The 124,743-nt window shown below is 42.1% G+C and overlaps 10 protein-coding genes and 1 long non-coding RNA gene across 14 annotated transcripts; 8 read left to right on the top strand and 3 right to left on the bottom strand.

The window, feature by feature from the left end:
* The first annotated feature begins 1,812 nt into the window (after positions 1-1,812).
* lpar4 (lysophosphatidic acid receptor 4) lies at positions 1,813-9,633 on the top strand. The gene is made up of 3 exons (XM_044040259.1): positions 1,813-2,082; positions 7,674-8,459; positions 8,537-9,633. The coding sequence occupies exons 2-3, from the start codon at positions 7,884-7,886 to the stop codon at positions 9,020-9,022; spliced, it is 1,062 nt and encodes a 353-aa protein (XP_043896194.1). The 5' UTR covers positions 1,813-2,082; positions 7,674-7,883; the 3' UTR covers positions 9,023-9,633.
* Positions 9,634-9,698: 65 nt separating this feature from the next.
* Positions 9,699-15,976, top strand: p2ry10 (P2Y receptor family member 10). The gene is made up of 4 exons (XM_044040258.1): positions 9,699-12,644; positions 13,949-14,149; positions 14,226-14,406; positions 14,529-15,976. Exons 2-4 carry the CDS (start codon positions 13,968-13,970, stop codon positions 15,414-15,416), a joined length of 1,251 nt encoding a protein of 416 aa, XP_043896193.1. The 5' UTR covers positions 9,699-12,644; positions 13,949-13,967; the 3' UTR covers positions 15,417-15,976.
* A 5,619-nt stretch (positions 15,977-21,595) lies between these two features.
* On the top strand, positions 21,596-23,575 carry gpr174 (G protein-coupled receptor 174). Its single transcript, XM_044040260.1, has 2 exons — positions 21,596-21,892; positions 22,726-23,575. Exons 1-2 carry the CDS (start codon positions 21,689-21,691, stop codon positions 23,557-23,559), a joined length of 1,038 nt encoding a protein of 345 aa, XP_043896195.1. The 5' UTR covers positions 21,596-21,688; the 3' UTR covers positions 23,560-23,575.
* A 767-nt stretch (positions 23,576-24,342) lies between these two features.
* Positions 24,343-31,453, bottom strand: LOC122778513 (integral membrane protein 2A-like). The gene is made up of 6 exons (XM_044040485.1): positions 31,218-31,453; positions 29,603-29,737; positions 28,154-28,339; positions 27,943-28,053; positions 26,407-26,551; positions 24,343-25,666 (listed from the first exon to the last, which is right to left on the bottom strand). Exons 1-6 carry the CDS (start codon positions 31,290-31,292, stop codon positions 25,572-25,574), a joined length of 747 nt encoding a protein of 248 aa, XP_043896420.1. The 5' UTR covers positions 31,293-31,453; the 3' UTR covers positions 24,343-25,571.
* Positions 31,454-49,208: 17,755 nt separating this feature from the next.
* Positions 49,209-55,873, top strand: tbx22 (T-box transcription factor 22). The gene is made up of 8 exons (XM_044040484.1): positions 49,209-49,607; positions 49,986-50,280; positions 51,307-51,408; positions 51,511-51,685; positions 53,419-53,583; positions 54,399-54,463; positions 54,707-54,792; positions 54,882-55,873. Exons 1-8 carry the CDS (start codon positions 49,466-49,468, stop codon positions 55,424-55,426), a joined length of 1,575 nt encoding a protein of 524 aa, XP_043896419.1. The 5' UTR covers positions 49,209-49,465; the 3' UTR covers positions 55,427-55,873.
* Positions 53,307-69,172, bottom strand: LOC122778514. Of its 2 annotated transcripts, XR_006361440.1 has the most exons (6): positions 68,532-69,172; positions 68,027-68,063; positions 66,377-66,476; positions 65,941-66,001; positions 62,136-62,197; positions 53,307-53,567 (listed from the first exon to the last, which is right to left on the bottom strand). It is a non-coding gene; the product is annotated as an uncharacterized LOC122778514 (long non-coding RNA). The 2 variants fall into 2 exon arrangements; XR_006361439.1 differs by lacking the exons at positions 53,307-53,567; positions 62,136-62,197 and adding an exon at positions 64,128-64,695.
* A 1,489-nt stretch (positions 69,173-70,661) lies between these two features.
* On the top strand, positions 70,662-78,747 carry LOC122778938 (flocculation protein FLO11-like). Of its 2 annotated transcripts, none has more exons than XM_044041104.1 (3): positions 70,662-71,012; positions 73,123-73,437; positions 73,802-78,747. In XM_044041104.1, exons 2-3 carry the CDS (start codon positions 73,132-73,134, stop codon positions 77,210-77,212), a joined length of 3,717 nt encoding a protein of 1,238 aa, XP_043897039.1. In that variant the 5' UTR covers positions 70,662-71,012; positions 73,123-73,131; the 3' UTR covers positions 77,213-78,747. The 2 variants fall into 2 exon arrangements, with proteins under 2 accessions (XP_043897039.1, XP_043897038.1); XM_044041103.1 differs by lacking the exon at positions 70,662-71,012 and adding an exon at positions 71,265-71,311.
* Positions 78,748-87,485: 8,738 nt separating this feature from the next.
* Positions 87,486-91,207, bottom strand: hmgn7 (high mobility group nucleosomal binding domain 7). 2 transcript variants are annotated; one of them, XM_044040146.1, is made up of 6 exons: positions 91,050-91,207; positions 90,056-90,082; positions 89,895-89,924; positions 88,783-88,830; positions 88,548-88,667; positions 87,486-88,407 (listed from the first exon to the last, which is right to left on the bottom strand). In XM_044040146.1, exons 1-6 carry the CDS (start codon positions 91,062-91,064, stop codon positions 88,360-88,362), a joined length of 288 nt encoding a protein of 95 aa, XP_043896081.1. In that variant the 5' UTR covers positions 91,065-91,207; the 3' UTR covers positions 87,486-88,359. The 2 variants fall into 2 exon arrangements, with proteins under 2 accessions (XP_043896081.1, XP_043896080.1); XM_044040145.1 differs by having other exon boundaries at positions 88,783-88,833.
* Positions 91,208-92,112: 905 nt separating this feature from the next.
* sh3bgrl (SH3 domain binding glutamate-rich protein like) lies at positions 92,113-104,462 on the top strand. Its single transcript, XM_044040147.1, has 4 exons — positions 92,113-92,379; positions 99,136-99,321; positions 103,108-103,188; positions 103,560-104,462. Exons 1-4 carry the CDS (start codon positions 92,335-92,337, stop codon positions 103,593-103,595), a joined length of 348 nt encoding a protein of 115 aa, XP_043896082.1. The 5' UTR covers positions 92,113-92,334; the 3' UTR covers positions 103,596-104,462.
* Positions 104,463-105,303: 841 nt separating this feature from the next.
* Positions 105,304-107,552, top strand: si:dkey-237j10.2 (uncharacterized protein LOC568721 homolog). Its single transcript, XM_044040622.1, has 2 exons — positions 105,304-105,617; positions 105,843-107,552. The coding sequence occupies exons 1-2, from the start codon at positions 105,449-105,451 to the stop codon at positions 106,556-106,558; spliced, it is 885 nt and encodes a 294-aa protein (XP_043896557.1). The 5' UTR covers positions 105,304-105,448; the 3' UTR covers positions 106,559-107,552.
* Positions 107,553-112,269: 4,717 nt separating this feature from the next.
* On the top strand, positions 112,270-116,852 carry LOC122778636 (transmembrane protein 182-like). The gene is made up of 5 exons (XM_044040698.1): positions 112,270-112,609; positions 114,204-114,330; positions 114,601-114,699; positions 115,838-115,975; positions 116,259-116,852. Exons 1-5 carry the CDS (start codon positions 112,436-112,438, stop codon positions 116,477-116,479), a joined length of 759 nt encoding a protein of 252 aa, XP_043896633.1. The 5' UTR covers positions 112,270-112,435; the 3' UTR covers positions 116,480-116,852.
* The last annotated feature ends 7,891 nt before the right edge of the window (positions 116,853-124,743 follow it).

The following is a 124,743-nucleotide window of genomic DNA, read 5'->3' on the forward strand; positions in this document are numbered from 1 at the left end:
TCATTTTCAGATGGTCCCTTATAAGCGCTCACTCATTTCTCTCTTTGCCTTTCAGCTTTGTTATTAGATTTGTGGTAAATGTGGTAAACTTTGCTAAGTACACTCATAAAGATCCACTTTGTAAAAATGAGCAGCATCTAATGGTGAGATTGCAGTTTGCCACAAACTGAGAACTCCTGCACTCACTCCATTTCCCCAAGTGCGCCAGGAAACCACAGTGACCTTCACATACCAGAAAGGATGTAAACAGTTTCATACAACTCTGTCCACACTGTCACACTCTCTGCTGTTCTTTATTCTTTCTCATTAGTTTATGCATCAGGTTTATGTGGGCAGAGCCGCTCATATTCGCTTGCGCAGTAAGCCTCTGCTGAAAAAGAGAAAAGCGTGGTCTGTTCGGGCTGCTGCAGAAATATGGCAGTGCAAGATGACTGCCTCCTCAAAGCAAGGCCAATGTGTGTCTGACGCACACATAGATGAAAGCAACGTGGTGCTTGTCTACTGCGATGTGCGATGAACAAGATTAAAACATCACATTTTTTTGGTACGTCTTTAAATACTCGGGCCAAAGAAGTAGGTCAAACTAGTCTTTGTTGACTCTGAACTAGGTTTTGAATCTCCATCATCCAGATGAATCTCCTGAATCAAATAGTGAAGGAGAGGACACACACACACACACACACACACACACACACACACGGTGAGTTGTGTTTTTCTCCACACACATATGAAACAGTGAAGCTGGGGTAAGAACGCTGCTGGTAATCCACTGTCTTTATTTAGATTTGTCCTAGTTTAACACATGAATGAATTAAATAAATCTGCAGCAACTTCTGTCATTTCATCAGCTCCAGGTTTTTGGTTTCTTTTTTAATGACATATGTGACAGAACTCAAGCGCCTTGGTTTAAAAAAACCCAAAACATTTTGGATTCTTCCATGTGTTTTTCAAGGCCACTACAGTACATGCATTCATTCATTCATTCATCTTCTACCGCTTTATCCTCCACATTGAGATCGCAGGGGGCGCTGGTGCCAATCCCAGCTGACATATTGGCCAGTCCATCACAGGACCAAATAAACGACCAATTGTAGGGGGAAACCAGAGTTGAACGATGAGGACAGGTGAACGATGAGGACAGGTGAATGATGAGGACAGGTGAACGACGAGGACAGGTGAACGATGAGAACAGGTGAGGACAGGTGAATGATGAGGACAGGTGAACAATGAGGAGAGATGATTTGGCACTAATTGAGGTCCCTGAGTGAATAAGAAAGTTAAAGCATTTGTGACCTTTGACCCATTTTGACTGATACATTGTGTGTTTATTTCTTTTATTTTGTCGGCACTTTAATTTGTAAAGGTTTGCCTTTAATTAAAAACAATTAATGTGAGATTTGTGTAAGTAACTTTTACTTCTTACTACTTTACTACTTCACTTTGACTTGAGTACATTTCTAGACCAGTACTTTACTTGTACTTAAGTAAAACCTTATGAAGATAGTGATAGGTTTACTTGAGTAAAACCTCTGCTGACCAAGTCTTCTTGCTGTAAAGACAACAGTACTAACCACTAACTACTACTTTTGTTTTTGTTTTTAAAGCGACACCATTATAGGTAGTATATTTCATCCTAAATGTTACAAAATGGACCTTTGGCTTTTGGTGTTTGATGACACCAATCTGTGTGTGTGTGTGTGTGTGTGTGTGTGTCCCCCTCCTTCCCCACAGTCCTCTGTTCACCCCTCCTCCACTCACTGCTCACTTGTGGAGCCATTGTCTCGCTTCCTGTGCACGCTCGGGAACCCGCTCGCACTGGGCACGAGCAGGCGCTGTGTGGATGAGGTGATGCGCACAGACGGAGCGAGTCGACAGGATTAATGGAACGACCTCGCGCTGGCTGCGTTCAACTGACGTGAAAGTGTCTCGTACTTTTGTTTTGGAAAAGTTTGGGAGTCGGAGAGAGAGCGACAGAGAAACACGTGAATGAAAAGAGCGTGGACTGTGTCTCTGTGGGTCTGTCGTGACAGTGTCGTGACAGTGACAAACATCAGTGAGCTGTCACCATCCACTCTGCTGCCAGTAAGTTTGTTTTGTCTTTGTCAAAAACATGTTTAAGTCCAAGAAAACTGGGCTGATAGTGTGGTAATACGGAGATAATGTGACAGAAATACCATGTTATTTCCACAGTAATATCCTTTTATTGTGTTTATGTGGCACTTTAATGGTGTTTTTTAAATCAGTATTAGTCATTATTGCACTTTCACATTTGTTCATTCGTTTAAACTTTTATTTTCTTAACTTTATGTTGATATTTTATGAGAGTATCTTGTATCTTATGGAGTTATTTATTCATGTATTGACTTCATTGACTTAACATCTGTTTGAGCTCAGTTCTGTCTGATGTGTTCTCATCCTTTTTCTATTTCTATTTCTACTTTGCCCTCTGTGATTGTATTCTGTATTCCTTTTATATTTGGAAAGCACTTTTGTGCACATGCTGTTTGGTGATGAAAGTGATTATAGGCTACCGTCATTGTAAGACTTTCACATGAACATGTTTGTGTATTGCAATTGGCAATGACCACATTGTAAAGTTGGAAGGAATCCTCCCTTATGCTCTACATAAAACATTGTTATTAATGGTGATTACTATATAAATAACATGGCGTACCATTGTATTACTCCCCTATTAACATATAAACGTATTATTCCCACATTGTTGCCATGTTTTATGTTAAGTTTTACCAACTTGGGGAACGACCGGTGACTTTACAGCCTCCATTCTTCTCACACCAGTTATTATAAGCACGGCAGTCAGCGATCATATCTGAAAACAGAAGACAAGTTGTTCTTATTACATGAACGGAACACAGATATCCTCCAGTGTCGGCTGATGCAAGTTTACTGAAGACTAAAGGATTCAACAAGTAGGTGTTGAGTGAGTGACAGTGGAATCACCATTACAACCACGACAAGGAAACATTTGCTTAATAAGCTTACACTTATTATGAGCCACTTTATTAGGAACACCAGTTGCAGTTAACTACTGGTTAAGATAAATGTATAATCGGCCAATCATGTCATGCATTACCACACGTCCAGACAACAGTGTTCAAACCAAGCGTCAATACGGAAAAGAGAAATTATTTAAGTGACTTTGAATTAGAGCTGAAACAATTAATCGATGAATCGATTACTAAATTAATCGACAACTGATAATCGGTAATCGGTATTAAGCTTTTTTCATGATTAAAACAAGATTTCTGATTGTTTAAGCTTCTTAAATGTGAATATTTTCTTCATTTATTTACTCTGGATAACACAGAAACCATTAAAAGGGAATCATTTTGGTGTGTGGACAAAACAAGACATTTGAGAACAGCATCATTTCCAGGTTTGACGAAAACCGATCAACATTTTTTTAAGGTTTTCTGATATTTTATGGACCAAACGATTAATCGAGAAAATAATCGACAGATTAATTGAACAATCGTTCGTTGCAGCTCTACTTTGAATGCGACAAGCAAAACTTCTGGGATTTTTACATAGGGACAATTCTAGGGTTCACAGAGAAAATGTGTTGTTGATGCCAGAGGTCAGAGGAGAAGGGCTCGTCTGGTTAGAAAGGCAACGGTAACTAAAATAACCACTCGTTACTGCCAAGGTCTGCATGAGACTGTCTGTGAATGCAGGTGAATGTCAAACCTCAAAGATGAGATATAAGCAGCAGAAGATGAGATATAAGCAGCAGAAGATGAGATATAAGCAGCAGAAGACCATATTGGTCGACACTCTCATGAACCCAATGAAGTGGCTGAGTGAGAGTGTATCATCAGGATATATCTGATACCATCTTCAGAGTGTGTTTTCTTTTTTCTACTCTCCAAAACCAAAAGAAAATACCATAAAAACCACAGTGTTGAATCAATAGGGTAGATTCATGTCTGCTTGACGTCGGTGGAATATGGTGCAACGTGAGACACATTTCTGCTGACTTAGACCTTCCAGATTAAAATACACCAACTCTATGAGCTGCACTGACTGTAAAGAGTGAAGATGTCTTCGAACACAACACTTTGCCCCAGCTCGTCCCCCACCTTCAACCCTCCCCCCGCCTTCTTCCTCCCAGCATGTGAGAGAAAGGAACAGCTGGATGTGAGTTGAGCCTGAACTTGATCCGACCCGCTGATCCTCAGATCTGCGGGTCCTAAAGGCCTGTTTCTGCCGCCGCCGCCGTCTCCGGGGGGAAACCCTGTGACTGTGCAGCTGTTCACAACCTGTACATGAAGTGTACACAGTCACACACAGGAATGAAATCTCTCAGCAGGACCTCTGGATATCCACAACATGCCCAGATTTCCCTGTGCAACAAGTCTGGAGTGGTGCTGTTTCTTAAACTGGACGTTTCTAGAGGCTCAGCTCTTTTCAGGAACAGCATCAGCTGAATATGAAACCAGCACCGTCAAGAGTTCTGGGCTTGAGCCACAGGACACAGAACCCTTCACAGTGTGCGTGTGAAAGAAGTTTGCCTGCTTGTGTATGCACGTGTGGATACTCGTGCATATATACGTGTGTGTTCAGAGCAGCCGGGTACAGTGGCCGTATTGTAAGGGGGCCGGAGGAAGCTTTTTGGGGAGGCGTGTGAAAAAGCAGTAAAGATGTCCCACTGCAGCTGGCACAGGACAGAGCTGATGGACTGCCCACACTCACAGCGTTGCCTTTGTGTGTGTTCAGTGTGAGAGTGTGTGTTGAAAAGACAGATGCAGTGTCTGTCATCCACTCAGGATATGTACACGCGATGCCAATAGCTTGACCACCTCACTGCTGCTTTAGCTCTGTTGCGTAACACATGGCAGTAAAGTGGCTTTTGAATTGCTCCTCTGTAAAATTGGTCTCGGGAGCAACATTTGAGTAAACAAGTGAAATTAAAAATAAAGGTTAAAGTTGATAACAACAGAGCAGAGGCCAAGATGTCCTGACTTCATGGGACAAGCTAGATAGTGTCTCCTGAGATCCTCCCTGATCCTGCCCAACAAATAATCAAGTATGTCACGTACATTTCCATTTGTTGAGACTGGGTTTCTGTAGAAAACATCCAGATAACTCCACTGGCATCACAAGCATTGTTGGATTGACTGCTTTCACATTCGTTTCTAGAGCGTGTGACTTGTAACGTGCAATTATAGCTTTAAATTGGTGGAGTTTCCCTTTGAGGACTGAGAGAGACAAAAGGGGGAAAAGGGGAAATATTTTTACTGTTTTGTCATTAAAGTGTCTGGCGACTCACTCTAATACTGTATCATGTATTGTATGACATGTGCCTTTGTGATAGTCATCTTCTAAAAGCTGCTATTTCAGGATGTTTCAGGATGGTGATGTTGAGTGTTTAGTATAGTGTTGCTGCTGTGTCACTCTGTGTTAATCCCTCTACAGTAGAGGCTGTGAGTTAATGTACAGATTCAGATTAAACCAGCTTTCACTGGGATGAGACTCACAAAGCTCGGGTGTATTTCCTTTCACTTTATTTATAACTGGAGGTAGATTTGTTTTTGTAACCTTGACAATGAATGCAGCTGAAGTGCATTTAATCTCTCAATCTCTGGCACGTTAATGTCTTGGCAGCGCTTCACCTCTCACAGTCCTGCTGACAGTCTGAGTGCTCCATGCCACACTGCTACTGGAAGTGAGACCAGCTGACTGGATGAGAGCTTTTTATACTGACAGATAACACATGAATGTGCAAGTACTGCACTGCATGAACATGTGTGTGAATGTAACTTCTAGGCATGAGCCGATACAATATTCAGTATCGGTATCGGTCCGATATTGGTCAAAATCACAGGCTTAGATATCAGACAGTACTGTATATTACATGTTTCATTGTGCAGACTGTAAACATGTAAATACAAAGTAGCAGCAGCAGCATTTTAGCTGAGCCACGTTGTGGGCAGAATATTTATTACACAGTTGGAAAATGATGTCTTTGAAATAACTTGAAATGGCTACAGCACAAATTTGTTGTTACCAGCTTCATAGTTAAAAAGATACAAAAAAAGGGACTAAATCGGACAGATATCGGACTTTTATTTCTTTATAATATTTTGCAAAGGAAACATTGTGATGGTAAAACATGGTTGTCGTCGAGTTAAAGGATCATTTTTTCAGGGGTAAACTAGTGTTTATACGGGTATCTAGTTAAGTTATTTGTTAATGCAGGTGCAAATCTTGACAGTTTAAATTGAAATTATACATGATAACTGCATTCAAATTTGGCTAAATGGTCTAAGTTGAATAATGGACGTAGATAAATACATGAAATAATAATACCTTATTTATCTGTAAATTACTTAATGATTACTTAATGTCCACTCTTATTTGTCAGTGGTGTAATGTAACAAAGTACAAACACTTTACTGTACAAAATTCACGTATCTGTACTTTACTGTCATTTATATTTCGAGCAACTTTTACTTTTACTCCTCTCTTGTAGGAGCCAGAGCTAAGTTAGTTTTAGTTCAGGGTTAGACCAGGTGGTTGATGCAAGATTTGACACTTGTTACAATGTCATTTATTAACAGTTGAAGTAGATAACTGTTTGGCCTTTGGCCTTTGATTAATTACATTAAATATTCTAGGCAGGAAAGGAATGTGGCTTTGTTCTTTAGATAAAAGCTACCATGGACACTTTGATATCATTGACGGCTATGATAGATAAAGCAATTGGAAGATAAGTACTGACAAATGTCTGGCAGTTTGATGGATGTGTCCGTTTTAGACGCTGTATTTTGAGTTTTGGTGTAACAAGGTTTTTGACATTAGGTTACGTTGTCTTATTGTTGGAATCTATAGATCGTCATTCACAAACTGAACATCAAGGGAATATTTCTATTTGTTGTATATCCTCGAGAAGCTTGGATACATGTGGATAGAAATGTAACTTGGATGTACGGCAAGTGGAAATAAATGTGCAAACCCTTGAATTACAACAGTACCTACGAGTCAAGCCAATTGAAACCAAATTGAAGCTAACGACTATTCAGTGGCTTTGGAATTAAGAGTACTTTTGCCACTACAACTACAATTCCTCTAACTATCTTTGTTACTTGTTACTACCAAATCAAATCGAAGAAGAGTTGGTATGATGGTCTGTATTTATATAGAGCTTTTTGATTAGCTGCTTTACACAATACTGTTTTGCCATTCACCCATTCACACACTGCAGCATGGGGTTAAGGGCCTTGCTCAAGGACACATATAGACTAGCCGAGTCAGGAATTGAACCCACAACCTTCCAGTTGAATGACAACTCACCCTACCACTGATCTACCATTGCTCAATCACTTTTTGACTACTCAATGACTAATGACCTTTACCGAAGTGATATTATAAAAAATAACTTCATACAAGACTGGTATTTGTTGAAATTCTAATTTCCAACAAAATGTACATTTAGGATTAAGACTTATGGAGATTTATGGGGGAAAAAAAGTTTTTCTATCTCTAGAAGATTTCTTCTTGAATTAAAAATTAAAACACACTCACATTGTGGTTTGTTAAACAGTGTAATGGCTAATAGTGACTAACTGATACTTTACAGAGAGCTGGAGTTGTTTGTCTGTAACTTTTATTGTGAGGAAGTGACGCTGTTCTCTTTCCTGTTCTCTCCACAGGAGAATCGAGCAGCCCCGCAGCCGTGCATCCTGACTGTCTCTGTCCACATATTCATGTCTGAATGTCCACCATGGCTCAAAGGAGATTTGACTGGTGGATCCCCTGCTGACACCTTCCATCCCCAGACATCCGCCTTGGCTGAACCCTTTCCTGACAGCTTTGGTGTCCCCTTGTTCCTTGGAGCTTCTCTCCCCATTTAAGCTGTCGCCATGGCCAGTCTGGTGCTTAATGAGACTGGAATGGAGGACTGTGGGATTGACGACTCCTTCAAGTACAACTTGTACTCTGTGGTCTATAGTGTGGTCTTCGTCCTTGGCCTGATCACCAACTGTGCTGCACTCTTTGTGTTCTGCTTCCGGATGAAGATGAGCAACGAGACCACAATGTTTATGACTAACTTAGCGTTATCTGACTTAGTGTTTGTTTTCACGCTGCCATTCAAGGTCTTCTACAACGTTAACCGCCACTGGCCGTTTGGAGATGGACTTTGTAAGGTATCGGGAACAGCCTTCATCACCAACATCTATGGCAGCATGCTCTTCCTCACGTGCATCAGTGTAGACCGCTTCCTGGCAATTGTCTACCCTTTCCGCTCACGCTCCATACGCACGCGCAGGAATGCAGCACTGGTGTGTGCAGCAGTGTGGCTGACAATCGTGGGAGGAGGAATATCCGTGACCTTCTTCTCTACCATCAACAGTACAACCAGAGCCACCACATGTTTCGAGGGATTCTCTAAAAGCACCTGGAAGACCTACCTGTCCAAAATCACCATCTTTATTGAGGTGAGTAAATAGCCACACATTGATCATTTGTGTACTGTTTAAAATCAATTACAATAAACTTTTTCTTATCATCCCAGATTGTGGGCTTTCTCATCCCCCTGCTGGTCAACTTGGCATGTTCCTCGCTGGTTCTTCGGACACTGCGTCGCCCGGCAACTGTCGGTCATGGCTGTGACAGCAAGAGGCGTGTCTTGCGTATGATTCTGGTCCATCTGGGAATCTTCATCATCTGCTTCGTCCCGTATAACTCCATCCTTTTCCTATATGCGCTGGTGAGGACGCAGGCCCTCGCTAACTGCACTGTAGAGCGCTTTGCCCGAACTCTTTACCCAATCACTCTGTGCTTGGCCAGCCTCAACTGCTGCCTGGACCCTGTGGTCTACTACTTCACCTCAGAGAGCTTCCAGAAGAGCTTGACCATGGGAGGAAAAGGTTCGGGCTCCCGACCCAACAGCATCCCCCGTAGTGACACAGAGACCCAGGACACAGCAAACACACCAAAAGACACGTGCACTGTAGCCAGCAATGGAAAAGAGTCAAAGACGTCTGAAAGTGAGTTCTGACTCAGGAGGAGATAGAAGGTAATCAAGGACAGAGAGGATTTGAAAGACAGGAGCCCTGAATTAGGAAAAAAGCAATCATTTGTTGTGTCTGGAAGCGACAAACACATAACTCAGCAGATTAGTTCAGCCCCGAGGTAAGTCCTGAGGTATGGCCTGAGCTTTACGGATTAATCTACTCCTGGAGAACACAGGAATGTATTTGTGTTTATTATGAGAGATGACTGCAGGGACCAGACAGTCAGCCACATCAGGACGACTGTGATAGTCCAGAGACATGCAGAGCAGAGCCTCTAAAAGAGACTCCAATACATCATCACTTAGGCTTAACACACAAACACTTGCAAATGCACTGGACTGTGGATAAGATGGAGATTTCCGTCCACATTGTTGAAATATGCTGTTAAGTACTTTAGTAACACACTGAGCCCTAAGGTTTTATTGTCATAAAGCTCAAGCTTTCGCGGCGTATTATATCATTTTAGACGTTAATGTTATGACATTGTGTAGTGTGGTGAGACCTTTTGTTATTCTAACACAGCAGTGCGCCGACCTGCGGAGTTTAATGTGTCTCATGTTGAAGTTTGAGGCCATTAAATGTCTGTTTTCAATTGCTTTCTTGCCAGCATTTATTATTTCATGGTGGTCAAACTGGCCTTTGTCAGGCTGACAATACGGAGGAATGTTATTATTCATTCTCTTGATTTTCCCCGAGCACAAGAACCCCAAGTGTTCCTGTGCTCGGGGGAAAGGCAGCTCAAGTCTGGTCAAGGACCCTGGCCTGTGTGCTGTACAGGCCAAATACTTATTATGACTAAAGCAATGGTTCATTGTTTGCTTCTGAATGAGGTCTCTCTGTCTTAATCTGGCCTGAGACTGCAGAGCAGCTCAAAGTCTCTTACACATAGCAATGTGCACTCACTCCAAAACACAGCAGTTGATTAAATATGCCAAATCACTGTTACACAGCTTGACACATAAATAGTAATGAGTCAGCAGAAGTACACAAACAAATTGAATAAAACCCCAATCAGAATAAAAACGGCTCATTTAAACACACCAGTCTAATACTATGGTCTGCTGTGGCCCGTTTGGGAAGACATTTCAATCCCAAATTCCAGTGAAGAGCGGTGGTTTATGTCAGTTGTCCTTCCAATCAGTGTTCATGTAAACAGTTGTTCTGATTCTTCCTGGTTTGGGTCACCACGTGTCTGCCCCTGTGTAAATGTGATGCTTTTGATATTGCTGGATATGGAGCTGTTGATAGAAAGTTTAAAAGAACTCTGGAATGCCTCGATGGTTGAAAGGCGTGTGTTTACAATACAGTTGGATGTGAGCTTCTTCTACTACTATTTCCAACTCTGCAAATGTCAATAAGGTTTATTATTCTGATTTAACACTTAATGCATGTATATGCACATCGTAATGGGATGATTATTTTTGTGTCCATGTAAACGGCGAAGTTGCCTTTACTGAAGAGCATTTGCTTCACTCTGCAACGTTCACAAAAACGTATTTAGAACTCCATGTGTCGACAAGTGTGAAAAAGAAGCAGCTGCGTTATCGAGCTGGTATTACAAAGCTTGTTCACTGACTGAAATGTAAAATAACTCAGAGAATAAAGAGCATGCGTCTATTGTGAATGAATAGTGACACATGGAGCAGCTTTGCCGCTGCCTGGTGTCCCTAACAGTCACAGTGCTGGACCAGCACATGTTTCTCTACACACACTAAAGATCCGGCAGGAGAAATGAAATGACTTCTGTCTGAGACATTATATGAGATGTTTGTACCAGGAGGTTTACATTCTCGTCCATAGAACTATGCACAGTAAGCGATTCAACGCCTTACTTGGGAATGTAATAGGCCGCTATACCTGCTGTGGTACTGTATATACGGAGAGAAAGAAGACCCTCCAGTAATCCAAGCAACCCTCTCTGCCACTGTGAGTGATGTGGCCATGTGCTGCAACGAGCAGCAGACACAGAGTCCACCAAACACCAGCTGGACTCCACTGGGGTCAAGGGTAGGAGGGAGGAAGACAAACATACTGGGGTGGAAAAGTGGAGCAGGAAATAAGGAGAGTGGTGGGGGTAGACATGTGCAAGAGCTCGCCTTAACACTTGAGATGTTTGTGTTAGGAATGTGAGTGAATTTTTGCAACAGAAGACATTTAACATCACACCTGTCAAAAAAAAGAGTGTGCTCCTCTGACTGCAGAGAAGAATAAGGCCACATAATGTAGCTGTAAGAATTGGCTTGTTCTGACCTCTAGTGGCCATAAGTGGGAGACATCACTGAAATGCCGCGGTCCATTCTTATTTATGCAGCGTTTCCTATACTTTAATTATTATATATGAATACCCGAGACTTGTGTGACCTTGTTCACAATATAAGCATTTTTTTTAACTAATATATTGTTTCTGACTCATTTTACTACCATTTCTGAGGTAAACCAGCCAAATGGTCCTGTCTACACACACTAAGTTCTCAAAGACGTCTTTGTCCACATGGAAACATGTGACCTCAGACACAAATGTCACACTCAAGTTGGTCTATGTCGAAAAGGCCTTTTGTGTGTATTTTAAGAGACCTAACCCACATGTTGTGTGTACGAGTTTTCAAAAATACTTGCATATGTGTGGACTGCGCATGAACAAAATCTGTGGGTCATGACCCAGCCTCTGGGAATGGTTGCTATTCTGCGTGTCTGTGTGCTCAGCATGTTTCATACCTTGGCTTCACAGTGACCTGTGCTGAAGTGAAACCAAACTGTAGCAGCACAGGAAGCTTGCAAATGTCCCACATGCCATGCAGGTGCCTGGCACAGCCCAGAAACCTGCAGCAACTCATTCGAGTTGTGGGTGTGTCGATGAAAGTGTGAATCTATGTATTCAAAGCATTGTGAAACCAACAGCACAGAAGAACTGTCATTTTCCCATGTGTTTGTTTTTGGGTTTTTTTCTCAAGATGACCGCGCTGTAAAACTGCAAATAATTAAAAAAAGAAGCTTTACAGCTTTAAAACAGGAAGTGTAGAATTTGCTAGAGGAAGCAAACAGATAGATGCTTCATTTTTTTTTTCACAACTCCAAACACTGTGGGTGATGTAAATGAAGACATTTGAACTTTAAGTGTATTTGTGTGTGGTCACTAAGCAAAACAACTTCCAAAGAGAGACTAATATCTATCTCCCTGTTTGTCTATTATCTGCTAGATGATGGTCTTTACCTATATTTCAAGTTTGTAGCTGAGCTGCATGGTTTTCTGTGATATAACAGGTGGCAGAAAAACACTTGCGTGCGTCAGGGCAGGGCTTCCGCTTCCTCTCATCACCAGTCCCAGACTAAAGCACACAACACACAACACCTCCTAATGCAACCACATGTACAAACAGAAAGTAGGACCTCACTGGCAAGCCACCACTGACTGGTTTTTCTTTTGTCTGCGACGTTTCTCTGTGTGTGATCCTGTTTGTGCCTGGACAACTCGAAGAGGAGCGTGTTTGTGTGTCAGCCTGCTGTTTACAGAGGAGCGTGAAGCATGTGGTGGCGGGTGGTCACTGACCTGGTGTGTTTGACCTCTCCCCGTCATCAATGCTGATCATTAGGAGAGACGAGCACAAGGTAAAAGCATCGCTCTTTGGAATTTTCATTAAAAAGGTCACGTACAGTATGTGAGGCAGTCACACTGCTGACTGAAGCTTTAAGGTCAAAGTCATGCTGCTAGTCAAGCTTTGTTATTACATTTGCATACATTTGCATATAATACAAATATTTTATAATGATTTAAAAGTGTTCCGTGTGTTTCCAGTAATCATAGTTTTAATTCTTGGATTATCCGTCTGTTCTGTGGCCCTGTAGTAACAAATGCAATTATTTTGAAATTATGGTCAATGGTTTAATAATCTTTTTTAAAAAAATGTGTTTTTCACATGCAGAGACAAAACCTTTTTACAAAACAGTTTTGCGCAAATGCAAGATGACACTTTATTGTATCATAGGTTACCACAAAACTTGACCTAAACCAGACACTTCTCAAAATGAGAGTTGGGCAAGAGTATGCCCAACTGCACAGGTTACACTAAACAGCCTGCTGGCTGCATGTAGCAGTCTACAACAGCCAATAATAGTCAGAGACCAACAATAGATACAAACTAAAGAAGAAAAATCCATTTAAGCATCTAATAACTGTTACTGTTGGTCTCTTCACTCACTCTGTGGCAATGGAGGAAGGGTGTGGTGTCTTCTAAATGGAAGAAGGTGCTCTTTTTTAAACTTTACTCTTTTCCCATGTTTAATTTGCATTTTCACGTGTTAATTAATCAACCACAACTACAAGATAACTACTTACTCAAAATGGATTAATACGCAGATTTCTCTTGTGCCATTAATAAAGAGAATGCACTGAAAATAATAAATGAATAAACATTAATACCTACTGCAAGTATAAAACAAAAAAGAAAATGTAGAACGCAGAAAAATATACAAGTGTCATTTTAAATATTGAGGCATCGACATGTCAGTATCATTATTATTATCATCAGTTAAGCAGCTATTCGACTGAGCAGGATCCATATGCATATCCTTATCTATATAAGTTAATTATTTATATATATATATATGTATTTATTTATTTAAATGAACATGTTTTGCATGTAAAGCATGGGTATTTTAAATAAATAACTATCTTTCAGATAGATTTAAAGTAGTAAACATCATATTTAACCAGAGTGATTTGGAGTGTAGTGGTTTAAAACAGAATGAGGCCTCTAATAATGGTAAATTTGGGTTGTAGTCCACTTTGGAAAGCACTGAAAGCACAAAATTATTAAAGGGTGTGTTACATTTATATTAATTACAGTCTACAAAGCACTTGTACACGGTGCTTTCCAAAGAATTAGGTGAAGTTTGTTGAAATGTTCCTCCAGTGTCGGTGTGAGTGAAGGAATGATTCGGAATACATCGGTGTCATGGGAGGAGTCCCCGGTCAACTCCTCGCGATGTGGCCTTAATCTGACCGCCTGGGAGCGGAGCATGGATACCATGTACACCTACTTCTACCTGCTGCTCTTCATCCCTGGCCTGCCGCTCAATACCATTGCCCTGTGGGTCCTCTGCAGACATATCAGGTACACATGACAGCACCATGACTAATGCCAAACACAGTTGTGGACATGACTAACTCCTCTGCATGTTGCTCCACAGTAAGAAGACCAAGGCAGTGATCTTCATGATAAACCTGACATTAGCTGACCTGGTCCACATCCTGTCTCTGCCCCTCAGGATCTATTATTACTTCACACACACTTGGCCTTTTGGCCGAGGCTTGTGTTTGTTCTGTTTCTACCTGAAATTCCTCAACATGTACGCTGCCATAGTGTTTCTGGTAAGCAGGCAATTTGTGTAAAGCAATCCCAGAATATCCCAATGACACCATGGGCCTCACATCTCAGAACAGTTTTATTTCTGGCACAGGATTTTCATGCTTTTTTCATGTATTTTTCCCAGGTGTGTATCAGCCTGCAGAGGTGTGTCTTCCTGCTTAACCCCTTCGCTGCCCGCCAGTGGAGGCGGCGGTATGACCTGCTGATCAGCATCATAGTGTGGGTGGTGGTCAGTCTGGCCTGCTCGCCGTTCATTCTGATGCGGAGTAGCAGTAGTGCCGCCAGCTCCATCCACAGTACACACACGATCTACAACATGTCCTATTCTTTGGATGTCACTTCTCCACAGGGTTACACCAAACTCAATGCGGCACCTTTGAGTACAAGCCCCAGCAGACTCACAACACTCTCCAGCCCCATCTCCACCACAGGGGGCTGCTTCAAAGATTTGCCCACGCGGCCTCTTCCGCTCTCTCAGGCAGTCATCATGATGGCTCTCGCTGAGCTGTTTGGTTTCTTCATCCCTCTGGCCTGCATCACCTACAGCTCTGTGCGCATTGCCCACTCCCTCAACCGAAGACAGACCCAGGATGCTCTGAACTCCTCAGCACGCAGCCGACTCCAGTCAGTCACCTCCTTCCAGGAGGATAAATGTCAGACCGATGGTGAGAAGCAGCGAGCGCTGCGTATGGTGCTGAGCTGCTCTGCCCTCTTCTTGTTGTGCTTCGTCCCCTACCACATCAACTTCTTGCTCTACCTGATGGTGTCTCAGGATGTGTTGACTCACTGTGCAACCAGACAGGCGGTACTGCAGTTCCACCCGGTGTCTCTGTGCCTGGCAAGTGTGAGCTGCTGCCTCAACCCATTACTCTATTATTTTCTAACAGCCGAGTTCAGGTTGCACCTCACCAGGCGCACCTCATCGTTCTCCTCCTCGATCAGCTCCCCCACCCAGCGTGTGCCACCACACAGACTGATGAGTGTGGAGAGCACCTTCTCAGACAGGGAGTAACATGACGGAAGAAAAGAAACTTGAAAAAGTAAAGTTGGGAACAACAGACTGACACAACAAGATCTATGTTTGATAACAGGTGATTTCATGCCAAAGAGCTTTGGCATCAGGGTCAACAAACAGCTTTCGAACAAAGATTTGAAACTGAACCATGTTTTATTATGAGTGTGCGCACAGTACAGATATTCACAATTTGACTGGTGTCATGTCAGTATTGCAACTTAAATGTCACCCATGTGTTGTCATTGATCATCTGTTTTCTAAATGAGAATATAAATAACAAATCTGTGAGCATGTGCTGTTGAAGAAGACCTGAAACGTTTGATTAAAATGCATTAATTCCTCAGGAAAATGTTTACCGACATTATACATCAAGTAGGAAGTTACATTCCAATGATTTTTTTGTTTGCCCCCTGGTGGCTAACTGCTACTTTTGCCCTGGGGTTCACTTTTTAAACCTGCAGATTATGTCAAGCTTTAAACAGACTTTAAATTAGCTACACTGTAACCATCACAGCTCTGTGTGTGAGAATGCAATGAATGAATGTCGTGCACTGAATAAAGGCATGTGTGTGCTTTTCTTTTCTTATCTGATGCTGTCATGTCTCTCTCTAATTTATACCGTATCTGAGGCTGGTTTCTGGTGAGGTTTCCTCTGTGTAGGGACAGATGAAAACAGGTGTCAGCTCATTCCTGTTGCACTTCATTTCATTTTGCAGAACGAGTGGTGAAGACAGTTTGCAGCAGTTGGCCCAGCTCTGAAAAAACAACAACCCTGTAACTGCCAGGCTCTGAGGTTGCCCTCCAAACTGAAACCCAGCCTCCCCCCACCTTCCTACCAAACTTATTTTTTGCATCTGCTATCCAGATTATGAGCCACCTCAGTTTCCCCCCGCCCCTACGCAGCCCGCCTTTGGGGTAAACTGCGAGGTGTCTCAAATCACCCACCAAAATGTGCCCACTATCTTTTTGCTGCTAAAGTCTGTAATTGCATTACATTTGATTTAGTTAGTGGAATTGTGGGAATTATGTGAAAGAGAGAAACCAAATGTTGCTTCAAAAAGGGCAGACGAAACATTTAGAGCGGATATATGTTAAATTAAAAGAAATATGATCTCCGGGGGAGTATAGCAATGAGCAGTGAGTATAAGAGCTGAAGATATGGTGTCAAACATTTCTTGTAAACCACACCCCTATAGTCACAGGAAGCACAATGAGTGCTGAAACCCCCAGTATAACAGAGAGACACAGAGACAGAGGCAGACAAGGATACAGAGAGAGACCAGTCAGATATATAAAAAAAACAAAAAAAAAAACAGGAAATCACAGTACAGGCGTTAAAGACACTAGATGAGGTAGAAAGACAGATCATGTGAGAAAGCGAGGAGGCAGGACTGTGAGAATGAGTAGTGTTAGAGGAAGAAGAGTAAGGAGATGTGACATGTGTGATGGCTAATACTTCACCGTTCGGCTGTTTGATGCAGTGTGGTTTCAAGTTTGAAAACAGAGGTGAGATACAATGAATTCTGTTTCATGGCGAGTGTGAGAGGCCGCATGCTTTCAGTGTGGAGTCATCCCACATGGGGGATCTCATATGTTTCTCCAGTGTGTGGAATGTCTGTAATGTTGAGTGTGTCTGTGTCTGTCTATAGGCCAGTGTCATGGTGTCTGTGAGTTCCCTCTTGTACTCTCTACAATGGGGTTCACAGCATGTCTTGTGTGTTGAGAGCGGTGTGTGTGGATAGACCTGGGTGCCCGCCACTAACAGTTAGGGTGCTGCTACACGAGGCCAGATGTCGTGTGTGTGAGTGGAAAAAGTGTAGCGCGCCCACTGAGAGAGGTGAATCACAGCCGATATAATCATGTGTTTCCATTGGCGAGAGATGAGGACGTGAACTGCGGAATCCTGAGGTAGGAGTGAAGATCTTTTCTGAAACACACACACACACACACACATATATATATATATATATATATATACAGAGAGAGAGAGAGAGAGAGAGAGAGAGAGAGATGAAACTACAGTGAGCGTAATGATAGAATCATGTCAGATAGCACATTTGGGTCCACTGGGAACTCTCTCTTAACTACAAGAGGGAGGATGATAAGTGGCAGAGCAGAGGCCAGAGTTCTGTAGAAGAGTTTATGTTTCTTAGAGCTGTACACAATCCACACAGGAAGAAACCACCCCTTCTCCAAGACACAGTTAATCTGTTTGTTGATATCTTTGCTGGGAGACACTGGTGCAAAGTACACTGACTTTTGTTCAATTACACCTTTGTTCCACTGAATTTCAATAGCAAATAACTCTCCAAATACTCCCCCACATTAATATTACATGTATTCTGCTTAAAGCTGTATTGTGTAACTTTTAAATACGTATTTGTATTACTTCACTCTCCCTTTACCCAGATCAAATAGATTTGGTCTTTTTTTTTAGAATAGAACAGAATAAAATAGAATAGCATTGCAGTCAGTGCACAATGAGATTTGGGAAGCTTCCCCAGTTGACTAGATTCCATGACGCCACTGGAGTCAATCCCAGCCTAACATAGGGAGAAAGGGTGGGGTACACTCCGGACAGGTCACCAGTCCATTGCAGGGCCAACATACACAGATGAAGCCATTCACTCTTACACTCACACCTAGGGTCAGTTTAGAGTGTCCAATGAACCTCTGCAGTTTCTGGACTCTGAACCACAAGAGAATGCATCATCAAAGTAAGTTAATAAATAAAAGTGTCAAGTAAAAATACACAAATGTGTATAAAAACAAATAGTAAGCCAAAGAATATCGACTAAAACAGAGAGCTCAGATTCGCTGCATCCTCCTCCCCATCAATCAATCAAATCCATGTTTCCCTTCAGCCTCTTGACCAAGACAATCATCCATTCACTATCTATAATGGATGCAGTTTAGAACCATTACAAAGATGGGTTTTTTTTGCATTGTGGTTGTATGAGCAACGTAGTCAATGCACGACCAGCATGACTGAGACACAGAGACACCATAACTGCAAACACTGAAAAGATCAGCTCCACACAACTCTCACCGTGTTCCTCAGTGTTGCGGTGTTAAATTTTGTGTTGCCCAGCAACGTTCCCATGTTGCACACACATCTGTCTTGTTTCATGTCAAGACAGATGAAGGCAACCGCAACGTTGTGCTAGTAAAGCGAGATGACTGCAAACAGGTCGGATAATGACTGAAATCACAAAGAAGTGGCCAAGAAAGGTTTCGGAAGTGAATTCTACCGCTCAAGAAACCTGGTTGTCCAGGGGATGAATCTATCTTGTCCTAATTACAACTTTTACCCCCGTACTATAGACCATTTAGGCATTATCTTCATATGGATGTTTTACCACAAATGACTTGCCAGCTTGCATAATAAAGGACTCCTCTACAATACCGGACAAATCACCCATTCAAAACGGTTTTAATGAACACTTTTGGTCTTATTTGAATCTCTAAACTCAGACCCAAATTGGTCAAACAAGCCCCCCTCTTAATTCTGCGGCCCAGCCATTTCATTTTACCCATTCAGATGCAGTAGATGTATACAGAGATCTGACCCAGCTGGAGCTTAATAAATCTGCTGGTCCAGATATTTAAAACAAATAATAAAATAATGATTTTATAACATTTTACTCATATATTTGAATCTTACATTCACAAAAAACATCCCTGGTATGTTTGTTCTTCCCTTGCTGGAAGGAGGGGACCCGTCAGTTGCAGATAACAAATACACACCAATTTCCAAGTTGTGTGTTTGAGCAAAATGTCTTGAGAAAGTATTTGGAGGATAACTGTATTTTATCTTAATATCAGTCTGGTTTTAGTTGCAGAGACACAGCACAGTAACCCATAACTGTTACAGTTGTAGACGACATCATAGAGGCACTGGATTATGTGCAGCACTTTTTTACAGACTTGTCTAAGGATTTTGACACAGTAGACCACACTATTTTGGCAGAAAGGCTTTATAACTGTGGTCTGTCTGAACATGCTGTAGGTTAGTTAGTTCTTCAACTATATATGAGGAAGATCACAAACCGTCCTGGTTGCTGGATCTTCCTCTTCTATCACTCGTGTTCAGAAAGGTGTTCCCCAGGGTTCGATATTGGGACCTCTGCTGTTCTCGTTGTATGTAAACAATTAGTGTGGTAATATTATAAAATACCCTCATCGGTCCAAACCATTGCAGTCTGCATTTGTAAGAAGATCAGAACACTGTCACTCTGGTGACCTTTCATATTTAAATGTATTCTTGGGCTGCTCCCCCTCAAACTCACTATGCTCTTCGTTCTCAAAGTTCTCTTCAGATGTTGATCCCGAGAGAGGGAACAGGCCTTGGGAAAAAATACTTTTAAATATAACGCCCCCGTCATCCTGGAACGGCTTTCAAAAAGAAGTTGAAAATGTCTGAACTGATCACCCTGGGTGAATTTAAATCGAAGAGCAGAGAAAAGTGTTCTCTTGATGGGTATAGCTGCTCTAACTGAGATCTAATTAATGACCTGTTTGCTTGTGTTGTGGTGGCTGTTTTCTTTATTGTCTGTTCTGAAATAAATAAATTAGTTCTTTATCAATCCACAGGGGAAATTCCTTCTCTGCATTTAACCCATCCTCTAGAAACCTTCCTAGAATGCAATGAGCAGCACCCGGGGAGCAATGGGGTTTGGGTACCTTGCTCAGGGGTACCCCAGCCCTTTTTTTGGACCTGGTGGAGACTCAAACACGCAAACCTCCAGTTACAAGCCAAGCTGCCCGTCCACTTGGCCATGGGCTGCCCAAGAAGCAACTGTAATGATATACTGTAATGCAATTCTACACTACTGCATTGGTATTTTTACTGTGAGCTAAAAGAAGACAAAACTAAGGAAAGAGAGGATGTGTGACAATTATTCAGGACATAAATACGTTTTGAGTGTCATCAGTGCCATTTCCTTTAAACATTAAAATAGTAGTCAGCTATGTTTGACTAGATACTTGAATAGTTTCAGAAGTAATGTCTGACATTCTGGTCCGTTAAGCAATTTAGGACATGTCTGCCTCTACATAAGAAAAACAGCTCTTAAGGCTTTTGAAAATCCATGAACGAACAAATAAAATACTTAATTATACAATTGTAATTCATTAAGATCAGTTTACACAGAGTCTGTTGGAGACTGTGTCATAAGCAGAATGTCTCTCATTGTACAATACGCTCTTGGCTGGTTAGCAACAAGCTAATGCACGTTGAACAGCATGGTTTACAGCAGAGGGTGTATCACGCCTACACACCGGAGGCTCAGTTCCAGACATTACTGTGCATTTCCATTTCATGTCAAGCGTGTGGCTACTTTACCCTCTGCATCTCCTATTAGTTCCATTTTGTGCTGTCGGGTGTGATAAAGAAACACATTTGAACTCTGTTCTGAAACAGACACATTTGCCACACGAGGAGGTGTTCCTCATATTAGCAGATTCAGTGAAAGCAGGTTCGTATTGCTTTCACAGCGACTTGTAGGTTAACCTGCAGGTGGAAATGTGTGAGACCGGGTTTGCATATTTACTGTAAATGTGGCCCCAAGCAAGCCGATTTATTTGAATACACACAGTTGGAGTGTGTTTGCATGTACGTGCATGTTTTTATGGATGCTCGTTTGTTGTTTGTGTGGGACTCAGTCTCCTGAATCGGACAGATGTGGTGCAACATGCAAAGCGCAGACACATGAACAGAGGGTGAATTATGACAGCAAACACAGTGCCATGTTTTCTATTCCATCCTAGCATGCACTTGTGAAATATGATAGGTGGTTCATCCAGTTTATGACAGGCTACAACTACAGTGTCATAATGTTTTTTGTTTTGTTTGTGGACAGTAGGACAAAATGCGGTCTTGGTGGTCGGTTCATGAGGTGACAGAGAGATGACACAGTGCTGTTTTATGTGCTTTGGGGAGTTTAAAACACAGACCTGATCTAAATTTGACCCACTTTTTTCCTCCTCTACCAGGATGCCAGGATTGATGATGATCTGAGGCAACAGTTTATCAGCGCAGGACACGAACGTCAGATTTGATATAAAGACATTGTTTCTCCCTCCATGATGCTGCAGAGAAGAGGAGCCGACCGGTCATAGCATTAACTCCTCCCCGCCATAGTGGACAGCATGGATGCTCAAAAAACCCCACCACCAGATGACAAGCATTGTTCCTGATACAAGCGTTGTGTTGGTTCCCCAGGGCAGCTTGACTTAACACTTACCAGGTAACAGCCCCCTGGTCTAAGATGAACTTTGTGAACCAAAGCTGTGAAAACCGTGACGATCTGCGGACGTATCAGCACTATGTGTATGCAGTGGTGTACAGCGTGATCTTAGCACCTGGCCTGTTGGGTAATGTGCTGGCACTGTGGGTGTTCAGGGTCTATGTCAGAGAAACCAAGAAGGGTGTGGTGTTCATGATGAACCTGGCTGTGGCCGACTTGCTGCAGGTAAATATCATTCCATGTCTTTTGTATTACAAATTAAAACATTTTTTTAGGGCTCCTAAATTATTATTAAAATATAAAAACAAGTTGTGTGATTTTAGCTACTGAAATTCAACTATTTGTTGGTTATTCCAAATTGAACAAATTGTTGCTGAACATGTGCTCAATTATCAGATTCTTCAAACAAACGATACTGTGGTAAAAAAAAAAAACAAGGAACAACTGACTGAGAATTTGAAAATGAAACCAGTTCCACAGACTATAAAAAAAAGTTGCAGAAAAGCAACAACTGTCATGAAGCTGCAACACAAGTCTGCTGAGTTGTGGTGGAGCCATCGTCTACTGTGCAGCATCAATCGTCAGCATAATCACCAATAAACTTATTGTCCGACGTCATCGTAGAAGAAACCAGAGCAATCAGTACAGTCATTTTAAAGCTGCGGTGCGTAAACTTTGGTGAACATTGTTAATGTTGTCATTCTGCCTGTTTGGACTTTGTGAAGAGAAACGATTATTTTTATGCTGTGTCCTTTATCTGAAAATGGGCTTTATCAAGCAACACTATCACACCTGACTTAGGGAGCGTTTGTATGTATACAGCAGAAGAGCCGGGGCAGGTGGAGCAGTTTTTTGGGCAGTGCAATTCACCTGAATTTTCATGGACATTTCTTAAATAAAATCCATTCCAGTGTTGCAATGTTGCCAGGCAACACAAGATGTAAAAACACACAGAGAGTGATGTGGCACTGTAGGCTTAATCAGAACTGTGTGAAGTCAGAGTGGCAATAAAAACAATCTTTTCCACAACAATAATCTTTACACTCTGCTTCTCTCAGGTGCTCTCTCTGCCGCTGAGGATTTACTACTACCTGAACAACACTTGGCCTTTTGGTCGACTTCTCTGCATGGTCTGCTTCTATTTCAAGTATGTCAACATGTACGCCTCGATCTTCTTCCTGGTGTGTGTCAGCGTGCGTCGCTGTGAGCTCATCATCCGACCACTGAGGTACAACTCATCCAAGCGAAAAAGGGACTTGGTGATATGTGCCCTGGGCTGGCTGTTTGTCTGTCTGGCCTGTCTGCCATTCCCTCTGCTGAGGAACCCCTTCTCTGAACAGAACATCAGTTCAAGTGATCAGCCCCTCACACATAAAAACGTGTGTTTTGCTGAGCTGCCCCTGAGGCCTATCAGCACTCCGGCAGCCTGGACTCTCCTCATCATAGCTGAGCTGATGGGCTTCATCATCCCCCTCATCCTGGTGTTGGCCTGCACCTGTCTAACTGCTGGGAGTCTTCGGAAGCTGACAGAGGGGGCCATTCCTGACCGAGGAGAGAAGCGCAGAGCGTTAAGGATGGTGCTTAGCTGTGCTGGCGTGTTCTTAGTGTGTTTTGCTCCTTACCATATCACTATGCCCCTGGACTTCTTGGCCAAAGCCAACGCTCTGAGCAGCTGTGCCTTCAGAGACCTGATTCTGCGATGTCATCCTGTCACGCTCTGTCTGGCCAGTTTGAACTGCAGCCTGGACCCCCTCATGTATTATTTCACAACTGATGAGTTCTGGAGGCGTCTGAGCAAGCACGACGTATCAGAGGACGGGAATTTCAGCAGGCGCATGTCCTGCATAAATGGAGGAGAAAACACACAGAACGCTCACGTTGAAGCACATTAGTTCAGTCTTAACCACTAAACCATGACATAAAGTCCATACATAGTGTGATACGTGTGCGCTTTCAGACTTCAAAATAACACTCAGGTGTAGTGGTTAGCGCTCTTGCCTTTGCAGCAAGAAAACCTGGGTTAGCGACCCGGTCAGAACAAGGGTCTTTCTGTATGGAGTTTGCATGTTCTCCCTGTGTGTGCGCGTGGGATTCCTCTCACAGTCCAAAAACATGCAATGTGGGGATTAGGTAAATTGGACACTTTAAATAGGTGAGAGTGGATGGCTGTTTGTCTATGTATGGGTCCCTGTGATGGACTGCTGAACTGTCCAGGGTGTCCCCCGCCTATCGTCAGCTGGGATTGGCACCAGCGCCCTCTGAGCCTCATGTGGAGGATAAAGCAGTAGAAGATGGACAGATGGATGAATTATAAAGGTGAGGAGGTAATATGTGCTTATTAAGAAATATGACATTTTTAGTGCTAAGACAAAAAACACGACTGAATAATAAATAGAATTTCTTCCTGTATTAAAACAGTTAAAGGGAACTGAAAGAGAAACTGTTTAAAAATGTAATTATGTTTGTCACTTTCTTTTTCTATTTATTTTTCAATAAAAAAAATTGTTCTTTCTACATTTGTGCAGCAGCCTACTTACCATCAACAAACATCTCTAATAAACATCAGGAAACACAGAAAACAACAATGCACAGCAACACTTAACTTCAGAGTTCAATGATAATCTAACTGCTGCTTTCACACGTGCTATAATAATAATAATGATAAATAAAATAGAAACTGGTAAAATTACTTTATTCAACAACAAAGTGAAGTTCAGTAGCTGCACACAACATTGTTTTTATTTATCTAGTATTAAGGAAAAAAGCTGAGACAGAAACACACACGCACACTTCATGTCTGATTGTCTGTCTTTGCAGACACCGTGTGGAAAACCAACGAAAATCATTCCTTCTGGCAAAAAGCCCTTTATTCATACTCCATACGAGCTCTATCTCGACGTCTTTCAACTCAGATTAACACATTTATGAAGATACATTTTTCCTGTGACTACTACTTAAATATATAATATTGTTAAAAGTAAAGATAACCCCCGTGTTGTGGGACAGCAAATTTATAAATAAGAAATGATCGAAAACTACAGCAAGGTTTCCCTTAAGCTTGTGCACTCCTTTACGCTCATCAAACATCCTCCGAGTTCACGGTCACAGATGAGGTTCTGACACAAACACACACACACACACACACAGTGGTCATGTGGGGAGTTTTAACGGTCATGGAATCATCACACACCAAGGACAGCAGAGGCTTCTGGGAGCAGAGGGGGTATTCTGGGTGACGGAGCTCTGGGTTTGTGCATCCCTGGCACCATCCATCATAAACAATGACAAACATGTCACATGTGCTCTGTAACTCAAGTGGACCGTACTTCTCCAGGGTGACTCGTGCTATTATACACCGTAACATGTAGCATAGCATAGTAGAGCTATAGACAATGGTGGTCGACAAACGCCGTTAATAGTGGGAACAGTTGGGCTGACACACAGACTGAGATGAAGGGCTTCTCATTATCACTAACACCAGCAGCAAACTCTCATCTGACTAGATGTTGTAACACGGTAACAACGATAAGATTAGTCTGCAGAAGCTACAGCAACACAACATAAACCAACAGAACAAAGGAAACTTAGTAATAGTCTTAGTAAGCAGGCCGACAGGTTATCAGAACACGACTATTTAATGACTACTTGAGTAGAAGGGCTATGACCTCTGTAGGTCCGGGTGAATAAACGGGGGAGAGGGGTGGGGCTGGAACTCAAACGCACGTGTCACTGACTGGGGTTAAAGCAGGGGAGGCAAAAACTGGATATAAAGAGTTTTAGACAAAAGCAAATTTCTACTTCTACTCAAAGTTGTTCCCTATTAAGCCCACTCCTCTTCAGCTCTCTGCCTCTGTCGCTCCGACTCATTCACTCTCACTCTCTGGCCTATGCTCAGGGTTTCCCATCAAGCCTTGCAGATCTGGGTCTCCGTCACAAACGTGTTGGCAAAGTGTTGGATGGTGAAGCACTCGTCTGCGGAGCGTTTCTGGATGCCGCCACCTGAGGGACGCACACATACATGAGCATCAAATCTTCATGGGACCATGTTTGATATTTGTTTCTTTGGTTTGTGCACTTTATATTCAGTCAAAACTCTAACATTCATTGAGCACCCCCATATTAGTCTTAAGGTCAGATTAAAAATAAGCAGAATAACAAATTCAGAATAAGGTTAAGAGTAGGGTTGTAAGAAAAATATTGACACACTACAATATTGTGATGTTTTTACGATATCTGGAGTGATATAACAATATATCAGAAATATTCTTCACAGTGTTGCATTTTAGCCTCCGACCACTAGTTGGCAGCAGGCTTTCTGCCATCTCCCTGCCACTCCACTCACTAGACAAAATAAAATGTAAATTAAGTGTATGAATGAATATAACATATTTATTCATTTGTAAAATATCTGTAATGACAGATAGATAGATAAATGTATTTAACCTTTATGTAACCAGGTAAAAAAAACATTGAGGTCAAAATATCTTTTCCAAGGGTGACCTGGCCGCGAGGTCTGCAGCACACGTCATAATAAATTAGATTAGATATAGGAGACTCACATATAGGAGGTTACAAACAATAATTTTGACCAAAACATTGCTGCAATTTCAAATGTCATCCAGAGGCTACATGAGTGTCCTTTTGCTCAAATCTGTTGAATGCAGTTTAACAGCGCCGACATGTAAGCCTGACAAACATGACAGACTGGTCAGCTCTGGCTCTGTGCACTGCATCTGTACCTGGCAGGCTGGAGCGGCGCTGCATCCTGTACGTTTCCTTTCCATCACACAGCCGGCGGATGTAGAAGCCCAGAGGTCTGATGTCATCAATGCGCTCAGTCACCACCAGGTCCTCGTGCACCAGGTAACTGCGGTAAGAGCCAGACTGGGACAAAAAGAAGGGATTTCATGTACATTTTCAACTACTGAGTGAAGTGAACGCAACAGCAGCCACGACTCAAAGAACATACTGCATTCTACTGCTTTGCCACAGATAAGGAAATCCACCATTTGTACCACCACCACCCACATGACGTACAGCATGACATGGTGGTTACCTTAGTAATAAGTGAACACAGTCTAGGGACTGAAATTAAATGTTGTGAAACGTGATTGTGTAAATGAGTCAGATTACAGTCACACATTTTATCATTTCTTGTCGTGTGTTGTAATAAATGCTGATAAAACACTTTTGATCAGCCTAGAATTCATCTGACAAACAAAACTCAACGGAACAATTTTGAAACACGCATTTGAAGCGCTCTACTAGAGATCGTGGTCTACTCGTGACATTCTGCTGATACTGATCTGATTCACATCACTGAATGTCTGGTGCAGGAAAATGTGACGCGTGCTAAAGTTATTTACTTAACAAATGACAGATTTTTGTATGAGATTAAGTGAGTGTCTGAATGTAGTTGTTGCCGCATCCTTTGCGTCTGCTGGGTCTCTCCAGGTTGATACGGTTTGGAACGGTAAAGCCTGGCGTTTGCACAGCAGGGTGTTGCCCTGATTACAGCAGCTGTGGAAGTAATGTAAACAAAAAGCAACCGTGTCGTTGCCAATAAATTAAATGAAGATTCTGTCGACCAATCAGCAGACTGCAGTGTGTCTAACTCCACCTTCTAGGGGCCGTACCACTGTGCTAGGTAACAGGAGGGTGCCAATATGGAACGCTAGTACTGTTCATAAATAAATATAGTTGTACTTAACTGTCCACCTCCATGTCATTTGTTTAAAAATACACTTTTAACGCAGTGATCGGAATTCCGCTTTTGTTTAATTGTAAATATCTAACGTGTGTCAGATTATCTTTAAAATATCACGATTTACAGACGGACAGTGACTCTAAGCCAGTGTCGACTTCTACTACTGGTACATTGAGCTGTCGCTCCAAAACTCAGTAGCCAATCGGCAGACAGCTTTCTTAGGCCCGCCCATGGTCAGAATCGCAAACAAAAAACCAGGGAGTGGGGAAAATCTGGAGCAAGCTAAATTCCAATCATTGCAAACAAAAAGTGTATTATCAAACAAATAAAATACAATCATTGTGTGAAAGATTAAATGGATATTGTATTTGTGTCTTGATTTTTGTTTGCTCAATCCATCCAAGTGTCGTTTGATAATATTGACACAAATCTAATTTCATAATTTTACTCTGCATGTAAGGTGACCTCGAGTGCTTTGTAAGTCACCTTAAAATAACACGTATTATTATTGTTAACTGATATTTGGTAGGTCCTGTTAGCACCCTGAGGACACAAGCTGACCACTCACCATCAGCTGTGAGAAGAGGTCAATGAGGTCCTGAGGAGGAAGCACCACCGAGGTGTTGAGAGGAATCACAAAGCAGGTCCTCAGAGTCAGGTCCAGATATGCTGTCAGCTTCTACACACACACACACACACACACACACAGATCTTAAACAACAGGCATGCATAAGCATTGTTGCTCGAGTGTTCATTGTGTGACGTATCCTCATCCTGACCCTGTTGAAGTCATGAAGGATGTATGCAGGGTCACCAGGTCTGAAGCGGGGAGGGGGGACGCTGATGACGGCCATGTTGTCAGAGATCTCCACCTCCTCCTCCACGCGGGGCAGGTAGTACGGCTGGCTCTCTCCAAAGGCTTCGGCTGGCACTTCATTGTACTGCATGGCGCCGTGATACAGCCTCTGATGGAGATTAAAAAATATTAAATCCACCAATCAAAGACAAATGACAGTCAGGATTGATTGCATGTTTTTTTTTATTACTAAACTAAAGACCTCTGACCTTCTTGAAAACTTTGCTTTAATGTACAATGAAGTGCAGTACGTATTATGACAAATATACTGTAAATAAACGACTTACGTCTCTTAAGACTATGGGGAATTATGTGATTTAGTTGAGATTAATTAATTTCTGTAGGAATCTGTGATTTTTCCCTCTTTAAGAAGTATTCAATATGAGAGAAAATAACGGTTATCTAGTGATAGATGACAAACTGGTCATTATTTTACGTTGAAAAATGTCGATCAATGATTGTCAAACCTGGAAATGATGATGTTCTCGAACGTCTTGTTTTGTCCACAAACCGAAACGAGTCAGTTTTTAATGATTTCTTTGAAACCAGAAAATATTCACATTAAAGAAGCTGAAACAATCAGAAACCTTGTTTAAATGATGATGAAAAAAGCTTTAAACCAATTAATCGATTATCAAAATAGTTGACTATTAATTTAGTGATAGATTAACAATCGATTCATCGAGAAATTGTTTCATCTCTACACAAGAGCAACGATAACACCAGTAACTAAGCTTCTTTGTGATAGATTCAGTCTGTGGCTCTGCAAACACAAACACAAACACAAACACATCTCCATACGCAGCAGTCTCAGTCGCCAGCCTGACTTAAAAGAATATGAAGTACAGCAGGGGGCGCCAAAGCACAGGCTCTGTTTTGTTCAAGGCCAGAACAGCAGAGTTTACTCAATGCTGGAGGTTTCTAGTGTCACAGCGGCAACACAAATACAAACTTGTGAAAGGTTTGTGCTGATCGATTACATTTAGACAACACAGAGAAAACACAAACATGTACTAAATATGTACTCTGAAAAATACAGAAGAGGCAAAAACAAAAATAAAAAGTCCCTGCGGTCACAGAGATATTAGATATGAAACACTTCCCTCTGCACTTTGTTATCATTTTGTGTCTTTTTATTTATTTATTTATTTATTTATTTATTATGGATACCAAGGGAAATGCACTCTCTTTTTGATCTGTGCTACTGTTATTATATATATATATATATATATATATATATATATATATCTATATCTATATATATATATAGATATATACACACATACATACAGCAAAACCACAATAAATCTGACTTGATTTTGACATAAAACTGGGATGGAAAGTTAAAACTCTCACACACAAAAACATTTACCTTTGGGGTTAAATATCGATAAAGACACGCTCCCCCCACGATGAGGCCACTGAGGATGAAGGCAATGCCCAGCAGGGTAAGAAGACAGCGACCTGTGGAGCCGTTGATCGCTGGAGAAGAGGCCAGCTCAGGGTCCTACACACACACACACACACACACACACGCTCAGTATTTATATAGCATTTATATAGACCTGTGCTTGGACTTTTTTATTATTCTATTTTTCTTACAGTTCTAGCTCTGCGTGTAGGCAAAGCTAAAAAAAGGCAATTCATTCACTAATAGGCATGACTGTATTTATTGTATAAGGGTATTTTAATGATCAGAGATGAATAAGGAGCGAATAACGACAGAATTAAAAAAATTATAAAAAGACAAGATAGATCGGTATTGTCATGGGTTCTAACTGTAACTTCAAATGAAATTAAAATATTACATTTGGAGCACCAAGTCAATATTTGTCTAGCTTTTCTCTTACAGGATGTAGATGAAATTTTAAGATAGACCTATGCTTTGTTCAAAAAGCAAAAAATGTTTTCCTGTCCGACGCGGTCTGTCCATCTCCCCTTTAAACTGCTGATATTTAATTTTTTCTCCACAGCAGAAATTTGCTTGAATTTCCTTCGGGATCAATAAAGTATCTATCTATCTATCTATCTATCTACCCTTGTTTTGCTCTGGTTTGAGACATTTTTGATAGGGTTACTGAGGCTTTTCAGGGAGCTGCTTTCTACTGACATGCTGTGTGTTTAAGCACTAAGAGCTGTGTTATTCGATGGGTGGCAGTGGATGGTGCAACAGATGAAACCACCTAACCAGAACAGAAACAGTTCTGAGTTTGTAACTATAGTGCCTGCACCATTGTTGTCGTTGAAGAAAATGTTTAATTTTAAAATGAATCATGGTTGTCTTAAAATAGCTTACTGAGCTCAATAACACAAGCACAGAAACTAAGAAAATGATGATGGAATGGCTGATTTTAGACGTGAAAATTACAAATTTGACTATTTTTCTCACATATGAAGGCCTAACGTCACATAATACATGATTATGTTTTGTAATGGCTATGAGATTTTAAAAAGGGTGTTTTAATGTCATATATTATAAATCTGATGCCACACAAACAATATTTTGGGTTCATCCTTTACATATCAAAGCCTGGAATTTAAAGGATTACAATCCTCAAAATGATTGAATGTTTGGTTGTTTTGAGTAGGGCTGGATTTATTAATCAGGGCTGGTAATATTCATCTGTAATGTTTTGTGGACACTTTTCTGACTTAAGAAGGTAGTAAATTCAATAAAAGGCTGAAAGTTAAGTCTAATGTATTGTTGTGCATCTCTTACATATAGCAACTTTAATCCCAGCCCGTTAGTTAGTGTAGGCCTGTACATACACGTCTGTCTGCGCTGCATCAGGTGTAACATGCATCTCCACGCGTGTTCACATAAACCTCTGCGACCCCCTGACTACAATATTATAACACATGAGTGATCACATACACTTTACACGGGTAAATTCAGAGCACAGTGGTCTGTGGGAGGTGCAGGCCTGCAGCTGCTGCTGCCGCTGCTGCTGCCGGCGTCCACACGCCGCAGCCCCGCGTTTACTCACCTTCTCCCCGGCGACTGTCGCCTCTTTACCCAGCGCCTTCTGCGCCAGAGCCGAGTTGAAGGCGATCTTCACCATGGTGGAGCCGAACAACCAAACAGACGGAATTGCTTGTGCGCGCAGAGAAGTGGAGGCTGACGGTGTCGGTGCTGAAGCTGCGTCGGTTGTCCACACACAGGTCCGCTCTGTGACGCACTTTGCAGCCTCGGCTTTATCTGGCGCTTCCGGTGACCGGACGGGGATTAAAGATGTCTGCACACAAACAGACGCGGCTTCAAACTACACTGCACAAGTGTAAAGCATGGGCTTAATGTTCAGTAAACGTGCTTTGATAATTACTACACAAGCCGTTTATTATTATCATCTCAATATCATTTTTCTCTTAGGGCTAATATGTGTTAGTTTTGCGCCATCTACTGGCTGCAGGTGGAAACTGCATATGTACTTAAATCATTGCCAGTGAGTGGGAGACGTTTTGTCTTTTAACTGAAAAATGCTTTCATGTAACATTACAACGTCAGTTGTCATACAACAACAAAGGCAAGGCATTTAATCATAGAACCCTTTTTATACGCAAAGGCTTTTTAACTCAAGGTGCCGTAAACAAACGTTTAAAAACAACACAGAGACACAAACAAATCAATTACAATCATTACATTAAAAAATACCAGAAGAGCGAAAAAAATTAAATGTTAAAAACGTTAAATTAAAGTTAAATAAGTTAAATTAATTTAAATAATAATAATAATTAAAAATCTTAAGAGTGTGCAAAATAAATACATAATGTAGAAAGAATTCAAGCGTTTTAGAAATGTTAAAAATGGTTTAAAAGCTGACTTCAAATTGATAGAATTGTTTAGTTAAATGCACTATCAAATAGAAAAAGCTTAAAAAATGGATGAACCATTTTAAGGAAGGATTAGATAAGATATGTTACAGCAGTGCATATCAGGTAGTATCAAGGCAATGTAATTGGTATGCATGCATTATCCAAGAAATATTATCATAATAACCTGGATATTCAACATTAGTATAGTATGTACAGTGTAAACAGTGCAGGTTTGCTCTTACAAGTGGATTAACATGAAAAACAGCGTGGTCGACAGTGAGCAGCCAGAACTGTCTCCAGACAAAAACATCAATAGAGCACTTCTGATGGCAGTAATGCCACATTATGGTTGTCAACTGCCATAAAACACCATAGAAGAAGACAAAAGGAAGCGCGTCCAGTTAAAAGTGTCACTGATATCCTCTGTGCGCCACACAACATTAAAATGACTCAATCCTGCTCTGACTCATCAGTATTGTAATGAAAATGAGTCTTATGAGTATATAATGTCTCCCATTCATCTTTGTGAGTATTTCACTCGAGTGACTCTGTAAACAAATGCCCTCCTACATACTGGGTATTACCTGCCAGTGTGTGTGTGTCTGCCCACGCACACTGACACAGCACACAGGCCTCACTGCACTTTGTGGAAACACAGACCGGTGCCAAGGCTACACGGTCTGTCTCTCTCTCTCTCTCTGGTCTGTGGTGGTCCTCTGCTTCCTCTGCTTTCACTCTCCGGACTCAGAGTTGTACTTATGAGTAAATAAACACTTACTGCTGCACCAACGCTCGACTTCCACGCAACTCCGTGGCATCTCTCCAGCCCTCTGCACTGCAACTGTAGCCTCACAAACACTCACACACAGACACACAGACACACACACACACACACTCTGCCAGGCTATGATATTTCCTCTGTTAAACAGACAGATTGGACCGGTAATCACCACTGAAAGGTACATAAACAGAGCAGCTGATTTCTCGTCCTAACTTTCCCCCTGTGCTCCCCCCCAGCACTGACTCTCCCTGAAAAACCTAAGTGGTCCTGAAGGCTTGTTTATGGGCTCGTCTTACGCTGTGTTTGATCTGAGAGCTTGCCCACACATGCATGCACGGACATACACTCACACACACGCTGCAGGAGAAAGGGAGAGCCAGCATTAACAGTAATAGCTGAGATGATAAACAAAAGACTTAGATTTAATCCTGAGGGCTTCTCGGCATCACACACAACAGAGGTGTGGGGGGGGGAAGCAGAGGAGGTGACCGCACTCTGAGGGAAACAAGGATTGTTTGGGTGGAGGAAGCACATGGGCAGGTGGGGGTGATATGGAGTGATTCAGGGGGAAAGTAAAGCGATGACTGGGAAAAACACAGAGGGAGTCATAGAGGGAGTCGGAGCAATCTGCAGTGTCTGATGCTTGAGTGAGTTTTCCGAGGAGCTGATTAACAGCAGATTAAACTCGCCGTCCATCCAGTTTACATCTCAAACTTTCTAACACGCCTGTTAGGTAGAATTTCTGTGCCTCTCAGACTGAAAGGAGCAAAACATACACAAACAGACATGGCAGCGGGGCATCATAATAGTGGATGGCAGGCATGTATGATGGGAGACTGAGCGCCAACGTTTCCCTGTGGTCTGCAGCGAGCGTCCAATAAAAGCCATTAAGAATACACACGCTACACACGTGCACGTGTATACACAAACACTCACACACTGCCTGCCTGCAATGTCAGCAAACTGTGAAAGTCTGCAGGGGCACGACTGGTTTCATAAAGAGTGAGAAAAAGACTTTCTCATGCATGACATCACCCACTCACGGGCCAACAAATTATGAACACGCACATAAACTCACACACACACACACACACACACACACTCCTTAGATTTGTCATCAATTTCAATACCAGACATGTGAAGCCACAAGTGACAGATGACTTTGTCCCCTTTGCTGCTCCCATGCTGCACACACACACACAGACACACAAGTACACACACATTTACACGCACACAAACAGCGCAGAGCCTAAAAACAGCTATGGTAACAGCTGGCCACAGAGCTGAGTCGAACCATTAAGTTAGACACTGCTCAGTGCCTCATAACGTCACTGACATGTCTTGTGGACCCGCCATAATCGCCATGTGCCTCGAGTGGGAGAACGCTTAGCGGTCAAAGAGAGGGAGAGACAGAAAAGGACAGAGGGAGAGAGAGAGAGAGAGAGAGAGAGCAGGAGATGGAGAAACAAAAGAGCTGATCACGGGTTGACATGTGGAGGAGAGCTGCTTCAAAGCCTCATTCCACATTCCCCCCTTCAACATCAGTGTGCATCACACTCTTATTATCTGTGCCCCACACACACACACACACACACACACACACATTCAGACACACACTTTTGGCAATCACATATGGCTTTGAGACAAGGGTGACAAATGAGTCTTTCCTGTGAGTATCAGCTTCTAAAGCTTCCTTCGCTCTCCCATAGCACTGCCTGTCTCGCACTCTTCATCCCCTCGGCTTGGCTCACCTCAGGGAAATGTGATAATTTCATGCTGAGCTCTGGTGGGACTGGTGGGATTGGCGGGCGGTGGGGTAATGTTAGAGTAAAGATCAGGATTGTGTTGCACCAGTGTGTACATAAAGCCCTTCCCTAGTAACTGCTGGCTGGTGTGTGTTTGGGTGGTGCTGTGGTGACGCGGTTAGCACTGGTGCCTTACATCAAGAAGGTTTTTGGTTCAAATCCTGGTTTGAGGGGGGCCTTTCACTATGGACTTTGCATGTTCTCTCTGTGTTTGTGTAGCAGACCTAAAAACCTCTGCTCTTGCTCTGTGCCGAGTTATGTTTTTTTAAAGGCTGAAACACACACACACACACACACACACACACACACACACACACTCTGTGCATCTGGTAAATTTGATCCTTTAAAGGGAATAAAGTGAAAGGTGTCACACTTCCAGTCACTCACAGTGTCTCTTCACATTAGTTTAAGGAGAGAGCATATGCTGAGTAACTTCTCTTTCAGGAGTCTGAGTAACTGGAGTTGAATGACTTAAAGTTGTGAATGTGAATGGTTGTTTTTAAAAGTGTAGTGCATATAGTGGTGTTTAGATCTCGTGTCACCCGGTGACATTATCTCTCTGCACACAGTAAGGGGTTCATTTTATGTTAAGACAGACCTGGTATGACGAGTTTGCATGTTCTCTCATCCTGGACACTCTAAATCAGGGGTGTCAAACATACGGCCGCCGGGGGCCAGAACCGGCCCGCCAGAGGGTCCAATCCGGCCCACAAGATGAATTTGTTAAAATTTCACACTAACCTAAACGTAATGTCAAATGCTCCAGATACCCGTGACTAAATGTTTGTGCCTTTATAGATCCAGTGTGCTGTGTAAATAGTACATTTAGGCATGATATTGTTGAAATTGCACTTAACTTTCTCAAGAAATTTCATGTTTTGTAAAATTATCCTTCAGTAAATGTAAAACAAAGGAGAAAAAACAAAGGGGTTCTTGTTGTTCATAGGTTATTATTCTATTATTTTACTATTTTTACTGGTCCGGCCCCCTTGAGATCAAATTGTGCCGTATGTGGCCCCTGAACAAAAATGAGTTTGACACCCCTGCTCTAAATCAACTGTGAATGTGAGAGTGAATGATTGTTCATCTCTGTGATTTGGCCCTGCGATGGACAGGTGACCTGTCCCCCGCTGTCAGCTGCCATTGGCTCCATCGACCCTCATGTGGAGGATGAAGCGGTAGATGACGAATGATTTCACAAAGAAGACAGACGTGGGCAACCGACTGCAAACAGGTTGGAGTATGAACGAAAACAGAAAGATGCACCCACATAAAAGTTTCAGAAGTGAATTCCATTGCTCAAAAAACCTGGTCGTTCAGCAGTTTGATAAATACTTATTGTACCTGCAGCCCATGAGCTGCTGCTGTATACACAGAATCACTCACGTATGTCTTGACAGAGCCTGTTTTCAGATGGATGCAACATACACATAGTGTTCTATAATTTCTATTCCCCAAGAACAAGCAGAGGTACAAAAATATATATATATAAAACTCACACCAAAAGTTACACACTGCAGCTTTAAGTCTTTGATTAGACCTCCATTATTATGGGTTCTTACCTGTATCTTACCAATAAAGAATTAGTGGGGACATAATTTGATTAGGGCTAAACCTGTGCATTATTTTGGTCATATCTGATTAGCTATTTGCAGTTTGATGTGGCCTTTGTTGTATTTATATTAATAGAGAGAGAGTATATTCAAATTACATTACATACAACATTATTGTGTGTAAATAGCAGCCACAATTGTTGTGTACTTTTTATCAATAATAAAAAACCTGAGACAAACAAAAATGTCTCCTCTCCGTAAATACTGTAGCTGTTTGAACATACAACTGGTTCCTGATTTAAAGTAAATCTTGAAACTTAAAATTGATTTAAAAAAGTGGAATTCTGTTGCACTGACTGGGTCAGCTACTGCAGCTAAAATAATATATGATGTAACATAGGTCCACTTGAACATCATGACTGTATTCATAAGGAATTTATGTTTTTGTCTACACTTGTGACCTATAATATTGCCCATCTGTCTGTGTGTCTGTCTGCCTGTCTCTCTGATGCAAGAAGTGTTGAAAACACAGGGAAAAAAACACAAGGATATGAAATGAAAGGATTTTTTGGAAAATGGCAGTGAAGGAGAAGACATCATATGTATGAAAAAGAGGGGGGGGGTCACACATGTATGCAATGATGGACAGCTCGAGGTAAGCAACTGGCACAGGTAGAAAGAAAAAAGGGAAGCGTCAGATAAGATGAAAAGGAAGAATACAGAGACGGATAGAGGGATGGAAACGGACGGATGTCTGTCATGCTCCTGACGGTTAAACTCTGGGGAAGTTACCTCATCTTCACACTGCTACAGAGTGAGTGCTACAGCCATGTTGACTTTACATCACACACACACACGCACACGCGCGCACGCACACACACACTCTGCTGAATCGTGGCCAATAGCATCATGGCCTGGTCGAATCACTTCCAGATTCAGTGACGTTACCTCTGTCAGGTTCACGGGAGGAACACACACACACACACACACACAGACTGACAGACTTAAACTTGAGTGACAAAAAGCTACAAGACTGTCGTCATCCATACTGTAAAATGCCCATAATAAGGTGCCATAGTCGGCTGCTGAGGTCAGAGTAACACTGCTGGTTTGTATCCAGGCTGGAATCACATAAGAACCAATGTTCCTCTTTCCTTCAGCAACTACTGAAGTTCCATTTCGCATGAGTTCTTAAGACTGATTCATGGCCTTACAGTTACTGACGATGCAACTCATATGTATACAACACAAAAGAGACAAACTTGCCCTCATTCATGTATTAGTCACTTACAGAGTGGATTATTGTAACTTTCTGCAGGTGGTTCTGTCAAACTCCACCGATCTCCAGGTGACAAATGGTTGAGAATGCTGCCAGCAGACGTCTCACCGTCAACAACAAAAACACAACACAACACTGCCATTCTGAGACAGTTGCACTGGTTACAGATCACCAACATAATCCACTCTCGAGTCATTAAGGCCTGTGATTTGTTTTTAAAGCACTAACAGATCTCATCACCCCAGAGTCTTCTTGTCCAAACTCTTGCCTAAAAACTAAAGGTGATACAGCTTTTTTTAATCCATCTCTCTCTTCTTTGGCCCAAAGCTCTGGAACAGTCTCCAGTCCAGGACCAGGTCCTCTCTTATTACTGATTAACTGTGACTATATGTCACTATTTTAAATGTGTTCTGTTGTTTCCTGTATATTTTCCTTTGTCTAAACCCTTTGCTTCTGTAAATCTCTTACTGTGTTATTTTTAATGTGCTATATGAATAAACATGACTTGACTTTCTGAAATAACTTCTAGAATCATTAAAAGAAGACATTTTTAATGCTTACTGACTGGAATTATACTGATTTTTTTTATTAAGTGTAGAAAATGTGCCACAAAGTGGCATATTTTCATCTGTATGTGTTTTTTTTTGTCCATACATTGTTTTTGTTTTCCTTTTTTCTGTATTTATAAAGCGCTTTTCAAAACTTAGGTTTGTTGAGCACTATATCAGCGAACATGTTATTACAACTACTTACAGCAAAAAATAAAGAAGTTGTTGAACTTTTGATTAATGGCTGCTGTGATGAATGTGTGGTCTTTTGTAGAGCTGGGTTTCATATGACCCATGATAAATAAAAGCATCATTGTGCATAATAAATCTCTCTCTCTCATTCTGAGTGTGTGTGTGTGGGGAGGGCAAGGGTTGGGGGGGGGATATAAGAGTAAGCTGCTAAAATTGATGACATCCCAACACCACCCATGATTCTCACCATGTCAAAGTTCACCATGCTAGAAAGAAGATGAATGTGATGTGATATACTGTGGATGAAAGTGAGAGTGTGTGTGTGTGTGTGTGTGTGTGTGTGTGTGTGTGTGTGTGCGTGTGTGTGTGTGTCTGATTATCTGGAAGGTCTTTCCTGCGCTTCAGAAGTCTAAAGCCCTGGTCAGGATGTAGTTATGGAGCGCTAATTTGAGAGCTGTCTGATTGCGGGCTTTCTGTGGGCCCCAACCAAACACATATTATGTGGACACACACAGGCGCACGCACACACACACACACACACACACACACTCTATCAGTCATTAATCTATCAGGTGTCATTAACAGAGGAGGATGGGCTGATTGGAACCAGAGGGAGACAGAATGATGTCACACTAACACACTTCACTGCCAGAGTCCCCATGTGTCTGCCTGTCTCTCTTCCATCCTCATCACAACACACACACACACACACACATGACTGACACACAGACAGACAGAGATAAAAGTGCAAATATAAACCTACAAGGGAAACCCTTTGCTCCTCTCCAAAATCTGAGGCACAGCAAACGTGGACGCATCAGTGCCAACACTGGACCAGAGGAGAGATGACTGAAAGGATTTGACACAACAATAATGAGAAAGTTGTTGAATGATGAATGAGTGTGTGGTGAGAGGACCAGAGGGACTGTTTCTCCAGTCTGTCGCTATTTTAACATACAGTACACACAGCTAAACATACAGGCGACAGGGAAGAAGAGCCATTGTTCAACAGTGACAGTAATCCTTTAAGGAGATGCAGGCTGAGAATGGATCACTTTATTAACACTGACGGAGGCTCATTATCTATAAATACAGGCGGGAGCCACTAATAAATCATTTCTCATGGCCCTGATAGAGCACTAACCACGACGCATTAAGGCACCGTGAATGCAAACCACACGTTGGCAGGCGAGCTCCCTGCATTTGTGTGTGTGTGTGTGTGTGTTTGAGTTACACCATGCTTTGGCAGGCAGGATGATGGGACAAGAACTGTGCTTTTGATTGAAATAGCATGTTGTCTTGAGTTCCCGTTTCGGCAGCATTTAAATTATAGTGTCTCTGCTTGGCTGCAGAAAGTCTCGTGGGGTGGGAGTTAAGTCAGGAAAGAGAAAACGCTTTTCTTTACATGTGAGGACAACCCAGAAATGATTAAAGGGATAGTGTTAAATTCTTTTTTTTTTTCTCCCTCTCCAGATGTTTTGTCTCAATCAGTGGCAGAAACAATTAACACGTATGTGGATTTTCATGTCCGCAGGTGTTGTGTCACCTTGAATCACTGGTGATGGCATTCATTTAAGTTTGGATTACACCACCTGCGTGTAAAGTCGCCATTAAGAAACTGTTGCAAGTAACTTTCAATTTACCAATTGTGTTGCACCTTTAGAATAAAAGTTTTAATGAAGCGGCGTCTGTACGTCTCTATAACTTAAACCTACTGTATCTAATTTGTTAAGGCTTTGTTGACCCAGAGTTATTCAACTATTAAACAGCATTAAAGAAGATATTGTGCACAAGACTCAACCAATGGGAGGAGGCCATATTTGCAGCTTCTTTCCATCAAAAGGCATCAATCATCAGTTTAGTGACTGTGTCAGACGGAGTCTGTGCTCCGGTCATACAGGAAGTACTAACTAATCTTTTTAATGAACTGATATGAATCGAATTCTAATTGAAAAGAACTGATTTGTCTTTGTGTTGCGTATTTAAAGACGGCACAGCAGTTTCGTGCAGCCGTGTCTGCCCACGTTGAGGAGGTACTATGGAGGAATGGAAAATGACTTTCACAACGTCTGCCACTCGCAACACAAGCTCAGCAAAGCAGCAAAGAAGTGCTTCATCCATAATATCTATTGACACAAATGATGCATTATACAGTAATAGTATGTTTTTATTCATTTATTATCTCCATAAAATAAAATAAAATATTAGGTTTTGTTCCCTTAAAAGAGGAGTTTCCATCTTCCTGGCTGGGGACCAGTACCAGGCTACGGGACGGGCTGAACCAGGCCACAAACACTCAAAGGAAGGTCACTGAATAGCGGTTTATAATCTTTTTCCTGAAAATGTCTAACTTTTCATTACATATCATAAGGGAACATATATTCATTCAAAAGTACCAAACCAAGACGAGGCTTCACTGCAGAGTGGACATTAAAAATACCCTTCATCTGTCACTCAAACACACAGTACCACACTATGACCACACTGCTCAGGACTTTGCATTGCTGGTTTGAGTTTCATGTGTTTTGTAAAGTGGTTACTGTTGAATTATGCTTTTGCTGTATCTTTACACGACATTAGCAGTGCATTATTATCAGCTCTGCAGCGCCCCCTTCCCTCATTTACAATTTACAAAAAAATTGTCCAATCTTGAGAAGGTCACATTTTCACAAAGCAGGAGGCATGTCTTTGAAAATCACTCTCAAACCACAGTTGGAATGGCTTTTTTGTGTTTTTAAATCATCAGACAAATGACTGTACTGTATGTTTGTACAGTGTGACCCACTGTTCGTCAACCTAATCAGACGCCTTCATCTTTGCAGCCATTGGCCTAAAAACCTTGTCAGATTAATAATATTTCCATTATTCTCATTCTTTGCTCAGTTTATCCCGTCTACCACAACTAGAGAAGAACTTGATCCAGGCTAGAGCGGCCAAACTCTGACAGTTTAACCTCCTTCAGCAGCCCCTGCTTCAGCCGGGCCAGCACTGCCGAACCAAACATTCCCCAGTCCTGGCCCGTTCTGCAGAGATGGTGGAATGAAAGGTCCGATTAGGGCCTGCTGGAAGTATTCAGCGTTCAGCCCCCGCCCCGACTGGCCCATCAACCCAGTCGCGGCCCCTTCTAACCGGCCCCACTCCCCTCGGCCCTGTGCTTCTCTGGGTTGTGATTGACATGTGAATTACAGTGTGTGGTGATGATAATAAGAGTGCTAACCGGGGCCAGGCCTGTGCCTTCCAGCCAGCAGCCAATCCCAGCTGGCACGGCCTGAAAGACAACCGCTGCCACCATCTAAAGAGGCAAATAAAAATGACAAGCTAACTGTTAAAGAACTGCTGATTTTTCACATGTTGTTTTAAAAGCTTTTGTGGCACTGCCAGATTTTTTCCCCCCCTAACTCTTTCTCGATTTTCTCGTAAATTTTCACTCTTCCTCCCCCCGACCACATCCAGAAATATGAAACCCTTCATTTATCAGGGCAATCTAAAAATAATTCCTCTCCACTGTGGCAAGGCTTTGATAACAAATATTTGTGTTCAGGGCGATTACTTTTAGTGAGAAAAAAACCGAAACAGATAAAGAGGTGTGTGTGTGTGTGTGTGTGTGTGTGTGTGTGTGTGATTCTGGGGTTCCTGAATAACCTCGCACCAACATTCACTCACTAAATGACAGCTTTCCCCTAAATAATTACTGCCTTCCTTCAGCATGCATGTAACAACACCAAGAGAAGCTCTCAACACATTTCATTCCCTCAGTGAAGTCAGCTAACAATCTGAAATCTGTGTTTATGTTGGAACGCTGGAATTGTTCATGTTAATTCCTTATTTTACACAAACATAATGTGCTAGTTACACATTATGGCATTAAGAAATTACACTCTAACACCACGTGGATTGCTTTGCTACCCTTGACATCCTTCTGGGAAGAATAGAGAGAATTCCCAGAGCTCTATTCCCAAATCCCAACTTCCCCATGGATCCCGGTGCCCTGTTCAATCAGAGTCTTGCTTGGCAGAGCCGCCCGTCTGAGCCGTCACTCTGAGGAGCTGACGAGACGAAGAAGAGAGCAAAGATGCTCGACTGGGATCCTCACATGCCGAGTCTGACTCTCATTATCAATTACGGCTGTTTTTGTTTCTTTTTACCGCAGCCATTAACCACATAGTTACTGGCAGTCTGAGGGAGAGATGGAGAGAGAGAGAGAGAGACAGACAGACAGGGAGAGCAAAGGCAATTTTCATCAAATAGAATTAGCTATCCAAACAAGTGAGATAAATGTGCCACGGAGCCAGATTTGCAATAGGCTTCACAAAAGCACTGAGGACAGATGAAGATCTATATGTGTTTAATAGGAAGAGGGTGAGTAGCAAGGGATAACTAAGGGCTTAGAGGGAGAAAGAGAGGAAAAAGAGGGGAGAGGGAGAAGATAATTCACAACACACTTGTGGTGAGAGGAAGAGGGTGCGTCTTGGCAGAGATGTTACCCTCCACTCCTCTGTTTTCCTCTTTCCCCCTATCCCTTGTTACCAGGCAGGGGCAGGAGGAGCCAGTAAAGGCTGGATGCCATGGCACATGAGCCATTAAATCTTCCTACACTGTGGGCAGGAGAAGGGCGGTAGTACCAGGCCTGGTGCCCAGGCTCTTCACATGCTGCCAGCACAGAGACCCAGAGGTGCTGCACTGAGGGTGAGGCGAAGGTGCTGGACCACTAATACAGAGGAAAGCAACAGCATGCTTTTTTTGAGATTTGACTATTGTCAAGTTTGATAATTGGATGCAATCAATCCAGAAAGGTGTTACTGAAAGTGTTGACAAGAAGAGCGAACACTTAATATTCAAATTATACCCATTTTAATGCCAACACACTTCCATGACGATGGAGTTATAACAGTCAGACACTCATTACATGAACGCACATCATCATAATTAAAGCCTATAATTGAAATAAAAGTGGTTTTATGTAAACACACTGATCAGAATACTCTGGTCTGATATGCTCCATTTTGAAAATACATTTCAGGCTTATGCTGATAGTCAGTCTGATCTGTATTTATTTAAAGACTTCCTGGTTTGCGCCTGTCCTACGTAAATGTGACTGGAAATTAATAGAAATGTGAAAGTAGGAGGAGCAAAACACAGTTCTCTTATTTTTTTAACCTTTAAAAATAGCTCAGGATTGTAGAACGTCTTGATGTGGCAGAGCTTGGTGCTTGCTTTGATATAAATATCAATCAATCGCATCAAATGCAGGAGTAGTATGAACAACTGAGCGAGTAGCTTCCATACACATAACAGAAGAAATGAAAGCATTGGTTTAAAGAAAAAAAAAAAAACTGAAAAGGAAGTCTGTTTACAACACAAGCAGAAGTGAAGCTTTTTCCTCTGCTACTATCTATGGACAGTCAGACCACTCTGCACATGTTCTCAATGCATGTCATAAATGAAGGGCTGCGTTTTGTATGTCCATGTAAACAGAGAAGCTTTCATTTCTAATCTTCTATCAGATAAAGATTGAAAGAGAAGAAAATGTGCACATGTAATTATAGCTACTGACATGTTCCTTCAATTCAATCATATTTGTGTTCATTTCCAGTAGCTAATATGATATTTTTAGAATTGTATGCTGTTTGAAATGAGTTAACTATCAACAAAATGAGCCAAGGTTTTGAACATTGGTACAGATCTGATTCTGTATATCAGAGGTGGATACAATTTCTGCTATGACCAATTAGACACGATTTATCAAGTCTAATGCACAGAAACTACTCGGTTAACGGTTCTCAAACTGTGGTACGTGTACCACCAGTGGTACGCGAGCTTCCTCTGGTGGTACTTGGAGTGAAATCAGAAATACTGTTCTACTGTATATAACTGGGCATGTGATCAGAGTGGCGAAAATGACACATAACATTTCAAATAAATGAAATAAAAATCATTAGAGTCACCTTATCTCTCACTGCATCTTGACCTAATTTCACTAGTGTCTGAAGTAAATGTGAGGAAGAGGAGTTTGATGAGAGAGCTAATTATCTTATTGGGAATGAATCTGCCTCCTGTCGGCATCTCTGCATTCTAATTAAGTTATTGGAGCAGGACGGGAGCAACAATTTTCTGACCGTAGCTTAACCGTCATTTGGGCGTTAAAAAACGTATTATTTCCTGTCAATTAGTTTTAGACCTAATGCCAAGGATTTTGCTAGACGACTTTTATTTTTTGTTCAATGTGGATTACAGTGTGAAAATAAATCGCTGCATTTTCTTTTACGTCGGCCTCGTTTCCTTCTTGGATTTTCTTGCAAGAGCGGCAAATAGTTTGCCACTTCAACCCTTTTTTCTGATTCCAAAAATATATTTTAAGCTCCAGGATCTTTCATCATACACAGAGACACCTTTAAGCTCATTTGCCAGAAGCCTTTTAGTTGATGAGTGTTTCTGTCATCAGAAAATAAAGTTGGCAAAATTCTGTATTACATTTTCAACAACTTTCACGAAAAGACCAACAATCAACAGCCCTTTGTCCCTATTGTTAGAAATATTCCATCTCCTCTACACTCTCTGTCCATGACTGTCAGCTCCACAGTCTGGATTCAGTTGGTTTAATCTCAATATATAAATCTCTGAAAGGAGTTGTGAATATATAGTTTCACTGTTTACAAGAAGGCTCAGTAATTTCCTAAAACATGTGGGCACTGTAGTTTGTAGCAAATAGAACAATCTGGAGTAAAAAAAAAGAAAAAAGAAGTATAAATAGTTTTGTTGTTAGTTTGTTGTCAGCTGCATAGTTGACTGACAATAAACTGCAGTGTCTGTGTTTATTATGATGAAGGGACATGTGTTGTCAATGAATACAGTAAGTCTGGTTAACTAATGTATTTATTTTTGGAAAGTCTGTGCCACAGAGGAACAGGCAGGAAACACTATGATTACTATAGGATTGATAGAGAAATGTAGATATCACAACTGCATGGCTCTTCTTTATTCAATGATTTATTGTCATGTATGTTCTTAATTCTTAATTCAGATTCATTGAATTCAGGTTCTGCATTTGTTATTTCATTTAAATTGTTGGCGATAAGACAGATTTGCTGAAGCCATGAAGACGTGTGCAGTTGAAACATATTAAAAGCATAATAATACAATATTCAGCTGTGGTCTCATGTGGCTTTGCAAGCAGGTGAGATTCCCCTCATTCAGCAGCCAAATGAGGCAAAAAGCCCAGATTCCTTCCAATAAGAGTTGACATGAGGAGAGAGTTTGGATGCCTTTTTAGCAGGAAATCAAGGGTAAGGATGCAACAGTTTTGGCAGACACAGTCAATTGACTCGTACAGGCTGGGGAGGATGTGATCAGAGTCTCACTAACTCTCCCTAAAGCTGCTCCCTAAAAAGCCCAGAGCTGCTAAAGAAGCACGAGACTGCACACAGAGTCTTTTAGTGAGGAGCTATGCTGGAGATTCAACAGTCTGAGAGGCTCAGTGTGCCTCAGACAGCTGTACCCCCCGGGACAGGGACAAGACGGCAGGTTATTAGGAGCAGATGTGACATAACACACACACACACACACACACACATGCACAGACTCACACCATGGAGCTGATGACATATCAGGGTCAAAAGAATTTGTCACTCTGTAATCGGTCATGTTGTAAAAGGTGTTGAGTGCTTGTCTTTGTCTCTCCTCTCATGTCCCCCTCCTTGTCCCTTTTTTAGGACTTCTCTGAATGTTTCACCACCGTCTGTTTACAAAAATCAGTACATAACAAACAGATCATGTGCTACTTGAAGGCCACACAGAGAAGTTTCCATGATCACATTTTTTTAGATATGATTAGCACATGTTCTCAGTATATACCGTGTGTGTGTGTGTGTGTGTGTGTGTGTATTACAGATGAGCCTTCATTTATGTGCAATGTGGAAGAATCGCATCCCATTAGTGCCTCAACACACTAAGTGTGTACAGCGGTCTGTATTCAAACACTCCACATATGTCACAGTGGACGCGGTGGTGGAAGTTTGACATTTGGCAGCGAGTGGGCATCCGCTGCAGCAGCCCGTGCCCAGAATAGATACACACATGCACAAGTGCGCACACACACACACACACACACACACACACTGCTCAACATCAGAATCCAACTTTCCAACTTAAAACAAACCATCAGGAGGCCCGTCATATCCACTCAGCACTGAGTTACAGGCAGACAGGCCTGTTTATAAACACACACACACACACACATCCAGGTTTACCCGGCTATTTTTGTTAGGACACTGCATCGACTTCCATTCAACTAAAAACATTATCCTTAACCACAACTAGGTCATCCTTAACCCTAACCTTAACCTAACCACAATGCTCATCTTATACCTAATGTTAACCAGTCCCTCAAAAGGGAGGTTCTGCCTCATTAGGACCCAGTTTTGGTCTCCAAGAGGACTACTGCTGCTGAAAAGCCAGTATTTAAAGTAGAAAAGGTGCCAATCTATCTCTCTCTCTCTCTCTCTCTATTTAAGTAATAGTGAAAAAAGAAATGAGAATCAACAACGTATTAATATTAAAGCAGTAATCCCCAAAATCAATTTGTATTAGGAGCAGAATTTCCCTTTAATCCAAGTCATCCTGAATGTGTTGCACCTGAATCCCCTGCTAATCTACATTTTCAGACCTACCACCAAGTTTCACTTGTAAACCAATTATATGGAAATGCTTATCAATTAACCTGTGGATGCGCAAATCAGCAGCACGTGGGTGAGCTCAGTGATCGGGAAGGCTTAATTGCGGTGGGTCATCAAACTTCCGCATTAACAGAAACCTGAGGCTTGTGCGTAATTGGATTTGAATCTCGTTTCCGCCAAGCGCGTCTAATAAGGGGAAACATGTGTGCCAAACATCCCCGAATGAATGAGACAATGCATTAAAACACTTCGTCTTTTTGTACCGGATATAGAATCGGCATAACGCAGCTTCCTGTTGTGTTTTGTGCATAGATGCAGGTCCGTCATCACTCCGCTGACATCCCATAATCCCATAAGGAAGATTTATGAGCTGACTGCAGAGGATGACATGGAAAAATAGCTTCTTAAACGCGCGAGGAGGGAACGCGCACAACAGCCTGTTTCTAAATCCAAGTTTTTGATGTCAACGTGAGAAGCAACAGGCCGACACACACACACACACACACACACACACACACAGTGAGGATCCTTATAGATATAATGCAGTCTTTAGCCCCTTACCCTGACCTTAACCATCACAAAGCACCAAACCCTAAACCTAAAAGCACTTTAAAGACGTGAGAGCCAAACAAACTATTTCGGTTCCTCACAAAGCTACAAATACAAGAACACACGCGCACTGAGCTGTTACTGCTGCTGCCTCTCCCTCCCTCTGCTCTCTCCAAGGATGCACTTTGCCTCAGCTCTGAAAGAAAAGGACAAGTATAGAGAAGGATAAACACAAATCCAGGCGGCGGTTCTGAAACAGGTTATGATGACAGAGAACATGTGACTCCGGTTGGTCATAGTTCTCCATTTCCAGGCTTTTGTCAGAGATTTCCATCAGCGTCCAAACCAACCGTGCCGTAAACACAGCCCTCATTTGTTTTCTCCTCTGAGCAATTATATCATGTGATTAAAAAACATTTTAAATAGAGCCTTCGATGACTTTTATTTGTGTAAAGCGGATCTATTTCATGTCGGGCCGTAATGTAATAATCCCGAGCTGTCATTACTGCCCAGTTTCCCCCCGTGCGCCAAACTCCATCTGATCTCCGCACTTATGAAAACCAGACTGGCGCACACCCTCAGTGGGCACCGCAAAAAAAAGAAAGAAGAAAAGGAATAAAATACCACTTCTACACCGGACAAACGGGGGACAAGAGAGAGCTTTAAGGAAAAGCCTTCAAATGAATATAGGAAATTATAGCTTCAACAGAAACGCAGCGACTTCAGTCGATATGTGTCCGCCCAGATGTCCTGAGTTAACTGACTTAAATATTTGTACGTCCACTGCCTTTCTGGTGCTTTTGAAACCTTTTCATTCTCTGCTGAAAACAAAAACGTCCTGTACACATTTAAGTGACTTGTAAATTCACAGTTGAGTGAATTTATTTTAGTTCTTTTTTTTGTTGTTTAGCGTTTGGGGAAAAGACACTGACACATGGCGCGTAAAGATGCTGAAATATAGCAAAAAATATTATTTAGTCAACAGCATTCTTCATGTTAGAAATCTCAATAAATATTAAGTTATATATTTACTTATAGTAGAAAATAGTATAAAAGAATAATACAATAAAATAATACATTTAGCACTGCTTGTATCTGTTTATTGTCATTTAAAGGCTATACCTTATGATGATGTGCACGCGCGGCAGGTGCTGGCAGGTCACATTAAGATTGAATATTCAGAAAACAGTTGGGACAGACTGACTTTTTAGTTTGAGACACTGCCATGTTTTCAGTTCAGTAGTTTGACTGCTCATTTATTGTTTTAATAAACTCGATCCAGTTTCAAAATCAACTGCTTTCATCACGTTTTGATTGGAGTTACACAATTAATATAGTACTACAACAAAAGTGATGCTATTATTCACTTTTGATTCCAAGTAATAAAAATTATTATTATTTTTGAAAAGAAGTCATGTCTTTTCAATAAGTAATTAAACTTCCTGGGTAACTTGTCCAACACATGGTCTTTAGATGTCACCTGTTACTGTGGATAAATCACTGTCTTGTCTTGTTGTGTCCAAGTATTTAAAACGTGTAAAGAAAATATATTGAATGCCTTTATAAGGAGGGTTAATGAAGTTGTGAATTGTCTAATTATTTTCACTAAAGTCAAACTCTAAGGTTTGATGAAGGACGGATGTTTGTGAGGATGATGTTTTATTTTGCAGCTCAGGCCCGTGTGGAGGAATGTGCGCTGCGCTCTTCTCTTCCCTCCCTCTCTGTGACGCGCAGATGTGAACCAGAGGAACGAACCCTCTACACCAGACAGAGAGGAAAGGGGAGACACAGAAACGCACAGAGGGGAAGAGAGGGAAATATTGTGGTGAGGAAGAGAGGCGTGCCAATAATCAAGGACTTTTTGGATGAAGGTGCGCGTCATGGAGAGCACATGGAGACGCACCGGATCAATTACAGCGTGGAGGAGAAGAGGGGCTCCCTGAGCTGCTGCTGCTGCTGCATGTCCTGAATGAGCTGGAGGACCGAGAAGTCAAAGTTCTGACGGATACAGGACTCTGTAGAAATACTGGATCTTATCTCGAGATGCAGGGTCTGAGCTCCCGGGCTCACGCGTTCTCGGTGGAGGCGCTGGTCGGTAAACCGTGCAAGAGGATGAAAGTGTCGGAGGGACACGAGTCAAGTTCAGCTGCGGGAGACAGCGGCGGAGATGACAGCATCTTCACCGGTGAGACGGACGGAATATGAGCTGGGTTTTAAGACCATCTCACTGCGTTAAACATCCATTTTACGCACGAGCTGGAGCAACAAAAGACACATCCACAGCCCTATATTTAATAGTCAAACTTGAAGCTAAAATGTAAAAGTTAAGAAATTTGAAAGTTAGAAAGTTGTGTAGATATTCTCCGTGTCAGCTGCAGCAACGATCCCTGTTTTTCTTTCTTTCTTTCAAATAAAGCATTATTTTGGTAATGCATACATGCTTATCTTCTTCAGACCAACACTTTAAAAATATTGTATTTAGACTATAAGTGAACTCACATAACTAAAAATAAGGAGTCCTTTATTATCTTTACATTTAACTTCCACTCTTTTGCACTTTCAGGCCTGCGTGAGAGTCCAGTCAGCCCGAAAAGGAAAGCAGGTTCAGCAGCGAACCGGAGGCCGGAGGAGAAGGAAGAGGAGGAGAGCTCCTCCTGTGAGCCGCAAAGAAACACTGTCAGGTCAGGAGCTGATGAGGAGGAGCACACTGACCCAGACGGAGGAGAGCGCAAGCCGAAGGAGAGCGACTGTCGCCCGGACAGAGAAGAGCTGAGAGTCCGCGTGGAGCTGCAGGGCTCCGAGCTGTGGAAGAGGTTCTATGAGATCGGCACCGAGATGATCATCACTAAAGCTGGAAGGTCTGAATAAGAGGATCCGTTTTTGATCTAATCTAAGGAACACATGTGAACAGTTGTAGAAAAGACTGCGAGTTAAAACATTTATGGTTAATGTGCCATTCAGAGTGCAATATGTAAATATAATTACCAGCCCAATAATCCGTGTTTAATGTGACTATTATTATTAAACACTAAAACTAAATCAGACATTTGGTCTTTAAAGAGAGAGTCTTAGAATTATTTATTATTTTGGTCATTTCCTTAACATTGTAATTAAATTACGATCAAGACTCAGACTTTGCAGGTTTATTTGTGAGACTGGAGTCTTTTTATTTCTAACCCGTCGTGATTAAATGTTAGTTTCTGTGCTGCAGCGTCTGTTATGAATGAAACAGTAGACAGAAGTGGTGGTGAGGTGTGATCTTTGCTGTCTGTGGAGACAGGTGCTCCTTCACCAGCCTGAGTGAGGCCACAGTCTGCTCTGCACAGAGCGGCTCGACTTCACTTTCACTGGGACACAACGTCAGCGCGTGTGCGTTCACTGTCATGTTCACTTTGGGATTGGAAAAGTGCGTTCGATAATTAAAGATTGACAATTACGAAATACAGACTAACTGAATTTACTAGTTAGACAATTAACTAATTATTAAACATAGGTTATATTATTCTATCCTGGATTATTAATAACATAATGTCATCTTCTTCTTTTTTGGTAGTTACATTATATTGACTTTGAGTTTCTATTTCGTTTTTTTTTTCCTTTTCCAGAAATGAGTTACTGGGACACAACTGCTCACTGAAATCAGCGTCCTTTTATTCAATTGCCATGAACGCGCTCCATAAATCAAGGCAGTGAAGATGCCCTCGCGACCCCTCGAGAACCCCCACCCCCCCGAACTGAACACGGCCTTTTCACGCAGGAACAGTTTCTGCCTCTGAATGTTTATTTTTTGAGCAATTTCATGACGAGGAATTCTGGGGAAATGGAAATAATATCGATATTGAATAAAGAATAATCTGGAATTTCTCTTATTCCCTCACCCATAGGAGAATGTTTCCCTCAGTGCGCGTCAAAGTGCGCAATCTGGACCCGTGCCAACAGTATTACATCGCGATGGACGTCATGCCAGTGGACTCCAAACGCTACAGGTGTGTTTCTTTATTTTAAATAAATACAATTATAGCTGTAACTAAATACGAAATATGTATTTATTTATTTATTTACACACATGTGTATCCGCCTCCCCGCAGGTACGTGTACCACAGCTCGCAGTGGATGGTGGCTGGAAACACGGACCACTCCTGCATCTCTCCCCGCCTCTACGTGCACCCGGACTCGCCGTGCGCAGGAGAGACGTGGATGCGTCAGGTCGTCAGTTTCGACCGGGTCAAACTCACCAACAACGAGATGGACGATAAAGGACATGTAGGTAACACAACTGTCCGCGCGCTGCTCTTTCTCTGTCCAATAGAAAGTAGATAAATACCAGTGGCGTGCAAAGACATTTCATGGGGCTCAAGTTAAAAAAAAAAAGGCACCAACTATAAAAATTAATAGGGGAGAAGAAAAAGTTATAGTGCCGAATCTTGTACTTTTTTCAGTAACCATAAACTCATGCTGTTTAATAGATCTACTCTACTTTCTACACACACAAAGAAAAAGAAAACTGGTGTGTCAGAAATTGAAAGTTACATTTTGGGGCATTATTACTTACACACACACACACACACACACACACAGGTGTATGTCCAGGCTTAATTCTGTGGGTGTGAGACGCTGTCTGAATAGAAATGCCTCAATCCAAAATTCAACGTCTTACAAATATTTCTGAATAATTGTCAGCAAAGTGTGTTATGTTATAAAAGAAGACCAGAGCAACCGCAGAGCTGCTTATTGCCGTCACACACCGATCTTGAACTTTCTCCGGTTTAATAGTGCAGAATAATTTGGGAGGAAGAGTCTGCAGTACACATTTTAGGGATAAAGGAAGTGGAAATCCTTCTCTGCTCCACTATGTCTTGTAAAAGTTCACTTACAGACAGATGTAATGACTCGGGGGGCTATAGGAGGCTTCTGGCTTAATCCCCCTGTTTATAAAACCACCTCCCAATTTAGATCATTCTGTGTGTGGAGAATTCATTACTCTGATTTACAATGAAGGGCCGTAGAAACTGCAAGTGTTTGAGTAGAAAGCTCAAACTTGCTTTTCATAATCCTTTATGTTGTCATGAAAACTGGCCACTGTGGCTCAGTGGCTGCTTGAGTGAAGAGTTTGTGGCATCTTCAGAATATGAAACAGGGTATATACATGGTCTTTATTTACTTTATTTACTATAGACATGTTAACTTTTAATTACTCTATTTATATTAGTAATTATGCTGATGTAAATATATTTAGTTTTATACAGATATGATTTTATTTTTTATAGGAGGCTAATATGATGATGTCTAAAGATGAATAAACAATAATTAGAATTGGTTATTTCTGCACACAAATCAATTAGTGAAAATGAATGTTGAACAGTGCATAGTTTAATGCAATAGCTGAGGTTACAGACTCTTATTTTGTTTTCCCTGATCACACTGCATGTTCACTTGTATTTGTTGTATATTGGTTTATTATATAATCATTTGAATCATTTGACCCTGTGTACATTTTTTTTAATAAAACCTGTTCAATTTAACCGCCATTGAGATTAACAACCTATTTTTCAAGGGATACCTGGCTAAGACAAATCACAAATTAAAAATTATGCTGCTGTGGATACAGATTAATCAATTGAAAAACTGGTTTTCTTTTTAAATATCAATAATTAGATATCGTACATTCTTGGAAAAAAAAACTGAAATCTCTGTATAGGCTAATGTCCGTAAAGTTTTTAATAATTTATTGTTAAAGAGAAATAAAACAGTTATTTTATTGCAAGTACACTCCAATTCCAGCCTCTTAATATGAAAAAAAAAAGGTTTTTGTCTAATGTGATAGTAAAGTCTGTTTTCTGATATTTCATATAAAAAATAATAAGCTGGAAAAAAAAGATCTTCAGAATTGGATAATGAAAATAACTATTATGTAAATAAATAAATAAATACCCGGCAGTTCAAAGTTTCTGAAGGCCCACCTCACAGAGCTATGTCATCCTTGTCTCTTGACACAGATTATTCTTCAGTCGATGCACAAATACAAGCCGCGGGTGCACATCATCCGGCACGACCCTCGGATGGACTTGTCTCAGATCCAGTCGCTGCCTGCTGAAGGAGTGCACAGCTTCTCGTTCCCAGAGACCGAGTTCACCACAGTCACGGCCTACCAGAATCAACAGGTAACAAGATCGCAGAGAAGTAACATGTGAAGCTCAAGTCGTGATTAGTGCATTGAGGATACATTCAAAATTACACTTGGAAAATTTAAATTTGTGCACATGCAATGTAATGTTTACTGCCGAGTATTTGATTCCGCTAATTTACATTCTGCCTTCGGGCCAAAATATTCCAAAAGCAGATGTTCCGTCTTTGTCACTGTCTTAGTGATTGTTATGAAGATCTTAGTGATTGTTATGAAGAGCGTAGTGATTGTTATGGAGATCTAGTCAACAGCTCCGAGCCTTTTGACCTCTCATACAAATGTTCTAATCCTCCCATCATGAGGATGACGAGGTCCACCCCCTGCGGTCACAGACAGACCGTAAATTGCAGTGTCCCTATTTTCAGTGGACGAAGCAGCTCAGAGAGGCCGTGTGTGTGTTCCCGTGCAAGAGAGCTGACCCCAGTGTTGGCTACCATTCCTCCAGTAACAGAGCTGTGCTCGAGGACTGCCAGCTCTTTTCATCAGGGCTCATTTTACGATCAGCGAAAGTATTATTACAGAAACTCAGTAACGAGCTGTGACTGGGCCGACTGCTGGAGTCCACCGCTTATTAAAGCCCCAAATAAAACTGTACAAAACCTGAACCCCCTTCTCATAGAACCCTATTTGGCATGGCTGATCGCCCTGGGTGCTGCTGGGAGATGCAGTCTCTGAGGGGGGAGCCCTGTCACTCTCTATGCTGTTGTAAAGCTGAGCTCATTGTGAGCTCAGTGTGTCACTGCTTGACGCCTCCACTCTTTAACGCCGTCTTTTTTCTTTCTCATGGGCAAGATCACAAAACTGAAGATCGACAGGAACCCGTTCGCCAAGGGCTTCAGAGATCCAGGAAGAAACAGGTACAGAAAAACTCGCCGAGCACACAACACTTTTTTTTTGCTCAAGTTGTTCCACTGCAGGACCCAAGAGGGATTTAAGGTTCAACCACGGAAACCTGATGCCACATAAAACCTTCAAATGAAGTTGATGTGTGTAGTGCAGAATTTCACACCTCTCAAAACCAATATTTAAATACCTGAAATAACATTTCTAGTGTTTTTACAGTATATGCTATATGTGCGTGTGTGTGTGTGTGTGTACAGAGGAGTGTTGGATGGCTTATTGGAGTCGTATCCCTGGAGAAGCCCTCTCAGCCTGGACTTGAAGCCTTTCACCATACAGCTCCAAGGTACCACATACGCTGCAGCTCTTTTACACTCTCACATTTCTGTTTTTAAATCTCAGCCTCCTTTGAATCTTGAATCTCTCTCTCAACAGGAAGCTCAGGGTCACTGACCAGCAGTGTGAAGAGCCTCCTCCCTCTCTCCTCATCCCCGTCACTTCACCCGTTCTCCGTCTCCGCACTGACCTGCCCGGATTCTGCTCTGCCCACCTTCGCTCTTCCCCTCTACAGCAAGGCCCTCATCACCTCACCCAGCACCTCTCCGCTGCCCAGCAGAGCCTTCTCCTCTCTGGGAGCCGACAGACTGAGGGGCCTGCCTGCATCTTCTCCGCTCACAGACCTCCCGTTCCTCTCTGCCCTGCAGGGAAAGAAACTTCCCCACTGTCGGGAGCCTTGTCTTCATGGGTCTGCAGGGAGCTCCCCCTGCCTCATCCCCTTCCACGGCCCCCTCCACCCTCAGGGGCCGTCTCTCCTCCCTCATCTCTCTGACGCTGCTGGCCCTTATTGTCTTTACCGCTACAGCCTCCCCCTGAATCCCCAGCTTGCAGCTTTATCCCGACACGCCAAGCTCACTGAAGACACCACAGACTGTCTGCTGCGCCAGTCTCCATGGCACCCGACCACCAACCACTGCCTCTAACAGCTGGACCCCACTTGCAGACTCTGGCCCATTGAGAATCAGTGGCTAAAACGTATTGCAGCAAAACAGACGAAGAGAGACTGCACTGTCTTTGAGCAAGGAGCAACCTTGTTCCCCTTGTGGGGTGTTTTTTGTATTTAAAATCCATGTTGTACAGACTTACCAGCACAAACAGTGATCCTGAAGCAGACTATGAGCAGCTCCTGCTTTCAAGAACACTCAGCTAGAACCCAAAAGAGCAACATTGGAGGAACCAGATTTGTAGACATAATGTAGAGATTTGTCGGGAACAGAAAACACTATGTTTTTACGGCACAGCCGAACCTCTTTACTGCCTTACCAAAGAGCATCAGCAATAGGACCAGAGGTATGTAATGTAACTCTTACTGTACATGAGGGTGACTGTTAAACTGACCATAAGTGCCCATTAAAGTATTTTTCATATTATTATTATCATTATCATTATTATTATTTTTGCACAGATCATACACAGGCTTTCAGTATGTTCTTTTCACGATCATAAAAGAGGAAAATCTTTCATGTTTTCCAGTCGTACCAACATGCAATAACAACATATGCAAAGTAAACAGAAACACATTGTGTGCTATTGAGTGACAGGAAGTGTTCTGATACAAAAATATACTCCTGTGATAGTGCAGATGTTTATGTTGCAGTAATCAAGTAGCATTCACTGAATATGAACAAGAGCGTATTTTGTGTGTTTGGAGCCCAGGACTCAGATGAATCCCCATGTCAGGCTTGGCCATCCCTGACTAATAACATGAGCTCATCAGGTCTCTTTTTCTGTGATTTTAGGGGAATAACAACAGCTGCCAGGATTCAGATTGCTAGTTTCCATTCCTGTACTTTATTACAAATAATAAGACTAATCAGAGACGCATGGAGGTGAAATGGTTATTCTACTGAGGCCTATGTTAGCCACAATCTGTAACAAGGCTCCTTACAGTCTAACATGGACTAAAGCAGTCCTGTCATTGTGACTGTAGTCATTGTTGTAAATTCGTTCCAGGATCAACAGTAAATCAATACTGCTGTGAGCAGACTTGACTTTCATAGTCATGTGGAAGGCTGTGGAGAGTCAGTGCCGACCCTGGGCCAACTTAATGCTGTGTTTTTTTGTCCATACCAACGGGGGCACGCCCGTCCAGCCGCTGATGTGATAATTCCTGCCTTCAGCTTAGACTCAAAACCCCAGCACCATCCCTCTCTCCCTCCCACCTTCCCTCCCTTCATCCCTCCCTCACTCTCTCTCTCTCAGCAGAGCTAGGAACAGCGGTTTAGGAAAAGCAGGGGAAATGGCCTGTTTCCCGACAAACGGTCATAACCAAACAGCAATTTACTTGTCATGGCCAAGCGAGGCAGTGAACTAATACGCGCTGGACATGGAAATAGCAGGAAGAAGTTAATTGGGGAACTCAGGCAGGGGATGGCCCAAGTTTCAGCGAGTGGTCAGGTGCACAATCCAACAGCTTGGCCTTTGTCTGCAGACAGACATAATCTGTGCTGGTTATTTGATACTGTCCGTCATTTCCATGTTTGCCCATGTCAGACAATCATTTTAATCTTCTAACTAATTCCTGGTCTTTAAGTGAGACAAATTGCTTTCATACTGGGAGAGCTGAACTTTTCACCCGCCAGTCCACTTTGCCAGTATAGTAATGCAGACACACACAAACAAGCATTCAATAAGACATAAGCGCTTGTCATTATTAGGGTATGGAGACTACAATTTCACGCATGCAAGATAGGGTGTATGAAATGAGCTAGTCGGGTGAAATTTTAACTTCACAACCACCTTTAACTTTTGTCGTTGTTGTGTTCATTTCATGTTGATTCATTTTGTGTTTCCAGTCAAAAATGGTCACTGAACATGATCTACAATAACACATAGCACATTATTGCCTAATATTGAGTGAGATCTTTTAACCAGCTTGTGAACTTATATATGCAATTCACAAAGGCCCATATGACTATGAACTATTTTGAATATAAAAATATTAGAATACTCTGTGTCTGAATTTGCCAACGTAAACTGTTTCGCAAACATTTTATATATTCATAAATAGAGGCACAAACTAATATTGGTTGTGTTCCAGATCAAAACTGCCAGGTGTGATTTTAATTCAGGGCCAAAAACACATTCAAAACCTGAAGAAGTTGCAAAACAAAAGAACAACAGTAGCACACTACTAACACTGTTTCCCCCCCAATAACATGTTGGACGTGAGGTGGTTGATGCAATGCACTGCAAACGTCTGCATTTACTGCACTTATTACTGGATGTGTCGTGGTTGTCAATTATTCTCTCATTGTGCTGCAACAGTGAGTAAAGCATCAAAACGGATTTATCAGAATCAAAATAAGAAACACTTTATTGATCCCAGGGGCAAATTATGTAAAAAGCTAAGCTGACGATATAAAAACATGCTCAGGACACAAGATCATTATGTTATATCTTATTTGTTTAAATGACTCAAAACCCAAAGTGTGATAATAAGGGAGTGGTAGACAGTTTCTTGGCTAGGTGCTTTAACTTGAACTGTTGCACTTGGGATATTGTACGTAATAAAGAAGCTAGGGCAGAGCCAGGTTTGCTGTTTCTCTGCTTTCACTTGATACTTAACTGAGCTAAAAGGCTACTGGTGGTAGTTTAACTGAGCCTACAGATGAAAGTGATTATCACTCTTCTAATCTAAATCTCTGTAAGGAAACCATAGGTTTGTTTAGTTTATTTGCTACTGTTCTTTTCGTACTCGTCTTCCATAACTGTCTTCACTTTTGCTTAACAACTTGAGTTGGTTAAAAACAACTACATGTGTTATCAGCCTGTCGATGATTAGCCTGTTCCCACTCGTGTTGTTAATTTGCTTGGTAAGGGTTAGAAATAATCCCGCTGAAGAGGGTGGCTGGAAAAACATGGAAACTGTGCTGATTCAACTTTGTAATAACACAAGTAGGGACGTTTCTGGGCCGGTCCAGCGTGATTGACAGGTAGTGAAGGGGAGAGAAATTTGAGCCCAAAGTCATTTGTTTCCATTCATGTGAAATGGCATCCTGAAACACGAGAGAAGCTCAGCAGAGAGTCGGAACGTGTAAATATACTCTGCCTTCATTAGATTAGACGCACACACACAGACACACACAGGCGTAAGTTATCTCCTAATAATAGCTGCCATACACACACACACGCACACACACACAGTTTCCTCTTCAGCACCATGCCCTCCAGCCTTGCTTGCATTTGGCTCTGAGTCTCTCGTGGAGGTTTATACTGGACGCTATTTTCTCTACAAACTCAATAAAAGCTTGTTATTTATCAGGTCGGATTATGGGACGTGACTGAGCTCAGCTGTAAAGTTGAAAGTGAAACCAGCTGTGGCTGAAACTGAATTACACCGAGTGAGTAATGTGAAAAGCAAGGGCAGTTTAACAGTTATTAAGTGCTCTTCGACTTCACTATCAAGCAGAGATGTTTTTGCCTCACAGACAAGTGAAAGTCAATTCCTCTCCTCTGGACTCTGACATGGGCCGGGTGCAGCATTAGATCACAGCTGTGCTGACAGAAGCAGGAGCCTCCCTGTATTAGCATGCTAGTTTGTTTACGTGTGTACTCATTCTCTTTGCTCTGTGTCCACATGTGCGTGTGGATGGGAGGTCAGGGGGTCATCACACAGGCATGTGCTCCCTGACAGACTCCTGTCTTACAGGAGCAGAGGTTACATGAGTGTAGGACAGACAACTTTAACACATGGCCTGGCACCTGGCCTGCGTGTCTAACTGCCCAGGCCTCAGACTCCTGTCACTCATCAGAGAAAATGTAAAGGACCCAAACAGCTCTCATACTTGGCAACGACAGCGGATGTTCATCACGTGTGGGCAACGTACATCATGAAATCGCTGCATTGGTACTTACAGGTTTTTAGTGCTGTGTTATTCAACATTTATCATGTTTTACTTGAGATATGACAAAAACAGGTTAAACTACTCAAATACAAAGAATTTTCAGTATATTTTTACAAATCCTATGAAAAAATATAAACAGGAAGTACAAATACAAACACTATTATTGCACATCAAGTACCTTTACTTAGAAGAAGGGCTTTTACTTATATTTCTAAATTGCTGTATTGCAGATAAATGGTCTAAATACTCCAATGTTGACTTGAAGTGCTGTGCCTTAAATGCTGAATCAACTTTAACCTAAATACCACAGATGATCATGTTTCATGTAATTCAGTTACTTTATCTTTTACTGGTTCGGCCGAGTGTTTTGTCATCAATGGAGCTGTGTGTAAGAGTGTGGGGTGGTGGGGAGAGGCTGTCAGCACTCAGCTTATGACCAACAAACACAACACAAACTCTGACCCTGGCTGTCCATCACCCAAGACCATCCCTCCCCCTAAAGAGGGACAGAGAGAAGAGAGAGGGGGGGTGCTAATTCCTTGCCTCGTGGACCAAAATGGGATCCTACAGGTGCTTGTGTGTGTGTGTGTGTGAGAGAGAGAGAGAGAGAGAAAGAGAGAGAAAGAGAGAGACAATAAGTGCATTAGATGGGTGTTCACTCTAGCATTGGTTTTATTTAATGCAAACCTATAAATCATCCTTTTTGGAACAAGAGATGTGAGATATTCTTTTCCTCTTTGGACCCATACACCTATCTCTGACAGAGGGATAGATCGTGCGTACCTCATTTTGTTTCCTGTGTATGACAGGTTATCACTCCAGGGACAGATAAAGAGAGAGGGAGTGAGAGATGGGGAGTGATTGAGTGAGAATGATGCTCCATGGCTGATGTATCAGGTGGCAGACGAGGGGATGGGGTGAGGGAATGAGGAGGAGAGAAGAGAGTGATTTAATGCTGGCTTGTCCTCTCCTCTCCCCTTATCCCTGCCCTGCTTCTTTCATGTCTCAGCCAGGGTCAAACTGCCTGTTGCCCCAGATGGTGCTGTCTGTCTTGGGCTGCCCTCTACAGGATGTGCCCCCTCTCACCCCCACAACAACAGATCTGTACTCACTTAATTGATTTCAGGGGAGAGGGCCCTCTTTCGTTTCTGGTTTTACACACACTCACACACACACGGAGCTTGCCAACAGTGAGTGCCCCAAGTGCACACACACATACACGCGGCTGGCGCTGTGCGCTGTCAACGCTAATTCAATTTGAGACGCGGCAGTGTGACTAACAGCAGCTCTGCAGAGTGTTTTACCATATGCATGTATGCATCTCCCTCGCACACACACACTCACACACACACAGGTTTGTGCAGCAATTCCTATCAGGACACTGCATTGACATCCATTTATTTAAACAGTTTTAACAAAGCGTTATGCCTGACCTTAACCATAAGGAAGGTTATTAATCATAATTAAAATATCAGCTCTAAACTTAACCAGACCCTCAGAAATGCCTCCTCTGACCCTCTTCCTCATAGAAACCAGGTTTTAGTCTGAAGTGTACACAAACCCACACACACAGGCTCTGTTACATCCATAATATAACAAGAATAATGTAATCCATAAATCATATCAATAGATCACTTTCCTTCATGTTATTCACCCTCACCTTCACTACCAAAAAAGAATTAAAATACACCATCATAAAGCAACTTCATACTATGTTACAAGAATGTATCGACATTATGTTTATGGCTACTTGAAATAGCAATTAGCCAAAGAGCTGGTGTTGTGTTGCGTCATCACAAACACTGCTGTGTGAAAAACACAATAGATACTGAGTGAACACAATTCTCTTGATTGTACTGGATACTGAAGAAACAATTCTTTTGTGCCCGGTCCTGTGAGAGCGTGAATGGAAGACGCAGTGGCCATTCTGCCGTGTAGTCAGGTTTAACTTCAAAATGTCCAGTTGAAACCAAAAAGTTGTCTATTTCAGCCTTAATACCAGTGGTATAGAAAATATTTATGAAGCAACATATTCACAGAATTAATGCAGAAATATGCAAGTTCAGAAATCTAGCAGCTCTATAAAAAATGTTTTGCTAGCCTCAGCGTTGACCCAAGCCTTTAAGGGGCCTTAAGCTGAATTTGATTTGTCACTCTTTTTTTTACCTTAAGTGTAGTGATACTGAACTTGAATTAAACAGGTAAAACAGTTCAAATACTTTGGTTTTTAAAACTTGGACCTGATGTGAAAATGTGCACTAAACGAGCAAATAAATAAGTGTATAAATAATCATGTAACCAAAATAAAATAATTCAAGCTCAACACTATTTCCATCTAAATATATCTAGATTGTTTGATATCGAGATGTTAAAATGTGTGTATACTATGGGAGCCCCCTGTTGATCAGGGGCCCCAGCCACCTAGTTCAGTTATACATTGGGCTTGCACTGTCTAGCCGACTGCACTACTTTGAGCTTGTCCTGTGAACAATGTTCATCCTCATAGTTCAGTGCGACTGTGGTTGAACATTTAATAATTGGTTCTAAACACAGACAGAAATCTAAGGCCAATGGGATGTGGTCTGGTTGGTGCTGCCCAACTGATCATACAGCTACAGGTAAACAACTCAGTTGAGGAGGTGAGAGTGCTATCAACATCAGAGAACTCACTACATGTCACTATGGCTCGATACCACATTTTGTCTGTGTCTGTTACACTACAAATATCACAACCTTTAGTATCTAACAAGAGAATCTATCATCACATTTGTGTTGATGCATTTACCTCCTAGTTGTAACCAGCCGTGGCGGATATTTGCAGCATCACCTAGTCACGTCTTCCCCTTTCTGATCACAAACGATGCATGCAAAGAGACAAACGGAAAATAATAATGTTGACAAAGTTATTCAGGAAACCGTTTTATCTATAGGCCTATGAGTGACCGGTCACCTGAGGCAACAGGTCCTTCTGTATGACGTAAAAATACAGGGCCGTATAGAATGATATGGTGTAGACACCAAGACTGGCAGACAGCCTCAATAAAGACTTAAAGACGGGCTGTATGTCCATGTTCACGGGTTGTTTCAATGTAAGAGATATCAGGGTGGGTGATGAGGTGAGGTGAGGTGAGGGTCAAGTGGAGGGGGGTTAACAGGGTGAAGAGAAGGCTGGCAGGATCAGGTGTGTGTCTCCGCGTGCGTATGACAGAGGTTATGAGGGTGTAAGGAGGAGATTGGTTGAGTTTTAACGGAGCACGTTGGAGCGATGGATGGATAGGGCCAGCTGGACTGACGTGTGTGCGTATGTGTGCGCACGAGGCAGTAAAACTGATTAAAAGCAGCGTTAACACATTTGACAGGAAGCAATGGTCAAGAGGTGAGTGGAAACCAGGGAAGGCCTTGGGCTGGAACGATTAGACACACACACACACATAGCAGCAGCAGATGGAGACTGGGAAAAGCCCTGGGTAGCAGCGATTGGTCACACATGCCCATCGATATCTGAGTAAAACCAATCAGCTTGGCTTCCTGTGTTTGACCTGACCCTTCACAGATGGTAATTGAATATTTCAAACGGGAGGCTGAGAGGAAAAAAGAGCCTGTAACACCTGACCGTATAAAACACTGTCATAAAAAAAAACCACCATGTTAAAACCAAGATGGATCTCTTTATTGTTTACCCTTTCAACTGATGATACGCTATCACTAAAAACAACTTAAGAGGGAATATTATTATTATTATTTTTATTTTTTTTAATAAAACATACATATATAACCAATACAGGGACAAATTGTCAAAACGAAGTTACAATGTCCCTATCCTGGCTTTTTGCTTGAAAGAATTGTGAAACATTTGGATTGGATTGGCTGTGTATGGCATTCCAGATTTCTTATAAGCCAGTGTGTTGTTTTGAAATGTTTTTTTGACGGCTCTAATCTTTGCATCCTTGTCTCACTCTGCTGTATAAAACCTCCTCTAATGTTTATTTACTTTTTATATTTCTTGAGAAACATCAAGGAAATACAAGAAAATAAAGTGTTGCAAAATCCATAGCCTAACAGATTAAACAGCAACTAAAATACTACTTTTTACTATACAATTTTCAATAATTTATGATATATTGCTACATTATTTTTACATGTCCATGATTCCTGCAGACAATTGTTTTCCATGTCACGCTGACCTGCTGTGTGACTGAATGACTCAATATTATGCAAGTCTTCCCACTGTCCCTGTTAACAAGAACTATATTTAATATTACTTTCCATGAAACCTCTGAGAAATTATTATGAAATCATCCAGAGGTTATGGAACAGTAAATTAGTCTTTCCTTGTGTTTTAGTTTCAAGATAGACAATTATGCTTTAGCCGCATGTATCCTCTCCTGCTGATCCTTGTCTGAACATCACATCCTGTGTGTGAATCAAGTCCAACCAATCCCCTTTGTTGCAATTAGAGCTTTTTCACTGAGCCAGCATGTGTGGGGCTCAGAGCAGCTCTCCCGCCTGTGCAGACACAGACAGGTCAGCCACGGGGACAGGACCACCAGTCCACCGGATCCGTGCCTGTCAGCAAGTACCACTCCTCTAGGACTCGGGACGTGGACGTGTTGACTGCACTGGAGAGGAGAATCACTTGGTATCAACACCTACCTCACACAGACACACAAAAACACACATTTCCCCCAGAGCTGTGCACATACAGGAGCCGTCTCCTGCACATCTGGAGGAAACATCCCTGCACAGATGTTGGGAAAGAGTGGAGAAAAATAGGACATGACAGTCTCTCCCATGCTTTAATCACGTTTAAAGAGAAGAGATGGCCACTGAGGGCTATAAAAAGATTAAAAACAAAGCTAGCCTTAACTTATCTGAGGCATGTGGAATTTTAATTTCAGATGATCTAACTGCCGGCAGAAATGACTGACAACTGTTGGGGTCGGAACGACTGAGGGCCTCAAGAGGCGTGTGCGCACTGCGCACACACTGCAGACGTCTCACTCATCAAAGTATCTGGTAATAGGGATCCGTGTCACTCCGGGGCCACTGATGATGATTGTGGATGTAGTTAAGTCAGAGCTGATGATGATTAAAAAAGACGCAAAAGGGGTCAGAGGTGGTCGAGTGTCACTCTGGAGGAATCCCATCAGCTACACGGGGTGCAGGTGTGTCCATGTATAGATATTTGTGTGTGTGCTTAGACGGCACCTGTAATGGCTCCCAGCTGAGACTCACTCACCCCCCATGGGACATGGAGAACTGTGTGTGTGTGTAATGAGGCAGTGGCATGCGAGCGGCAGAGGGCCGCTTCCTCTACAGGTGACACCTTTGACCTCTCATCTGTTCTGTGTTGGGGGAGAAAGAGGGGGGGGGGTGATATGGAAAAAGGAATCAGAGGCATGTGGAGGTGCAAACTTCTACCAAAGCACAGCCAAAACATGACAGGAACCATGACAAGTAAAAATCTTGTAAAAAGGCAGAGGCAAACATTTATCATGACACCTCTTGGGATAAATAATAAATAAGCAGAAAAATGTGTGACAACATTACAGCTGGGGCGGGTATCGCACCACGATTATTTTTGTGGCATTGATCAAACTTCAAAACTTTTATAGTGTTAATAAAACTATAATACCTTTGTAGTTAACCAAACTTCCTCTGCATCTCCTAATATCAAAAATGTTCTGTCATTCAAGTTCAACTTACAGTAACTAAAGAGTTAATCACATTAGTCTCAGTGAACAGAGGAGTGTACTGATATTGAAGTCCAGATATGGACATCGATATCATACCTAAAACTGTACCCAGCTTGTGTTACAGCCAAGCGACAACAATATAGAAATGGACAAAAACATGTCCTTTAGCAATATCCAGGCAGTATACAAAGAAATACACACTAGAACAAATATCTTTGTTTTTCTGCATACTGTGTAATTAGATTAGCATGAGGTATTAGCAATTAAAAAACAATAAAGAAACACAGCCGAGTGTTGTTTCATTACTGAGCTGATAAATAATAATAGATAAATGTTAAATATTAATGTGCATATTAATGCTACTCTGCAGCAGTAATACCAAGACTCTAAACAACATCTCTCTCATAACAACAATTATTTTTCGTGATAAAGCAAGAGAAACAAACCCTGAAGACTCTCTTCTGTCCCTCCCTTTTTCTCTTACTCATCTACCTCCTTCATTTTTTTTTGTGCAGATAATTTTATTATTGTAATAACAATAATCATTATTAAACCGAAATCGTTCTCCTATAAGTGGCTGCACTATCCAGATAAATAGTGGACACATAAATATCAGTTCATGTCATGCTCTCACCCTTAAGCTCAAAAGCTGTTCTACTTTAGAACAATTTGAAGACAGTGAAGAATGTGTGTATAGAATTTTCTGTGCTCATTTAATAGTTTTCTTTGTGGGGAAAACCTCAAATACCTTAAATAAATCATAGTGATATGAGCAGCACAAATTTATAAGGACAAATGAGAGACGTCGAAGACAATAAAGCTAATGTGTGAATTTGGTTTGTGGGATATAAAAAACATGTCATGGAAATTAAAAATGATAGGAAAACAAGTTACCTACTCAGTTGAAGTCAGTGAAGATGTTCGGCCTGGAGGGAGCTCCAGGTTTAGAACCAAACTAAAAAAAGAGAAGGGGAATAAAACAGCATCAGTTTTTCACCTGCAACGGAAAACAACTCCCATCAAACTCTGATTGAAACTGCAGCGTTAACATTAATGGCCCTTTATTATCCTTTATTATTGCAACACAACCTTGTGAATCCGGAAAGAGATGAGTATACACAGTGTGTTCTTTTATTAATACTTGTGCCACTGTATCCATTATTGATGGAGATTGGGACTGCACCCACCCTGCATCATCAGCCATCTTACGCAACAGCATAACCATTCATTCTCAGCAACAACAAAAAAAGAAGGATTTATTGTTTGAATTTTTCTAAGAGCAGCAGCACAGAGAGGTTTTCTCTGGATGTGACAGAAATGTGCTTGTTACCTTTAGGTTGATAGTTGTGGTGTGGCCAATTGTCTTTTCAATCAGAGCTGTCTGCACATCAAGAGTTTCAATTTGCTTTTCAAACCACTGGTGCAGAGACCTGGAGAGGAATGTGGATACCAAAAACAAAGTTACAAAAGCCTTAATAGAAGTATTTGTTTGTGAATTATTATGCTGGCAAACAATCTGAGCACTGAGATAAAAAGGAGGAGCATTTGAAAACCAGAGGCCAGAACTCGCAAAGTTCACTGTAAACAACAACAACAACAACATCCATACTTTTGGTCAAGATACCTGTGCAAATGATCATTAGCATTCTCTATTTTTACTGGTTTGTCATCATGATGTAAAACAGGCTCCAGGTGTTTGACGTCAGACTGTGAGATGTCCGTTGACAGAAGTTTAATGTGCTGTACACTTATACTTCCACTAGGTGTCACTTTTAGCTTTTATAACCAGATGTTGATCATGACAACCACTCATCCTCACAACCATCTCTGACATTTTCAAACCTACTGCTGATTAAGGATTCATCATTTGCTGTTAATGAACATGTTCGCAAGCAATGGATGACGCTGGGGTTTTACAGCAGCATTACATGAACGACAGAGGCAGTGAGGAAGTGTTTTTCTATTTTTGATCTCATGCTGTTCTTCAATTTCTAAAGACACTATTACAGCTGTATTATATGACGTGATGCCTGGGTCTGAGTTAAAGCAATTTTAAAAAAAGAGGCTCTTATGAAAGCAAGATGCTAATAGCACCGTCTGAAGCACATTTAATGGCATTATGTAATTGGTGGCTTTATATTTGTGCGTCTACCTCCTTTGTACAGATTTTAATACACGGATAATCATCTTTGAGCATCTTCCTGAGAGTGGCACTGCACTGCAAAAAAAAACACTCAACAGCGACTTTATTAGGGTACACCTGTTCAACTGCTCCTTAATCCAAATACAACCTGCAGATACCAAACGGTGAAGAAAGAGATTTGAACGTTACATGGTTGTTGGATTCAGACGGGCTGGTCGGAGTACATTAAGAAACTGCTGATCTGCTAGGATTTTCATGCACAACCATCTCTCGGGTCTAAAATAGCCCAATACTGTGAAAATATCCAGAGTGCAGCAGTTGTCAGAGTGAAAATGTCTCGTAGATGCCAGAGGTCAAAGGAGAATGGTCTGACTGGTTCAAAATGTTAAAAAGGCAACAGTCACTCAAATAACCACTTTTCACTTTTGCAACCGAGGTAGGCTTAAGACCATCTCTGAATGCGTCAAGCAAGCTTAAGGTAAATAAGCTAAAACTACATCATGTCTACATATCTTTGTTTAATAAAGTGGGTGAGTACTGGGTATGCCGTGAACACTGTCTGACCCCAACCATGAACTGCAACATCCCTGCTTTGAATCCAGATTTAGACTTTTGTTGATTTCACTTCCCCATTTGAGTCATCTGGTTGTACCACAGACTTAGACCATGCTTCAAAACGTCATGAAGAATAAAAACTGACCAGAGTTGTGATAATCTGTGTAAATTACCATCCACTTACAGTGGGGGGTGAGGTGGAATTATTATTTGGATGGCATGCTGTATATTTTACTGGTTGTCTTTTAACTGTTTTATAAATCATGCACATGCAGTCCTGACCTGGTTGGCTGCCTCCAAATTTGCCCTTCCGGATAACCTGAGAAACATATAAAGAACAGTATATGATCCATGTGTGATATGCAGGTTAGCTACACTGCAGTCTTTGCTGATCCACTGGTTTACATGCCAATCTGAAATCCTCTTTGAGTTGCACTTATACTCTGTATGCCTTGTCATGGGGTGATTTATGGGAGTACTTAAATGAATAAATGATAACATAATAAGTTCCTCTAAAATTCAATTCAATTCAAAATACTTTGCTGTTCCTTTAAACGGCAACTAAGGGAAAGCAGGTCTGCAAACACTGTAAACAAATCTCATCCACACATTCAAATACAGATAGATTGAAAACAATAAATGATATCATATGACAACATAACAAATATATTACATATAAATGCCATGTTAGAAGATTAGACAAAGTACGTGTCTCCTAAACAGGAAACATATTTAGCCAAATTGTTTGTCGCACTTATTAGGTGAGCTAGCTAAACACTCCACCAACCTGAGGCCAGCTAGCACTTGGCTAGCACTTGGCTAACAGCTGCTGCTGTAGCCTGAAAGTACAATGTCCACTTTCGACATGTTGAGGTCTTTCTATGAGACAAACACTCAGTCTGGTTGTGCAGTGACACACAGACAATCACAATCAGCCATTCGCTGCTTTCCCGCAGTTGTTTGCTTTGAATGTTCAGGCTGCACTGTCGTCACTGAGACGAGGCAAGATGCTTCACTGTCATACACTTCCGCTTTTGCTTAAGGGTTACCTGCGATTAAAACAGCTGTCTCGTCATTCATTATTCCGAATCTTACGGCATCTGTCGTTTCATTTCATCATAAAAGGGCTTATTGTTACCATGTGTCTATCTGTGGTCACGTGTAATGTGATTATTAGTCTGTGCTCGATTACATCTGGACCGAAACACTGCATTTGGAATGCCACATCACAGCATCTCACTTAATTTTCATCTTTGAACAGCATCGATGACACGTCAGCCGTCGTCACATGGTCACGACTTTGCATGGCGTGCCCGCCCCTCCTACGTCACCGCCGCTACAGAAATGTATCCACAGCAGACAAGTTCCAATCCAGGCTAAAAATAGTTTGTACCCGGTTTCGGTTGGTTGTGGTACACGTCTAATGACGTCATTTGTTCCTCTTTTTTTTTTTCAAATTAGTAAATTGATCATTTATCCACACAGAGCTGCTTGCATTTTGCTATAATAGATTAGATTTATTTAACTTTATTTCCAGGCCTACATGGCATCTGTAGCTTTTGTAGAGACCAGAGTAGAAACTGTAGTGGTGTGTGTGTGTGTGTACTTACTCTTACATTTTGGCATAAACACTGACCTTGTCAGGATCAGTAGCCTTCATGGAGACTGGGATACTGGTTAGGTTTACAGTTAAGAATTTAATTGTGGTTAGGATGAGCTTAGGGTTGGGGTAATTCTATGTTTCGCCTTGTGTGTGTATGTGTGTGAGTTGTTCAAGAGATGGAGCAGACAGTGAGAAGCTGCTGCAGAAGGATAAAGAGAGGAAAAGGATCATCTTCTGTCCAGAAAGAAAAGGCTTCTTTTATCCACATGCACCTCCAGCCAAAGGCACCGGGTTTGGTGGGGATTAACTGCTGGGTCAGGGGGAGGGAGCATGGATGACTCACTGTATCAGCAGTAGATATAATGTCTGGCTAAAGACATGAATGAGTGGTGTTTCACATTATGTTCCTTTAAAATCATGTTCATTCAGCTGTTTTACAACAGCTCAAACCAGAGTAACAAATGTGATGTGAGGACTTGAGTCAGTTTAAAAATAACAAAACACACTAACTGGAGGAGACACTGCAGTGAAGAGTCTGTCCAGCCCTCTCAGTCTGCTTACATCATAAAAACTTGGGTCATGATAACCCAGAGACTCTTTACAATATGTCTTTAATTAAAGGTTTTACAACACATGGACTGCAAAGCCTGAATGCTACCTCCCTCACTTCTGAATTAAACTCGTATTTTAAACTTTTTATTGGACAAGCATGGAACTGTCACACATACTCAAATGACCCTGAGCACCTGTTAAGGACAATACCCACAAACCCCATCACAACATACTACATATTATTGTACAGAATTCAATGGATACAAAGCATTCCCAACCCCTTACCCTAACCTTAACTATCACATTTCTATCCCTTAACCTAAACCTTATTCTCAGCTTAACCCTAAAACCAAGTCCACAAACAACCCTTTTGGCAGAATGTGACTTTCACAAAATGTCCTTGTTTTCTGTGGTTTTTAAGTTTTCTGCTCCTCTCAAGTATGTACACACACACACACACACACACAGTATACACACACACACACATATTTGCGCACATATATACTTTTAAGGACACACATTGGCTTCCATTCATTTGGACAGCCTAAACAAAGCATAATCCCTAACATTTACCATAACATTTACAAATCCCTAACCCCTAAACTTAACCCACCCCTTAGAAATGAGGATCTGCCTCATTAGGACCAGGTTTTTGGTCTCTATCAAGACCGTACTGGTCTTGACAAGTTCAGTGTTTGTGCCAAAGTAGGTCCTTAAGATGTCTTAAATACGTACACACACGCGCGCGCGCACACACACACAGCAGTCACAACTCAATGACGGCAGGTCGCTATGGAAACTGCGTTACGCTCCGGGCGGTCGGAGGAGAAAACAAGAGCGCGAGGACTCATTTCGGTCCTCATTTCAGCACCACGCGCCTCCTGGACAGCGCCCGAATGAACTCGCGCACAGACTCCTCCAGCCTGGGGAAGGGACAGCGCCGCATCAGCACCACCGAGACGAACCGAAGAGGACCGAGACTTCAGCAGCAAAACAAAGCCAGCACCTTCAAGAGACACAGGCTGTGCAGACCCGAGGCTCGGCGGATCCGCGAGGTTTCAATTCCGCTGCCGAGCGAGGAGCAAGTCGCTCCCTCAAAAGCCACAGCAACAGGTAAGTACCTCCGACTCTTTCCGAAGTTCAGTCATTCATTTTGGTGTGGCTGCGTATTTCCTGAACTACAACAACGAACTCTACATCCTGCCATGTGCTTAACTGCGGTTAATTGCGGCCACTTGGTTTCTCAGGTGTGAACAAGTGAGCGATGAGGTGATTAGGTTTAAGCCCAGCGGGGTGGAGTGAAAGTGGATCATCTCAAGTAAAATGTAGGACGTGACAGAGTGTATAACAGAGCAGATAGCGGTTATTTCATGGGCATACAACTAACACTCTTTTCAGGAAAGAGTTCAATGGTAAGATTAATTTGTTTGTGTATTTTATTTTGGTCATTTGTCATTGAGTTTTTTACATTTTGTATGGCAACAGCAAATGTTGAGTCGATACCTTATATGTATGGTCTAACTCGAAATGAATGGAAGCAAGATAAGGATATTTTAATAAATAAACACACAAATGCAAATTCTACACAGACATTTTCTACACCATTTTATGTAAAGAACTCAAGATATAGATACCCCCAGGGCAATTCCCAGGGCATCATTCTTTACATTTGTTTTATATGTAGTCCCGTGTCTGTGAGACCCTCGGATTTGTTGGCTTGTCAGTGGCCATAGATTATGTGTGAGCTGAGCTGATACGCCTGGATGAGTCACTCAGGCTGCAAGTTTGCAGAAGCGTACTGAAGGGGAGGGGTAGATAAGCGGGGCCAGCTGGAAAACAGTCCTGCAGTGCCTTTCTGCCTCCTAAACACATTGTTCCATTGTTTATATGAACGGCATCATCATCTGGAAATGTATTTATGACCTTTGCATGTCTGATTGCTATTTTTCTACAACTTGTGAAAGTGGAGTAGAAACAGATGTCATGAGTTTTAAGAGATTTGTGTTGCCAGAACCAAATTCTTGTTTTCTCCTCCTGATAAGAGGGTCCGATTCCCTTTGAATGAGCAGCAGGTTGTCTTTTATAGTTTTACATTTTCACAGATGTTTTGGAGGAAAGTGATGTTTGCTTAAGGGTGTGTGAGATGGTTTTGAACATTTTGCAAACCCTCCTGATAATAGAGTGGTTGTGGTTGCTATAGTCCTTTGATGTCTGACACACTGCTCCCAGAAAACATCCCATTACCACTCATTAGTATCCCAATGTTTACCCTGCTAGTATCGACAAATCATAGCAATCAACAGCATTCAGCCGTAGCACTGAGTGACAACTATTGATTAAAACAAACAATAGATCATAATGGGCTGCTATGAACCACAGTTGCTCACTGAAACACAAACACTCACTTCCCAAAACACTTTTGACATATGCCTTCAACCGCACACACACACACACACACACAATCACATTACCGAGGCTCCTCTGACTGACTTAGTTAGGAGAGTGTTGTTTGGGTTATTAAAAATGAGCCCAGTTTGTGGAGATTGATTGATGGAGTCTGGATGCAGAGGCTGTGTGCCTAACTGCCAGGAGAATTACACAAACAGAAATAATTGACTAACATTAAATTTCATTTAGTTTCGATTTGTGCTGCAGTTTACTAAAAGTGTCAAATAAGTGGTTGTTTGCACTCACATTAATGTGTGTGTGTGGGGGGGGCTCATTGCTTGTAGTATGCACACATCATGTGCTGCACACACAGACACAAAAACAGATGTGTGTCTTTAATTAGTGACGTTGGTGTGATTAATGCAGTCTGTCGGTGATGACTCATTCAGCTTAACCCTTGCTTTTCTGGTGAAAACAAAGATTTAGTCTGGATTTACTTATTATTATTATTACTATTGTTATTTGTTGTAGTATTATTATTATGTGTTGTATTATTATTATTATTGACCCTGATATAGATCTTGTGCCTGACTGCTTGAGCACAAGACGAACATTTATGCAAAATTAATTCATGTGCCAGCTTGTCTGCACAGCAGTTACAGTAGCATTGTGGAAAAGCTGTCAGACAAACTGTGACTTACAGACAGGCAAGAAGCGTGAGAGAGTGCTAAGTGTGTGTGTAAGTGTTTGTGTGTTGTGTCTGTGTGAGAGCTAACCATGTAGCACATTTTGTTGGAGGTGTTGTAATAATAAAGTCTTTGTTGCCTGCCTACAGGACAACAGCATGTCTGAAACCAAATCCAGCCAGCGGTTCCACAGCCTGAATGCTGAGCAGGTGGAGGTTCTCCATCAGGTCCTGTCGGAGGTAGTTCCAATCCACGGGCGCGGGAACTTTCCCACGTTGGAGCTGCGTCCTCGAGACATCATCATAGCTGTGCGGGCCAGGCTGCAGAAGCAGGGAATTGCTGTGAGAGATGTCCGTCTGAACGGCTCCACGGCCAGCCACGTCCTTGTCCGAGACAACGGAACAAGCTACAAAGACTTAGACATCATCTTTGGAGTGGAGCTGCCCAGTCAGGAGGAGTTCCAGGTATAATTAGTGTATAGCTTACTTATGAAAAAGAAAACAGGTCAGTGTAATAAGAGGTAAGAGCAGTGGATTCCTTCTGCTGTATTATCCATGAGCAAGGCACTACTCTCTTGGGAGCATTTGGTTTTAATTTTAGTGATATTGTGGTAATGATATTATTCTTATTACAGCTATAATTTAATTATACAGCATTTTACAATAAGATTAAATCAGTTTGATTTTATGTTTAAACTATATCTATATGTAAACTAGTTTACATTTAGATATAGAGACCACACGACTATCTCAACATTGTTGCAAAATGAGATTTATATTGCAGTCATTAGTTGTAGCCGTCATGTTGTCGACCTCTTCTTTCTCACAGGTAATTAAAGAGTCAGTGCTGGGCTGCTTGCTGGACTGCCTACCTGCCGGGGTCAACAAGGAGCGGATCAGCAGTGCTACGATGAAGGAGGCCTACGTCCAGAAAATGGTGAAGGTTTTTAATGAACACGATCGCTGGAGCCTCATCTCCCTCTCAAACAACAGTGGCAAAAATCTGGAGCTCAAATTTGTGAGCACACTGAGGAGGCAGTTTGAGTTCAGCGTTGACTCCTTCCAGATCATTCTGGATCGTCTCTTGGAGTCCTACATGCAGCAGGAGTCACAGCACAAAAGTAAACACGTTGATATTAAGGAGCAACCTGTAGAGAATCAGAAGAAAGATTCTCTGCTCAAACAGGCCACTGCTCCACAAACAGAGGCGTCCACTGGTAGAGACACATCGAGCACAGAGGGCGCTCAGGTCAGCCAGGCAGAGCAGAGAGGTGAGGTGCATGAGAAGGAGTCACAGACAGAGCTCTTACAAAAAACAGAACATTTGGATCAGACAACACACTCCATAGTGGAGGAAGACGACAAAGAGAAAACTTCTGCAGAGATGAAAGTGTCAGAACCGAGAGAAAACATAAATGAAACAGACTTCCCTGACCAGACATCCCTGAGCCCTGGGTCAGAAAAGAATCAAACTTCTGAGAAAACTGAAACGGCAGCTCAGAATGAACTTAGCCATGAGCCAGAGCTCTCAGATGAACCCACAATCTCAATAAAGGCAGAACAGTCAAAGCAAATTCAGCCCCATGAAGCCCAACAACCAGCACATTCAGATCACAAGGAAGTCTCTGTCCAGAGAGAAGTGTGTGACCACAAAAAAACCACTGATCAACAGAAAGATGACAAAGAGAAAGATCTCACAGAGCAGATGGGACAGTCCAACTTGCCAGAAACGTCAAACAATAAGCAGGCAGAGTCTTTAAGCCTGGCAGAGGAATCCCACACCACAGAGCACGCTGATGAAATAGAATGTTTCAGTGAGGAACAGCAAGGCATTGAGACAAATCAGCCTAAAGATGCTTCTGTTTCAAACACTAATACATCTCCATATGATAAGGAAGAGACACAGGTAACAGATGAGAGAAACGTCGAGACCGAAACTGGAGAGCAGATTCAAGCAGATACAAAAGATGTCTCAGAGCCAAATGAAATGACAGAAGAGATTTTACTACCCGAAGCAAAAAATGTAGAAAACACACAAGGTATTGATTGTTCCTGTTCCCTTTCTTTCAAATCTCTTACATTCCACAACACACAGCTCACAAAGGAAACACTGGAGATTTATAGCACAGCACACACCGATAACTCAGAAAAACAACCCAACATACTTGAAGCCAACAGCCCCCCAGATACTCAGGATATTGTACCTGCACCATCCAGCCTTGTTTCTGACAAAAAGACCTCCTCTTCTCCTCTCGGTAAGTCCTCAGACAGATTATCTCACATGGTGGTGCTCAAGCACACCTCTCCCAAACCCCCTCGAAGGATGTGTAGGAAAAATGCTCCCAGTCTTTACCCCAGTTTGGTCTCAGAAAGTGAGCCATTCATAGCGACTTGTCTCGATACAACCCCCTGCCCCAGCCCTGAACCTGAGATAGCCTTTAATCCAGAGCCAGCAGCCCCCAGTTTAGACCCCATAACTACCACAACAACCAGTATCTCTACTAAAACAAACCCTGAGCCTGCAATTTCCACTGACCTACCTTCAAATCTAGACCTTACCTCAGCTTTTGATCCAGACCCTGATGCTGCAGTGGATCCCATATCTTTATCTCAGGAGCCATCATCCTCTCAACCAATTACAGAGGGTTTGTGTGAGACAGGTAACCAGGGCCTGAAAGAGACACAATCCACACACATAGATTGTGATGAACAAGTCCAGTCCGCTCCTACAGAAACTGCCTCTCCCCCCAAACAACCCCAGCCTGTTGACTCAGTGGACACATCATTTCCACACACTGATACGTACTCCAACGAAGAATGTGCACATACCTCAGAAGTTGAGCTCAGTGATGAAGATGAAATTAGAGAGCAACAGACCAAAAAGTCAGACTTGAGTCAGCCAAACAGCAGCCCACAGGAGACCACGCTCAGTTCACCCTCCCCTTCCTCCCAAGATGTCAACCCCCCTCTTTCCTGTCTCACTCCTCCAGTGCTCAGTCTCTCTCCTCCCTGCTTCACTCCCTCACCCCCCAGCCTCAGCCCTCCCCCATGTCTGACCCCTCCCTCTCATTGCCTCTCATCTCCTTTACCAAGCACCGCCAGCAAAGCTACCAACTTTGGCTTTCCACCCCTAAGTTTCAGCCCTACCTCATCCTGCCTCAGCTCACCTCCTTACCTCACTCCCCCAATGCTTAGCCTTAGCCCTCCTCCTGTATGTCTCACCCCCCCTTCCCCCTGCCTTAGCCCTCCCCTCCTCTGCCTGACTCCACCAGTGGAATCAGAGGATCTTGTACCTCAGGTATCTTCAGATACAGAGCCTTTGCTATTGATCACAGAGAGCGAGGAACCGATTAAAGAATCCTCCCCTCAACCACAAGTTAGTTTGCTACAATTAGAGGATAAAACGGATCCAGATTATATCTCATCGTTGCCTGAGGCTGCAGAACCTGTCTCTTTTCCAATCACAATCCCAAACTCCAACTCGCATATGCTGCCTCACTCTCAGTCCGGATGCCCAGGGGAATCTGCTCCTCCAAAAGCTGATGAGACATCCAGCTCTATGTTTGCGAACAAGGAGGTCCCTGAGGTAACCACAGACATGCCTGAACAGAGCAATGCTCCTTGGGCATCTGGCTCAGTCCCTGATGTTGAGGTCCTGGCAGAGAGCATGTATGGCGACTTTGAGGCAGCCATGGACCACCTGCGCTACCGATTAATTGCTACCAGGAACCCAGAGGAGATTCGAGGTGGTGGTTTATTAAAATACAGCAACCTGTTGGTCAGGGACTACCGACCGGCCAGTGAGACTCAGATAAAGACACTTGAGCGCTACATGTGCTCAAGGTTTTTCATTGATTTTCCTGATGTGCAGGAGCAGCAGAGGAAAATCCTGTCCTACTTGAAGAATCACTTCATTGGTGAGGAAAGAAGCAAGTACCAGTACCTGATGACGCTGCGCCGCGTGGTAGACGACAGCACAGTGTGTCTGATGGGACACGAGAGGCGTCAGACTCTGAACATGATCACAGTGCTGGCACTGAAGGTTCTTGGGGAGCAGAACATTATCCCCAACACTGACCATGTGACGTGCTTCTACCAACCTGCCCCGTACCTTGCAGAGCACAGTGCCCCCTACCTAGCAGAACCAAGCTACTGCAGCTACTACATACCGCAAGGGGGATCAACTCTGCTTTACCAGCCTTATCCTTTACACCTGCACACACAGACTGGATTAGTCTAAAACACACACTAAAATGCACACACCACATGATCGAGCAACAGAAAGGTGCTTGCCTTGAGAAAAGAGCTGAAGAATGGAAATATAATCCAGGGATAAACTGTTTGGTCTATAATAGACCTATGGGGTGGGGTTGAGTGGGTTTTTACAGTAAACTCCCACAGTACTATGTAAGGTTCTAACACGATTATATGTAATTATCTGAGCTTTGTGGGAAAATAATAATTCTTCCAATATTGTTAGAATTCCAGAAAATGCTGTATGCACTGCATGAGTCATAGCCCTTTGGTCTCCCTAGGAAACCAACTGTGCGGTTGACATTCACACACATGCACACACAGATACAAACACAAACACACATGTGCAAACACACTTCCAGGTTCTTCTTGAATTCTTGTACACCCTTTTCATGTTCTTACTGTGTCGTTCTTAATGGGTTTGTTCAGAATGTGGACCTTGCCTGTGGTTGATATTGTGCATGGATAAATTAGGACTGTTCTCTCACTGCCAAATACTGTGTGACTACTATGCTTCTTAACCAGTTTAATGTAACGGTGTTATTCCTTTACTGAAGGGGTGTATTCTGAAGAAAAAAAAAGACATTTTGAGGGATAAGTCTACTGATGTGTACAGTACTTTTATCAAAAGAGACACATGCATGCAGGACACATGCACTCAAATACACACACACACACACACACACACAGACATACAGAATACTGTATGCACACATATTTAGACAATGCATGAGTAGCTAAATATATAGATCACACCCAAAAGTCAAGGCAAAGGCTTTTAATATAACAAAAATGCATCTATTTTTGCAAAACTTTCCAAGATAATACTCAGTGGTAAACAAACTGGTTTGTTCCTACAGAAAAATGCCAACAACAATGCCTTTGCAACTGACTGTACAGCGTATTGAATACAGTATATTGTGTGCAAATACACTGCGTTGTTATCAGGTAAACTGTGTTAAGATGTAGTGCTTGATTTCTTTCCTTGTGAAGTCTTTTCTGTATTCACGTGAAGTACTGTACCATCTAGTGTTGATTTATTTGATGCTAAAGTTTACTATATGGAGGTGGTCAGGTTATAACCATCTTTGGGTCATCTCTAAATATGGCAGACACAGAACTGTCTGAACTTTGAAGGAGTTACATTTCAACTTGTGCGACTCCTCGCAGCATTAATCAGCTCTCTCTAATTCACCCAGCCAGAATCAACAAGCTTCAATCCTCATCAAGCCTGTTCTTCTTAGTTTAAAGCCGTGCAACAGCAACTGTGACCAAAGATGGTTTGGTAGGGAAATCAAGTGCCTAAATGTGAGACATGATTGGCATGTCTTTATCTCACTGCACTGGGGGTGTTAACGGGGGGTGGGGGACCTGGGGTTGGGTGTGTGTGTTCAGTTGTTGACCCCTGTTACTGCTGCCTGTTTTGATGTCTTCTTTAATGTAGTCCTTTGTTGTAGTTTGTTCGTGTACATTTTGTAAAAAAAAAAATAAAATAAAGGGGAAACTCAACAAACCCTGAGATGGGAGAGAAATTGAAATTCTTTCAAAGCTTTACTTTTTTCCACTTTTCTTAAACACAGTCTCATCCACCCACCACCATCACCATCACCACTCCCCATTCCCGCTTCCCAAAGATGACACGCTGCACAGCTTACGTATCCTCCCCATACCCTCTCCAATGATCCACTTAAGTGTGACTGCCAAATCACGATGGTGCCCCTGAGAGCGACCCAAAGCTGAGAAATTCTGTCAGTGTGTGCCTCTTATCGCAAATCACCTGTCCTTCAGATGTGTTTGGACCCCGATGACGCACGGTCTACGCAAGACAGGCGGCTCAACAATGTGTAAATGTGAGGAGAATATGGTCCGTGAGGGGAGACGGGAGACGAGGGGGGCCAGAGAATGTGTGTATGTGTAGGTCTGTAGGTGTGTGTGTGTAGGTGTGCAGGTGTGTGTGCTCACTTCAGATGGGAATATATGTGCAGAGGTGGTATCAGGTGGTTCCCCTCTCCACCTAATAATTGAGGAGACCAACAGTATAATGAAACAATGGAGCTCCCTCCTTACTCCCTTGTTGCCTCCCTCCCCTCCTCCTTTTTTCACACCACTGATAGGTAATGGGCACACAGGGAGATGGGTTGTCTCTGTGCAGGAGGGGGCCTTGTGTGAAGTAGTGGAATGGTCACACGGCCATTATTTACGCACAGTAGAGGCTTGCACTCGTGTGCAAAAGGTTGCAAGCATGTGTCTGTGGGAGAGAAAGAGCATGTGATCTAATAGGGTCTGTATCAGTGTCTCACAGACCTCCGAGCCACTCTTGTCCACTTGGGGTTTCCATAGAGACAGAGACAGGCAGCACTGTGGGCGCAGAGAGCATGACGGAAGACAGGGAAGACCCACACACCAAATGAGGGGGAGAGAGATGAAAACAATAAGGAACAGAGGCGGGTGAAATGAAAAAGAGAAAGATAGCGCACAGAGATGGATGGATGCAAAAATATAGCTGAGGGGAAGACACAGAGGACACAGAGTGGTGGTGGAGGTGGTGTTGGTGGGGTAATAGATGAAACGAGCTGAGAAGAGAAGGAGCAGGGGAGTTGATGGGGAGAGCGTGGGAGGTTGTCAGGCCCTCAGTCACAAGGGAGTCACTGTGAGGTGGCTGCAGTGACGGCAGCAGTGATGTCAGAGCAGACACACACACACACACACACACACACACACACACGTATGTGCGGTGATACACTGTACATGTACACAGCTGCATGCACATTCATTTTCCTAATGGTCTGCCCACCCACCCAGCCTCAACAAACAAACAAACCCACTGAGACAAAAAGAGGACATCACCCACGCATCTGTCTCTCTGTCTGTCTCATGCTACATTTGTGAACTGACTGTCATCATTCTGCAGGTTTTTACAGGTTTATTGATCCAGCATTTTATGTGAAAATGTTTTCATATCCCGGAGTGAGGGATGGCTTGTGGGCGCCCGCAGCCTCTACTGTCTAAAAGCATTGAGTTGGGGTTAGAAAAAAGCTTAACGGACACACCATGTTGATCAAGTGTGGATTGAAATAACTGCGGCTGCCAGACAATTCATTTGATATCTTCTGCAACTTTCTGCTTATTACCAGCCCTGTTATACGAGAGTTATGTTCATAGCTGACAGATTAAAGTGTCATATTCTCCATTGAAATAAACCCGGAGTGACAAAATACTGGCAGACATGAAATGAATACAAAATGAGGCTTTTATGCTACACAGATGAATCAGTCTGTTTCTGTGACTGATGAACTCCAGGTAATAAAATGTATGCGTAGTATATTCACCATTCAGGATTTTTCATTCATAACAATCTCCTCCTCCCCTCTCCTTATCCTGTACCACCCACGTCCTCTACCTTTCTGCTCACCCCCACAACCCCCACCCCCACCCACTGTGTTCATCCCACCCACCTGCTTTCTTGACTGCTATGACTCAGTCCTCTTCCAACGGAGGGTACGCGAGGATAAAAACCTTGATGAAAAACTGCCAAGAAAACCATTTTACTCAAAGAAATAGAGCAATTGGCAAAGGCAAGTGAAAACACACACACACACACACACACACGCTGCCTCCACAGTGAAATTGATAGACTCTAACTTTGTCTGCTAATTCATCTTTAAAACATTAGGTAAGCAGCAAGGAGGGTTTCAAAAATAGTTCTTCAATTCTCTAGATAGAAGCCTATGTCATCACGACTCTGTGACATGGATGAATGACTTCTTAAAGACCAACTTGCCAAATGCATCCCATACATGGAGCCTGAATCAGAAAACCTTGAGAAACCTGGCGTTCGTATGACTTTGTTATTCCACTTACAACCTGGGCCCATTCGTATGCAGCATAATTGATAGTTGATGTTTGCAGTGGGACAAAGGCACAACCTTCCATAACAGGTGATCAATCAGGTCAACGGAGAGGCATATTTACAGAAGACACAGGCAACACAGCTGTCCATGCATCTCATAGTTACTGTAACATCACACGACACACAATGAACTGAATGGAGCACCCTTAATTAGAGAAAGTGTGTATTCTCTCTGAAATTCACACGTTTGTGTATTTAACTTTTTGTGTTGTCAAGAGCAATGCTGCTTCAATCATTTAAAACACTGATGGTGTCTATAAATCATATGAAACTTTCCTAGTTAGTAGTCAGTAGTTTGGCCAAGGTAAGTGATCACAAAGGAAAACCATTGATCAGAGAGGTGACCAAGACAATGCTGGACAATCTGTGCAGTAAAGCATGGTGGTGGCAGCACTGCGACAGGTTTACACACGTTAAATTCAAGACCACTTTAAATTAAATAAAGGACCAAACGTACCAAGGAAAATACATACAAGTCAAAATATAACCCTTTTATGTACGCACAAAAACGCACAAAAACACAAAAACATTATCATTGTCCTAAATATCACTTATTTTGCAATGTTTTAAGAGCAATACCATTAGCAGACAATTATCCCCCTCAAACAAATATCCAGATTAAACACATACTCTAGCACCTTTTCTTTTCCATTTCTTTATCAGCATGTTGGACTTTGTGCTCAGCTGTCATTAAATTTGCATTTTCCCACCTCTCAAACTTACATAAATGTACAACCTTGAGCGTTCCTTCTTCTTCTTCTTGACCTCTGCCTTTAATGTTGAGTGGCTAACTAATGTTTACAGGTGCATACTGCCACCTACTGTACCGGAGTGTGTAACCAGGATTTAAAGGCGACATAGAATGCTTGTATCACACATATATGTTAGTTATGGAGGTCTACTTACATATATTAACTTGTTTTCATGATTAAAAACCTCCTAATCGCTGCAAACGAGCCGATCAAAATATCTCCTCACTGACGCTCTCGTCAGCCGCGCTGTTTCAGACCAAAACCACATCCACAGAACGTGGACTGTGTTGTGATTGGCCAGCCAATGAGAGCTTTCCTACTGGCCAGGTACCTGGAAGTGACGTAATAGATAGGCCAGCTCTCAGATACACAGCTCCCCCTCTGGCACGGTGGATGCTCTGCATCTCAGCAGCTACAACGAGAGTAGTTCTTCTTCTTCTGCGGTTGAATGTACGCAACCGGATGTGCCCGGACCAGTGCCCGCACCAGGAGGCGCTACGGTGGTGAGAGGAGTGGTGAGGATTTCTAATGACGACATCAAATTAAGGAAGTGCCGATCCGTTTCGCAGAGCCCAGGAAAACAATACAACACTATTTTCTCAGCTGAACTGTTGTTCTGAAACTTTAAGGTTTCATAAACGAGGTAATGACGCAGATACACACACACAAACGCAGCGTTAATTGGAGCTTCCAGTCTATGTGGCCTTTAAATAATCCCCAGATGCTTTCGGACACAGTCTAACCCTCTTAGTGGTGTTTAAGGACATAGCACATAACTTTGAATTAAAATTATCATTCTAGCAGTAACTTGCAGTGTCATGAAATATTTACAGAAAAAAATATTTAAGACCCTTCAGAACCAAATTCAAGACAATTAATACTTTTTTATATATATAATTAATTGTGTTCATTAAGGACCCACTACCATCCAGTATTGAGTTTATAATGGGATTCTCAGCAGTCAGGGCCCAGTGAAGCTAACCAGGAAGTAAAAAGACATTGACTAGCCACCAGGGGCCGACTCCAAAAAAAAAGAAAAGAAAAAGAAAACCTACTTCCCACTTGATTTATATCAGCAGTAAACACTACCCTGAGAACTTGGATTCAATCACTGGTTTCTGGTGTTATTCAATAGAACATGATGTACATTTTGTAAATGATGCTTCCATTTAGAGGGAAATAGACGATAAAGCACAGCAAATATGAGTGGATACCATTGTAATTGTCCAATAGGAGCCTGGTTGCAGGTGACATCTGTGAACCTCTGATAGCAAAACACCAACATGGCACCAGCTAAATCATGAATCTCAAGGCTTCAAAGGGGGAGCTCAGATTTTCATTGGCGACTTCACGACTGGCTGCCACAATGACTTGAGGGAGAAATTAGTGCACACAAATAAAGGTTTACGCATGTTAACATCCTCAAAAATGACCACAAAGCCAAGGAACAACAATAATAATAATAATAATCTGAAGGAAAACCATAAATTCCTTGCACTTCATGACAGACGCCATTTCAGCCTCTTTCACTTTCGTGCTCGGGCCCTAATTATGTGAGATTTGAATATTGTTTGGGGAATGGTTTCAGTTTATTTTCTACATTTTCTCTTTGACATGCTGGATTATTGACTGATGGACAAACACAAATCTGTTAAAGATTAATGTACAACACAATGGTGGGGACACGAGACTTTCCGAATGATTTCTAATGCAGGACTTTATTTGTGACTACTTGTGATATTTTTACAATTGTTTGAATGCATATGCTCATGATTGCATTAGGTGGTGGTGGTGGTATGTGTGGCTGTTTGTGTGTGCTGATGTTTATGCCTGTGATCCGGAGCTCTGCTGCTGTTTGCAGTGAAGCATGTATTAGCATGGGACTGGAAGAGGAGGGGAGCGTCTCACTCTGCGTATGTGTGTGTGTGTGTGTGTGTGTGTCTACATTGATTGACGTCACAGACGCCCACTCATTTCCATGTTGTCTGCGTGTGTGAAGAGAATAGATGTGCATCCAGCTCCACCCCACCCCACCCCGCACACGTCCTCTCCTCTCTTTGCTCCCCCCACCACCACCTCCTGGTACTTTCTCTTCATCCCTTTCTCACCCTGCCACTTCCCATTCACTCGCCCCATCTCAGCCCCATAGAGTGCAGTGGGCCTGGCAGACACACAAGACAGCCAAACACAAACAGTTTTAGACATCCAGACAGCAACATCCTCTCTGAGTAGCATGCCATACAACCTTACCACTAAACATCTGTTCATCTCAAGCATCACTGAGGTCCAGTCTGGAGGGATGACATTTGCACTCAAGCTCTCACACACACAATGTGAATGAGCACCTGTTGGCAACGTGTGTGCGCGCATGTTGTTGTGTGTGCATGTGAATGAGGTTGTGTAAAAGTAAAAACAACAACTACACATCCACATTCACACACTAGTATCTCTGGTGACGCCAGGACATCATTTAAATCCCCACCCCCCATAAAAGGTCATCCTCATCCTTTACACAGAACATTTTCTCCCTCCCCCTCTTTGTACTACACACACCAACAAACACGGGAAGGTGTGGGTGTGTGCAAACACGCACAACGCTCCCTCAGACACACAAACACTCGTTCACCCCGCCTGAGTGCGAGACCTTGACCAGGATGATGTGGATGGTAGACGTGAATGGATGAGTGCAGGGAGGGGACGGGGATGAAAATGCGTGGGAGGACAGAATAGGATATGCGCATGTTTAAAAGGAGAAAATGGGCTATTTTAGTCAACATATCATAACCCATCAGAGAGATGAGGGGCGAACACTGGGGTTTGTGCATGGCTGGGGCACAACTCCCATGTGATTACTCAGACTAGACAGTGAAATGAGGCAGACGAGGATGAGCAGAAGAGAAGCAGGCAGACTGGCAGATGGTCAGACAGACAGTTAAGCATGAAGGCAAACATTCAGTTCAGGCAGACCAAGCAGTAAGCACACACACACAGACCAAACGTGCATTATTATTGGAGTAATTAGCTCTGTGGTGTCACAGAGCCTTGGAAGAGGAAGGCTGTTTGTTTGTCTACATCTCAGTTTCATAGCCGTCAGAGAGTCCAACAGCTGATCACAGGAGACGGGATGAATGAACGGATCAGTCGGAGTCTAAGAGCTGAGGAGAATCACAGGGGTCACGTAAGATGAAAGAAGGTGGCACACAAAAGAGAGGCCACAGTGGCTGAGATCTGAAACTTTCTGCCAAATCAATAACGTGTTTTCTTTACTTTGCCTCACATCACTGCACTCAGTCAATACATCTCACTCAGCAGACGCTCGGTTCATAGTCCCAGGCTGAGAATTTGCTCTTAATTGAATTGATGGAAAACAGATAAAGGGAGGTCAATGTATTAAAGAAATGATGATGAGAGGGGGTTTAAAGAAAGGATGATGGGGAGGAAAGTCTGGAAGGATATATACTGTGCCTTTGATGTGTTCTTTCATATCCGTCAGTGATTCATATTTGCATCCCCATTAAATATACCAGTATAAAGTAAGTGTGAGATTAAACAAAGTTGCTCACTGAGCTGCTGGCGCGAGTACAAGATCATGGCTCCTGTGTTCGCAGGGCAATGCCGCCATCTAGTGGCGAGGTAGTGCAATAACGCTCTGCAACAAAATATCGACAAAATGGAGCCCGGCGCTCGGCCATGACAATACAGGTCAGAGAAGCCGCAACTGCTGCGCAAAATAGCGGAAGAAAGTCAAAGGGAATATGGCGTCTCAGTATGTGGAAAATGGAGGCAGTGATTCACTGACAGTAAGAGTGTGAGGCAGAGTCTCCTGCAGCCAAACCCAACACTGAGGAGCGTTTTACACACAACAGCACAGACACTTTATGACCTAATAGTCATTAAGGCTCCTTTTACTTAGTTCATGCACAGCAAAGTCTGACTGGAGCTTGAAGGCATCCAGCAAATGTTCATACACGTGCACACAGTCAGTGCTGGAGGCCAGTGCTCATACTAAAAGCTTTGGAAAGCCTCTTCACTCTATGTGCATTTTCTCCAGCCTGCTCCTGTCACGGGCTGCTGTGAGCTGCTGTGTGTAGAAATAACACACAGGACCATATTTAATTGGTGTAGCCCAAACTACAAGCCTCACTGGATGCCTTTATGTGGTTGTGAGTGGAACGTCCTGTACTTGATGATTTTTAGGGAGGAATCATCCTTTAAGAGTGATGAAGGGAAGAGCAAATGTCTTCCACACTTTATTAGGGAATTGTGGACCAGTGTCATGCGGTGACCCCTCACCGATCCCTCTGTAACTGCAGCAGCACATCTGTGAGATAAACCACTCCGCTTCAAAGATCCAGATCCAAGTTCCTCAGTGGACTTAGGTTTGGAGGAAACATCCACTGTGTGCGCAGGAAAAAGCAAGTACACGGGATGAGCGGCCTAGTGTCCTCGCAGCAGCCTCAGCTGGATTACTCGACATAGGGGTTTCATGTAGTCACAGCATCAGTGTTTATCCCGTTACACAAGTTGTATTTCTATTACAATGAAGGATATCATGTGCATTGGAGGTCTGATTATGTGTATTATACAAATGAACATGTGGTTAACAACAGCAACAGCATTTAAACTTGCAGACTATAGTGAAGCTTTAAATATTCATTTTTAAGATAATACATATTTATTTTTATTTATAAGTCGAGAAGGTGATTAGAGGAAAAGAGAGAACTTCATAACATAAGAGAGCAACCGCACGCCTGCATTTGTCATCATTTTCCAAATAAAAGGTTTTTGTTTATTTGAGAGTTTGGTAAAGCTCAGCTGGAGTGAGAGTTGTTTTACATGCAGGGTCCAGACAATCACTGTTACTGGAACGTTTCACACGTTCATCTCCCTCTTTCTTATGGACAACACTCTGCAATGTGCTTTTCAAAGGCACAATGTCATTAAAACAAACCACAAGACCATGAGGCAGCAGCAAAGGGAACTGCTCATTTTAGGGATCTCTGCTTCTGTCATGAATGGATGACACTGGATGCCTTTATTTGGGCGTGAGTATAACGTCCTGTCCTTGATTATCAAAGGGAGGAATCATCCTGTAACGATGATGAAGGAAAGCAAAAGTCTTCCACACTTTAGGAGGGGAATTGTGGACGTGTGAGTGCAAGTTCCTCGGGTGACTTTAGTTTGGAGGAAACATCCGCTGTGTACAAGCACGCTGGCCTGTTGAAAACCTACTGAGATGTTTTTACAAACAGCAAAAAGACTCCACACAGGGGTTTCGTGCAGTCACAGCATCAGTGTTTATCCTGTTGCACAAGATGTATTTCTATTCAATAGACTGCAGTCATGAAGGTGTGATTATGTCTCCTTCTACAAATGAACATGTGGTTAATAAAAGAAAGTGCATTTAAACTTGTCTCGGTGCACATTTGCAGACTGTGCTAGTGCTGGATGTCCAAGCTGCTCTCTCTAAGATTTAAATACAAGTTGACCGTGGTTGACGATGTTTATTTTTTGGATATATCTGGAAAAGATGCAGAAGCTCAACTTCCCCCGCCTCGCGTCAAAAGTCCCCTGAAGAAACAAAGTCAAGACAGTGATTCGAGGAAAATTCCCAGGACTTCTTTTTATTAAGAGAATTTCAGAACATAAGAGAGGGACCAGACACCTGCATTTTGTCAGAGAAGGTTTCCAAATTCAATTGTTTTAAAAAAACCAGAGTGTTTAGAAAAGCTGACATGACAGCACGGATGGAGCGGGAGCTGTTTTACACGCAGGGTCGTCTAGGAGACGGGTCGGAGGCAATCACTGTTCCCGGAATGTTTCACATGTTCGTCTTCCTCTTTCTTATGGACAACACTCTTCAACACGCTTTTTTTTTTTTTTAAAAGCACAATGTCAATGAAAAAAAAACAAGACCATGAGACAGAAGCAAAGGGAACTCACTGCACATTTAGAGGTCTAAAAGAATCACCCACAATAACATGGCTAAACCGTTAATAAAACATGGATAAAGGCTGTACTGTAGGGGGGAGGGAGGTCTAATCTGTGGCGGAAGAAGAGGAGAGGAGCGGGGCAGAATATCAGGGGACGGCGAAAAAACACAGGAATACACAGCTCACAACATAGCCAATCCGGCAGGGACACACTTTCTACACCAAACAAGCCTTCAACAATCATGAAATGCCATTTAAAAAAGATTTTAGTGTGTTCATCTTGCTTGCAGACACTTGATATGACCACTGCAAATCTGCAAGGCGCTCCATATTCAGCTTCGCTTTTTGTGCTAAAAATCTGTACGGATACTTATAAAATCATTGATAAAAATATTCCTCTGTTAACAATACGCCTTGGAGGGAAACCATGTGAGAGACTTGGGGGGTGGGGGGTGGCTGGTTGGCTGAAGGGGAGTTTTGGGGAGGTTTTCGGGGTGGGAGGGGAGGGATTGTAGAGGAGGAAGCTTGGGCAGTGGTGCTACTCGGACTTGGCCTCCTCCTTGGCCTCCTCGGGGGCTGCCTCCACCTGTGGGACAGCGACAACAAGCATTTAAAACTTTTTCATAGTGAGCACATACAAGTCTGTAATTAACGTGTTTATGTTTACGTCTATGAAGAATGTGAATATGCACACGTCTATCGCTGCCGACTTTGTCGTCCACTCACCTCGTTGGTCTTGGCCTCTCCGTTCTCAGAGTGGTTTTCCTCGTTTGCCTCTGCCTCGGCATTCTCCTTTGCCTTCTTGGTCTTCTTGTCCTCCTTCTTGTCGTTCACAGCCTTTTCTTTCTGCAGTGACAACAGGACAGGCAGTTAACAGGCTGAGTATATGCTCACACAGTCACTTTTACACTCTTCAATGACACTTGTGGCAGAATTCGGAGGGTAAGCTGGGGTCTCCTACCTTCGCTGCCTTCTTGACCTTTGGTTCCGGCTTAGGTGGGGCCGGTTTCTGCTAAAAGAAATGGAAAAGAAAAGGAAAAGAAATGAAGAAGGAGCAACACTTGAGTCGTTTACTGCTAATTTGGTGTGTGTGTGTTGTATTATTCTGAAGACTGTGGAGGACTTTGGCTCTCGTAAGACACCATTTATGTATAAAACAAGTCTAAGTATTTTATAATTAAGACATTGTTAAAGGCTTTATAAAATGAATTAAAATGCCCTTCAAATCACTTAATTAAGGAATTAAGACTATGGTTAGGCACTAAATGAATTTTGAGAACCAATGTAACACAAGCGATTAGTACTGAATTAAACAACACAAGTGGATATGAGTTGACATGTTTTCAGAAGCTGGTTCTGCCTTTTTTTTACTGTTATTGTCTAAATATCTAATTGCGATTATTATGACAGGAAGTGTGTTTGCGTTAGCATTCGCGATATCAGAGAGAATGCTCATTTATACTTTACTATTCTCATTTTTATTCGAAAAACATAATTGAAACGATTACTGTGTGATATTTGTGCAGATCTGTGAGAAACAAAGATGTTCTTGTCAGTCCGTGGAATTAGACACAAATTCATCTAATATTATGTTTTGTCACACAATTTGGCTTCAACAAATATTGCGGCTCGTGCGTTTTGAAAATTGCCGTATGGCTGTATTGTGATTCCGATAAAGTTTAAATTAATTGTCCAGCCCTACTGTTATTAATTTTTATTCATCAGTTTTGTATCTGTAATTTATTTTAATTTATTGTCGTGGTAGATGTGGTGTATTACTCTTAATCTAAATGACTATCTAATAACAACAACATGAATTACTACACAAACACTTATTCTTAAAGTTCGGTAGAGTAACAATCACATGTTTTGTTGTTTTGCGTCTCCGCAAGTCAAACTGACCCCTATTTAAGAAAAGAAAAGGTATTTCTGTTGTTGTTTTTGTGTTTTACAAGGCAGCGTTTGCTGTGATCTAATCAGCTACACGAGTGTGAAGATTACACTGTGTTTTACATGTTAATTAACTGCATCTGCTGATGTCAAAGAGGTTAGTGACACTGCATGTCCCCTTACCGCTGATAACCGAGCTGATCTCCTCTGGGGCTGAAACAGAACAAAGACTTTCGTCAAAAGGGCTTTTATTTTGACTGAGATGAAGAAAATACACATTGAAGACCCACACACTGGTTTTCTGTCACATTTATGGTGTGTTTCTCACTGTGTCACACTCTTACCTCCTCCTTATCTCCTGCTTCTGCTCCCTGTGCAGAAAAAACAAAATGGACAAGTTAGGACAGAAATAAAGTCATTTATAATGTTGTGAAGAGTTTATCTGGTGTTTATCGTGACACGAGCAGCAGATAAATGCTTCGGGGGCATATTACGGACAATTACACAGCTAGTGAAAAAACTTCTCAGTTTGACATGAAAATAAAATTTTATTCCACAAACAGCTGGATTTGATGGACTGGAGGCTGTGGATGTTTAGGCAAAGCCTGGTTTCAGGATTGGACTGTGAGAGCTGAGCCATGCGGGCACCTGGAGCCATGTTTGGAGGGCCCAGACCCTGCTTTCCCCTTTCACTCCCCCATCTCTTTCTCTCATTCAATGCATGAGGCTCAGATTTGAAAGCTGGCGCGGGAGTCTTTGAGAAGGGGGAGGGACCTGTTGGGGCTGCCGCGCGCCACCCGGCGGCAGCTCCCCATAATTGCAGCCATTTGGGACCACGAACAAAGAGAGAAAATATATAATTTTACCAAAACGCGACGGCAAATGTTTGTTTTTGAGGTCAAAATGCAAAGTAAAGACACCAGGGTATTTTCTGGCTCCACTTTTGGCCGGTTTGGTGGCGACGCGGCGATAAGCGACGCGTTTGTTCTCGGCAGGGTCGGCGACGAAGGCGGACAAGAGCTGCAAAGCATGGCTGCTGCTGGTTGTGCTTTAACTGCATGGAGACCGAGAGGGAGACTTCTGACTCCCTAAAGGACAGCGGCTCGCACACAGAAAAACGCGATTTAAAGGCCGCGTCGGAGCAGGAAAATATTGCTTCCAACACAGAAAAAATTCATATTATATCTAGAAAATAAGCAAAAATTACCAGCGTCAAATAACGGGTACAGATTGCGTTATAATTAAGTAATGTCTCAGAGGGATGTCTTCACAATCGTTTGCATGGCATTGAGAGCCGTTGCCCGCCTTAAAGAAAATTGCAACGTGCAGAATACGTACCTTTCTCTTGGGCATGTTGATCTCCTGGAGGTTTTTCTTACAAATACAACTAGAAAGTGTTTTTCTGAGTGGGTTCAGTGCATGTGAAGACGAGTGTCTCCCTTATGCTCGGCAGTGTAGTAAACACACTGGAACAGAGAGGCGAGTGGTTGAATGGGGGGAGGGGTGCGGCTAAAGCTGTGATTGATGGGCGGCTCCGCCAATCGGGTGACGCCATTCAGGGCTGCAGAACACTTGGAATTTTGGAGCCGGTGATATTCTCTGCTCTCTGTGCAAGAATGGCTCCTTCTTCACGAGCAGAGACAAGACGAGGACGCACTGTCTTCGCATGTACTCATTGACAGTGTGACTGGGATGAGAGGGAGTGGGGGAAACCCGTGCGAGCCGTTACGCACAGGCCCCGGCCGGCAGCGGGCTCACATGCCCCGGTTTAAAGCCACACTTCACCCCGTGCAGGTTCCTCTCCAAGGCCGGGGCTCACATCTGCAGCAGCCCCAGCAAGCACACATCTCTCCATGAACTCACTCCGTGTTTGAGAGTCCAATATGGCGCCCACTCCCCGTCTCCGACACACATTTTTTTTTTGTTTGTCAGTCGTCTTTCCTAAATGCGTTACAGGGGGAAAGCAGGGTTTTTGCGTCGCCTGCTCCAGACGCCTGCAGGGGGCCCACGGAGCCCGTGTAATGGACGCGGCTGCTGGAGAGAGAGACGGCGCTTTCCGCAGGCTGTGCTGTTACACAAAAGCGGCCAGAGAAGTGTGCACAAATCATGGCTGATCCTTGTGTTTTTAACACCATGTTCACCGTGATACCAGCACACGCGCAGGGTCACTGGACCTGCAGCAGTGTGCACGAGCGCAACATACTGTAACCCAGGTCTGTTTGGATCACAGACAAAGGAGTTCGATGCAAAAATGCAGACCTTCACTATTGTTGCCATCATGCTTCTCTCATTCTGTGTGTGTGTGTGTGTGTGCGTGCGACTGTGTGTGCTCTCTCTCTCTCCACACACACACACACACTGAGGGAGGGAGACTCGAAGGGGCGGGGAGGCAGAAGAGGAATGCCAAGCTCCATCCAGCCAGAGCAGAGAAGCGGATCTTTTACGCACACAGTCTGCGCTGCCTTCAGCAGACACACACAGCGTTACAAGCCGGGGAAGTTTGTCACTGTTGCTGCTGTTGCTGCTGCTGCTGCTGCTGCTGCTCTTTATTTGTCTCAATCCGTCTGCGAATCGTCTGCAAGCAGGAGCAGCTGCTCGTGTGATCAGCGTCAAGAGATTTAACATGGTGATCAAAGTGTACATAGCATCGTCCTCCGGATCCACGTCGGTAAGTGACCAGAGAATGATGAGAAACGACGTTGTTGTCTTTGTGTGATATACTGTGTGGTTTCAGCAGCATGCAGGAAGCTGAACTTTTGTTGGGCTCAGTAGCTGATGTCCAGTCTGCTGTCATCCTCTCAGTCTGGAGTGGACTGACTCATCAGTGAGCATGCAGCTTTGCTGCCCTCCTCAACTCTTTGGACACAGATGGAGGCTCTCAAAAGTATTTGGCTTGCCACTCCTTTTTTTCCCCTCCTATTTAGAAACTTTGTCACAGAGGCAGACTCAGGGAGGAAGTTAGAGGACACTCTGCTGCTTCCTGGAGTGACAGTTAAGTGTGTTTGTTGGACACTCGGTCTGAAAACAGGAAAGACATGTGGTAGAAATCAATACATGTACTTAAAATTCCCCACCCTGTCACCTGACACCAGGACAGATGATTGTGTGTTGGATACGGTTGTGACCTGACTCGGAGTCTGCAGGGCTGATAAGTTCAGTTTTTGCCATGTTGCTTTTAGAGGATTGATGGTGGTGCAACTCCCCTGAGACCTCTTTCAGAAATGCAGCTGCAGCCCAGAGCCACTGTTTCGGACTCGCTGGAGGTCTGGATCAGTGGAGACTTATGCTGTACCACAGTCAAAGGTCCACTAAACCTCAAACTCTGGCTTTGCTGTGTTGTGTTTGCAGTCTAATCATATCTGTGTACTGCCTTTGCATCATTTTAACATAATCTAAGATATAGAGCATCACAGCACTGTCTTAGTCATAGTTCTTTGTTAGAAAGTTGTGTAATTGTACAAATATAAAATTATTGTGATGGAAAGAACAAAGAAATAAAAGCCTTATTAATATCAAGCAGCTCACACACAGAGGAAATCCTTAAACGCTGAACATCCTCTCAGTTGAGTTACTTAATTGCCTTGTTTAGTAAATGTCATTTACAGAGACTCAGCAGTAACAGCAGCATCAGTCTCACAGGACGAGAGCTTCCTATAAAGTCAGAGGAGCCAGAGTTTAGATCCGGTGAAGCCATCACTGTGCTGGGAAAATGCACTGCCTCTCATCGATCTGTGTTTAGTGGAGTCTGGCAAAGGTAGTGGACAATGTTATGTGCTCCTTAATGCTTCTTAGAAAGACCTGCATTATTGTCTCCATTCTGCATCCTATTTTTTAAAGAAGACAAATCAGCAGAATCTGTTTTGTCTGGAAACTCATTTCTTTAAGTTCTTTTAGACGTGTGATGTGCTTTCACGTAGTAGAGTTTATAGGACTAACTCTGTGTATGATTTACACGGTGTTTATTCTAAAATGTCACCTCATTGTGCTGGGAGAATGTGTTTGCAGATTTGAGTGCATTGGCTTTTAAGTGCTTGTGGAAAGTCTGCCTTCGCCGAGCCTCGCAGTTCCAACAGTGTGGTTAGCATTCCACCATACAGCAGTGTCTGCTGTGGCTTCATTAATCACCCGAGTTAAACATGTGAATTGAGCAACAGTCGAGGCAACGAAACAAAGAAGAATCTAAATAACAAACGGTTAAAACCGAGTCAGGTCATGGAGGGAGACAGTGTAACATTAACCTGAGGTGAGGGATGTCTCCCATGTTTTTGTTATGGTTTTATTTTGTTTCTAACACATAATCACAACTGACTCACAGACAATGTATAATAAGCCACAATAACCAGGTAGTAAAGTATGATAACATTTGTTGATTATGTTGGATATTTTCATCTTACCTACAAGTACATACTTGTAAGTCCTGAAGTCAATGTTATCTTTGTGGCGCTTTAAAGCTGTAGCCTCTAGATGAAAGTATTATGAATGTATTATAATATTATGTTAATTAGCATCAATGAAGTTTCACATGTTAGCAACACCTCAAACAACAACAACACAGTGTGAGCAAAGCATTGATTGGTGGCATACACTCTTATGATCTCTGACCTCTGTTAGTCCAATGTGCACAGTGTTATCCATGCAGAGTCAATGAGTGCTGACATCATGGTATTTCCACCCAGTCATGAGAAGCAGAGCGTTTGAGTCACCTGAAGAAATGGTGTTTTGACTCACTGGCAGTTCTCTGGAGACACTTCTAGTGTTACCACCAATGATGGCCTCGTAAAGATTAGGTCATACCGTATACACACATCTTTATATAAACCTAAGCTGTGACAAAAATACATACACTTTACTTGGTCATACATTTATTTCCCCAAGGCTAACTCTTAACATTCACTTTCACTATTGATTACCATTGCCTAACATTAGAATAGGCCCTCACCTTAAAACTTTTACATAACTTATTTTGTCCCCATAAGGAAAACAGTCCTCCTAATGTGACTGCGTAGACAGACTGAGGTCCCTACAACATGGGTAAAAGTGAAGTGAGAATCAGCACTTACTGATCTCTGTGTTGTTTCCACATTAGTTTGTTATGGTCTATAGTGCAGGCTGAAGTTGTTTGGGAGTCATCTGCTATGTATAGCAGGTCAAGTTTGTGGCCTTTTCCTGTTGATTCACCTTTAGGCAACAGTGAGACCAGAGCAGCAGTGCAAAGCTGTTTTATAATGATGTTCCAATGCTGATTGAGCACAGGAGTGGGTGGAGAGCTCTGCTCCTCTTAAAACGTCAGTATATGACTGTTAAATCACTGTTATATCACAAATTAAATCAAACTTGATTGAATCAAGACAAAACTGTTATTCCTCACAAAGGCACAGGGTCGGGCCTGAGTCATGTTTCTTTTGGTGCGCAGACTGGAATTCATTCTGATCCTCGGGGACTAGAGATGTAATTTTGTCTTACAGTCGCTATGAATCAAATTCAGTTTAAGCATTTTTTCAATCATGTGAGTGAAAATGAACCAACCTCAGCTGTAATCACACTCCATCATATTGATCTGAGCCTGTTCCATTGATACACTATCTAATCAATGTCTACCATTGTCTGGCAGCTGTTACTGGGACTGATCAGTTCTGAAACTGATCTCAGTGTCACATTCCCACATAATAACAATGATGATGCTGATGACAGGGACGATTAGGGTGTGGAATGTAAGACAAACAACACATAGTGTAGATGCCAGGGTTACTGCTGTGGTTTATACAGGTTCTAGAATAACAATCAGTGCAACAATAAATTAGTTCTAATCACAGACTGCTGTTAAAGATAGTCAAGAGGGGGATAAAAAACAGTAATTTAATGAATCAGACTCTCAAGCTGTACAGATCATGTTCTTGCAGGAATAAGAATGCACTTGTGAACATGTCCTTCCATGGGTGTGTACGTTCACCGTCCTGGGAATGTGATAACACAAGCAGAGCTCCAGGTCGTTGCTGATACATGTGATATCATAAGGTGTTTCTCCGGTGCATTGTGTCCTAAAACCAAGGGGAAACATTTGAAATCAGTTTAGTAAACTCATGTGACTGTGACTAGCAACTGTGTGATGTAATATGATTTGATCTAACATTTATTTAAAATGCGGAATCACCAGAGGGAGACCCTCCTTTTAAAGTGATGCTGAGGATGGACATAAACAAACATCAGGCGTCATACACAACACAAAAACAGACCTTTTATTAATTGGCTGTTGAGTGAATGCCTAAAATTACCAAATGAAACAAGGAAATTGATCTTATGCCATGTTTCCACCGGCTCGACTCAACTCCTCGCCTTGGCACGGTGTGATTATTTTGTATTTCTACTAACATAGTCTTTTTTTTTAGTATCTGCTCTGGCGAGGTTCCAAATGAGCTGAGGTGATGCTATGCGTCCGACACAAGAATCAAGCCGAACAATGCTGAACTATCGATCAGTTAAAAAGACTAAAAATGTGGGTTAATCTCCAACAGTTACCAGGCAAATGTCTAAAATCTCAATATTTAACAGAGGAGTCTGGTGTGTTTAGTGACAGCACTGTTGATCGCGATCGACGAGCAGCATCACAAACCCCTGACACTGTGTTTCAGTCCACCGGTCATGGAGGAAGTACTGAACAAATAGTTTAAATGAACTGATTCTAATGATTCAGTTACACTGAAAACAACTGCTTTACAAGTCATTAGTCACTCGTTTGTGTGTCGTGTGTAAAACAAAGTCACGGCAGTTTCATGCAGTTGTGCAGTGATGACTCCGCCCACGACCATAGATGGAAAAGATTGCTGCAATATCAGTTTAATCACAAGGAACCTGAAGGACCAAAGCAATTATTAAATTGTGTTGAAAGAGGGCCAGAGTTTCTAAATAACAATGAAGAAATATATGAAGGTAATTAAGGAGCTTTAATAATAATAAACAGATGCCAGTGGTGAGTTTACTACTGTGTGAGAGACGCCCAGTCAACTTTATCACAACTCCTATCAGTTATTCAGTTACATTTTTTCTGCAGGTTAAAGTAAAGCAGGTTATTTTTCTGTAAAAATTGGTCAGCTTTTGACATAATTTGCAGGTGAGATAATTGATATGGAGTTTAAATGTGGATTTATTATCACACCAGGGGTCTGATGAGTTGAATTATTTGCTTTAAGCACTACTTTGAGATTAAAAATAGCATCCTGGAGAACATTAAGACTGTTAAACAGGGGAACATCAAAGGTATTGGGGGTATACTGTATCATCTGAGAGCCATGAATACAGGATTCGGTACCATCTATCACCAGATATGAGATGGCGTTATAGACAGAATCTCAATTACCAAAATTGCGGTGAACCCTCTTGGGATTTTGAGTGTCTCTTCAACATTTCATCATACTCCACACAATAGGTGCACAGATATTTTAGTCAACAAAAATGAATAAAGTAGTGGCTCGACAGCCACAGCCTGATTACAAACACTGAGACTTCCCACCCCAATCCTGTCTGTGTCACACAAAAGCACACTGTTTACCCACTTTTGCATATTGTCAAACTCGGTGTGAATTTGCATACGTAAGCAACAGGTTATGTAAATCAGAATGAGGCGTACAAGTGCTGCCTGTTTCATGTCGGCAGGCTTGACTCCAGCACATCTGGCTCGTTCTGCTCCCTGTCTTGTTTGAATTGAGGACTCATTAGGCAGATTTCCACATTGATATAACAAGGAATCGGGAGGAGAATAGTTGTATATGTTTACACCCTAAAAGCCAGTCACAGTTTCCCCTGTTAAAAACAAAAGCAAAAAAGTAATGACAACTGAGAGCTACACGGAAGTCTGAAAGGACCAAGCTGAGAAGTCTCGCTGTGCAGTTACAGTTAGAGGCAGACGGCATGTGGTCAGTTTGCCTCACAAATGAAGTTTGCTTGGCAACAGTACAATCCAGGCCAAAGTAGAGGAGAACAGAGAATTCATGTTTAATTGAAGTTCAAGTTAGTCATGCAAACAAGAAGTTTGAGGAGGAGTTTGTGCAGATCAGATCCTTCCACTGGAGAAAAGGTTGTTTTAGTGTGTGTTTGGCGAGACAGTGAGTTAATAAAGTGAGTCTGAGCTCAGTGTGTTCTATTTGGCTGCTTTGTTCCAAGCAGGTGGGAAGAAAGCTTGTATTTAGGACTTTGGCCCTGGGAGTGTAACTGCCGTCAAATAATTGTGCCACGGTTAAACTGCCAGCTTTGGCAACTCCCTCATTTCCATGCCACAGTGTTGTGTTGTTTCACCAGACGGCCCTTAAATAATCCACCTGTCTGCTCTGAGCACTGTAACACCGGGTGGACTATCAAGGAAGACAAGAATAACAATTAAAAATATTGTATATGTATATATACATATGTGTATTATGTTTTTTATTTTCATGTGTTTTCAAGTGTGTGTGTGTGTGTGTGTGTGTGAACAGAGGCAGCATGAGTGTGTCTCCGTGCAGCAGGCCTTATTTGGCTCGTGTTTGACCAGTTACCTCCTCTGGACTCTCAGAGGAGCTCTTGTTTCCGTCTGGCCTTGTAGGGCCATCCTCTCCTTTGAAACACCCCCATTGAGAGCTCATTGGTCCACAGCTTCGTACACAGAATCACACACGCACATCCTTCTTCGATAACGACAGAAGCAGGAATGACACAGTCAAACACACATTTCAGTCTTCCTCTTCTTTCTGTGTGTGTGACTGTATTTTGCATTTCTGCACAGTAAAGGACACACCTGACAGCTCACCTTAAACGAGGTGAGGTCCAAAACGAGGTCCCCATGTTGTTCTTATAGACTTAAATTTACTGAGGTTTTTATTCTCTTAGATGGACATTATGAAGTTTTAATGTAAACAGGATGGACTGTTTGAAATCATATCCAAAGGCAATGACTCTCAGAAATGTCAATACAGTCTATTTAGAACATAATAATGCTCACTTAATTGGGACAGGATAAAACATAGTTAATTATTTCCTGAAGGGGAATTCAGTCATCCAGTAACTGGCAAAGTAGACAAGACAGCAGATAAAAAATAAAGGCATATAAAAGGCAGTGCAATCAGTTAATAAAGGCATAAATAGTATTTCAACCAGTAACATAGACATCTTCCTTGTTGCCTGGCATTTTTCATACAGGTAAAACATAATGTGTCCTAAGTTCCCCCTCTTCACTACTCTTGTATCTTGACAGCAAATGTGTGGTAACGTAGTAACAGAGCAGTCTGCGTTCTCTGTGGTGTCATTATTACAATCGTGTCCTGAGATGAATCCTGTCCTTATTTCTGGAGCCCGCACTGACAGCAGCGCTGCGAACCAAACGCCCGTTGGTTTCCTCCTACGGCTGAAATGAACATGTCAAACTGACAACTTCCTTTTTCTGTCTCCCCGCATGCAGATCAAAAAGCAACAGCAGGATGTCATGGGCTTCCTTTCAGCCAATAAGATTGAGTTTGAGGAGTGCGACATCGCAGCCGACATGGCCAACAGGAAGTGGATGAGAGAGAATATTCCTGAGGAGTCCAGGCCGGCGACGGGCAACCCTCTGCCCCCACAGATATTTAATGAAAGCAAATACTGCGGGGTGAGAAACACTCAGACTGTTGTCTGGCTGTTCATCGAGTTACATTACTATGATAGATCACATGATCTCATACACACACACACAAATATACTTAAATCTGATTATTGTAGCAATAGATGAAACAACTGTTTGTCTCATAATGAAGAACAATGCTTGTACATTGAAGCTTCTTTAACGGTGACCAAACAGAAAAAGAGACCACATCTTCTATTTTCAAACGTTCAAACTGACTCAGAGGACAGGTGGTGGAGGTGTAAACAGAGCTAAAAGGAGTATGGGTGTTGGATTTACCATTCAACAGATAAATCTCCAGGATTTGTTTTAGAAATGTTACAAAGAAAACATCACACATGGATCAATATATTTACATGTTAACTTGTTCTACCTTCTCCTGACAAATGACCATTTCAAAATGATTAAATTAAATTATACTACATTATAATTAGCTGAGCTTTAAATCAGTAGATGAAAAGATTTGTGCAAACATTAATGCCATTAAGAGGAAAGGAATTGGGCTTGTAACTGGAAGGTTGCTCGTTCAATCTTGGGGTGCCCTTGAGCATGGCACCCAATCCTCCATTGATCCCGGGCACAGATAAGTGCTGTACACTGCTCCTGTGCCCGGCTTGTGTGTGTTCACTAGTGGTGTGTAAATGCAGAGGACAAATTCGCTATCACTAATTGGACTGTGTGCAAAAATGACTAATTCATTCATTCTGTATCTAGTAGACATGAAGCTAGTTGGTATAGCTTAGCCTAAAGACTGGAAACTCTGGACTCTAGACTCTGGAGAGAAAGAATGATTTAGGTTTAGAGGTCCTGTTTGTCTGATTTGATCTGAACCTTTGGACAGTGCGAGGAAAGATAAGATTACTGGTTCAGGCTTTATATATATAATGGGCAGACGGGCAGGTATTGATCTTCTCATCTAACCATCTGGTTAAAGTAAATTACCTTACTGTATCTGATAATGTCATTTTATGTCAACATTTCACATTAATCCTTTCAAGCACAGTCCTGCAATAAAATATCCCACTTCCTCCTGTTGACCTGTCCAAAACACAGGTGTGTGTCGCACAGCTGGGGACTTGGCTGCACCTGCTGTGCCATTTTTCCATGGCTTCTTCGCTAAAGGGGAACTGACATGTATATGGCAGAGGTGTCAGCAGAAATACTTCTCATTCACTTTGAATGGAGCTTTGACAAAGGTTGCACGGAGAAGAAGTTGAGAAATGTTCCACTTTCCAAGCAGCAGCGTGAGAAGTGCCAGCCAATCACAACACGTTATGCAAATGTTCCAGCCCAGACACCAGCCAATAATATCACATTTATGAGTTTAGCTCTAACAGTATAAAGCATCTCATTCAACACCATCCTCCCTGTTGCCAGGGTTCTTTTGTCGGACACTGCTCTGCAAACCACTGATAGCTGCTGTAATTCCAGCACCGAGCATCAGGCACGTCCACCGTCAATCTTTGAAACAATGCATACGTGTGAGTCCACCTCAACTTCTGGCTTACATCTAGTGATGACTCAAATGTCCAAATGATTGCATTTATTATAGTCTGGCATGGATTGTAGACATCCGTTTTTCTTTTGAAAGTTCATTTAATCCAGGGTTGTCAAACTCAAATGGCCTGTGGACCAATGAGCGTCTGGTCTGGTCAAGAGGGGGCCGGTCTAGTGTAAAGATGCTACTGTTGCTCTATGAGCTTTAAATTATAGTGCATTTTTCATTTTCATTGTGATATCACAGTAAGCATATTTATGATGATATTTCACAGAATCTCAAAGTAAAAGTGCTTGTTTTGATATGGAATGATGTACACATCAAAATAAAAGAAACATAAATAGCTAAATAAATCTATTATAATATCAAAACAAAGAAATACATCTAAAATGAAGTAAATAATAATGTGGACAACTGTAATTAAATCACCAAACTAGCTTATATGTAATTTAATGTTGAATATAATGCATTTAATAATGCAGTAACTACAACCAAATGTCTGATTATATGTTTGTAATATCCTCCTGACTACCAGGAAAAAAATATATATTCAAAAATCTAAAAAATATTGTGACCAAAGCCACACCCCTTCACATTTGGTATCATTGAAAATGTCCTCTGTAGATAGCAAAAGGAGTTCATTCAGTGGTATGCAGTGGGTTGGAGTTATTCAGGTTTACAAATGTCCTCCACAGAGGAGAAATTTGAACTACTGGTAGTCAGGAGGATATTATTACAAAAATTAAAACCACCTCGCTGGCAGCTGTGCTTCAGCCACACATGCTGAGTGATTAAAGGAAGAGGACATCACGGGCCATGTTTTCATTATAACATATTAAGTGGTGGGCCGCATGTGGCCCACAGGCCACCAGTTTGACATCTCTGTTTTATACCTCACAGGTTTGTTTTTTTCAACCAGTGGGTTTTGATCGACACTCCTTGGTCAAACAACTACAAGGTTTTTTTTTATTAATTATATACTTGGTGAACTAATTCCTGCTTCATTTTTGGCAGCAGTGCAAATTTGGCAACCCTAAGACATTCTTTTGTCTTGAAAAGTAAAGTTATTTCATGGCTCACGGCTAGGCTTTTAGAAATAACTTTACTTTTTACAACTTGCGACAGCACTCATCATTTCTTTATTTCCTCTTACTTTATTCAATTTGCAACTTAAAACCTTTGAAATAAAAGGTACATTGTGCCTGAGCTCCATTGTGCTATTGGCAGAAATGGGAGTAGGTTACACATAATATGGAAGTCTCCACTCTTAACCTTCAAGTCTCAAGTAAGTCCAAAGAATCAAGCAAGCCAAGTTGAATCCCTGCTTTAAATGAAGTTATAAGTCAAGTCGTATTAATGTAGAACATGATTTCCCAGATATTCCACATTTAAATATGTTTTTTTTTTTTTTGAAGACAGTAATTTTGAACTACTAGAGTTTTATCAGTAACAGAAACCCTGTATTACTCATACAATGTAAAGATGGCTTCATGGTCCCATACAACTGAATTGTTTATAAACAATATATATATATACAATTAACATGAATGAAATGAAAATAAATAAGTCCAATATGTAAAGAACATTAGGTTTACATTGAACGGTTCAATGCAGGCAAGTCTCAAGTCCTCACAGTTAAGTCACGTCTCGAGTCTCGAGGTGAAAAAAACACCACAGGGCAGAACAACCAATATACCCACAGATTTGATTGTGAACGAGGCTCAGCACACTGGTTATTACCCCGTGCTACTCCCAGTAGACACACATGAGGCTCTTAGCCATGAGCGCTGTGGCTTCATGCTGTGCAGCTAATGGACGTATGGAAGTGAAGTTGCACATGAAGGATGGGCTGTATTGAATGTCACAGACAAAGAGAACATCATTTCCCAGGACACTTGTCACTGCAGTGTCCTTCTGTTTGTGTGTGTACTGCTATGTGTGTGTGTGTGTGTGTGTGAATAGGGAGGGAAACAAAGGGCCGAGAGAGTGAGAAAGAGAGATAAAATGGCTGAATGTGCTCGTTTGTTTACACTGGTTTGAATTCTAAAAGGAGAATACCCTCCTAACAGAATGACTGCTGGGGCCTGTTCTTACACAAATAGCACGACCGTGACTGCTTCTCATACACTTGCTCCAAACTCTGTTTCACACGGTCATTCCTGAGGTTGCACTTTTTTGATTTGATCAAACTACATGTAACTGCATGTCTTCTTCTTCTTCTTCTTCTTCTTCTTCTTCTTCTTCTTCTTCTTCTTCTTCTTCTTCTCCCTCCTTAGGACTATGAGGCCTTCTTTGATGCCAGAGAGGACAATGCCGTGTATGCATTTCTGGGTCTGACCGCTCCCCCAGGCTCTAAGGTAAGCTTACAAACACAAACACATGCTGATATCTGTCCTTTCATTGAACCACATTCCAAAAAGAAATAACCATATTTCCTGTAAAACCAGCCTATGAGCGTGAATACATATTTATCCTCGAGGTATGGTTTTTACACAGGAAACACACATATTATATAATACAGTACATCTGTTCATGATAATTTAACACCTAAGCAGGCCTCCTGCACACTGGCACCTCCTCTCTGCCACAACAGGAACTACAGAGAGGTGTGCCCTGTTACTATAGAAACGAGGGGGTTTTCCTCCAAGCAGGGGCAGGGAATAAAAAAGCAATATCCTCCATTTTAATATAAAACACCCTTGTCTTCTCTTTTCTCATCTTTCTCCAGGAGGCAGAGGCTCTTGCAAAGAAAGAACAGCAGTAGCAGCTTTGCATTGTTTCTACCTGAGAGCTCAGGGTTGGACTTGGACCCAGACCTGGATCCAGACCTGGGCCCAGACTGACCTGGAAAAGATCCAAGGAAAAAAAGAAGAAGCAACATTTCACCTAGCTTATAAATATGTTGATGGTGTTTATTTCAGAATGTTTGTTTTTTTTGTTATTTGTGCTCAGCTGTGCCTTGTCAGCTGTAGTCAATGGAGGTACTACACCAGAGCATCATGGGTATCTTTAACAGCTCTGCTTCCTCCACTAACCTCAGCTAACCTCAGCCTGCTAAGCTTTTGGGCCTAATGGTATGTCAATCAACCATGAGTGTTAATGTATAGCTTCCTGTTTGGGAGCACATCACGAGACAAAAGAAAGTTTGCACACCGAGAAAATTGTAACACAGATTCATTCTTAGTCCAAAACACAACATCATCCATGTCATTGTCATCCTTTGTGTTGACTCCATAGGTCTGTGTAAGTCTTAGCTGTTGAATTCAGATCTTGTGCTCTTAAATCACCAAATCTGCAGCACCTTCTGTAGGACTTAACTAATACAATCCCATTGTGTTGTGGTTTTTTTTATTTACTTTATATTGTCTTAATGCTGTTTTAATAGCAGACTTTTTTCTACAAGATGATGTATGTTTAAAAATAACCTGCCAAAAGTATGTAAACCCAGAGGGATGTAAAAGTAACTTTGTTTTGTTAATTATTTGCCTTTTTGCAGCTTAGATGAGTTGAAAAGGTGTTGGGTTTTTTTTTGTTTGTTTTTTTTGCTGTTGGCATCCTGTTCCACTTTGTTTTGTAAATCCCTGTTTTATATAGTTGATACCTTCCTGAAAATAAAACAGAAATAAAACTACACGCATGACTGTGAGAACTTCTTCTAAAATGATGCCTCATCGTGACAAACCCGTACTTTTTTTTTTATCAACAATAACTCGGTAGTTTCCAGGATGTGACTGTTCTCTTCACACTTAACTATACTGAATCTTCTTGAAGCGGGTGATGGGAGCAATTTGGTAATTTCTTGGGTATCCAGCACCTTCAGATGCACACATGACAGTTGTTAACAATTCCACATGAGGGAAATGTGTAGCCTTTATATTTTATGGTTTAAAATACTTTGAACTCTTTGAAACATGAATAAAGTTGCTAGAGCAGAACTTTGGTCGAATCTTTCGCTAAACATTCTGTCACCATTTTGCATATAATTTGTTCCTGTTCTTGTTTCTATTCTCATTTAATCTTTCATTACATTTGTCCTGTTGTGTAAATCTGAATTCTCCCCACGGGGGATTAACAATCTAAATCTAAAACTGGTAATAATCTTCGGTTCAGTAAAGTGCATTTGTACAGACAATGAAACCACATCACACACAGGGGATTTTTGTTGGTTGTGGGTTCAGTTCCTGGCTTCCTGGCTAGTCTACATGCGAAAGTGTCCCTGGGCAAGACACTTTATGAAAGCTGTGTGATAGAAAATGTGCTGCACGTATGAATGTGTGAAAAGCACTTAATATAAATACAGACCATCTATGTACTGCAACTTCCTTTTGACTGCCAGATTTGACAAAGAGTCATTTTACATTGTTGTTTTGTTTTATGGAAGTTTTGTAAGTACTTTTGCTTTCTTGTTAACGTTTCTCAGCTCGTGTGCAATGGTGATTTTCAGTTGCAGATAAAGGAAGTATGTCGCTGTGGTGGAGGGGCCACTTCTCAGTTGCAGAAGTGAAACACATTACACACGCACATACGCTCCGTCGCACTGTTCCACGAACATTCAAGACTGAAAACCAGAAGAAAGCAAAAGCAAGACGTTAGAGAAGAGGAGAGTCTGTCTGTGTCATGCTCGCCGAAGGTTTTCTCCGAGTGCTGCTTTACAGGGAGGAGAGGAAGTTTGCCTCTGCTTCCAAACAACACAAAACGAAGACAAACACTCATTGTACAGATGCGTTGATCTGTTCTCACTCCAACTCAAACACTACAGACCTACGGTTACATTCAGCTGAAGCAGGTAAAAAGCCTTGTTACTTGTTATAACATGTACACACTGTCTGATTATCGTAATGGTTCCATGTATAAATACATTCTTCTCTGGCTTCCTTTTTTATTTATATGTTCTTCCTGTGTCTAACATGATATCATTAATCATATCACACTACATTTGAGATGACATTGTATGCTGTGTGTCAAGCAGGTACATTAAGCTAAATGTACCTGCTTATGTTTTTGTAATCAGGTCAAGGCCAGGAAGAATTACACTTCACCCAAGATCAGGGACTGAGAGCGGTGCATCGACGCCCTGTAGGCCTCACAATCCCTGGGTGTTCACCTGTCCTCACCGTGGATCCTGACATAACAGTTTGCATTGACGACTGCAGTCTCCTGCAACAGTATCCAGATCTACAGGTGGCCGACTCTGGCCGCATCTCACAATATCCACTGAGAGCCACTGCTATTCAGCACAGTTTGGTCCGTCCTGTCTCTGACGTTCACTTCCAGCCAGAGTGGGAGGTTTCCCAGCAAGAGCTACGAGGGGAACCTGTTTCATCCACATCAGACCAGGGTTATCTGGTTGTGGGGACGAGTGTGAACATGAGCCTGGGTCTGCCTGGGTCTGGGTTGGAGCCCATGTCGAACTCGGTACTGAACGGCATGCTGGACAAACAGGTGGAGGAGGTTTACCTGCAGCACATGACTGACAATTTGGCTCGATGCAACTCTGACCTGGGAAACAGCCTCCTGCACGGCCTTGTGCCGCCACCGCAGCCCAGCATGCAGACACGGGGACCAGACTCACTGGAGGCCTGTCTGGTGAAAGTATCAGGTGGAGGCAACGCAAAGAAGATGAGTTGCCTGAGCACCCAGAACATTCCCTGCTCATCTAACTTCAGCTCGCCTGTGCTGAGGATCTCAGAGAATGACCACACTCATTTGAAGAGAAACTACATGTAATGGTGTTCCAGGCTTTCTCTTCTTTTTCACCCCAGGTTTATGTGAAATGGAGATTAGATCAATTCAGTAAATGAGAGCAAGTTCTGTTTGTTTTTTTTGTTTGTATTTGCATCATTTCTTTGTTTACTTAAGTGATTAAATGATGCTTACAGTTTAGCAGCTCCCATGTGCCACCTGCTGTTGATTTTTTGTACTACACTGACATGTCCATGAGGATTTACTGTATTGTTTCCGTCATTATACAGTGTGGGTGTGTTAAGGTAATAACACTTTTATCTAATGTTATCTCACACGTCACCCTGGAGAGGCCTTGTAAATGTGTAACATTCACCTTTGTGTAAAATAACCTCTGGTGTAAATGAACTAAAATACTAGAACCTAAGAATAAGTCCACCGTTCACCAACCAGGAAATAAATTAAATACAACAATTCAACTTTGATGTTACATGAGCTACAGCTCAAGTTACCACCAGAGGAGTAAAATGTTTAATGTGGAGTCTGATATGACTGAAAATACAAGAGACTTTTTCAGTAACGTCAGTGACCGACCTGATGACACTTATTAGTGTGAATTATACAGTGCATTTTTACTTTACTGTGAAATGCAACTGAAGAACAACAATGGTAAATTCTGTTTTTCTTTAATAGACAGCATTATATACCACTACTGTGCAAGACTCCTGGTCATCTGATGGCTACATGCAATATTGTAATATAATAATACTGTGTGAGGTTGATTTGTGACCTGTGAAGCACAGATGCTCACATGCTTCCTAACCTGGTATTGGGGAAATAAGCTTTCGTGAACTAAACTTGTTGTTCCTGCTGACAAGTCAAAGTGTCTGCACTGATGAAAGACCTGCGACGACAGAGCGCCACACTAAAAAAACATGGATACAAAAATCCATGTTCAGTGTGACAGTATAACAATATTATTCATTGCTGCTTTTCATGTCTGATTCAAAATAAATAATAAAAACAAATCCTGTGGTTATCCGAGAGTCATGTGTTGATTTTTTTGAAAATGTCAACTGTTAATAATTATCATTTTTTATATAATTTATTTATCAATATGTTCTTCTTCTTTTTCTGACCATTCTCTGCAAACTCAAGAGATGATTGTGAGTTAAAATCCAAGATCAGGGGTTTCTGAAATACACACAAACAACCATGCTACGTTCAGAGTCACTGAAATCACTTTCTCCACCATTCAGAAGCTTCTTTTTTGTCTTGACCATGTTTACATGCCTTGATACATTGCATTGCTGATTAAATAAAACCCCAGGAAGTGAGAACATTTTGGGAAAGTCAGGACATTCTATTACACCTGGTTACATTTCTGAATTTCTGATCTGCTGCAAGTGTATAATCCTGCACGTTCTCTCAGATCCTCTAATCAATGCTTGCTGTTCATTCCTCACACCCGCTTCAAAACAAGAGGGGATCAAGCCTTTCTAGCAGCGGCTCCCCAGACTATGGAACGAGTTGCCACTGTATCTGTGCACTTTCAATTCTGTAGAGTCTTTCAAAGAGCAGCTTAAGACCCTGCTGTTCAGAAAGGCTTTTAGTTAGGCGTGTGTTTTATTTCAGTCTGTTTTATCTTCTCATGTCTGTTAATGTCGTATCTGCTGTGTATTATGTGCCTTACTTTTTTACAGTGAAGTGAAAAGTGCGATATAAATAAACTTTACTTACTTACTTACTTAAATGGGCTGTTTATGTGTTTAGAACTGATTTAACGTTCAGGTTAGCAAAAGGATTTAGGTTAAGGGTTGATGTTAAGGTGTGATGCTTAAGATAAGCTCTGCAATGCATTTGGTCCATGTATCTTCACTAAGACAGCAGTGCAAACATGTGTGTTGTGTTGTCATTGCTAACTCATTGCTAACTCAGGAGACTGTCACTTCGTGTGTGTGTGTGTGTGTGTGCTGCTTGCCCTCCCCCATCTCCATAAGCCCTGTAGTAGCTCTCCCTTTCTCTCTCTCTCTAGTGGCCCCAGCATGGACACAAGATGGCAACACTTCTGTGGACTCTCTGTCTCTGTCTGTCTCTCGCTCTCTCTGCTCCTCTCCTCCTGTGTGGTGGCTGACTTGGCCCTGACCCCTGACCTCCCTCAGCCTCACGAACAGCTCATCTCACTGGACTTCGATGTGTCATATGTGTCGTCATATGTGGTTTTCTGACTTTTGTTCTGAAGAGAAAACAACATGGAGAACAAAACCCTGGTCCTAATGAGGCAAAAAACTATTTTCTGAGGAAATTGACAAGTTTAGGGCCAAGATTTGAATTGTGGAAATATTAAGGTTACGGCTATGGTCAGGGTTGGGGATACGACTTTGTTTAGACTGTCCAAATGAATGGAGGTCAGTGCAGTGTCTTAAGAACAATAGCTGCTGAATCCTCTGTGTGTGTCCATCAGGTTTCCACTGGTCTGGTTGTGTCCCTGCTCTTGTCCCAGAAAGCTTTCACCATCTAGGTCGGCCTCCTGGTGGGAGGTGTGATAGATGTCGTCCGTCTCCACTCATCTGGCTCTCATTCTTCCTCTCTCTGCTCCCACCAGTCATCCTGGAAGCAGGTTACTTCCTGCCAGAGAGGCTTTTCTTTGAAAATCTCAGAATGTCCTTTACAAAGTCAGGGTGTAATTTCTAATTTGAAAAAAAGAAAAAATGCCAATTTTGACTGACAATTTTGTGTTTACAGCTTGTCGCACTGCCATCAAGTGACACAAATCTGAATGAATGCAGGAGGTGTGTCATATCACCTACATAATTGCAGGTATGCAGTGCTGAGAACTTTATGGAATGTGCTGGGCATTGGGTTGTCTCTGTACAGTGTGTGTGTGTGTGTGTGTGTGCGTGTGTGTGTGTGTGCGTGCTGGCCCAGAATTCTCTGGGAGACATCCCGCTGCTTTATTGCCTGTTCTTTGGCTCTATGATCCACCCTGTGAGATGCATGTTAACGGAGAACTCATTGACTCTCTCAGGGGTTTGGAGAGTCAATGATGCTGTCATTGTGGTGAGGAGACAGATGGTGCATATAAGTGCAGTATGTGTGAAGACAATTATTTAAACTGTATGTACACCCCCCCCATATGTGGTAATCTACAAGCTCTTTGAGTCCTTCCTCAGCAGGGTGATGCTGGTTGGATGCAGGGTGATGGTGGTCCCTTGTAGGCCTCCTTAATGGCCAGTTGGTGGTCCTCACCTCATGTTTCACTTTCAGAGCCGACATCCTTGCCCTTGTCTTTGTCTTCCTCTACTCCAGGGGTGTCAAAGTCATTTTTGTTCAGGGGCCACATACAGCACAATTTGATCTCAAGGGGGCCGGACCAGTAAAAAAAGCAAAATAATAGAATAATAACCTATGAGCAACTCCTTCGTTTTACATTTAATGAAGGATAATTTTACAAAACATGAAATTTCTTGACAAATATAAGTGCAATTTCAACAATATCATGCCTAAATTTACTATTTACACAGCACACTGGATCTATAAAGGCACAAACATTTAGCCACGGGTATCTGGAGCATTTAACATTACATTTAGATTAGTGTGAAATTTTAACAAATTCATCCTGTGGGCCGGATTGGACCCTCTGGTGGGCCGGTTCTGGCCCCCGGGCCGTATGTTTGACACCCCTGCTCTACTCCTTCCTGTCCTACCTGACCTCAGACATGCTTCACCACAGCCTGGTATAATTTGATTTGCCTGCTGATTTGTTCTGCTTCACACTGCTGCTCTGCATCCTATGGTTGGCCACATGTAACTTAATAATTCTTTGAAAAAAAAATAAATGCATTTTTTAATACTTCGTAAAAACACTGTGACATGTGAGAGATCAGTTCATCATGGCCTGCAGGGGGGGATCTGTTTCTCCACAGTCTTTCTCATTTCTTCATCACAACTACCATCATGGTCATTGTCTTCACTGTCTTTGTACAGGTGGGATAATAACATCACATGTGAACTTGGTTGAAAAAAAAAACGGCTCCAGGATGATTTAAAAAAAGGTGTTTTATATTTGTATATGATTGGTTGTATCTGGTTTGCAGAGGATGACCATAAAGCCTCTGGTAGAGCGACTGGTTGTGAAGAAGAAAGTAAGACGATCATCAATATCAATATTTCAGTGCATGGTGATAAAGTCATATGTACATCAGTGAGAAAATAATATAATGGGACCATATTTCTGGAAAATGAAGGTGGTTACCAGGATTTGTAAAAATGTTTTAACATATGTACTGTATTAATAATGGCTGGTGTAGAGGACGTGGTACTCAGGACATCACTACCGGAAAGACAAGTTGGTCTCCCTTGTTTTATAAACTTTCATGTTAGAATGTCCTTAAACATGGGGCCTGAAAACACCAGTAGATGGCAGCAAATACCATATGCAAGATTTTCTGACCACAGTCACCTGGAAACTAATTTATTCTGCATATAAAAATGTGTGTGATAGATTTGAGCAGGTCAACAAAACCTAACTATCGTCGATTCCTGATCCAGGTTGAGCTTCCAAGCTCATTCTTGCATCCATTTTTCTTGAAACAGAAGAAAGAGATTTAACAGAAAATATTTAATTTATCAGGCAGTTGAAAATAAACAAGGACACCTTTCTTCATTAAATGAGACTTAATGTTGGTCAATTTTAATAAATTTGTTTTTTTGTGTGTTTTTCTTAAGAGATGCAAGTTTATTCAAGGAAAAAATAATTCTGTATTGGTGGGACAAGTTAAAGTGTGTGACTGTGTTTTCAGTTTTTTATGACAGCGCTCATAAAGTGAGAGCAGCACTTACTTTGCAGGTAAAATGCAAAAACCAAAGGAAAAACAACTTCAATACATCAATTTCTGAACCTCTGGTCTAAACTTCCAAGGACACTTGTGTATAATAAATTCTTTGTGTTGTACAATTCATAAAATCGGGGTTATACATTTTTCCTGAATGACGTATTGATGATATAATGTAGCACAGACTATTAAAACATACTGCATCATCAGATTAGTTCTTTTTCTCACACTTCCACTGTGCTGTTGACCCATTCTCTCCTGACTTTGTGGCCCTTGAACCTCTTCATCCTCTCCTCACTCGCCAGTGTGCTCCACAAGCCTGAGGCCCATCCTCCAGGACACATCAGTCCCAGCAGCCTCGGCTCAGCCCGGACCCGGATCCAAAATCAGCTGCCAGAGCCGATCAGATCTCTCCACAACATCGAGTATTCTTGGGCAGATCCCAGAGAAAACAACGTTGTTTTTGAGAACAAGAAGCAGCAACGAGGACAGACTGTGAGAAAGGACAAGAGGGAGAAGGAAAATGTAAAACAACAAAGTGTGTGTTCAGCTGTTTCAAAATGGCTGCATGAGCTGACACGTCATGGATGTCCTCCAATTAATGGGTTAAATAATTCACCCTCTGGCCTCATCATTTTGAGTGTTTTTCAGCAACAATAAAGTTCCCCCAGCTCCATGTTTCACCTCGTCCTCAGCTCTACTACAGAGGTTCGGAGGTCATTTGCATCTCCAGTCTAATTTAATTTCAAAGTGGCTCTTCAAGAGTTGCACCCATCTTAGAAATACCTTGCAGTCATAAATGTCGATAGCAGTCCACACACAGCCCTGCCCCTCCTTTATAAATGCACAGCACACCCAGTGGTAATTTGACAAGGACAGTCTTCCTAAAATAGCCCGTCCACACACGCATGCACCCACCCACCCCTATTCTGACCTCCTCAGCTCCCAGGGAGTGGCTGGAGAGCCACACTGTTTTCTTTGGGACAGGACAGACGGCTGCCCAGTGGACACCAGCGAGGGACAGACGAGTCACTAACCTGAGGGCTGAGAGCTGGTGAGACAGTAAAGGAGTTTTTTGGCTGCAGTCATGAGGGTGGGAGCGGCAGCCTTAGCTGGGGGGCTTTTCGGGGCAGTGGGGACCCTGCTTTTTTTCCTGGCCTTTGGTACAGACTACTGGCTGGTGGCCACTGACAACTGTGGACCATATACATGGCCGACGCAAACAACCCCGGCAGGGGAAAGAGATGCCAATGGGACTGAGGTATGGCAGACACCTGTGTGCACAGAATCCCTCATATTCACTCGACAGAACATACAGTAATCACACACACACACACACACATATGCAAACCTGGCTGCATGGCTACAAGGATCATCTATCAATGTCCAGTTAAACAAATGCATATAATAATAGTCACAGCAGTAAATTATTTTTAACAGTGAAGCATCACATGTTAAAACCACAAAAGACGGCACGGCATGTTCTGCCACTCAGGATATTTAAAGCTGTAGTGACTTAGAAAGACAGACGAAAAGAAAATGGACAAAATGAATGCAACAAAGGCTAATACATTCTGACTTTTAGTCTGAGTTATTGATGATTTATAGTCTGAGTCGACCTCCACACATAATCTTAGAAGTCAAGAAATAGCATTAACCGTCCAGTCCAGGGGAAGTCATTCTGACGAAATACAACATGTATTATTAGCCACTACTATTAGTAGTGGTAGTAATAGTAGTAGTAGCAGCAGTAATATTAGTCTACACATTAAAAGGTAAACAACAATATACACACACACACATACATACTGTAAACATAAATATATATCATAAGAGCAATTCAAATTCTGAAAAAAATATCACGGAGGATAAAGTGGTAGAAAATGGATGGATGGACAGTTTCTGTTGACTAATACAGGGATTCCCAAAGCCTGGGTCGGGACCCACAAATGGGTCGCAAGAGATTTATTTTGAGTCCCCAAAAAATGTACAGATTTTTCCCGACCTTATAGTATTTCAATGTTAAAGTTTTTAAAAGTTGTTTATCACTTTTAAAAAATGGCCATTAATGATGCTCAAATTCACTCTTTGGGTGATTTAGATCGCAATAGTCGCAAAGTGTGTCCCCATATAGAGAATAATAAGATTATAAAGATTTAAATAAAATAGAAGAGAATAATTTGAGTGACTTAGATTATTTCTGCTGAATGAATTAAAATGTTGCATAGAGGATAATAAAAATCATCAGTAAGAGAACATCTTTACGGTTGAAAATATAGAATATAGAATATATTTGTTAGAGTCTTTCATGCCAAAACAACCCTGATGACATCACCATGGTTAGTTCTTCAGACTTGACCTTGCTCCTCCCAAGCCACGAATGATGCAAGTGTTTTTACTGGATGAGCAGGACTTCCCAGTCACCTGGTCGTCATGTATGAAATCACCGCACTGGCCCTTTAATGTCCCCCACTTTATTCTTCCACGCCACATGCGTGAGAAAGTGCACAGAAAGCAAAGTATTTATAAAAGCGAAACCCTCTGTGAACAACAAAGTCTTTCATTTTCAATAGAAGAGGATGATTAAGGTTGCTGCGTGTTATCCGGTGCCATCAATCATATTTTTTGACAAGCGAGTGGAGAGTATCACTCATGCGTGGTTCATAAGTTCCCCTTGAAAACCTCACAGAACAGAAAGCCATAATCAGAACCACGTTTGATGCCATGGCGCACACTAACATACAGACTCACACAGAGCAGCCAACACAGACACACACTGACAAATTAAAGTTCATTCATCTCAGGATTAGTGTGTGTGTGTGTGTGTGTGTTCATAATCTCCTTCTCCTCTTTAGATCCTGTCAGAAGGGGCGACCGGCACCGTTGCCCCAAAGACCCTCACCTTCCACCATGAGGGTTTCTTCAGGCGCTGTGCGTTTCAGGTGGAGCCGGCGACACACGCAGTTCTCGCCACTCTCTTCAGTAAGTAGAAAACTTACTAAGAAAACCAAAAAGGGGTTTTTGCTGGAGCTTTTCCAGTGTGGCTGCATGTCTTGTGCTCAGCAGTGTGGTCTGCTTTGAAACTGTCTATAATTTGTTTTTTAACAGAACACGTACAGAAGCAGAGTAAAGAGAATACTGTATATTGGCTCTTAGTACAGGTTATTGGCTGTTTCTCTGTATAAACTGTTTTTTTGTTTTGTTTTTTAAGGTTTTGAAACTTCAAATAATATTTTTGTTATTACACTGTAGCGAACCAGCCACAGTCCAAGTTTTGTATCCATGGTTACCTCTTCCCTCTGCCCGTCGCACTGGGACAGGTTCCTGATCCTAGTTATGACACTACAGCAGGTAAGGCAATTACTCATCTGCACACATACAGTATAGACATATACATTATACTATAGAATATAGTATTATATATGGCAGTGACTGAAATAACACATGACTGAGACAAAAATAAATGAAAGAAACTATGACCCTCACATTTCCTGTTCATTTCATATAGTTAAAATAGTGAATTCTTTAAGACATTTCCCTAGGCCCTCATTTTAATATTGTCTTATTTATCGATTTATTTTTTAATACATTCTTATTAAACATCAATATATAATTGCTGTGTCTTTTTCGCTTTAGTACAATTCCAGTAAAATACAAAATCTTATAAATGCTGGTCTGAAAGAGCTCAAATGTAAGTGTAGAAACATCCCGCCCCATGAAAAACAATGAGGACAAGGCATTCTCTCTGTTAAAGGTCCAGTGTGTGTCATATAGAGGATAATTTATTGGCAGAAATCCATGTTTTGTTAGCCTAAGTAAGAGTTTAAATAAACTTTAAAGGCAAGGGCCTTGCTTTCTGGGAGAACACCATCTTTTGCTGCCAACACATGTGTTTTTGCACTTTAAAGTGGGATATTACTCTTCAAATGATGGAAAATTGCTCTGTCCACATAAACCTGGTGCATAAACCAACAAAGAAGAAGAAAGAGGAAACGGCAGAGAGATGTGAAAGTGTGTTATATCCTCTCTGGTACATAAAGGCCACTCTAGTTTCCTGAAGCACTTATCTGAAACGAGTGCAGGAGGCCTCCACTTGTTGCACTCTGCAGTCTCGCCGTGCATCCTAAATGGTACCCATGTGACACTATAATACATACATAAATACTTACCTAATAACAGAGCACTCGTCTTCAACTGCTGGTTCAAAAACTCAAACAAAGCTTCCTACACCAAAGGAAATGTGGCGTGACCTCCTCCGTACACAAAACATTTATCCAGGAGATGTTTCATACTGTCATGCAGCCACATTCATGATATCTGTGGCAGTTTTTTTCAAATGCATGTCTTATATCATGTCTCTTTTCTGTTGTTTTATAATTATTCTTTCTTTTTGTAATTCTTACTCAGTGGACCTTTTGACTAATGCACAGTGCACATAGATAGAAAGGTGCACTGCTCTGATGATGGTCTTGATCGTGTTAACCCACAGTGTTCCGGGGTTTCTGGACTGTGCTGATAATCCTTGGCCTGGTCTTGGCTCTGGCTGGAAGCTTCCTCCTGGTCTGTGGTGTCCCCTTCTACAGCCACAAACTCTACAAGCTGGGTGGAGCCTTCCTCATAGCAGCCGGTACGAACACACGCACTACTGTATGTACACGAGTCGAGTTTGTCACCGAAGAACGCGTGTTGCAGTCATTGCTGCTGTCAGCTGTTCGCGGTCGTCATAGCAAATACAGATACAGCGAGCAGCAGATGTCACTCTGCAGCACTGTCGCTATAACAACAGCAGGTGTAAACACTGCTGCCATGGTAACAGTAGAGATGAGTAGGAGCTGCATTCCTCTGCTGTTACTCATGGCAGTGATGGTCTCCATCCGCCCTGACACTGTGTTGTCTGCTTCACCCCACAGCCTGCCTGCTCCTGTTTGTGCTGCTGCTCTACGTGCTGTGGATGGAGGTGGTGGATGTGAAGCGGTACATTCTACAAGAGCAAGGAGAGACATGTCCAGATGCTGAGGTCTCTGTGCTCTACGGCCTGTCGTTCATGGTGGCGGCGGCCGGCGTGCCCCTGGAGCTCGTCTCTGGGTTGGTTTTCATGCTGGTGGGCCGGGCGCTGCATGCCAGCAAGTGAGCTCACCATCTGGCCCGTAGGAGAGGCGTGGACTGACCTTTTTATGTCATGCGCTGGGACTCAATGGCACACTTGTGGGATGTGAATATTCGCTGGAAAAACACCACCGATTTTACTGCATCACCCTGTGGATGTTAATCATAGCCTGCAGTCAGAGACACTGGTGTGCTGCAAAACATTTCTATCACTCATTTTGCATGATTCTGACAAATACACAAGAATATTACACCGTGGGTCAGCGGTAGAGTTTATAGGCGTATCATGATGTGATAGTGACATATTAAGGAGCAATATAAAACGTGCTGACACTGTTTTTTTTTGTTTTTTTATGCAAGACTCTGTGATTATAAAATATCTCTCCCACCCAACTGCATCCTCCTGTCATTCTGCCAAGTGCTGCTGCTTTTATTGATGCTGCAAATGATGATGCTACACAGCGGAAGGTGAGAAACGCACGGGTGAACCAGCTGTGTCCCCCCGTCCTGGTTTTGGCACACGATCAGAGTCGACAGGCCAGAGCAGAGTGAGGTGGGAGGGACAAATGGCTGGATGGACTGGAAAGTGAAATGGTAGGTCTGGATAGTGGGGATGGGGTGGAGCAGGAGAGGGGTGGATGTGGGTATAGGGGCGGATAGAAAAAGAATTAATGCATGAGGGGGCTTTGAGACACGAACAGCTGTTTGTGGGATTGGTTGGTGTACAGTCGGGTGACCACCTGCCTCCTTCACCCCAATCATATTTCACTCCCCTATTCAAATCCTGATGCTTTCTCTTTTTTTCTGCCTCACACTATTATGTTTTCTTTATCCCACTCTACATGCAAACACTGTTGACACACATTCAGTGTACAAGTCAGCAAACAGAATTACCTTCATGGCACAGTCTTTCTTATACATATAACTACTATAATATCAATGTGCAGCTGTTCTTCTTAGGACACTGCATTGACTCTCATTCATTTGGACATTATCCCTAAACCTTAACCATTACCAGTTATTGTCTAACCTTAACCACAATTCACTTCTTAGCTCTAAACTCAGTTCATCAGAAATTAAAATCAGAAAAGGTCATAAAGAAGTACCAAATACAAGTGCACCCATACACACACTCGTTGCACACTAATGTTTATTATTACAACAACAGCTGTGGTCTTTCACATGCTGGTGGATGCTTGAGTGGTTATGTTACTGTAGTAAATTCAGGGCTGTGTGTTTGTAACACAGCCCTGTCGTCGGAAGCTAAAAGTTTGAAAATATTAGTAAAGGAGACATTTTTAAATCAGTTTTTTTAGGTTGTTCAATCAGTCTCATGCACATTTGCCAAACATCCATGAAGACTTTCCATTTTGTAAAAAGATGAAAGATATTTTCTATTTCTTCTTCTCTGTATTTCACTTTGTACCAGCAAGCTCAAGTAGCCTCATAAAAGAACATAACTCAAGCTGCACTTACAAACATGATTCAGCTATAGGGGAACAACAGTCATGCCATGTTTATTCTGCAGGTGGCAGATGAAGATTGTTGGCAGTATGGACCGAAAGGTCAGAAAGCTCAGTCGGGTCCCTAACATAAATATGGAAGATATAACATAACATCCCCGTCGTTTGGTTTCACCTTGAGGCAGAATTAAACAATCCTGCATGAAAACGACCCATTGCAGCTTCAGAGAGTTTAAAAACATACATACATACATACATGCTGTTGTATATTCACTAAGAATTGTTGAATTGGCCTGGTCAGCCAGCAGGGGGCTCTCCAGCTCTCCTATTTTAAAGTGTGGAAAGGAAAGGAAAGGAAAGGATAGGAAAGGAAAGGAAGGGAAAGGAAGGGAAAAGAGGAACATATCCATGAACTAAGTATTGAGTTAGAACACTGGCTTGTTAAATGATTGTAGTAGCTCTTTCTAATCATAGTTAATTAACTCTTATGTCTCCCCCTGCCATCCACAACAATGGAAACACACTATCACTTCCTTTAAGGAAGAATTAATCTGGCACTTGAAATGTCAGCAATAATAGCATTATAATATTATGCATATGGCAAAGTGAGAATGGTGTGAATAAAAACATGACATGATAATAAAGTAATAAATGCCTTGCAAATTAACCTCCGCAGAGCCGAGGAGCCCAAAGAGCATACGTCTTGTTGATTAGAGGTAATGACTGTGAATTCTATGTATGTGACCAGTCAAAAGTTATACAACAGATGTTATTTGAATATACATGATTAATTGACTCACTGTGTCTGGAAGGAAATGGAGATATTGAGGGTGGAGTGTGAGACTTTTACATGTAAATAAATGTCAGCTGTTTTGTCTTTGACCGAACATGTTAATTAGCAGGTTTACATCTGTATTTGGCTACCGGAGTTCAACATCTGGAGTCAGTGACAACCGTCAATGAGCAGTGTATCATAACTGAGGAGAGAAAGAATCACGGCAATGGAGGTAGAATAACTGGCAAATGGGGAAGTCTATAGTGGAAAAACATGGGAAGCCTCCAAGAAAAGATTCTGATGTTCAAATAAAAAAAACAAAATGAGGGCAGACACAGATACAGTATCGTATTACTGCTCCTGGAGAGGCTGGAATTTGAACAAATATTTATAATAACCTATGTAGCTATTACATTCACCCAAACTTAAAAAAAACAGAAAAAAACTACAACTTAAAACCTAAAGACCTAAGCCTCTTAAGTTTGGGAGGGTCCATTAGATAATAACCTTTATGGGCATAAGTCATAATCACACATGTACAGTCTTGGTGTTTATATTCTCTATATGACAGCAGGGGGAGACAGACGTTCCTCCTTCTCTGTAGATTAAACAACTAAGAATCCTGGAATCTTTGTGTTGAAGAAAAATAAATAAAAATGAGTTGCATTACTTGTACAAAATGTACAAAACTTGCATACAATCTTGACGTTTTGTGGGGAAGTGGGTGTTTATGTATTTACATGGCTCATACACCATTTTTCACCACATTTCAAGAAGTAGTTTCTGTGTAAACAAACATGACAGCAAATCATTTCTTTGGCAGATAAAGTGTAAATAGTTTGTTTATAAGTCATAACAAATGTAGGCATTCTTGTTGATAATTGACTGCTTTAACTATAACTTGGCACATGACTCTCCAAGTTAACTAGTTTCTTAATCATTAGAAAAAAAACCGGTGATTTTTCAATTTTTGGTGATCTACAGCTTTTTCCCCCTTTTTCCCTGCGTAACATTGTATTATTGAAGGTCATTTTCTTCTTAAACCTTTGTCCTGTAGTGTATGTGTGCATGGCCATTGATATTTGAAGGTGTTTGCTGAGTAATTTCACAGTATTTCCCAAAGGTCCCTCGTATGGAGATGTGTCATACATCAAACAGCAGTTTGTGCTCTTACCCTGGGTGAAAAAAATACAATAAATCAACCCTACAGGCAGATGTTTTAGCCCTCTGTCCCCCTGCAGCACCTGGACTGAACACGGGTGAGTTCTAATCCAGTCAGAGAGAGGGACACACGTGGTGAGAGATCTTTTACGTCCTTTTTCTAACTCCCTATTAATAGTGAGCCGATTACCTGCTCTGTGTGTGTGCGCTCCAGCCCACCAGGCACTAAGCGTGGCTCTTTGTGTGTGTGTGTGTGTGTGTGTGCAGACGGACAGTTTCTCACAGATAAAGGCTTTTCTCCTGTCAAAAATGACCGCCCTGATAAGAGCTGATATGAGTGAATAGCAGGCATCACTTTTGCTTTGTTTCCTTTGTACACACTAAATCCCCAGGAGTCCCCCACCCACCCAAACCTGTGTCTATAGTTGTGACGACACTCGTAGACGTAATGGATTCAAGGCTGTTGAACCTAGAAATGAAAAAAATGCCTAAAAAAATGTGACTGCACTCCATTTGATAACACATATTGATTCAACACATGAGGTTAAGTTGTTAAATTTAAGATTATTTCCTGTGCAACCAGAACTCAAATCCAGGAGCAACTTTAAGAAAATCTAATTCTACATCTTGCCAAGCGAGCAAACACTTCCAGCTTACTTTGATTAGCAATTTGAAGTTACAACGGTGTGTAACTTTTAAATCTAAACAAGTTCCCGTTAGAGTCAAGCCATTGTCAAATGAGTTTACACAATTTTGATTAAGTTTATCAGCTCCACGCGACTGTGTTTCTCAGTGTGGAGGTGTCTAACTCTCATGTTGCCAAGTGATATTCCAGCGCTGCACACAGGAAGTGATTTGTTGTATGTCATTATGCGAGTAAAGCGAAGATGGCTGCAAACATGTTGGAGTATGACTGAAAACACAAAGAGTCCCCGTGCAGAAAAAACCCGGCTGTTCAGCAGTTTGACGGGATAAATGCTCCAAACACTTCAACCCAGAGGGCAGGTGAGGTCGTACGCACCAAGCGCAGTCGAAAAGCAGGCAAACAAATCAGGCAAATGCAATTCACAACCCCAAAATATAAACCAGGTCAAAGATAAACAGGCAAACACTAAGAGGATAACACAAAGGAAGCAATGTACACAGGGGTAACAAACGCAATCTGGCACGGACACGTGGTGAACGCTGGACTATACACAGGTTGACGAGGTGAAAACAACAGGGACAGGAAGTGGGCGTGGTCAGATAAATGGCGGGAAAATCTAAACAAAGATCAGGAACAGGAAGTGTCAGTGAAATGATACAGAGCATTTCCTGTGTGATTCTATTTTTCATTTTCATTTAGTTGTTTAAAATTAGACAATCGCCATCATCGCAGGAAGAATCACCACATCACCACAGACATGCTCTACCACAGAACACACATGATATCAGATAATATTGTTTCTTCTTAGTGAAAACATGAAAACATTCCCAACTAACACATTCATTCCACTTAATGTGTCTTTTCAAATGTTAATGCTTTTCCACGTGAAATCAGATGAGACACAAGATTAAAGATGGACCCTTTGCACCTGAAAGAAATAAAAACTAGATATATAGTATGTGGAAAGAGTTTCTCTTTACATTTACCAGGGAAAAGTAGCACAAAAGGTGCTACATACTGGTACAGCATAGCAAATAGGTTGCATACAGCACTACAAATGGTTGTAAATAATATAAATCACCTTTTTGTTCCAGTATTATACCACACTTTGGAAACTAACATAGGTGATTGGGGACATTTAAATTAGGTTTATTTACATAAAGAGTGAAGAATATTAACCAGTAGCTCAAACCCATTGTAATGTCAGTTTTGGAGAACAATTCTGGACAAGGCCAGTGTGAAGAAACAACAGCACAATTCTTCAAATCAATGTATGTATGTTGCCATATACAACATGTGTAAACCCATAAGCCTATAAATGTGGTCGACTGTATATCTGCAGTGATTGTCCATTTTAGTATTGATTCACATCACACGTAACAGCATAGGAGTTGAGTTTACTTTAGTAGATATAGAATTCATTGTGTTATTCTTTGTTTGAGTGTAATTTTCCTTCTGTCCCTGCTGGCAGCCATGTTTTCCATGACAGCAATGGCACTTTTCAACTATACAGTTTTAGCATGACTTGGCTTGGCACAGCTTGACTCAGTTTATGTTGCTTTTCCATTAGCGATAGTACCTGGTACCTGGTGCTTTATTTTAGTACCTGCTCTGGTGAGGTTTCAAGCAAGCTGAGCCGATACTATGTCAGTGGATTGCCACTGGTTGGTCAGTGGAAGAGTCATGAGCGCAACACAAAGACTAAACTGAACAATGCCAAACTGTAGACCAGTTAAAAAGACTTAAAAATACGTTCATCTAAAACACATTTAGCAAAGAAATATCTAAAATCTCAATATTTCACAGAGGAATCTGGTGTATTTAACGACAGCACTGCCGAAAGCCGACGATCGCGAGCGGGCATCACAACCCCTTCCCCCGTATTTCAGTTCAGTGACTGTGTGAGACGGAGTCTGTGCTCATCGGTCATGCAGGAAGTACTGAACTAATCTTTTTAATTAACTGATTCTAATGATTCAGTACACCGTAAAGAACTGCTTTGCCTGGATACCCAAACCATGCCGAGCCGAGCAGTGCTCGAGCTGTGTCGTGGAAAGGCGCCATGAGTGTGCCGTGTTCTCAGCAGCACACTCGACAAACGACAAAGTCAGTGTTGATAATGTATCTATGCCGCATATAACTACACAAAAACAAACAAACAAACAACAACAACAACAACAAAACTATCCCTTTAAATTGTGTTGTGGACCTGGCACACACCACGATCTGGGTAGGAAATGCTTGAAGCACACAATTCGACTCAAACCACTGAGTACATGTTCACTGTTGGAGCTGTCTGGCAAACAAACCAAATCCAGATACAATGAAATCCAATTGAAAAATGAATACATAAATAAAAAGTCAAATCAAAACAAAGAGTTATTACAAAGACAAGCATGAGGAGCTCTGTGTGGACAGACAACAGAGGAGACACTGCTTTGGGCTACTGTCTCAACTGTTCTTTTGCTCAACTGTACGTCTTTATTTTCCTTTAAACGTCCCCCACCCCCTTTCATTTCTGCTGAAGGAGAGGAAGAGGAGACAGAGAGGAGAGGAGGAGGAGGGGGTTGCGATTAGTTTCAGGGTTCCAGCCTGTTTGATTGGCAGCTGGCAGCATATGGAGCTGTGAGGAAGGTTTGCCCACGCTCACTTCTGAGGAAACAAATATTTGCCTCAAGGAGAGAGAGAGAGAGTGTGCGAGAGTAAAAAAAAAATATTAATTAGTTTGCAGACGCACTGAGAGATAAAAGTCGGCAAGACGTATCCATCAAAAGGCTGCAGAGTTAGCTGCAAAATGGAAATTTCTCCCCGAGTTGACAGATCCAGCAAGCTTCTGGCTGAGCTACAGGGGGAAGAACACATGCGCACGGGGAAAGCACTGAGGTGCACAACACAAGAGCCTGACGTGGAGTCTACATTAACATCTGTGCATACGTTAACATATTCTGAGTGGAATTAACATTTAACCATGTATCTTCCACGCCTGAGAAACATTTCACGAGCCCCTCCAATTATTTCTTAATTACCATCTCCACGCCGAAGCTGCGCGAGACACATATGCAACACATCAGACGCTCTCAAGGTAAACATACAGACGCCAGGCGAGGCGTGTTTGTAGTCACAACACGATTTTCAACATAGATAAGATTAAGATGCTGTGTGACGATTGACATTATAATCAGCTTTAAATTGTTCTCTCTCCTTCTCTGCAACCGCTCCAAATCGTGCAGAGAACGCCCGTCAGCATTCACAGGAATAAGTCAGTCTAAGTCTTCAAACTGATGTGGCCAACACAGATGATGGCGTGGCCTCCACAAACCCTTCAAACATGGAATGATGTTCATGACACAGAAGAACATGAAGTCCTGTCCATGTTTGGATCCACATGCTAAAAACATAAACATGGCTCGCCTTTTTTTAAGCTTTTAGGCTGCAGCTATATGTCATTTACATGAGTTATTTTTATTAATTTTGACACATAAGGGAGAGACTCAAATAGGTTTGTTCTGTGTTTTATTTCATAGGAAGGCCTTCTGTTTTTTCCACAGGTTGAACATTACAAGTCTTTTCTTTTTGGTTGTTCTTTAACATATAGTATAATTATATAAAGCGTTATACACTGCTGTGTTGTCTTCATTTTAAGGGTGAAATAGGTTCCAAACGGGGGACTTTTGATTGTAAAACAGTTGCTGACCCCTGACCTGGGACTTCCAAAGTTGATGAATTCTCTCCATAATTTTGCTAATCAAGGGCCACACGGTGGTGTAGTGGTTAGCACTCTCGCCTTGCAGCGAGAAGACCCGGGTGCGAGCCCCGGTTGGAACAAGGGCCTTTCTGCATGGAGTTTGCATGTTCTCCCCGTGTGTGCGTGGGTTCTCTCCGGGTTCTCCGGCTTCCTCCCACAGTCCAAAAACATGCAATGTGGGGATTAGAATTGGACACTCTAAATTGACCGTAGGAGTGAGTGTGAGAGTGAATGGTTGTTTGTCTCTATCTGTGTGTGGCCCTGCGATGGACTGGCGAACTGTCCAGGGTGTACCCCGCCTATCGCCCGATGTAGCTGAGATTGGCACAGCACCCCCGCGACCCTCTGGTGGAGGATAAAGTGGTAGATAATGACTGACTGACTGATTTTGCTAATCAACAAAACTCAACAACACAGCAGGGAAATACATTTGCAGTCCAAGATGCAGCAATGACATACATGCATTTTTAGCATATATTAGAACAGGCGTGTCAAACTC

The sequence above is a fragment of the Solea senegalensis genome, linkage group LG12 (genome assembly GCF_019176455.1).
Source record: "Solea senegalensis isolate Sse05_10M linkage group LG12, IFAPA_SoseM_1, whole genome shotgun sequence".
NCBI lineage: Eukaryota > Metazoa > Chordata > Actinopteri > Pleuronectiformes > Soleidae > Solea > Solea senegalensis.

Bases quoted from the DNA above. Each gene is read 5' to 3' on its own strand.
- lpar4 (XM_044040259.1), top strand. From the start codon at position 7,884: ATGGCCAGTCTGGTGCTTAATGAGACTGGAATGGAGGACTGTGGGATT. The intron at 8,460-8,536 runs GTGAGTAAATAG...TTATCATCCCAG, and splicing joins AAATCACCATCTTTATTGAG to ATTGTGGGCTTTCTCATCCC.
- p2ry10 (XM_044040258.1), top strand. From the start codon at position 13,968: ATGATTCGGAATACATCGGTGTCATGGGAGGAGTCCCCGGTCAACTCC. The intron at 14,150-14,225 runs GTACACATGACA...GTTGCTCCACAG, and splicing joins GTCCTCTGCAGACATATCAG to TAAGAAGACCAAGGCAGTGA. The intron at 14,407-14,528 runs GTAAGCAGGCAA...TATTTTTCCCAG, and splicing joins ACGCTGCCATAGTGTTTCTG to GTGTGTATCAGCCTGCAGAG.
- gpr174 (XM_044040260.1), top strand. From the start codon at position 21,689: ATGAACTTTGTGAACCAAAGCTGTGAAAACCGTGACGATCTGCGGACG. The intron at 21,893-22,725 runs GTAAATATCATT...TGCTTCTCTCAG, and splicing joins CTGTGGCCGACTTGCTGCAG to GTGCTCTCTCTGCCGCTGAG.
- LOC122778513 (XM_044040485.1), bottom strand. From the start codon at position 31,292: ATGGTGAAGATCGCCTTCAACTCGGCTCTGGCGCAGAAGGCGCTGGGT. The intron at 29,738-31,217 runs GTGAGTAAACGC...GTGTGTGTGTAG, and splicing joins CGACAGTCGCCGGGGAGAAG to GACCCTGAGCTGGCCTCTTC. The intron at 26,552-27,942 runs GTGAGTGGTCAG...TTTTTGTCCCAG, and splicing joins ACCTCTTCTCACAGCTGATG to TCTGGCTCTTACCGCAGTTA.
- tbx22 (XM_044040484.1), top strand. From the start codon at position 49,466: ATGCAGGGTCTGAGCTCCCGGGCTCACGCGTTCTCGGTGGAGGCGCTG. The intron at 53,584-54,398 runs GTAACAAGATCG...CTCATGGGCAAG, and splicing joins CGGCCTACCAGAATCAACAG to ATCACAAAACTGAAGATCGA. The intron at 54,793-54,881 runs GTACCACATACG...CTCTCTCAACAG, and splicing joins TTTCACCATACAGCTCCAAG to GAAGCTCAGGGTCACTGACC.
- LOC122778938 (XM_044041103.1), top strand. From the start codon at position 71,270: ATGGGCATACAACTAACACTCTTTTCAGGAAAGAGTTCAATG. The intron at 71,312-73,122 runs GTAAGATTAATT...GCCTGCCTACAG, and splicing joins TTTCAGGAAAGAGTTCAATG to GACAACAGCATGTCTGAAAC. The intron at 73,438-73,801 runs GTATAATTAGTG...TCTTTCTCACAG, and splicing joins CCAGTCAGGAGGAGTTCCAG to GTAATTAAAGAGTCAGTGCT.
- hmgn7 (XM_044040145.1), bottom strand. The intron at 89,925-90,055 runs GTAAGAGTGTGA...GTTCTGTTTCAG, and splicing joins AAGCAGGAGATAAGGAGGAG to CCCCAGAGGAGATCAGCTCG. The intron at 88,668-88,782 runs GTAGGAGACCCC...TTGTCACTGCAG, and splicing joins AGGTCAAGAAGGCAGCGAAG to AAAGAAAAGGCTGTGAACGA.
- sh3bgrl (XM_044040147.1), top strand. From the start codon at position 92,335: ATGGTGATCAAAGTGTACATAGCATCGTCCTCCGGATCCACGTCG. The intron at 92,380-99,135 runs GTAAGTGACCAG...CCCCGCATGCAG, and splicing joins CGTCCTCCGGATCCACGTCG to ATCAAAAAGCAACAGCAGGA. The intron at 99,322-103,107 runs GTGAGAAACACT...CTCCCTCCTTAG, and splicing joins ATGAAAGCAAATACTGCGGG to GACTATGAGGCCTTCTTTGA.
- si:dkey-237j10.2 (XM_044040622.1), top strand. From the start codon at position 105,449: ATGCTCGCCGAAGGTTTTCTCCGAGTGCTGCTTTACAGGGAGGAGAGG. The intron at 105,618-105,842 runs GTAAAAAGCCTT...TTTTGTAATCAG, and splicing joins GTTACATTCAGCTGAAGCAG to GTCAAGGCCAGGAAGAATTA.
- LOC122778636 (XM_044040698.1), top strand. From the start codon at position 112,436: ATGAGGGTGGGAGCGGCAGCCTTAGCTGGGGGGCTTTTCGGGGCAGTG. The intron at 112,610-114,203 runs GTATGGCAGACA...TCTCCTCTTTAG, and splicing joins GAGATGCCAATGGGACTGAG to ATCCTGTCAGAAGGGGCGAC. The intron at 115,976-116,258 runs GTACGAACACAC...TTCACCCCACAG, and splicing joins AGCCTTCCTCATAGCAGCCG to CCTGCCTGCTCCTGTTTGTG.